At 41.7% G+C, this 116674-nt stretch overlaps 1 protein-coding gene and 1 long non-coding RNA gene across 3 annotated transcripts; one reads left to right on the top strand and one right to left on the bottom strand.

Moving 5' to 3' along the window:
• Window positions 1-27888: 27888 nt before the first annotated feature.
• LOC101698672 (myosin-3) lies at window positions 27889-49642 on the top strand. The gene is made up of 39 exons (XM_021238054.2): window positions 27889-28702; window positions 30376-30519; window positions 30916-31072; window positions 31559-31586; window positions 31928-32036; window positions 32660-32752; window positions 33442-33505; window positions 33587-33685; window positions 34511-34614; window positions 34696-34834; window positions 35228-35346; window positions 35430-35579; window positions 36405-36575; window positions 36664-36970; window positions 37085-37155; window positions 38196-38283; window positions 38368-38485; window positions 38886-39009; window positions 39100-39236; window positions 39322-39577; window positions 39768-40010; window positions 40101-40277; window positions 40364-40509; window positions 40590-40680; window positions 41759-42148; window positions 42499-42625; window positions 43642-43760; window positions 43919-44115; window positions 44490-44673; window positions 45373-45538; window positions 45844-45968; window positions 46445-46753; window positions 46888-47091; window positions 47169-47294; window positions 48092-48262; window positions 48348-48452; window positions 48617-48712; window positions 48814-48951; window positions 49485-49642. Exons 1-39 carry the CDS (start codon window positions 28499-28501, stop codon window positions 49509-49511), a joined length of 5823 nt encoding a protein of 1940 aa, XP_021093713.2. The 5' UTR covers window positions 27889-28498; the 3' UTR covers window positions 49512-49642.
• Window positions 42023-69209, bottom strand: LOC110344365 (uncharacterized). Of its 2 annotated transcripts, XR_015443243.1 has the most exons (4): window positions 69106-69209; window positions 67046-67126; window positions 56786-56842; window positions 42077-42229 (listed from the first exon to the last, which is right to left on the bottom strand). It is a non-coding gene; the product is annotated as an uncharacterized LOC110344365 (long non-coding RNA). The 2 variants fall into 2 exon arrangements; XR_015443244.1 differs by lacking the exon at window positions 56786-56842 and having other exon boundaries at window positions 42023-42197.
• Between the last annotated feature and the right edge of the window lie 47465 nt (window positions 69210-116674).

Below are 116674 nucleotides of genomic sequence, written 5' to 3'. Positions count from 1 at the left end.
TATTCCCCTCCCATTAAACAGTATTTAGATACATTTCTTTTCAGTTCTCAGCACTTTTAAATTAATTGTTTACTGGGCCAGAAATTTACAAATGGATTCCTTTAAGAGAAAATTGGGCATGACATACTGAGCTCAAGTCTCTCGTCTCCCCTGTCCTAGACCCCTACTGATAGGTAACTACTGCTTTGTGTTTGGTGTTTATCTTCCCAGAGCCTTGTGCAGTCTGTGGTATTGTGTTATTAGCAAGAAAGAACGTAGACTAAGACAGAAAGTTCCTTCAGGAGGTGACCATTGCCAAAATGGAGGCTTGTGAGGATCTGGGAGATCTTCCAGGCAGAAGCCACAGGAGGTGCAAGGCCCACACACACTTGGGGTACATGCTCCGTGAACAGCAGGGAGGCCAGCGTGATGTGATAGAGCCCAGTGAGTCAGGGAGAACCATGCTGATGAGCCCAGAGAAGTGACCTGGAGCCAGCCTCCACAGGGCTCTGCAGTTCATGGCACAAACTGGTTCTCCTATAAGTGTTGGGGGAAGCCTAGCAAGAGCAAGAACCTGACCCCCACGGGCCCAAGGACCCCTGCTTAGATCACTAGGAGGTCAAGGATGATAATGTCATTCATTCTGTTATATAATTTCATGGGAACCTTTATATGTATACTTCATTGGGGAAAAATTGAAGATTGTTTTTTCTCTTTATTGTGGAAATTTTCCAACATTCAAAGAGTAGAATAGCCTACTATTCATTAGAATTTGATGCACAAAATTTTAATACTTAACAGCCCAGTGGCTGGTCTTTTTCATCTATACCTCTATGTGCTCCTGTCACAGCCCAGTTCCAGTCAACTCTGTCTTTTAAAAGCATAACTACACGCCAGGAGCAGTAGTGTATGACCACTTGAGAGGCCGAGGCAGAGTTGCCGTGAGTTAGAGGCCAGCCTGGGGTACAAGAGTGAGTTCAAGGCCAGTCTGAACTACAAAGTGAGACTCAAAAAAAAACAAAAACAAAATGTAACTACAGTCCCATTATCATGCAGGAAAAACCCCTTTGGGTATTTTTGGGGTTTGTTTTGTTTTTGTTTTGTTGGTTTAACATCAAATAGTAAGAACTCAGTTTTTATAATCTGGTCTTTGATTTCCAGGAGCCATGACACTGTTTGCTATTAAGGTGTGTGTTCTGTCTTGGTTTGCACCATACTTTATGTCCAGGTTGGCACCCCTTTCAAGAAGGACATGGTGGGGGGATTACAAACAATCTCCCAACCCCCCCTCTCTCAAGTATAGGGATGGTGATAATCAGGTTGGACCAGATTAGAAAAACCAACATATTTGTGCTTATTTTTAATTTGTAAAACAAAGAATTGTTTCAGGATGAAGTAAGATGCTAGGAGAACAGGAAAGACCAACACACGGGGATTAGTCAGAATTGTGCTTTGCTCTGGCAGGAATCGGGATGGTTATTGATTAGAAAGGGTGCAAGGGAATCTTCCAGAGTGATGGAAATGTTCTGTAGCCTAATCTACATGACTTACATACCTAGAAATTAATTAAACTATAAACTTCAGATTTAGGCATTTGATTTTATACAATCTATACCTCCAAAAAGAGGGGAAGCGGACTTCCTGTGAAAGGCAAGCTTGGAAGAACATGGGTCTGTGATGTGTGGAAGGCATTGATACACTCAGCGACCTGCTTTAGCTTAGCCAGAGTGATGCAAGCTAATATCAAGAGCAGGTAGCCTGGGTAAGACAGACTGAAAGTAAACTGCACAGAAGGTGGGACTCTGCAAGCTTTAACCAAACCAGAGGAATGAGAGGCAGAGCTGGGCTGGGTGTGATATGGGCAGGCAGAGCTGAAGCACAAGGTCTTTCTTCTTGTTGCACTTAAAAGGTACAGGAAAATCAGCAGTGACCACTGTACTTAAAGGTACAGTGAAAATCCAGTGACCCCACCTCATGGAGAGGACAGTAGCTGAAGCTGGTACAGCTTTGAGAGGCAGAAAAGTTTGCTCAGAGGCATTTCGAGACTTCCAGGGCCCCAGGAAACCAAGCAGAAACAAAGGAGAGCAGGTCCCTTCCTCACTGGCTGCTGCACTGAGTGGCTGCTGGTCATTGTCAAACTGTGAGACCCCTCCAGTGACTTCTGTGCCATTGAATCCCTTTTTATGGAGTAAGCCAGAAAACTACCCTTGCACTGCAGCCATCCAAAGTATTCCTTGGTGGGTCTGCAGTTGGCAGCCCATGAGCCATTTTCCATTCAGTGAAGGTAAAAGGCAGAAGCTGCACTTTGTAGATGCAGGTGTGAGTCTCCTGGTCTCAAGGGGAAGGTGCATTTAGCCTTGGCCTCCATATCTGCTGGGCACAGAGGTTGACTTAGAGGTTGTTCTGCCATTACAGTATCAATCATGTCTAGAACTAGCTGGTGTGCCCTTACTGTGTGGAGGGAAAGGGCCACATAGGACTTCTCTGCAAGTTGGTAGCAAAGTTGATAGAATTTCCTCTACAGTTTGGGCGAACCTGCCTGGTCACATACCTGAGATGCAAAGTCTTTGGCTTCATTCCAGATCTCCCTGACCTAGGATAGGAGAAATAAAGATAGATGGAAAGGAAAATCTGTAGGGATGGGCTACTGGGGATCAAACGCAGGGGTACTCTGCCACAAAGCTACATCCCCAGCCCTTTTATTTTTTTAATCTTTTAATTTTTTTGGAGACAAGATCTTACTTGCCCAGGTGGGTCTTGAACTTGAGATTCTCCTGCCTCAGCTTCCCAAAGCGCTGTGATTACAGGTATATGCCACCATTCCTAGCTGAAAATTATATATAAATTGCATTTTTTTTTAAAAAATTGCAGCTTTAGGATGCAAAAGTTGCCCATATTTACAATTCCTTTTTCCCTTCAAGGAAACTCACTCCAATTTTTTCCCCCTAAGGGTCTTAAAGACACAATAAGCCTGTAAATTGGGTCTGTGCTTTTTACCTGTAAGTTGCTCTTCCATGGACCTGTATGCTCAAGGAAGCAGCACCATTAAATGGGCAGCAGATCTCTAAATTTCAGACACATGCAAATGCTTTGCACTCTAATCTAGTCCACTAAATGGGTGACCAGACTCTATCAGCCATTTTGAAGATGCTCCAAGACCACATAAAACCTCCCAACCGAGATCCATAATGTTCCTCTATGGTAAGGACCCACGCTGTATTCTCTCTGAGTGTGTACTCTTTCACTCTGCCCAGTACATCTTTCTAATATCTCTCATTGATGTGTCCTGTAATTTTTTTTCTGTGACATAACTCAACAAACCTAAAACCTACCCTGTGAATGAGGTACAGTGTGGTCCTCATCTCTTCTTTGGGGAACCTGATCCGACCCCATCTGGTGACAACCCCAGTCAGAATCTAGATTTTAGAAAGATCTCCAAGTAGTTCTTATGCACATTGGTTTTCCTCCCTAATACCACTGAGCCTATTAATTGTTCCCTAATAGAAAATGAGAAAAGTAAAAAATAATCTCTCCACCAAGAAGCCCCCTAATTCATTTTACTTCCATAAAACAATTTGAAGTCTTTCAAATTAACATGTTTCATTTCTGATCATTATTTTATCACCCCATTAAAAATATAATCAAAGACTATGACTCTTTGCAGGAACTTCTCTTTGGTACAATACATTTAATTTCTCCACTGAGTTGCTCTAATCCCAGCAAAAAGGAAAGAGAGATAGTTTCATTAGCCTGTGAGGCCTCAATGCAGTGTTTCCATGTAGGCATTTTGAAACATCAGAATGAAAGCAGGCTGAGGACCATTGGGTCTCTGTCAATCCTAGAGTAGTCAAGCTATTGAGAATCTCTGATGTAATTAAATGAGACAGACAAATCTATATATCTCTACATCAGCTCAGCCTTGGTAAGGCGCTCTCAGCTGTAAAATAAATTGGGACCATGGAGCCCTGAAAGGGTTACTTTTCATTCTGAACAGAAAGAGTCAAGTCCTTAAAGTGGAATGCAAGGAGGCCTTTGAATGGGCTTCTAACCCAGTAAATGGGGAAGGTACCCAACAAGTACCCTCATCCATTCAAAAACCCCATCTGGGACAGTAGGGAGGGCAGTCATTCAGGATCACTGATGCAGCCCACATTTTTTGAGCATCTGTGTCAGGCTATGTGTAGCACAAAGTCTATGTATACATAGGTAGACCCAGTCCCTGGAGATTACCTTGGGATGCAAGTAGCCACACAAGACAAGTGTTTAAGTATTCTACTCCAAGAATCATCCAACCAGTCCACCTAAAAGTAAACCCTGTTTTGAGTGTTTTATGTATCTTATCAGCACCCACCTGTAAATATACAAAAATCAAATTTACTATAGACTATGATAGCTCTCTAGTAAATATAATGAAAATATTATTAAATTTACAGTAACCACATAATTTATAATAAGATAAATCTAAGAATTGGGATCCATAAGAAAATTATAAAATTTTTGGGAAACAGTGTTAAAAGAAAGCATTGTTTCTTGATAAGACTCAATGATATAAATAGGTCAATTTTCTCCTACTTAAATGTTCAGCACAATTTCAATAATAATGCAATGGCAAGTGGCTTCCAGTGATACAAGGGAATTTAGAGACATGATTTATGGTGAACATGATCTATGTCTTGATTTTAGTAGGAGCTACACAACTGAACATATATAATAGAACTCACCCAACTGTAAACTTTGAGAGTGAATTTTAACTTATACCACAATAAACCTTAATTTACAAATCTACAGTGGCATATTTTGGGAGCTCAAAAAAAAAGATTCTGAAATAAATCTAGAAAAGTAAATGTGGAAAAATAGTTGTAGGAAAGAAGGAGAGATAAAGGAAATTAGTGTAAATAAGGGCAAGAAAGAAGGACTTGCCTTATCTATAGTAACATGCTACTGAGCCATAATAACTTTTAAAGTATAGTGTTTAGAATTTAACTGGAAGAACAAATTGGAAATGAGAGTATGGAAACAGATTGATGTAATATAAAGTTATTAAGCAACAAATGTATATTGGTGAAGATTATTAAAAATATTGAAACAGTGATTAATGAAAAGTTAAATTCTAATTCTATATTTTACATTAAAATGAACTCCAGATGGATAAAATATTTGAATTTTTAAAATATAACAAAAACGCCCTAGCAGGAAATACATATGAACAGCTACATTGTGTGGAGGTAGATTTGCCCCAGTGTCATGGCCCATCCCCTGCCCACACTCCTCAGGGAAGCAGCCCACTCACACGTGTTGCTGAGGAGCCACAGTCATGTGCTGTACCAAATGATAACACCCACTGCAACCCAGAGCTGGTCAGTTCTCAGGTTGGAACAATCAGATCCTGTCTCTGGAAGATGAACAAGATCAGCAAGGGAGTTGAAGCAAGGAAGCCATGATGAAGAGGCCCAGAGCCAGGACAGAGGTGACAAGGACAAGCCATGTGCTGACTGAAATGATGCATGCAAACCAGTCGGTCAAGATGCCTGTTGGTAAAGAAAAGAGAAACAGTGAGATGGAGATAAGCAGAAATCTAAAAGAAAGACAGGTTTCTTGAGAAGCAGTCTCCAGCTTTTTAAATTAAAACAACATATGATGCTCATTCACTTATAAATTATAGACATTTACAAGTGGTTGCCAAGGACAACACACACACACACCAGAAAATTAAAAAATAAAGTAACAAATAAATATATTATTAGCTTGAGTGGCGGATACAGTGGTATTCATTTATTGCTCTACAAAAAGAAAGTATATATTTTTGTATAATCATACATATGTTTGCTCATTTAAATGCAATGAAGGGGCCAGGGATTTAGCTCACTGGTTCCGCCGCCTGCCCCGCAAGCTCAAGAACCCGAGTTCAATCCCTGGTATTAAGAAGAAGAAGAAAAAAAAAACACAAGCTAAATGCAATGAAGGACTAGTATTTTTCCTCTCACATTGCCATGCTGTGTGTGCTGCTGGCTTTTGAAGCCGCTGCTATAGAATTCCTGAGCCTGTAATTGCAGTTTCAAATCTAGTCTACACCATTCTTAAAATACTCTGGGTCTCACGGAAGACACTGAATCACCCCGCTGCAGACAGGCAGGTCTGCCCATGCCCTACGGAGGCCCTGAGTCGCACAGAACACGCTGAATCAGCCCGCTGCAGACAGGCAGGTCTGCCCACACCCTACCGAGGTCCTGAGTCGCGCGGAAGACACCGAATCGCCCCGCTGCAGACAGGCAGCCACCTGGTTCCACACTACAAAGACGCAGAGGACACCAGACCACCAGACCAAGGTACTGGGTCCCACTGTTCCCGGCCCAGAGGTAGGGGCTTCTGAGCCATCGTCCCACTGCTCCTCTTCCAGAGGAAGGGGCTTCCCGGTCACCATGCCTCCCGCTGCTCCCAGCCCAGAGGCAAGGGCTTTTGGGCTACCTTCTGTCCCGCTGCTCCTGGCCCAGAGGAAGGGGCTTCCAGGCCACCGTCCCTCCCACCGCTCCTGGCCCAGGGGGGGTGCTTCTGAGCCACCATCCCACTGCACTTGGTCCAGAGGAAGGGGTTTCCCGGCCACCATCCCTCCGGCTGCTCCCAGCCCACAGGAAAGGGCTTTCGGGTCACCATCCCTACCGCTGCTCCCGGCCCCTGTCCCACCACACCCAGCTCAGAGGAGGTAATCTGTGCAGGCGCTAACAGCCCCCCGCCCCAGTCGAAATGAGAAAACATGTAAATAAGTCTCAAAACCAGACTTCCAGATCACTTACAGCAACCCCAAAGGGAAATGAGATGGAACACTCTGATACTCAACCACCTGGACCCACTGAACTGGCAACAAAAGGGGATCTGGAAAAAATGAAATCAGAAATAATTTCTCAGATAACAGGAGAAATTGTGCCCCTAGTGCAAGACATGATTAATAAATCTAGAGAGGAGCTGAGGAACAGGATGGAATCCCAACATGGGAAACAAATGGAATCCATAAAACAGATGCAAATAGATTTCCAGGACATGAAAAACTCCATTGAAAGTCTACACAGCACAATGAGCCAATGTGAGGGCAGAATTTCAGATATAGAAGATAAGATTGCAATCAGTGACCAGGAAAAGAAAAATTTCTTCAAAATTATAAGGGAACATGAGAAATCAATCCAGCAACTGCTAGATGATGCAAAGAAGAATAACATAAGACTGATTGGGCTCAATGAAGAAACCGGAGAGAGTGCAGATGACATAAAAAATCTCTTCACAGAAATAATGGCAGAAAACGTCCCAAGCAGGGGAAAAGAGCTTGACATACAGATAAGTGAGGCATATAGGACTCCAAATAGCCTTGATCAAAAAAATATCTACACATAGGCATATAATTGTTAAGATTCCAGAAACACAAGAGAAGAACAAAGTTCTCCAAGCAGTCAGAGAAAAGAAACAAATCACATACAAAGGAAAGCCCATCAGAATCACAGCAGACTTCTCAACACAAACCATCAAGGCAAGAAGAGCTTGGAGTGACATATTCCAAGCCCTAAAAGAAAACAGCCTCCAACCCAGATTGATGTACACTGCAAAACTATCTTTCAAAATGGATGGAGAAATAAGATACTTTCATGACAAAGAGCACCTTAGGAACTTCATGAATACCAAACCAGCACTCCAAAGAATTTGACACAATATCCTAGGGACAGATATTGAGGATCACAACCCCAGGAAGCAAAGCAGAATGTACCCATCTGGCATGACAAGAAATTAAATGTAAAGGGGGAGAACCCAACAAAAAGAAAAAGTCATGACAATGACAAGTCAATATGTTTCAGTTATAACCATCAACATTAATGGTCTCAATTCATCAATCAAAAGAAATAGACTGGCAGAATGGGTCAAGAAGCAAAATCCAACAATATGCTGCATACAAGAAACACCCTTAATTCAAAAGGAAACTCATAGACTGAAAGTTAAAGGGTGGAAAACAATACTCCATGCAACGGGAACCCAAAAAAAAGCAGGAGTAGATATCCTCTTGGCAGATCAAGTAGATTTCAAACCAACACTGATTAAGAGAGATGAAGAAGGACACTACATCCTTGTAAAGGGAAGAATCCAAGAGGAAGAGATGACAATCATAAATATCTATGCACCAAACCCTAATGCACCCAACTATATAAAACAAATACTAACGGACATAAAAAGTCATATATGCACTAATACAATTGTGGTGGTGGACCTCAACACCACACTGTCACAAATAGATAGATGAATTAGACTAAAAATAAGTAATGAAATACTAGAACTCAATCGAACTCTTGAACAAATGAACTTAACAGATGTTTATAGAGTCTTCCACCCCACAAAATCAGAATACACATGCTTCTCAGCTGCACATGGGTCATTCTCAAAAATAGACCACATACTCACACACAGAACATGTTTAAGTAAGTGCAAAGGAATTGAAGTTATCCCCTGTACATTATCAGACCATAGTGCGATGAAATTGGAGATCCATAGCAAAAGAAACTCAAAAAATTTCATAAACATGTGGAAATTGAACAACACACTTCTGAATAACCAATGGGTCACAGAGGAAATTAAAGAAGAAATCAGAGAGTTCCTTCAATTAAATGACAATGACAATACAACATATCAGAATCTATGGGACACAATGAAAGGTGTCTTACGAGGGAAATTTATAGCAGTGAATACACATATTAGGGAAACAGAACGAGCCCAATTAAACAACCTGATGCTGAACCTCAAGCTTCTAGAAAAAGAAGAGCAGGACAACCCCAAAGCTCATACAAGGGAGGAAATTATAAAGATCAGAGGAGAAATCAATGCAATGGAGACTAAGAGAGCGATACAAAAAAATCAATGAAGCCAAGAGTTGGTTCTTCAAAAGAATCAACAAAATTGACAAACCTTTAGCCAACCTTGTCAGAAAAAGGAAAGAAAAGGCCCAAATCCATGCAATTAGGAATGAAAAGGGTGAAATGACAACAGACCCAGCAGAAATCCAGAGGATCATCAATATCTACTTCCAGAACCTATACGCCAATAAGATGGACAACACAGAAGAAATGGACAGATTCCTAGATACATATGAATTACCAAAGTTGAACGAAGAAGACCTAAAAATTCTGAACAACCCAATATCAACCAATGAAATTGAAAATGTAATTAAAAACTTATCAAGTAAGAAAAGCCCAGGCCCTGATGGCTTCACTGCTGAATTCGACAAGACATTTAGAGAGGAACTGCTGCCACTACTGTTTAAACTCTTCAATGAAATTGAAAGGGAAGCAATACTCCCAAATTCATTCCTGGAAGCAAGCATCACCTTGATCCCCAAAGCAGAGAAAGACCCAACTGAAAAAGAGAACTATAGGCCAATCTCACTAATGAACAAAGATGCAAAAATCCTTAATAAGATACTGGCAAACAGAATGCAGAAGATCATCAAGAAGATCATACACCCTGATCAAGTGGGATTCATCCCAGGGATGCAGGGATGGTTCAGTATACGAAAATCAATTAATGTAATACACTATATCAATAGAGCCAAGGACAAAAACCATATGATTATCTCCATAGATGCAGAAAAAGCATTTGACAAAATCCAACATGCATTTATGATAAAAACCCTACAAAAAATTGGAATAGATGGTCTCTACCTCAAACTGATAGAAGCCATCTATGAAAAACCAACAGCCAATATCATACTAAATGGTCAAAAACTGAAATCCTTCACACTAAAATCAGGAACAAGACAAGGATGTCCACTATCACCACTCTTGTTCAATATAGTTCTGGAAACATTAGCCACAGCAATTAGACAAGAGAAAGAAATAAAAGGAATAAAGATAGGAAATGAAGAAGTCAAATTGTCATTATTTGCAGATGACTTAATACTCTATATAGAAGACCCCAAGAACTCCACCAAAAGTCTTGTAGACTTAACAACCAAATTCAGTCAAGTAGCTGGTTACAAGGTTAACACACAAAAATCAATAGCATTCCTCTACACCAATGACAGACTCACTGAGAGAGAAATAGGGCAAATAATTCCTTTCACAATAGCATCCAAAAAACTGAAATACCTAGGAATCATCCTAACAAAAGAAATCAAAGACCTCTTCTCTGAAAACTATGGCATTCTGAAAAGAGAGATTGAAGATGATATCAGAAAATGGACAGACATCCCCTGCTCCTGGGTAGGAAGGATTAATATAGTGAAAATGGCCATACTTCCAAAACTGCTATAGAGATTTAATGCAATTCCAATTGAGATCCCAGCAGCATAGTTCATAGGCCTCGAGAAAACAATCCAAAAATTCATTTGGAGCAAGAAGAGAACCAGAATAGCAAAAGCAATTCTAGGTAACAGAGACATGGCAGGGGGTATCACAATCCCCAACCTGCAACTGTACTACAAAGCTACTGTGATAAAAACAGCATGGTACTGGCAAAGAAACAGACTTGAGGGCCAGTGGAACAGATTAGAAGATGCAGAAACAACGCCAGACACACTCAGCCATCTCATCTTCAACAAAGGAGCCAAACACCCTCGCTGGAGGAAAGATAGTCTCTTTAATAAATGGTGCTGGAAAAATTGGGCTTCAACTTGCCAAAGATCAAAGCTAGACCTGTATCTCTCACCATGCACTAAACTAAAATCAAAATGGATTAAAGATCTAAATATTAAAATAGAAACTCTGAAGCAGTTGGAGCAGAGGTTAGGTAGAACCCTTGAAGACATCGGTGTAGGAAAAGATTTTTATGAACAAAACCTCAGTTGTCCGTGAACTAGCACAAACAATCAACAAATGGGATCTCTTCTTATTAAAAAGCTTCTGCACAGCAAGAGAAACCACCAGCAGTGTGAAGAGACAACCCACAATGTGGGAAAAAATTTTCACTAGCGGTCCCTCAGACAAAGGTCTACTATCTCGAATCTATAAAGAACTTAAAAAGATCAGACTTCCCAAAATTAAAGACTCAGTCCAAAAATGGGCATCTGAAATGAACAGACATTTCTCACACAAAGAAGTAGAAATAGCAAATAAATACATGAAAAAATGTTCAACATCACTGGTCATTCGAGAGATGCAAATGAAAACAATGCTGAGATTCCACTTCACTCCAGAAAGAACGGCTGCTATCATGAAATCAACCAATAACAAATGCTGGCAGGGCTGTGGGGAAAGAGGAACCCTGCTCCACTGCTGGTGGGAGTGTAGACTGGTGCAACCACTGTGGAAATCAGTATGGAGATACCTCAAAGACCTACAACTGAAAGTCCCATTTGACCCAGCTATCCCACTGCTGGGGATCTTCCCCAAAGAATTTAAAGAATCATACCACAGTGATATATGTGCACCCATGTTCATAGCAGCACAGTTTGTAATAGCTAAAACTTGGAAACAGCCCAAATGCCCATCAACTGGAGACTGGATCAAGAAAATGTGGTTTTTTTATAAAATGGAGTACTACTCAGCCATAAAAAATGAGAAATTAGAGACATTTATAGCTAAGTGGATGCACATTGAGGCAATACTCTTAAGTGAAATAAATAGGACCCACATGTGTAAATACCGAATAGTTTCTCTGGTGTGAGAAACTGAAAGTGTAAATAAGGACTAAATGTATAATAGGTCATGTGAAATAGGAAGAAAAGGGGCAAAGGGGAAGGAAGTGGGAGGGCTAGGGGAAAGGATAGAAGGGAATGGGATTAATATGAGAAAATGGAAAAATAGGAACAAAATCTTTGTAAATAGGGAGGACTGGAGGGGGTGAAGGGAGGGCTGGGCAAGGGTGAAAAATAAGAACCAAGAGAGACCATCATGTAAAGGTGCAAATTTCCAATGATGAATGTCATTATATTGTATGCCTAAAATATACCAAAGATTAGAATGAATAATCGATAATGTAAAATAGGAAGACAAGGTCCAAAGGGGTAGGGGTAGTGGGAGGGGCAGGGGAAAGGAAAGAAGGGAAAGGAAAAATGATGAGAAATGGAAAAAATGGAAATAAAGTCTTTGTAAATAGGGAAGGGTGGAGGGTGTGAAGAGAGGGCTAGGAATGGGGAAAAAATAAGAACCAAGATGCATTATGTAAAGGTACAATTCCCAATGAGAAATGTAATTGTGTTGTATACCTACAATATACCAATAAAAGAATTTAATACAAAAAAAAAAATACTCTGTTTGTTGCCACCATCAAACCCAGAGTGAAGTAGTAGGGAAAGCTTTTTAAAAAATGACATCAAAGGCAAAAGTTGTAAAATAAGTCATATCTGGGCTTAATCAAGATCATTACATATATATATATATATATATATATATATATATATATCTCACCAACATATAAGGAATGTTTATAGACCCATAAGAAATAAAAGATGAACACCTGAAAATGCTGGTCAAAGAACATATACAACCCATTCAATAAAAAATATCAAGTAGACAATAGCCATATGAAAAAATAATTAGCATTATGGGTGATCAATAATGCAAATTGAAACAGTGGAATTTTTGTCTTATGTTCAAATACTAAAAATGAAGGAAGTTACCCATTAAGATTGAAGATATGGAGAAACTGATCAACATGTAGAACTGGTAGATACAGTGTGGCGGCCATCCAGAATGGTAATTTATCAACATATAGCAAGCCAACCATTCTACCTTTATGCATTATCCACAGAAAGAACTATAAATATGCAAAAAGATTTGTTTGTTGCAACATTTTAATATCAGATAATGGAAATAATTTAAAACAACATAGATGCTCAATGATAGGGGACCTATGGATACACAATACACAACTACAGCAGAAACAGTGGTAATTCATAAATGGAGCACCATGGTTTTAAAATTGAGCTGTTGACTAATGATCTTGGAAGATAATATATATTTTCAGTGAATAAGCTGCAAAGCTTGATCCCATTTTTATAAACATAGAAAATACACGCCAAAATATTAGTGGTTAATCACAAGAATATGTTCATGATTTTTTTTTTAATTTTTAAGTATCTATTTTCTAAAACTGCCTAAAAATACATATTACCTTTTTAATGAAAGTTGTTATTAGGGAAAATTAGTCAAGTACCAGTTTATTGCCATGTTTAATCAAGGTTTAGTTGATTCCTACAATACAGTGCTAAATGGCATTGTGAAGCTACGACCAGTCTCAAGCAATGCGTGCTATGATCCCTTAATGATGTCTGTAGAGATATAGGAAACAGCAGGAGCTACCTTGATTTAGTCTTCTTTGGCCGTGAAACTGAGATGTTGGAATTCAGGGTTGCCCTGTGTGCTTAGTTACTTCTGACTGGTGAGCAGAATGTGATGGGACGCAGCTCCTCATTCATAGCCTGGGAAATCTAGGAAGGAAATGCCCTCGGGGATGCGCTGTCACAGATATTCATACGTAGGGATGGAGCACCCAGCTGCCTCCTCACTTGCCCTCAACACAAACGTAGGCCTTGAAAATAAATGCTTGTTCCCAAGTGTCTCGTGCCTTAAATTAAAGAATCAGAAGGTAGTAGAGCTGAAAAACACTCAAGAGGTGATTTAGTTCAACTCCTTTCTTACAGAGAAAGAAATCACTGCACAAATATTTAAAAAATTTTAATTTATACAAGGGAAAATTATTTCTCCCATAATTCTAAAAGCTGCCATCATGAATCAAGTCCTTGTTGGAGCAGTGGGATAGCTTGGTATACTGTGCTTGGAGCAAGGAAACCAAGGTCAGTCCACAGCCTGCAGCCCTGGGCAGACTCCCTGCTGAGTCATAGTTACCCCATCAGTTAAGAGGGCATAATTTTACCTGCTCTGCCTATCTCCTGGGATTGTTGCCAGGCTCAGGTGAGATCAGGAGCAAATGGGGAAAATATTGGCAATGTACACCAGAGATTACAGAAATCTTTGACATATGAAAGCTCTTAAAATAGAAAAATGTTGACATGTCAGGAGAAAAAAGACAATGGATATGAAGACTATTCACAGAAGAACTACAAATAATTAGCAAATATACAAGAATCAATCTCAATTATAATGGAAAAAAAAGCAAATGAAACTATCAGTAAATCACACTTTTTATCTGTAAAACTAGCAAAGATTAATGATACCTAGAGTTGGCAAAGATGTAATGAAATAAACCCTTGTATGGTGTGTGTGGGACGAAGGGTAGCAGGGAATGTGAGGGAATTGGAAACAATCCTTCAGGAGATTAATATGGTTATACATATGTACCAAAAGCATTAGATCAAGTGATTCTACTTGTTTGTATTTATCCTAAGCAAATAATTAAAAGCTAAAAAATATATGCACAAGGTTGCAAATAACTAAACAAACATACTCATGAGAAAATAAAGTTTCTCACTCTGAGGGAAAAAAGGCACACATAAAACAAAATAGAAACACCCTGTAAATGTTAAAGTGAATTAGAGCTATTAGACAAACTTAAAAAGTCATTTTGAAGACAAATTAAGGAAATTTTTACATAAGCTGAACTTGACACTCACGGAATTCTTGTTAATTTTTCAAGTGTGAAGTTGTATCATAGTTATACAGAAGACAGTTCTTTTAGAAGAGTTTTATATTGAAATAGTTGGAGAAACCACTTATGCAACTAACTTCAAATGGTTCAAGCAGCAGAAGAAGAGGAAGAGGAAGAAGAAAGAGAAGGAGGAGCAGGAGGAGAAGGAGGAAAAGGAGAGAAAGAAAAAGGAGAAAGAAGAGGAAGAAAAGTAGGAGGGGGAAGGGTGACAGAGGAGGAAGGAGACAGGAAGGTAATGAAAAATGTACAAACAAAAAGTAAATGTGATAAAAACTTAAGTGAATGGACAAATGTAAATTCCACAAGTTTGAAAATGCTCAAATAAAAAGTTAAGAGGGAATGTTGTCACTTTAAGGAAATGGAGTTGCTTCCAGACTTTCCTTAGGGTCTTAGTCACTTTCCTCATTGCAGGGACAAAGCACCTGACACCTGCAACTTAACAGAGAACAGGTTTATTTTGGCTCACAGTTTTAGTCTGTAGTTGGCTGGTTCCTAGGCAGAAAGGCAGAGGACAGCTGCTATGTCACAGCAGCCAGGAAGGAGAGAGAGAAGAGAGGAATCAGAGAGGGAGATACACTCCTCCAGGTTGTGCCTACAATGACCTTCTCTCTAAGTCCCACTTCCTAACAGTAAATTGGTTATAACCCCCCCCCCCCACACACACACCTCCCAAAAACAGTAGCTATGAGGCTCTTGGGGGGACATCTAGATATAAACTACAACATTCCACCACAGCCCCTGAAAGACTCATGTGCATCTTTTTCTGCAAAATGCATTTAGTCCATCTCTAAGAATTGCCAAAGTCTTAATAGGTCCAGCATTCCTGAAAAGTCCAAGTCTAAAGTTTCCTCTGAGACTAAGGCAAACTCTTAGCAATGAGCCCCTGTAAAAATCAAAAGAAATTTAAATGCTGTCAGCATGCAATGGCACAGAGTAAACATTCTCATTCCAAAAGAGAACAGAAAGATAGATAAGAATGGGACCAAAGCAAGATTGAAACCCAGGGGGCAAACTCCTTCCACCATCACCAGTGGTTGTAGCCCTCATGGCTTCTCTCTTGGGCTGGCTTTGCTCATTTAGCCAGCTTTCATCAGACATTCCACATTCCTGGCTTCTCCAACTTTCTGGAATCACCTCTGCACTTTTGGCTTCACACGCATGCACTTCCCTGTCAGAGGCACAGTACCTGGCTTCCCAGGCCTTCCTCTAAAATCTGGGCAGAAGCCTCCCTGACCCCGAAACTCTTGCATTCTGCATGTCCATAAAAGCAGCACCATGTGGATGGGGCCAAGGTCTGCCACCAGGTTAGGCAATAGCAGTTTCCTGAGTCATGGCTGCAGAGGCTTCTATCTTAGTTACTTTTATTGTTGCTGAGACGAAATATCTGACACTCAAAGGAGTAAAGGTTTATTTTGGCTCACAGTTTGTAGAGGTTTCAGTCTGTTATCAGCTGGCACCAAGGCAAGGTGGCAGGGCAGAGGGACATCTCAGAGCAGAAGACAAGCAGCAGCAACAATAAGCAACCAGTGATAAGCCATGACCACTGCTCTTTCTGTCCCTTATCTTACCCAGGCTTCCTACCCTTAGGATGGTTAAAACCCACACCCTTAATCCTAGCATCATACAATGAATCAATCCCAGCATCACATTCTTTTTTTTTTCTACTTATCAACTTTTATTTAGAACAATCCTTCATTTTCCCCACTTCCCTAGCTTCTTTTTTTTTTATATCCTTTTATTGGTACATTTTAGGTGTACGATATAATGACATTCATCATTGGAGATATGCACCTTTACATACTCTCTTCGTTCTTATTTTTCCCCCTTCCCATGCCCTCCCTTCAACCCCTCCATCCCTCCCTATTTACAAAGACTTTGTTTCCTTTTTCTCATTTTCTCATATTAATTCCATTCCCTTCTTTCCTTTCCCCTACCCCTCCCACTTCCCCCTCCCCTTTGCCCCTTCTCTTCCTATTTCACATTATCTATTATACCTTTTAGTCCTTATTTACACTTTCAGTTTCTCACACTAGAGAAACTATTCAGTATTTACACATGTGTCCTATTTATTTCACTTAAGAGTATGGCCTCAATGTGCACCCATTTAGCAATAAATGTCTCTAATTTCTCGTTTTTGATGGCTGAGTAGTACTCCATTTTATAAAAAAAAAAACACACATTTTCTTGATCCAGTCTCCAGTTGATGGGCATTTGGGCTGTTTCCAAGTTTTAGGTATTACAAACTGTGCTGCTATGAACATGGGCACACATATGTCACTGTGATATGATTCTTTTAATTCTTTGGGGAAGGTACCCAGCAGGGGAATAGCTGGGTCAAATGGGACTTCCAGTCGTAGGTCTTTGAGGTATCTCCATACTGATTTCCACAGTGGCTGCACCAGTCTACACTCCCACCAGCAGTGGAGCAGGGTTCCTCTTTCCCCACAACCCTGCCAGCATTTGTAGTTGGTTGATTTCATGATAGCAGCCATTCTTTCTGAGGTGAGGTAGACTGTCAGCGTTGTTTTCATTTGCATCTCTTGAATGACAAGTGATGTTGAACATTTTTTCATATGTTTATTTGCCATTTCTACTTCTTTGTGTGAGAAATGTCTGTTCATTTCAGATGCCCATTTTTGGATTGGGTCTTTAAATTTGGGAGGTCTGATCTTTTTAAGTTCTTTATAGATTTGAGATAGTAGACCTTTGTCTGAGGCACCACTGGTAAAAATTTTTTCCCACATTGTGGGTTGTCTCTTCACACTGCTGGTGGTTTCTCTTGCTGTGCAGAAGCTTTTTGGTAAGAAGAGATCCCATTTGTTGATTGTTTGTGCTAGTTCACGGACAACTGAGGTTTTGTTCATAAAGTCTTTTCCTACCCCAATGTCTTGAAGAGTTCTACCTAACCTCTGTTCCAGCAGGTTCAGGTTTCTGTTTTTATATTTAGATCTTTAATCCATTTCGATTTTAGATTAGTGCATGGTGAGAGATATAGGTCTAGTTTTAGTCCTTGGCAAGTTGAAACCCAATTTTTCCAGCACCATTTATTAAAGAGACTATCTTTCCTCCAGCGAGGGTGTTTGGCTCCTTTGTTGAAGATGAGGTGGCTGAGTGTGTCTGGAGTTGTTTCTGCATCTTCTGATCTGTTCCACTGGTCTTCAGGTCTGTTTCTTTGCCAGTACCACCAGCATCACATTCTTGATCCCAGCAGCACAAACCCTAGATCCAACCACCAGCAAAAAGCCCCACCTACGACTGATGAGGCTTTCATGGGACATGTAGATACAAGCCATAACACCTCTGAGGGCTTGGATGGCTGAGCACTGTGACACAAATCCTGGTAAACCAATTCCCTAGCTGGCCCTTGTGAAGCATAGTGGACTAGGACTGTCTTCCCAAATGAAAGTTTAACAGCAGTGCACCTTTGAGCCTGTGATGGGTGGGATCTTGCAAATTTCCCACATGCCCTCAAAGTATCTTTCCTATTGTCCTGATTTAAAGCACTTGGTTTCTTTTTAATTGTAATCTTTCAGCAACCAAGCTCTCCTTGGTCAAAACTTTGTAGCCTCTTCCTTCCCAGAGAAACTGAAAACTTTTCAAATGCATTCTTTGCTCCTGGCTTTTAGTATAAACCTAGCTAAATGTAGCAAGCAATATCCATGCTGTACCCTGAGGACTTGACTGCCTTGAATTTTCTCTGCCAGATTAGTTACTGCTACACTTAATCTCTGAGATGAAGTCATTCAAGACATGACCAAAATATAGACAAAATTTCTGCCAGAGCATAACACACATGGCCTGGATTCCAGTTGCCAGTGGAGTCCTTGTTCCCAACTGAAACCTCTTGAGTCTGGTCTTTACCATCTGCCTTTTTCTCAGCATTCTCGTCTTCTGAGCTCTGACTAAAATCTTGTCCAATTTGGCTTAAGTGCTTTTAGGGCTGCTTCTCCAGCTAGTATCTCCAAATCTTTCCAAACTCCTCCCATGAACAATTTCCAAAGTCTTCTGAAACCACATTGACCCAGTGGCACCACAGCAACGAGTCCACTTCTCTGAGACTTTTCTTGTCATTCGGACAAAATACCTGACACATGCATCTTAAAGACGGAGAGATTAATTTTGGTTCATTATTTAGAAGTTCCAGTCCTTGCATGTCTGGACTGAACAGACATGATGGAAGGATCTGGGCAGAAAGAGCTAGGGAGAGAGATATAACCTTCAAGGTCATGCCTTCAGTGACCTGCCTCTTTAAACCAGTTTCTGCCTTAATAGCAAGTCAACTTTATCATCCTCATAATCCAATCGCCTTCCACAAGCCTGCCTCTGAGCCCATGAGACTCTTGGGGGGACAGCTAGATACACATCATAACAGTTAGTTTAGTTTGATTAACAGTCACTGTAAGTCTATTTGCCCCTTATCCTCCCTGTCTCCCCAAGCCTGCTCTAAATTCAGGGTGAGAACACCTTACATTTCATCTTGGGGGTATGGGAGAAGGAGACTTTGGTCTACAGTTGTCTCCTAAATACAGTGGCCTCTCCTAAAAAGTAGCCTTATCCCCATGTGCTGGCATCCTCTGCTGATGCCCATGTTCCAGGCCCGTGGCTTCCAGATCCAGGTGGGTTGACATTCTGCATCCCTTCACCTGAAAAAGGGACCCTTTGACATCCCAGGCTTATACCAAATAGTAGGAGCCAAATGGTGAATGTGACAGACATGAATTATAATCACATAGTTATAATTGTGGAACTGGTGAATAAATTCCACATCTTTGTGGTTTGTACTGCAGAGGGAAAATGTAGTTCAAAGTGATACAATTGGCTCAAGAAAGTCTTCTTACCCCTGATCCCATCAGTCCCACCTTTGTTTACCCATATATCATCATGCAAAACTGTAGTCCTTTACTGCTTTCCAAAGAATACCCAATTACACTAAGCACTCCATAGAGCCCTGCCCCACCAGCCCCCTAGTCCAGCCAGAATTGGGGGAAGTGGTAGAGCCCCAAAGACACCCCCACCTCACCCAGCCTTTAAGGTTAAAATGTACAGTTATATTTTATTCTCTTTTGGGGAGCAGGATTGCTCACCCCTCCCGGGTTAACTGCTAGCAACTGGCACACTGGAGACCACCGAGATAGACAAAGAGAAGCCTAGGGAACTGGGGTCTTCAGCAGGGGGGCTCAGGAGTAGGCGATTTAAAAAGAAAGGAGCCTTCACTAGATTTCTAAGTCGGGGGAGGGAGGGTCTCGGCTTTCTCTCCTCAACCACACGAGGCTCCCTGCCTGCAGGGATCCAGGACCCAGGACCCCAACAGCCTGGCAGGAAACTGGAAGCTGGGAGAGGCTCATGGCTGGGAACGAGAGGCCCGCCGGAAATCACACTGGGGGCACTGGACAAACACGTGCTTCCAGCCAAGGGACCCCAGGAGGGAAGTGCTAGCTTGAGTGACCCTAAAGAAACAGAAGGCTGCAGCCTGAGGGACAGAGTCACCCGGTGGAGATGTGAATGGTCCCCTGTCCCCTGCACTGCTTCTCTCAGAATACCGACAGCCCTCTCAGAATTATCCACTTTGTATTTTACTGGTCTAAATTTTGAGTCAGTGAGTCTTCCCCACTCCCAGATTGTGAAGGAATTCATCCATGTTTTCTTTACTACTTGTCTTATTCTGCCTTCTGTCTCTTTCCACCTTTATTTTGGCTCACTTTGTTTCATTTCTTTACATTTCCCACCACCACTTGCTAAAGAGGCTATCTTTGCCCCGAAGACTTGAGCTGCCACCTTTATGCATCAAATTTCCGTAAGTACCTGGGGCTCTTTCTGGGCCATTGCGTTCCTTTAGTCAGTCTGTCTCTATGCACCAATATGATGCTTCATTTTGTAGACTGGAGTGTGTCTTAGTGTCTGCCACAATGTCCTCCCTGTGACTGCCTTCTTTTATTTCCCCCCGAATATTTTTTTAACCATACATGCAGGAACTTTGAGTTCAACTTTCTAGCTCGGGGGAAGGAGAGACTTGGTATTTTTCTTGATACAGCATTAAGTCTATGCATTAAACTTGGGATAATAGGCATCTTTATGATGTTGAATCATCCTATCCAATAGCAAGGAACATCCATTTTTTGCATTACAGCAGTAATTTAAGGTTTTGCACGCATCTTGTTAAGTTTATTCTTAAGTATTGCATCCTACCTGTTGCTTTGGAGTCTTTGTTCCATATGAGGGAGCTGATCTTTCAATTGGTTAGGTAAAGTTTTGTCTTTTTAATAGCACCTCAGGTATAGTCAGATTTCAAAAACATTGCTTAAGTGAAAAATTAGTGTTAAGTCTTCAAATTAAAGGTTGCAGCTTAAATTTTAATCAACTCTCAGCCTCCAAATCAGCCACCCTTCTTCCACATTCTCTATTGTCCCCTGCCTACTCGTCTCTGTTTCGTCTCTTTAGTAACCTCACTGTGACCCTTGATCTTTTTTCTCCCATGCCTCACATGCAGCCTGTAGACTAAATTATCTGCTTCTTTCCCTGTGATGTTGTTCAGACTCCTCCATTACTTTTAATTGTGGTCCCTAAATCCCCTGGCAAGGCCTGAGACCATGCCCGCCTCTTTGCAGCCACCTCCTTTCCCTCGGAATCTTTCCTCTTCTCCTGATCTACTCAAAGCATTCCTGTCTGCTTCCATCATATCATGCCACGCTCCCAACCACCCGGGGCCATCAGTCATCTGAGTCGCATGCCGACTTGTGACGGACGCTGCCAGCTGCCCCTCTTAGGTACGTCTCCTCTGTGCCAGGTGAGCGTCTCAAGACCTGAGAGGCACCCTCCCCTTAATCCTATCCTTGTGTTTGCCACTCTGTTCGAAGTCATCTCCTAACCTGGCTGCTTTTCAGCACCAGCCCTGCCCCCTTCACCCCCTCCACGTCTCTCTCTCTCTCTCTCTCTCTGAATAAGGTTTGATATTTTCAAGAAATGTACTCTGATTAATTTTGCAAACATCCCAGCTCATGTCCTAATTCCTGAGCCATCCATGGCCTGATCTCTCCTCATACAGTTAATGAGATGATTCATAGCACAGCTTTGACATCAAACAGAACCGCATTGTAATCTTGGCTCTGCCACTCAATAGCTGCACACCCCAAGCAAGTTGCTTTTCCTCTCTTATGCCTTGGTTTCCTCTTCTGTAATACAGAGCTCATCATAGTGCTTCCCTTGAAAGGTTTATGTAAGTATTAGATGAACTAATACTCACAAAATCTTTAGATTAGTGCACAGCAGAGATTAAAAATGCTAACAATTGGGCCGGGGATTTGACTCAGTGGTTTCGCCACCTGCAGTGCAAGCGCAAGGACCCGAGTTCGATCCCCAGTACCAAAAAAAAAAAAAAAAATGCTAACAATTTTACCTTTGTATTAATATTTCTTATCAGAGTTCTTATAATAGGCTATATAACCCCTGTGAAGGCAGACATGATTTCATTTTTTATTTTATTAGCAGTGCGGGGAGTACTATTGCAAGTGTTAGTTTTTGGAATAGATAATATATGGCCGGGAATAGTTCAAACATTATGAAAAGATAAATATACTAGAACCTCAGTTCACAAACTTAATTTGTTAGGTAATTCTGGAAAGAAAGGTCACACTCGTGCTCCTGTGGGAAAGATGGTGTGTTCATCACCCAATGCAGAGTTCACAAAAACAAAATCTTGCCAAACGCTTCTGTTTGCTAACGAAAGTGTTCGTGAATCGAGGCACTACTGTAGTGAAAATCCAAAAGGACATCTCCTTCCCCTTGTCACTTCAGTCACCTGACTCTTCTCCCAGAGGAAAAAAAATTACTGAGAAGTCAATTAATGTGTGTTGCTTATTGACTTGGCTTTCACTGGACTGCAGTTCACTAGGACTCCCTTTGTTTGGTTCCTCACTCCAGCAAGCTTCCTTCCTCTGTCTTGGCCTCTGTGTTTCCCTCACCAGAACACCTTCCCGCTGTAGTACCTCCTCTTCTCAAATTGCAGTCATTGGCCCTTACCCACACCCTTACCCAAGATACCCAGGGGATGACTCAGACCACAGATACCACAGTATTGCCCACATATATATTATGGTTTTTTCTACACATACATATCCGTGAAAAACAGAATTTATAATTAGCTACCGTAAGAGATTAATGGCAGTAACTAATAAAATAGAACAATTATAATACATTATATGTGAATGTAGCCTCTCCCTCTTGAAAGAGTCCAAATACTGTGTTACTATTTTCAGACCATGATTCACTTGGAGTTACTGCGATGGCAGAAAGTGAATAGAGGGGCCAAGGTGGGAGACTACAGTCCTCCCCCTGGTCTTCAAGGTCAGACTCTCCCACCTCCTCACAGTGTCCTTTGATTGCTACCCTCGCCTACCTCATCCATCCAGCTGGAGATGACTTTCCCTCACTTGAATGCTATAGGCACGTGCAGCACCACACTTGATTTGGACAACTGTTTTATCATCATCTCATGTGACCCCAGAAATGCAGACCTCCTTGAAGATGGGAATCTGCTCTCTATGTCTGTACTTCTCCCTTGTAGTGTTTGGTCCATAAAAAAGTGCTCAGAAAATGAGGATAGATAGATAGATAGATAGATAGATAGATAGATAGTGATGAGAGAAATGTTCTAGACTAAAAGAAGCTTAAGAGACATAACCATCAAATATAATGCCTAAAACTAGATTTGTTTCTAATTTGGGGAAGGGAGGAATCCAGCCATGCAATTGGTGGAAGAAATGGAGACATTGCATAAGATACATAGAATTGTTGTTAATTTTATTGGGCGGTTAAATGGCATTGTGGAGATTGACCTTATACTTAGGAGATAAATGCTAAAGTATTTAGGTGTGATGTTTCATAATGTCTGCTACTTACCCTCAAATAGTGGAGCAAAAACAAGACAAAGGAGCCAGAGAAGGAGAGAGAGACAGAAACAGAAAAGAGTAAGAGGAAAAAAGCAAATTGGCTAAGTGTTAAGAGTTGACTTTTCATAGTTGAATATTGGAGAAAGTGCACATTTTTGAATTGAACTAAAAAGAGAGTTATAGCGCCTCTGTCTCTCTCTCTCTCCCTCTCTCTCCCTCTCCTTGAATTTCTTCCTGGGGCTGTGGGCATTCACTCAGGACCCCCACCCTTCACCTCTAAGCCAGGGAACAGGCCTGACCCAGAATTCCCAAATTCCTCATCTCCAGTAACACCTAATCCCCCTCCCAGTGGGACATGGAGAGGATGCTCGGTCCAGGAGGCCTGTGCTTACCGAGGCTGACTCCATGCCCTGGCACACAGCCATCCTGGGAATGCTGCTATGTGGCCGAGAGCTCCAGGGTCCAGGCTGTGGGACTGGACACCAAACAGGAGGAAGCTGACTGGGGAGGAAACGACCAGCCATTGCCAAGGGGAGGACTGGTGACCTCCTGAGCCAGCCTGCATTCTTGAGACACAATATGTTTTTCTTTCAGCCCATAAGGGATAAATGTGGCTCTCTGCCTGGCTGTGGGGATTAGCTCTGGCTGTGTGATGGCTCAGAGAACAAGGGCTCCTTCTGTTCCCCAAACCTGGCTAATAATATACCAATAAGTTATCTGTCCCCTGTCTATCAGAGGGAGAACGCCACACCAAGAGAGTATCCCATTTGCCCCTGAAAGTGGCCTCTTGAAGTGGCAAGAAGTTCTCTAAGATTTGCACTTTGGACAGACATCTTTCTTTCTTATTTATTTATTTTTAATTTATTTTTTAGTGCATGTTTCTCTCTTCCTCTCCACATCTCAATATAACACATATTTAGTACAATCTCCTCAGGGTTATCATTGAGAAAGCTAGTCATATTGCACAGTAATACATTCAACGAGAAAAGAAAACTACATTTGCTCAGTACTGATGCGTCAGCCACAGTGTGATGTGCCTGATATTTGAATATGTCCCTGACACACACAACTAGTCTGTGAGGCTGATATATCATCTCCACCTCACAGATGAGGAAAGAGAAGGTCAGAGAGGTGCAATGCCTCCACCCCATGGTTTAGGTGTGGGCCAGTCTGGTGTCACACCCAGGCCTGTCCTTTCTGCTATAATGCGAGGCTGCTACTGCATGCACTTCTTCTCTCTCTCTTAAAGATAATTTTCCAAGTGATTAGGCTTTCTGATTCCTGAATCTCATTTTCATACTGCTTTCTGTGCTGTGGTGGTTGTTGCCACTCCTGTCTTCCTTGGGATTTCTTCCGGGACCCTCAGTTCTAGACCTGGTACTGGGCTCCAGAAGCTTCCTCCCACTCATGCCTTCTGCCTTCTCATAGGCAAAAGAAAGGTCTTTAGCATTCATTAACTCTACAGTATTTCTGCTGAATGCTCTAGGACTCCACAATGTTTCCTCCTTGGTCCATCCTCACTGAGGATGGAGAAGCTTGATGGGAAGAAGAGAGGAAGGACAGGGGATTTTGGAAATGCTTAGGTGGGAGGCTGGGAGCATTTAGAGCTTGTTCTAGATTCAGTAATATGACATGAGTACTTTCTTACAAGATATTCAAAGCACGGAATATTTCTTTTCTGTCTCCTGGAGGTGAGCATGGATGCGTTAATCTGGTGACCACAAAGGAAAAACCAAAATTATTCCATCTCATTTCTGCAAAGTCCATCTCAACAACAACTCTGGGTATTAAAGAAGGACCACCAACCCCCCACCCCAACCCCCAGCACATAGCCCACCTTCCACTTGCCAGTACCCGAGACGCAGCCAGGACCCCTTGCACTGTCCCTTGTTAACACCTGATTCCCAGGTGATATGTAGCTGAATGCTTGTTGCCTCCCATGGAGGTGGCCAAACAATTGTGTAATGACTTGGGCTGAGGTGTCACTGGGCAGGGGGGACAGAACCTCAGGAGACCACTCCCTTTCGGGACATGAAGGGACACTTTAGGAGTGATAGTGCTCTCCTTAGGGTGAGGAGGGAGTCCAAGGATAGGCATTTCAGTCACAATTAGAGGAAGAGGGCATTGGTGACCCAATGGGGAGCAGTTAACAAGCTCTTCCTAAATTGCTCCCTTGGTGACCACTAACTTGCCTGGCATGCACAGAGCAGGCACTTGAAAGCTATGCACTGCTTGATCTGAAATTGCCTAAATCTTGAAAACAGACATGTAGTCCATATGACTCATCATTTATAATATAATCTATGAAGAGAAAGGCTATGTCTTCCATTTGCTTTGTGTCTTCTTGAAGTGCTTTGGATAGGGGCCTGAATACAGAGGGCATTTAATAAATGTTCCCTCATCATGAAAAATGGTGTCCTGCTCCTCACTCCCTTGTCTCTCTGAGCAGCCTCCATGTCTGGGCTGGGTGTAGAAAGGTTGGAAGGGATCAGTCCTGATTGCTGACAAACAGTTCTCTTTAGAATAAGCAATCATTGGATGCCTACCAGGCTACCCTCCCAAAGGTTTGGTCAGGGAAAAAATAAAGCATAAAAAGTAGAATGGGAATGGACAAAAGCTTCAAAGACATCCTTATTCTTCCCTTAAGGCTTCGTTTTTCCAATCCTGATTTAGAAATAACCACATTTGTTAGACACCCCTCCTCCCTTTCTCTGTGGGCCACTGCCTCCCCCATGCATGCCAGCAGCTGGTCTGTCCTAATTGGTGATGTATCTTAATAACAGCGGGTTCTTAAGCAGCTGTCACTGTGGATACTGGCTGGTGGCATAGCTCCTTGTCATTAATTTACTTGTTGGTCCTACTACTGCTTAAGAAAGGATTAAGTTAATAATGATACTAATGAGACAGAAAGTTATGCAGTAGAAACAAAGAGGAGGAAGAAAAAAAAGAGGAGGGGAAGAATGAGGAGGAAGAATTAAGCATTATTATCATTATTATTCCCAGCACAGGTTTTAGAATCATATCAGTTGGCTATACCATTGGATCATGACAAAAGTCTTGGTCAGAATTCCAAAAGGATTTAAACTTTGTGATCCTGTGGTTTATTCCTTTTCTTATATGAGATTTCTGAGCAAATTGACCAGCTGAATGTCCCCCGTCCCTTGAGGTACAGACTCCCGCTGGTGTCTCGGGGATGTACTGGCTGTGGAATGGAGTCAGATAGGTCCCTTGGAGCCAGACCGCCCTATAGCATACGGTGGGGAGGCAGGGGCCTCAAGTTCTGAGAATGGCATCTCAAACTCCCAACTTTCTATAGTTGGAAAAATGATTATAGATCCTGCTCATTTCTATATATACCTTTCCCTTGGCAACAACCAAAAATACATGTGGAAGGAGCCGGTTCTCAGCTTGTGGTGTCGGTCATTCTCCTTCCAAATATAGAGAAAGAATGAGCCCAGGGGTTAGCGGTGGCCTATAAAAGCCCAGGGGAGCAGCCGCCCCTCTGTGGTTCACTCTTGTGGGCAGAGGTAAGTCATGGGCTCCTCTTGGTGCCTCTTTTCAGTCTCTGCTGCTTGGAAGACAGCAGCCTAGTGGGGTCACTGCTCTGTGCTGTGCTCCTGCCTGGCTTTGGTAAGGTGGTACCTGACTTCTCTTTTTGAGATGTTTCTGTAGAATTAGATGTGCAGCAAGGTCTCACTGGGCTCAACTGCCCAGTCCCCCTCTGCCGCTACTACCTCCCCCAAACCACAGTCCTGCTGGCTTTCTTTTCTCCTCCCACTCTTCCTTGTCCACCTCTTCAAATGTCCTCCTGGGGAAGACCCCACTGGACACCTGTGTGCCCATCCACTACAGCCTCTCTGAGTGGCCAGTGGGACCCGGTGTCTTCTCCACCTGTCCTGTGTACCTGGTGGGAGTCTTGTCCCTCACACTGGCTGTGGCCTCCTGGTGTGAAGTTGCTGCTTTCAGGGATTTCTTGTTTGCAGATGACTGAGACACCTGACTGTGGTCTGATACCACAAGCATCTTATAAGGGACTCTGTTTCTATTGCCAAATTCTAGATAGAAGTCACTGTAGAGGAAAGAAGGTGCCAGTGTGGGCCAGGAGGAGCCAGACTGTGGATAGGCATTTCCTACATTAATGGTCTACCTGTGGGTCATGGCTCCTTCTGCTCACCTTTGGGTTAAGGCTCTTTCTAAGTAATCAGTCCTTTGTCTCTGTTAGTTAACTCTCATCAAGAGCTGATTCAAAACAGAACCACCCCCTCCCAGCTCTCGCTCAACTTTTATATCCATGAGTCTGCGTCTGTGTAGTTGCAGGTCCCAGACCTCTACAGCGGTTGCTGCCTTGTGCTGTCCTTCTGCAAGTGTGACTCTCAGGTGAGAATCAGGCCATGGCTCTGAAATGTTGGGAGTCTTCAGTTGGTCCCAGGCTACTTGTTGCTCCCTTCTCTTAGTGGCCCTGGAGAGCAAGAAAGTTTAACCAGGGAAGGTCAGATTCAGAGCCTGGAGAGGTGGAAGCACTTCGGGGTCATGCCAATCAAGTGCTGCAGGTAGCAGCTTGTTTCTATTCTTAGCAATGGAAGGAGGCAAAAGTCTGGCTTCCTCATGGGAGGATGGAGCCACCTGCATTCAAAATGATTCAAAACTATCTTAGCTGTCTGCGATTTAGTGCACTTTCTTTGAAGAATGCCTTCATGGTGTTTAGTTTTAAATCTTCCCTCGGCCACGTCTGGGTTTTTCAGAAGAGGAAAATGAGGTCCCGAGAGTGACACTCACTTTTAAGCCTCCTTCATTGAATGAGAAAACTGAGGAGCTTGGATTAAATAGGCTCTATGCCCTTTGCATGAGGTAGCTACTCAATAAATATTTGCCGATTTGATTTTCCCTACACAAAACCCTTTGGGTGGAGCTCCAGTGGGCACAAGGACAGCCTTGCTGCTGAGGTCCCTCCTTACGCAGCCCAGGGCCTGTAGGCAGATGCTGGGACAAGCCAGGAACTGCTGGGGGCCTGGTCCAGGAGCAGCTGTGCTCATCAGTGGGTTTGCCTTCCAGCTGACACCATGAGTAGTGATACTGAAATGGAGGTGTTTGGAATAGCTGCTCCTTTCCTCCGGAAGTCTGAAAAGGAGAGAATCGAGGCTCAAAACCAGCCCTTTGATGCCAAAACCTATTGCTTTGTGGTGGACTCAAAGGAAGAATATGCCAAGGGGAAAATTAAGAGTACTCAAGACGGGAAGGTCACTGTGGAAACTGAGGACAACAGGGTAAGGCTCGTGCCCTACCCCTCCAGCCAGCTGGCTCCCCATCGTTACCTTATATATGCATCAAGCCACTTCCAGATGAGGCTCAAGTCCTGAAATGCCTCTTATGAAATGGCTTTAGGTTTCCCAGTTGTCAGTAGAAAAAACAAAGTGAGTACTTGCTTCAGGTTGCAGAGTGGGAGAAGAGTCTGGTTACAAGTGATGAAAGTGATTAGCTTATTAGGTGATTTTATCAGTGTTCTCATCACTCTAGTCCAGAAGCATCAGCTCCATGCATCTCAAGGGTGTGGAGCTGGGAGTTCAATACTAGGAGGAAGGCTTTTAGACCACTGCCCTTCAGTTATCTAGGTATCTGCTAATTCTAGTGATGGCCATCTAGCAAAGCAAAATGTGTAAGAGATCCTAGTAGATCAAAAGCTCGATGTGAAACAGCAGCCTCACTGTATCAGGAAGAGGATGAGACTGTAGCTCGCCTCATTCTGGCCCAAGCCATTGTGAGAATGCAAAAGGAATTTGGGGCTTCAGTACTTCCTGAATCTAGAAATGCTCTAAGAAAAGTAAGAGGAAGGAAAGAAGGGAGGGAGGGAAGAAAAAGAAAATCCAATAGACAAGCAAAAGAAACTGTCACAGAGTTGAGCATGAAGGAAAAGGGCATTAACACCTGCCCTGTGATGCTACCAAGCACTGAAGCTCCAAAAAGGTGGCTCTCTACATATTTCTGATAATGAAGTTATGAATCCGCTTAGAAAGCAGGAAGGAAGGTGTAGTCTAGACCTGAATGATCGTCTAAGGCAATCTAAGAGATGCCTAAAGGAGGCTGAAGGTCCAGGATGGTTTGAATGAATCCCTGCTTGAAGGCAGAGAAAAGCCTGTTTCCTTATCACACTTCCCAGAGATAAGATGGGAAAACTGGCCATCTTCAGAGATCTCACAGAGACAAAAGAATATCCCCACACACAAGGTGCTTCCAGCCCTAGAAAGCCTGAGGACACAGCGGGGAAGGGATTTTTCCTCTTGAGAGAAGTGCCAAGCCACAGGCAGTGTTGGGGCCACCACTCTGCCCCATGGCACTCTGGCACCCTTCTCCTGGCTTGTGATCCTGTCCCCAGAAAGGGAAGGGAGGGGTGAGGTAAGCTGTTTTTTTCATAAGCATGCACAAGGAGGGAGGCTAAGGGAGTAAATGAGGGGTCTGGAGGTAGACAGCTGCTTTCAAAGAGCTCCAAACGTTGGCCCCCTCAGAGGGCAACAGCCTGGAAATCCAATGCCACCTCCCTCTTTCTCTTCTATCCCTGCTCAGGACAGCCCATGGATGTGCCATTTTCTCTGAGCAGGTATGGAAGAGCCCATCTGCTGCTGGAGATGGGTCTTGGTGCAGCCAGCACTGCAGAGCTGAAATGCTCCTGTGGGCTCCAGTTCCCAGCCACAGGCCCCCACACTGTCCCCACAGATCCTCTTATCTCATTTCTCATGTCATTCCTTCATCCCAGGCCCACTGGGGAGAAAAAACCCCACAAGATCCCTGAGTAACCGAAGCAAAGCAACCTAAGCCACCTATAGCCTCATCCTCCCTGTCAGCCAGGGATCTCCAGCGATCACCTTCATGGGTCCCTTGGTGGGTGACAGACACCTGCAAAGCAGATGGCAGTAGTGAAGCACTGTGACTCCTCTCCTTTCAGACCCTGGTGGTCAAACCAGAGGATGTGTATGCCATGAACCCCCCCAAGTTTGACAGGATTGAGGACATGGCCATGCTGACCCACCTGAACGAGCCAGCGGTGCTGTACAACCTCAAGGACCGATACACATCCTGGATGATCTATGTCAGTGGTGACTCCAACAGCAGCTCTTCTAGGGTGGAGCAGGGAGGTGGGGATGTTTCATGGGTTGTGGGGTTTTGAGAGATTTGTGCTTGGCTGCTGAACAAAGGAAAGGAAATGGGAATGGTGGAAAGAAAGGAGGAGGAGGAGAAAGATGAGAAAGCAAGAAATGAATGGAGTGGCAGGAAGAGGGGTTGGAAGAAGGGAGATGAGGACAAGTGAACCAGGGGAGCAGAAGGATGAAGCCAGGGTTGGAGTCAGCATTGCCACTTAGTCTCAGTTGCCTATCTTTCCTTCTTTACAAGTTTATCAGAAAGGAACACAAGACACTAATAAAGGCAAAGGTCATATATAATTTATATAAATAGATATATACATATATAATTTTTTCTCCCCAAGACCTACTCAGGCCTCTTCTGTGTCACCGTCAACCCCTACAAGTGGCTGCCGGTGTACAACCCCGAGGTGGTGGATGGCTACCGAGGCAAAAAGCGCCAGGAGGCCCCGCCCCACATCTTCTCCATCTCGGACAACGCCTATCAGTTCATGCTGACTGGTATGTTTCCAAGGAGGACTTGTGGTGTGGTGGAGCCAGCACCAGATGGGCCCAGGGCATTGTCCCTTGGTCCTAGGCCTGCTTCTGGGGGCAACCAATACATGGAGAGGGAGGGAACAAGAGCTAAAAGCAGCAGAAAGCAACCAGATCACTGCCGGCCTTGCCGGCCAGGGTGAAGCATTTGCATTTAATCCAAGTATTGTTTTAAGTGCACAAAATGACATTTTTGTGGGAGGAAAAAAGACTGGCAATTTGATATGGTTCAACTCACATGATTCGAGGCCACTGGTTTTAATCAGGGGCTTCACCTCTTTGAGTGAGTCTCATTCTGGGTGAGGATCTTCAAACTCCCACTGAGGACTGAACAACAAAAACTAAAGGGAAAGGAAATTGTGCGATTTCAGTCTGAGTGCTGGAAAGACAGGGTAGAGTTGGGGAGCTGTTTTTATGTTGCTGCCAGCTCTCTCTTACTTTTTTCTCTAACAGATCGTGAGAATCAGTCCATTCTGATCACGTAAGTACCCTGGCACAGAGTGGTCTCACTGGTGTGGCCGCAGATGCCCCTTGCTCTGTTCTGATAGTTAGGAAGTGTTGGAAGCAAAGTGAAAGGAGAGGTTTCGGGATGGGGAGGAAGGCATGCATAAGGCCTCAGAAAACCAGAATCGTCCATTCTTGGGTCAACTGCACAGGTGGCTGGCTATGGCATTCCCTGCCCAGGCTCTGCTCTCCCAGAGGTGTGTGTCTGGCACGGTGTGGTGCAGGCTAAGTCCAGGTCTTTGGGTGATATCTTGAGGAGCTCGTTGATACTAACAGGACTCATTTCCCTTTCTCTCTCTTTCCACCACTCTGAAATAGTGGAGAATCCGGGGCAGGGAAGACTGTGAACACCAAACGGGTCATCCAGTACTTTGCAACAATTGCGGCTACTGGGGACCTCGCCAAGAAAAAGGACGCCAAAATGAAGGTGCAGAGGGAAGATGCCCTGCTCTGCTTCTGCTACTAACCTCTGTCCTAGCTTTAGAATGAGGGGGTCAAATGTACTTTTGTCAGGGAGCAGAGTACGGGCTAAAATGTGACATCTGGAAGGACAGCTGGTCACCTTAGAAAACCTAGTATATACCTAATCTCACAGGGCCAGACCCTGAGGTTTCTTAGAAGGTTCTAAGGCTCAGCTAAGAAGCACCAATGAGGGGCAACCCCAAGACCTTGTTCTTTTATGGGAGAATCACATAAAAGAGATTGGAGAGAATCACGGCACTTACTTGCTTTTTGACACAAATGCATAGCAACAGTATGAGGCATATACAGATAACCTAACTGGAGAAAAAAGGAATTGAAGTGTTAAAGGAACATCCAGTCAAGAGATCTAAATATTGCCAACCAGAACAGAATGGTAGAAGTGTTCAGAGGAGGACATGCTGCTGGATTGGCTGCTCCTCAAATTGGAAAGTCAGGGAGGGCGGGACTGGGCTCACCAGAGCTGCCAGGCAGCAGGGCAGGCAGGAGTGACAGAGCTGGTGAGCAGATTTTACTGTCATTTTGGTCTTTAAAGAGTTTTTCTCCTCTTCCCTCAATTTCTTGCATCAGGGGACTCTGGAAGATCAAATCATTAGTGCCAACCCACTGCTGGAGGCCTTTGGCAATGCCAAGACCGTGAGGAATGACAACTCCTCCCGCTTTGTGAGTCTGGGCTTGGTTTGGGATTTCTTGGGGCCTACAAGATAGACAAGACAGCTGTCCTGGGGAGTTAAAGACCAGCAGGGAGGAAAATGAAAGAACAAAATAAGTAAACAAGATAGATTCACCTGAAGTGCAACAAACAAGAGTGAGTGGCCAAATAATTGGGGGCCGGGTATCCTTCAGATAGGGTTGTCAGGTGAGGTCTCTGAGGAGCTGCTGTGTGAACCAAGCCCTGTAGGATTGTAACGCACAGATAGGAAGAGGAACAGGGAAGGAGCAAGGTCTTGAGCCCTGGCGGGGGCAAGGGTCTGGTATGGCGAGGGACCTAAACAGGCTCCATGTGGTGAGGGGGTGGGTTGCTAAGACAGGCAGAAGAGAGGACACAGGCCATGAGAAAGCATTCAGGTTGTATTCTCAGGGCAGCAGTACTGAAGGATTCTGTAAGCGAGAGGTGATATGGTTTGACACACATGTTGAAAAAATCAGTCTAGTTGCTTTGTTGACTAGGCACATACAAGAGGAAGGGAGCACAGACTTAGAAGAACAAAAAAAGAGGCCAAAGGAGAGAGGAAGAGAAAAGGGAAAGAACCGATTGAAGTTCAGACCACAGAGGTTAGGCCTCCTAGTCACGTGCCCAGGAGGAATCACTGAGCTGAGGTAGGATCTGGTCTCCATTTTCCCCTGTGCAGGGCAAGTTCATCCGAATCCACTTTGGCACTACTGGGAAGCTGGCCTCTGCAGATATTGAAACTTGTGAGTAGATCCACTGATATCTGATGAGGGTTCTGAGGAATGGGGAGCAGATTGGAAGCCAGGTTTGTGCTTCTGTTGCAGATCTGCTGGAGAAATCAAGGGTCACCTTTCAGCTGAAGGCTGAGAGAAGCTACCACATCTTCTACCAGATTCTTTCCAACAAGAAGCCTGAGCTCATCGGTGAGGAAGTACTAAGTGGGGTTGAGGAAGTCTCCAGGGGGTTTGTTCTCTTGTGCATTTGGGTTCATGAGATCAAGGAGAATTGTACCTGTTTTAAGGTGATTCCACAGCCAGCAGAGGAAATTTATTTTATACTTGGGATATGGCTATTTGGGCAGTTACATGCCAATTTGAAAAATCGAATCAGATAGTAACAGGATTAAACCACTGCTGGGTTCAGGGCTCAAGGTTATAAAAACCTTTGGACAACCAAGCATATAACTGTCCTTGAGCGCCCCCTTGTGTACTGGCACAGAAACGAACCTCTCACCAGATGTGGGGCCAGGGCAAAATCAGCCAACACAGCAGCCTGAGGAGCCTCTGTGTGCACAGTCTTTGCTCTTTCACTGTGGTTGCTCTCAGACTTTTGCTCTCCAGCCTGGAAAAAAGCTGCAGCTTTTCCACCAGATTTTAGAAAAGGCTATGGTTATACCAAACAACCTTTGCTTCCCCTGAGTGTGGACTCCTGTTCAGAGCCATGCTCAGCCAGTTTTCCCTATTAACTTTCCCAGCCTGCACTGACAGCCACCATTCATGTGCAAAGCAAGAAAATTTAAATACTCTCCCAGGGTTCTTAATCTATGTAGCATGCGAGACTGCAGAATCTTCCCAGACTGTATCTTCAGCCAAGCCTGAATATGGCAAACCTGTCTAGAGATTTCTGACTCTAACTTTAGTTTTGGCTCCGACAGTTGAAGTCCCCATCCAGGGTGCAGGAGCCCAAATCCACACAGGGGATGTCTTCCTTGCACCCGTGTGAACTCCTCAAACCATTCTTTATTTCAGAGCTGCTGTTGATTACAACCAACCCTTATGACTACCCATTCATCAGCCAGGGTGAAATCCTGGTGGCCAGCATAGATGATGCTGAGGAGCTGCTCGCAACAGATGTAAGTGGGACTGACAGAAAAGGGTGGGGCACTCCTCTGTCGCCAGGGCAACTGATTGACAGCCTGCTCCTTCCACTCCAGAGTGCCATTGACATCCTGGGCTTCACCCCTGAAGAGAAATCTGGACTCTACAAACTGACAGGGGCTGTGATGCACTATGGGAACATGAAGTTCAAACAGAAGCAAAGGGAGGAGCAGGCGGAGCCAGACGGCACTGAAGGTACAAAATCACCATAGCGAGCCTTAAGCCAGAGCCAGGAGGTCATTCACTTGAGGTCATTTGGTGGCTCCTTTGAAAGTGATTAATTGTTCTTCCATCTGGAGCAGTCAGTGGCTCTGTCCTGGAGCTCAGGTGCCAATAGGCAACATCACCACCCACTTTTGCTGAATGGTCCTGTTTTAGATGCAGTAAGAAGTGACCAGGGCTATCTTGGAGCCCGATCTCCCTTTTCATACAATCAGTGATACTGTCCCAGTGATGTAGCATCCACTGACTGTGTCTAAGCAGTTTAATGACACACAGTGTGAATCTTACGCAGACGCATTCTGTCGAGCCTTGACCATGAGAGGTGTGCTTCTCCCTTGCCGAACATCACCATTCTTTTCTTCCCAGTGGCCGACAAAACGGCCTACCTGATGGGGCTGAACTCTTCGGACCTCTTGAAAGCCTTGTGCTTCCCTAGAGTGAAGGTCGGGAATGAGTACGTTACCAAGGGCCAAACTGTGGATCAGGTAAGGGTGCCTCGAGGCCAGGGAGGGACTGGATCCCTGCTGGTCACCACCACCTTCCAAGTCACTAGCTGACTGCCCTGTAGGTTCACCATGCCGTGAATGCCCTCTCCAAATCAGTGTATGAAAAGTTATTCCTGTGGATGGTCACTCGTATTAACCAGCAACTGGATACGAAGCTTCCAAGACAACACTTCATTGGTGTTTTGGACATTGCAGGCTTTGAAATCTTTGAGGTATGTGCTATTTATATTCATGTTTTTATACCTTTGTATAGGGAACTTGATTTCCACAATCCCAAAGGGAAAACATCAGGGTGGTCATCTTGTAGGAAAGGTAGGCAGAAAGTGAGTAAGATACCGGGGGGGGGGGGGGGGGTTGCATTAATATGAGAGGTGAAGACATCACTCAAGAGGAGTTTTAAAGGACATCACCTAATATAGAAAGAAAAATGAGTTGGGCATGGTGGCACATGCCTGTAATCCTAGCACTCTGGGAAGCTGTGGCAGGAGAATCACAAGTTGGAACCCAGCCTGGGCAATGTAGTGACTTAATGAAATCTTGTCTCAAAGTGAAAATTAAGAAAGGGGGATTTAGCTCAGTGCTGAGGCCCTCAGTTCAATACCCAGTACAGAAAATAAAAGTTACTACTGATTTAGGGAGGGCCAGAAGGGGAACTGAGAATTTGATATTAAATTAATCATGCAATATTTTATATAATTATTCTACTGCTTCTGTGTTAAAAGCAAATGCCAGTCATCAAAGTGCGTATTTAGTGTATACCAGGTACCAGACACGAAGGTTAAAAAAAAAAGTTGAGGAAAACTAGAAGTCTATATGGTACACAGAAGTCTATATGGTGCGGTGGGATCTCGGGAGAGGGAAAAACATCTTCTAATTGGAAGTTTGGAGAAGACTCCCTGGAGGAGTTGTGGTCAGAGCCAGGCCTAGAAGAACATGGGAGTTGAGCAGGGCCTGAGGTGAGGAGGAAGCATGCTGGGGGCCAATGATGTTGGAAGAAGTCTAACTTTCCACACCCAAACTCTGTATTTTGGTGCCAGTACAACAGCCTGGAGCAGCTGTGTATCAACTTCACCAATGAGAAGCTGCAACAGTTTTTCAACCACCACATGTTCGTGCTGGAGCAGGAGGAGTACAAGAAGGAAGGCATCGAGTGGACATTCATCGACTTTGGGATGGACCTGGCTGCCTGCATCGAGCTCATCGAGAAGGTAACCTAGGCCTCCACTCAGCACCCTCTCCTCGTGCCCTCTGCTGCTCACACTCACCCGGATGCCTTTTGCCTTGCCTTCAATCCAGCCCATGGGCATCTTCTCCATCCTGGAGGAGGAGTGCATGTTCCCCAAGGCGACAGACACCTCCTTCAAGAACAAGCTGTATGACCAGCACCTGGGCAAGTCTGCCAACTTCCAGAAGCCCAAGGTGGTCAAAGGCCGAGCTGAGGCCCACTTCTCACTGATTCACTATGCTGGCACTGTGGACTACAGTGTCTCAGGCTGGCTGGAGAAGAACAAGGACCCCCTGAATGAGACCGTAGTGGGGCTGTACCAGAAGTCCTCCAACAGGCTCTTGGCACACCTCTATGCCACCTTTGCTACAGCAGACAGTAAGACTCCAAATGCAGGGATGGGGGGCTTATTTCATGTGACCTCCCCTCATCTGTTCCACAGGAACCCGAAGACTTTGTAGATCCATTAACAGCATTTGCCTTTTGTTTCAGCTGACAGTGGAAAGAAGAAAGTTGCCAAGAAGAAGGGTTCTTCCTTCCAGACTGTCTCTGCACTTTTCAGGGTGAGAAAAATATAAGTGCATTTGCTTGCAATTCAAGTCAAACCAAAAGGAACAATGCAGAGATTCTACACTTGGCTTATACAAGAAGGCACGGTGGCACGTGCCTGTAACCCCAGCACTCAGAAGGCTGAGGCAGGAGGATGACTGTAAGTTGAAGGCCAGCCTGGGTTACACAGTGAGTTCAAGGGCAGCCTGAACTACATAGGAGGACCTTGTCTCAAAACAAAACAGACAAACAAGAAACATGGCTTATTCAAGAATAGCAATGTTGTGTGATTTGGTTACTGTTCCTGGGTGAGGTCAAGGAACAGTATGATAATATATAAATGAGGTGTAACAAATGTGGGGCCAGAATTTATTATCATTTTGTACAGCAGCTAGCTGGGCTGGCTAGCTGGGGAGGTGAGCTTCCAGTACCAACCCTCCAACTTGCCTGAAGGACACCAGTAGTATGTCTCGTGTTCCTGTGGTGCTGAGCACGTCTGAATGGACTTCAGAAAGCCTTCTGTACTGGGAGAGCTGCTGGTTCACTAGGAGGCAAATGACTACGGCAGGTTGAGTACTTCATATCCCAAATGCTTGGGACCAGAAGTGTTTCAGATTTGGGGGAAATATTTCATATACAAAATGAGATTTCTGGGCAAGGACATCCAAGCCTAAACACAAAATTGATATATATTTCATATGCACCTCACACACGCGCCCTGAAGGTGCGTTTATATCATATTTGTAAGTGTGCCGGTGTTCTGCCTATGGCCCAGCAGGTAAGGTCCAGTGTGGAATTTTCTACTCGTGGTGTCATGTTGGCTCTCAAAAGGCTTCAGATTTTGGAGCGTTTCAAATTTCAGATTTTCGGGGACACTCAACCTGGTTGGTTACTTGCTTACACTTGTAGCCATAAGTCTATTAAAACAGAGTTAAGTAACTTTGCTATTCTTCAGAATTCATCATAAGTTTAAAACACATGTGTTTCATGATGGCATATCTCCATCTCTGAAAAAGTCCACAGCAGCCTGTCACATTTAGTGTTTTTATTTTAGGAAAACCTGAACAAACTGATGTCAAATTTAAGAACTACCCACCCTCACTTTGTGCGTTGTATAATTCCCAATGAAACCAAAACCCCAGGTGAGATGCCCAGCAGCTGTGGAGGGAGTGCTCAGGTTTGTGAGTGATTCCGTGTGAAGCTGACACATCTTGCTTTTGTCCTAGGGGCTATGGAACACAGCCTTGTCCTCCATCAGCTGAGGTGCAATGGTGTTCTGGAGGGCATCCGCATCTGCAGGAAAGGATTCCCAAACAGGATCCTCTATGGGGATTTTAAACAAAGGTTGTGATCAAAATGTTCTATATCTTCTTAACAAGTTGTGCCAAAACTGGAATTTGAAGGGGAGAAATACTGGTATGAAAAGAGTTACTTCAAGGAAAAAAAAAACCAGTGGTGGATCTCCATGTAAAACAATCCACCACTGGGTCCAGGTGTATATACATGTTTTTTCCCTGTTGTTCTCTGGAATTTATCTGCCATACAAAATGGCAGGAAAAGCCCTGGCCTGACTCCCAAGGCCTTAGGGTCCAGGCTGATATCTAGCAGTGTGGCTACAGGCAAGTTTTTCACCTCTTCGAAACTTGGCCTTCTTACATATGGGAAGAAGGACCTGAACTCACTGGTCTCCAAGGTCTATGTCTTTGCTGACAGCCTATGATTATTTCCATGTCTACAATGGCAGATACCGAGTGCTAAATGCCAGTGCAATCCCAGAGGGACAATTCATTGACAGCAAGAAAGCATGTGAAAAACTCTTGGCATCCATTGATATTGACCACACTCAGTACAAATTTGGACACACAAAGGTAGTGCGTCAATCCTGAAAGATGCTGGCCTTCATCCTCCTAATATTACTTCTCTAGACAAGTGACTGTGTCACTTCTCCCCTCTCTAAGGTGTTCTTCAAGGCTGGCTTACTGGGAACCCTGGAAGAAATGCGCGATGACCGCCTGGCCAAACTGATCACCCGGACCCAAGCAGTCTGCAGAGGGTTTCTCATGCGTGTGGAATTCCAGAAGATGGTGCAGAGAAGGTCAGCCAGGGTCTTTGTTCAAACCTGCACTCCTTGGGGCAAGGGGGGGGGTCATTCTTAGGAATAAGCAGTGTTGTGTTTTCAGGGAATCCATCTTCTGCATCCAGTACAACATTCGCTCCTTCATGAACGTCAAGCACTGGCCCTGGATGAAACTCTTCTTCAAGATCAAGCCCCTGCTCAAAAGCGCAGAGACGGAGAAGGAAATGGCCACCATGAAGGCAGAGTTCCAGAAAACCAAAGATGAGCTCGCCAAGTCGGAGGCAAAGAGGAAGGAGCTTGAAGAAAAACTGGTGACACTGGTACAAGAGAAGAATGACCTGCAGCTCCAAGTACAGGCTGTATGTGTTCAGGAATCCTTTGTTTTTAAGCCCCAAGACTTGATTATCTATTTAGGAAGGCTGGATTATTGGTGGAGAATTTTGATTTTTAGTTGGGATGCGTCATAAAGGACTTCATAAAGAACAAAATACTGGAATGTCACAAATCTCATCTCCTTAAAGGGAATTATGACTCTTTTTTTTTTTAAAGGAAAGTGAAAACTTACTGGATGCTGAGGAAAGATGCGACCAACTGATCAAAGCCAAATTCCAGCTTGAGGCTAAGATCAAGGAGGTGACAGAGAGAGCTGAGGATGAGGAAGAACTCAATGCTGAGCTGACAGCCAAGAAGAGGAAACTGGAGGATGAGTGCTCAGAACTGAAGAAAGACATAGATGACCTTGAGCTGACACTGGCCAAGGTTGAGAAGGAGAAGCATGCCACGGAGAACAAGGTACTCTTCTTGTGGGTATTTCCTGCTTGGCACAATCATTGCAAATTAAACTTTATTTCTTCTTAATAATTGTCTGTGGCTTCTCTTCAGGTTAAAAACCTTACTGAGGAACTGGCTGGGTTGGATGAAACAATTGCAAAGTTAACCAGGGAGAAGAAGGCTCTCCAAGAGGCCCACCAGCAGACCCTGGACGACCTCCAAGCTGAAGAAGACAAAGTCAATTCTTTGAGCAAAATCAAGAGCAAACTGGAACAGCAAGTGGATGATGTGAGTAATGTTAACAAGGAAGACCAGGATCTTCAGGGTCCTTTTGCACAGCATTTGTTCTCCAAAGGCCCTGGTGCATTTTTCAGCTGGAAAGCTCCCTTGAACAAGAAAAGAAGCTCCGCGTAGACCTGGAGAGGAACAAGCGGAAGCTGGAGGGAGACTTGAAGCTTGCCCAGGAGTCCATCCTAGATCTGGAGAATGATAAGCAACAGCTGGACGAAAGGCTCAAGAAGTAGGCACTGAAGCCACCGGTTTCCATTTTGTAGGTTACTTGGGGATTCTGTCCTCATGCATCTACGTTTCCCTCCCCAGGAAGGATTTTGAATATAGTCAGCTACAAAGCAAAGTGGAAGATGAGCAGGCTCTGGGCCTCCAGTTTCAGAAGAAAATCAAAGAGTTGCAGGTAGGCGGCCTTTGGGTTTCTGTCTGCTTGAAGCCTTCCAGAGTGAGGGGGTGGTTCACACAGCTGCCCACCTCGCCAGTTCCCTTCTGCCCAGCTGAGGGTTAGGGATGGACATCACTCTTAGAGCCTGTAACACGATTCAGAACTGAAGTGCTTGGATCAACATTCAGTTGAATAGCAAATATCCTGGGGTGCTTATTGCGGGACTAAAGAACATGTTGTTTCAGGGAAAATTCATGAAAGGAAATCAGCAGAGCAGGACTCAGTGGGACGTGTCTCATGGGGATGAGGCAGGAGAACCCGAATTTAGAGGTTAGCTGGAGCAACTTAATGAGACCCCATCTCAAGATAAAAAGGGGCTGGGGCCGGGGATTTAGCTCAGTGGTTCTGCTGCCTGCCTTGCAAGCAAAAGGTCCCGAGTTCAATCCCCAGTACCAATAAATAAATAAATAAATAAAAATAAAAAGGGGCTGGGGGTGTGGTTTGGTAATTCTGTGGTAGAGGCTTGCTTAGCATGCCTGAGGCCCTGGATTCAATCCTCAGTACTGTAAATAAAAATAAAATAAAATAATCAGTAACATTTGTACTTCTTGAAGGAGAGTCTGTGAACTGGTTTCCAAATGGAAACTAGCGTGTTCTTTTATTATTATTGTTATTCATGTATTAAGTTACATGTGAATGGTTTTTGGTGTGATATTTCAACACATGCACACAGCGTTTATCAAATCCAGTCTCCCTGTAGCTGCCTCTAGTGATCACCATCCTAAATTCAGGCTCTTTTCCCCCTAACTTCCACATAAGAGAACATGTGGTATTTGTCTTTTGGTGTCTGGCTTATTTCGTTTTGACAGAATGCCTTCCAGTTTAAGCCATTTTGCAGCAAATGACAGGGTTTCGTACTTTTTGTGGCTGCAGAATATTCCATTGCGTACTCGCACAGCATTCGTGCTGTCTGTCCCTCTGTTCGCTCTTCTGCGGACGGGCACTTAGGTTGATTCCACGTCGTAGCCGTTTCGAACAGAGACACTGAGAGCCGCTCTGGAGCGGCCGCCCCGGGCTGAACGGCTGCTCTCCACAGGCTCGCATCGAGGAGCTGGAAGAAGAGATCGAGGCGGAGAGGGCGACTCGAGCCAAGACCGAGAAGCAGCGCAGCGACTACGCCCGGGAGCTGGAGGAGCTGAGCGAGCGGCTGGAGGAGGCGGGCGGCGTCACCTCCACCCAGATCGAGCTGAACAAGAAGCGGGAGGCCGAGTTCCTGAAGCTGCGCAGAGACCTGGAGGAGGCGACCCTGCAGCACGAAGCCACGGTCGCCGCGCTGAGGAAGAAGCACGCGGACAGCGCGGCTGAGCTCGCGGAGCAGATCGACAACCTGCAGCGGGTCAAGCAGAAGCTAGAGAAGGAGAAGAGCGAGTTCAAGCTCGAGATCGACGACCTGTCCAGCAGCGTGGAGAGCGTGTCGAAATCCAAGGTGCAGCTCGCTGGGTGGCTCACTTGTGTCATTGCAGCACTCTGGGGGTCTGAGGAAGAAAGATGGAAGTTCGAACCCGGCCTGGGGGATTTAAGGACTTTAGTGAGACCCTGTCTCAAAATGGAAATGGGCTGGGGGATGTAGCTCAAAGAGAAGGCCCTTGGGTTCAGTGTCCCCTCCCTTCACACACGCACGCACACACACACACACGCACATACACACACATACACACACTGAGAGACTGAGGTTGGGACTGAAGAGAAATCCGAGGTGCTTGGGCGGGGCGGGGAGCCCCGGCTTTTCCATCTATAGCTGGTCAGATGACTTCTCTCCCCTCCCCAATCCTTCAGGCCAATCTGGAAAAGATATGTCGAACCCTGGAGGACCAGTTAAGCGAGGCCAGGGGGAAGAATGAGGAGATTCAGAGGAGTGTGAGCGAGCTGACAACCCAGAAGTCCCGTCTTCAGACTGAGGCTGGTGAGTTCGGTGCAGGAAACCGGAAGGGCCCAACTGCCTGGTGCCTGGAAGGGGCAGCTGCCTAAATGAAGAGGCCACGTGTTGGAGAGGGTCTCTAGGGAGGCACATTTTTAAGAGAGAAGTAATTAAATGATTCACAAAAGGAGCATCCAAAATAGCTTAAAGGAAGAAAACACTGAGTTCAATAAAAGCGAGAGAGAAGAGGGCCAGCATAAGACTCTCAAAGTATCACTTTGTTCACACTTTTCCACAGTTAATGTAACTTGCATCAGATAGAATCTAATTGGCAGAGGAAGGACTAGAAACTAAGACCCACAGCTTTTCTAATTCTTGTTGCATGGTGTCTGCATTCAAGCATTTTAGAGAATAAAGAAAGAAATGGGGCCAGTTTGAAAGGCTCTTAAAGTTTAACATGACAATGTAAGAGAACATTATTTGAGTTCTTCCACCTAGAAAATGTGGCTCCACCCAGCACTGACTCCTCACTGCAGGTGAATCAATCCTTTGCTAGCAGTGATAGACAAGATGGTGAAGAAGGTGTATTAGCTACTTTTCCAGTAACTTCTAGGATTCACTTCTGGAACCATAGGTCCTCCCTTCTCCCTCTTTTTCCTCTGACTTCTAGTTAAGCATATAAATCTGAACTTAACCATATTCACCCAGAGTCAAACTTCAAATTACTAAAGATAAAAAAGTCCTAAGTACAGTATTTCCCATAATAACAAATCAACAAAGAGCTGGAAACACCAGCCTCTGGGAGGTCTAATGGGAGTGTTAGGTGCCCCCAGGAATGTTTAAATGTATAGTTGTTCTCATCAGGTCTTACTGACAGAAGTCGCTTCCGGTTTTTGGTAGCTTACAACACCATTTTGGCAGGATGTACTTTCCACTTCCTCTTCATGGACACATCCTTCTCCCTCAAGAAGGGACCATATTGTATTGCTTGTTCTTTAGCACAGGGACTTGGCGAATGAATGAGTGAATGAATGAAAGACACTATTTTCTTCTGGATTCAGGTGAGCTGAGTCGTCAACTGGAAGAAAAAGAAAGCATAGTGTCCCAACTTTCCAGGAGTAAGCAAGCATTTACCCAACAAATAGAAGAGCTCAAGAGGCAGCTGGAGGAAGAGAGCAAGGTACCTCTTCTGAAAGATGCTTCCTTGGTCTAATTTGCAAAAACAAAACTAAACAAAAACATCCACAACTTTATTCAGTAGGTGATGATAGCAGAAACGTACTTGGTTGTAGGATGTACATAGTACTAAATCCACTAGGGTCTCCTTGACTTCTGCAGGCCAAGAACGCCCTGGCCCACGCGCTGCAGTCCTCCCGCCACGACTGTGACCTGCTTCGGGAGCAGTATGAGGAGGAGCAGGAAGCCAAGGCTGAACTGCAGAGGGTGCTGTCCAAGGCCAACAGTGAGGTTGCCCAGTGGAGGACCAAATATGAGACGGACGCCATCCAGCGCACGGAGGAGCTGGAGGAGGCCAAGTACGCAACTCCGGCTTTACAAGAACTAGAATTGCTAAGTGCACATAGGGTAGAGCACACTGGCTTCAGAGCTACTTGGGGGTGAATTTGATGCATTTATTTCTGTCAGTAGATTTTCCCCCACTACATATGTTTTAAATGCAGCACTGTGATGTTTGGTGTTAGCATATTTTATTAAGACAGGCAAATTTGATCTTGGATAGAGACCAGGCAGGGTATTGATCACTGATTTTTAGCAGACAGGCAATTCTCCTGGGCTTATGAAAACACATGCACATTTGAATCACATAGATTAGCAATTGCAACTTGATGAATAGTAATGTTCAAGAAGATTGGAACTTAATCACATCTGCTTCTCTTTCGTATTCTTTAAGGAAAAAACTTGCTCAGCGTCTTCAAGATTCTGAGGAACAGGTTGAGGCAGTGAATGCTAAATGTGCTTCTTTGGAAAAGACAAAGCAGAGACTGCAAGGAGAGGTGGAGGATCTGATGGTTGATGTTGAAAGAGCCAACTCTCTGGCCACTGCTCTCGACAAGAAGCAGAGGAACTTTGACAAGGTGTGAGATTAGCTCCAGGGCTGAAAGCTAGGATGTGGGGAGTCCTAGTGACCAGGGAGGAAGGAGACTGGGTCCCACACCTGACTCTTTTGTTCCCCAATAGGGTGGGCTTGGGAAAGTTCCTGCAATTCACTAGGATGTAGTTTCTTCATCTATGAAATAAAATGGAAATGGGATGGGGATGGAAGTCCTTTTCGAACGCTATCGGTGGAAACAAATCAGTTTTCCCAAGGCCATTCAGTTCCAAACCCTTTTCCATCCCACATATTGTTTGTCTGGGTAGCTGACAAGAGGGACTCAAACTTACGTCTCAGTGGGAGGCTTTGTGAGAGCTTCTCTCCCCGGTATGGCAGATAAAATTGATCTGAACCATAGTTTTAATGAAATACTGAAATAGAGGGCCATTTTTCATATTAGAAAAAGGACAGTTATGCCTCGCTAATTCCTTCTCAAAGGATCCCCCTTGCTTTTTGGAGATGGCAAAAGTTTTGGGAGATGGTGATTGTTATTGATTGGTTATCATGAGTAAATTTAGAGAATGCAATCTTGGTTAGCCCAATAATTAAGAAAAGGAGCCAGAGAAAAGATACCACCAAGTATAGCCCTAGCTCTGGGAGTCCCCCCTGAAACATAATATTAAGTAGAAGCTTGGAGGAGGGGAGTTCATAAACAGAAACCCCTTCCATTCTGGTGACTCAGGTGCTAGCCGAGTGGAAGACAAAGTGTGAGGAGAGCCAAGCCGAGCTGGAGGCGTCTCTGAAAGAATCCCGCTCCTTGAGCACTGAGCTCTTCAAACTGAAAAATGCCTACGAGGAAGCCTTAGATCAACTTGAAACTGTGAAACGGGAAAATAAGAACTTAGAGCGTAAGCCATTCCTAACAGTCTGAGATGGTCTGAAACCATCTCCTTTCCCAAGGAATAGCCAGAGTGGGTCAGTGTGGGCATGGCTCCAGTATTTGGACCCCTACAAGCATGTGTTGATACACTCTCGGAGTGTTCACCTCCCAATGTGTTATTTTGGAGTCTCTCTATACACACTGCCTTATCTCTAAGAAATAGGAGTCTTTTAGAATTATAACAAATTAGTCAAAAAGCATTGAGCCAGTGCTTTCCAGGTCTGGAAACCCATGCAGGGCATCCAAGTGCAATCGAAACTAATTTCCTTGCAGAAGAGATAGCAGATCTCACCGAACAAATTGCTGAAAATGGTAAAACCATCCATGAACTGGAGAAATCAAGAAAGCAGATGGAGCTGGAAAAGGCTGATATCCAGCTGGCTCTGGAAGAAGCAGAGGTGAGCATGAAGGTTGGGGAGGCAGCAGCAGGAACAGAGATAGTGAACGGGGCTTGGGAGACAAACAGGCCCCATTCAGCAGCTTTTGCCTTTGCAAAATCGGAAGCCTAATGCCTGCTCTTGTCCTATCAGACTGGACAAGTGTGAGGTTGAATGAGATAAACCTTTGAGTTTATCTTCTTTGAAAACATCATTAAACTAGGACTAAAAATGAGAATTTATAAAATCTGTTGGGTTTAAAATATCTGTAAATTACTTTGCCCTCCTACCAAAAAAATAAAAAATAGAATGATTTAAACATATTATTTGATCGTATAATCAAGAAGAAATAGCAATGAAAGAGATTATATTTCTGTAGATCTGAATACTGCAGTTAGGATAAGGACTCTCCACTGGAATGCTGTCACTCCAAGGGTCGGTTGGCAGGAGGCTCTACACAGCCAGGATACCACTCACTTGGCTCTTGTCCTTTAAAGGCAGCCCTGGAGCACGAAGAAGCCAAGATCCTCCGCATCCAGCTTGAACTGACACAGGTGAAGTCGGAAATCGATAGGAAGATCGCTGAGAAGGACGAAGAGATCGAGCAGCTGAAGAGGAATTACCAGAGGACGGCGGAGACGATGCAGAGCGCCCTGGACGCCGAAGTTCGGAGCAGGAACGAAGCCATCCGCATCAAGAAGAAGATGGAGGGCGACCTGAATGAGATTGAGATCCAGCTGAGCCACGCCAACCGCCAGGCTGCAGAGACGCTCAAGCACCTCAGGAGCGTCCAGGGCCAGCTGAAGGTGTAGAGTGCTCCGGGGTGCGGCGGGGCGGGGTGGGGACCTCGCCGCCTCAGATACTCCAGGGTGTAGATGAAGCTTGTCGTCGTAGTCCCAGCAGCTCTGGTTCACACACGTTTCCTTTTCCCTCTGGCCAGGACACCCAGCTGCACCTGGATGACGCTCTCCGGGGCCAGGAGGACCTGAAGGAGCAGCTGGCGATCGTGGAGCGCAGAGCCAACCTGCTGCAGGCCGAGGTGGAGGAGCTGCAGGCCACGCTGGAGCAGACGGAGAGGGCCCGGAAGTTGGCGGAACAGGAGCTCCTGGATTCCAACGAGAGAGTGCAGCTGCTGCACACCCAGGTAAGGGAGGGCCACAGGGCAAGACAGGGGTCAGTCCTCGGGAACGCTCTAGCATGACACACCTCCGCTTCCCCCAGAACACCAGCCTCATCCACACCAAGAAGAAGCTGGAGACAGACCTCACGCAGCTCCAGAGCGAGGTGGAAGACGCCAGCAGGGATGCAAGGAACGCGGAAGAGAAGGCCAAGAAGGCCATCACTGACGTAAGGCTTTCCCTTCTCTCTGTGGGGCCTCCGAGACTCTTTCATTAAAGCCCCTCTCCTCTCCTACCCCCAGATAGTCCTGCTAGGCAGGTAGGTTCTCCCCCAGGACACACCTGGGTATATTCTGCTTCAAAACCACTCCCGTCTCAGACTGGCTCTTCCCTCCTGTACATTAGAAAGTGGGGTCAGAGGGACAAGAGACAGGAAGGGATCGTATCTTGTTTGTTCTACTATTGGAGAGGTGTGCTTTTCTTTCCTAAACATCTGGCTTCTTCCAGATATGGAGATGAACCCTGCAGGCCCACAACCTTCTAACCTTCCCGGCCTCTCTCCCAGGCCTCCACCCTCGGGCCGCGATTCAAATGGCGCCGTCTGCTGGCTAATGGTGGAACACTCTCTCCACGCTGCTTTGCTTTCCTGCACTTTCACCTTCCTCTCAGTGTCCCCAAACCCGTGAGGCTGGGTATCAACTCAGTCTTCCCAAAGTCTTAGGGTCCTTTGGAAATACCATATATGTTGGTAATAATGAAAGAAACTTCTTTGTGGCGGGGAGACCCATGGAGGAGTTTTAGGAAAGGAAGGCAGTGTTTCCCATCCAGCCCTTGCGGGTTCCTTTTCTTCATTATTTTATATGCTGGGTGTAGCTCCTGTCCTCTTCCAGGACAGGTGGTTGTGCTCACCCAGCGCCTTCCTATTGTTCTTTTTCTTTAGCATGTTCTCTGGTCTTAGGTCCCCAGGTTTCCACAGCTCCCGGGCCTTTCTGGTCTGCATTTCTGAGGGTGTGATCTGCTTTCCAGGCCGCCATGATGGCCGAGGAGCTGAAGAAGGAGCAGGACACCAGTGCCCACCTGGAGCGGATGAAGAAGAACCTGGAGCAGACGGTGAAGGACCTGCAGCACCGTCTGGATGAGGCTGAGCAGCTGGCGCTGAAGGGCGGCAAGAAGCAGATCCAGAAACTGGAGACACGGGTACTTGCCAGGGGATCCCCGCCTGAGCGTCCCAGCCTTTCCCGCTCATGCCACAGCCCCGGACTGATTTCCCTGCCTCCCCCAGATCCGAGAGCTGGAGTTTGAGCTGGAAGGGGAGCAGAAGAAGAACACAGAGTCTGTGAAGGGCCTGAGGAAGTATGAGCGGCGGGTCAAGGAGCTGACGTACCAGGTAAGTGGAAAGAAGGCCCAACAGGCATTTTCTCTCTAAGGTGCAGATGCTCCCCGGAGTCTCCACCCAAACATAGGAAGAAACATTTGAGCCAAGAAAACTGCCCCGCCTTATGCAATTCTGTCCCTTTTCTCTAGAATCATCTTCATTTTTCTCATTTTTAGAGTGAAGAGGATAGGAAAAACGTGCTGAGATTGCAGGATCTGGTGGATAAACTTCAAGTGAAAGTCAAATCCTACAAGAGGCAGGCTGAGGAGGCTGTAAGTCAGATGCATTGTGGTCTTGGAATAGTGGCCTTGTCATTTCCCCCTGTCTCAGAAGGGGCACGCTGACCTTACCTGCTTGGGCCTTTTGGTTTTAGGATGAACAAGCCAACGTTCATCTCACCAAATTCCGAAAAGCTCAGCATGAGCTGGAGGAGGCTGAGGAACGTGCTGATATTGCAGAATCTCAAGTCAATAAGCTTCGTGCTAAGACCCGAGACTTCACCTCCAGCAGGGTAAGTCCTCGACCTGGGAAGAACTCGCAGTGACTGCAGAAACTTTTGAGGTGGAAGGAACCAGAGGGAATCTTTGTCTTTACAGCAGCGCAATCTTGGGCTCAGGAAGAGAAGGGATTTGTTTAGACATTTAGCTGAGTAGAGCCCCACTATGGCAGAAGCCAGGTATGCAGGTCACACAAGAAAAAATATCCTGAAAAGAATGAGCGTTGTCCCACTGAACACTCTTCACGCGCCCTCTGCTGGTCGGAAAGCGCTGCTGCAAGAGTGCCCTATAGAGCCGGGGGTGCTTGTCTGCAGTAGCCCCACAGATGTAAGAGGCTTGTTGCCCAGCATATGGACCTGGCGCTCTCTGGCAAGCCAGTTTCTCAGGTTATGGTGTTCACTTCATGCATGCAATCACGCATGCTCTCAAGGTGCAAAAAGTATCCCACTAAAACAGACAAGCACGTCCTGGGTGCTTGCCAGAGCAGAGGTGGAGGAAATGTGTCTCTACCGCCGGGTTTGATTAGAAGTGCCCGTTTGCTTTCCAGATGGTGGTCCATGAGAGTGAGGAGTGAGCGTGCCCTCCAGGATCAGGACGGAAGATATGCACAATGCGTATTTTCATGGCTCCTGACCACTATCCTTAATTTCCATCTGACTCCTTTTCCCATGCAATAAAATTTGCCTTGTTTTCAATTTGGGCCTATTTCACTGTATTTGTTTTCTTCTACTCCATAAGGAAAGGATTTCTTGTTTGGTGATTTCTATGCTCAATGTTGAAATCTCAGGAAGCAGCTGGCTTGGTAAATTTAATTGCTGTAAGTATGTGGGAGGGAGAGATTACTTTTGGCTTAAACTTGATATTAGATGAAAAAGAAAAATTACTTCTAGTTTAACTATTACTTTGGTGTGTGCGTGGGAGGGAGTTTTTGAAGAGTCATGTCTTAATATATGAGGGAAACTCACAAGTTAGGTCCAAGAAAACCCAGTCTTGAGTTGGGTAGTTATTAGGCAAGGGTTGATTTCTACCCCCTCTGAGTTCTACCAGGAAAATGTCAGGAATATAATAAATATTTGTTGGATAGCTGCTCCATGCTAGTGCTGTGCTTTTAGAAATACAGAAATGAATAAAATACTGTCAGATGCCTTCAGGAGCTCAATCTAAATCTGCACCACATGGTCCTGTTATTTTAGCTTGATCTGTACTCTTTCAGAACTGCACAAGCAAAACTCCCACCCCTTATCAGGATGAATTTGTATTTACCTAAAGAGTAAAAATAGAGCCAGAAGTCAGAATAACTATTTTGCTGACCAGCTACTGGAAATGGCGTCTCCTGACCTGGGATTGCTCATTTCTCATTATAATTAAACTTATCAGAAAGAGTTGCCAAGTCTTTTTCCTTATCTATTTCTACATATGAAAGTTTGACTTTCATAGCTAGTTTGACTCAGGTGGGAATTAAAAATCTAAGGAGAATTGCCCATCAGTGCTCAACGCCAAATTTAACATCTCCCAGGATTTGCCATTTCAATAGGAAGGAGGCTAAATTGGTATCAGATTTGGCTTATCTGCAGTTTCAAATTATTTTGACTTGTTTTCACATGCAACTTTATTTTAACTAATTAATTTTGCAGTATCAAGGATCAAATCCAGGACATTCTGCACGCTAGGCAAGACGCTACAACTCCAGCCCCTTGAGTTGCTTTCAATATTTCATGGCAACACTATGACAAAAAAAGTGGCATGCTCTTCTGGTGATGACTGTTGCTGTGAGGAAATTACAGCATTGAGAACAGATCCATGTCCAGGCCTGAGGCTGGGCCAAAAGGGCTACAGTCATTGAAATCTTCGCAGAGTTTAGGAGACCAGCTATAGATTGCCTTCTGCGGAAAGCAGGCAACAGGGAAAACAAATGAAGCTTCTCATTGCAGAGGCGTTCTAACTGTTAGGTAATGAAGAAGTGAAAGAGCTGGAATATCCCCATCTTGCTATGAAGTAGGAATCCTTAATGAATTATGACAACTAGAATCAGAAAGAGATGGACGGCAGGCATGACCTACCTCCTGATGGAAGGGCACACTCTTGCCTACAAAAGATTCTTGCCCAACCATTTCCTGGGGTCTGATCAACCCTCTAGATGTGATTACCCACCAATCTGCATGCAACTGGGGCAAAGATGTATGATGCAACCTATAAAAGCTAGGATGCAGGGAACGCAATGGATCAAGTGATCTAGTTTTTCCAATAAATGAGTTGCAAAGAAAAAATATAGAAAAAATGAAAGGAAGAACTACAGATTAAAAGAGACTTAACAGGCACAACCACCAATTATAGTGTATAACTTGTTTTGTACAAGATCTTAATTTGTATGAACAAGTGTTAAAATATAGATACGTGTACTGTAGCTTATGAAATTTGAATCAGTATCAGATATTTGATGGTGGATTCTTGTTCATTTTTAAGGTATTATGTTACAGTGTGATTTTATTTTCTGAAATAGTGCTAACCTTTAAAAGCACATACAGGGCCAGGGATTTAGCTCAGTGGTTTCGCCGCCTACTGCACAAGCACAAGGACCCATGTTTGATCCCTGGTACCAAAAAAAAAAAAAAAAAAAAAAAAAAAGCACATACAATATTATAGATATGAAAGGAATGGCAAGTAAGGAAGCAATTTAAAGTCAACCTGTTTCAAAGATTTATTAAAAAGAAGCTTCTGCTTCTGATGCATTTTATGTAGAACAGAGCCTTGAAAATTTCTGAGGCTGTGGTATCTGATGTGTCCACTTATCTGCAAAATGTGACATTTGACACAAGGGAAACAAGTGGAGTCTGGTTCTGGAAGCTACTTCTGACTGTCTAATTCTATTAGGCTCTGGTTCTGTGAAAGACATAAATGAGAAAAATTCATTTTCTCAGAGTTAGTACTGTAATGAACTTCATTCCATAAAGCATAAGATGTCAGTGATTATAGAAAATATAAGCCTTGTTGTTCAAGAGAGAAAATGAGAGCAGGAACCTCCTTCCAAATAAGGAGCTGCTATGCCACACAAGCCCACTAGAGGAGGTCTTATCTGGCAGTGGAGAGGAGGAGGGTGAAATCAACCTCTATTTACTGAACTCTTACCCAGCACAGGCTTTCCGTGTCATCCGAATATTCAGTGATGATGAGATGGTCCTGATTACACCTGCTTATTACAGAGTAAGAAGAAACCAAAACACAGAGTAACTTGCTCAAGGTCAAAGTGGCACAGATGGGATTCCCTTTGGAATCCAAGACTGTTCTACCTGACAAAGCACTGTCTATCTACCTAGGCAACTGGCTGAGTAGAGACAAGAAATACCTCCAGAAGGCAGAGCAGGGGGAACAGGTGTGTTAACGCTGGGCTGATGAACCACAAGGTGACCCTTTTTCTGATTACTATTTCCATTAACTTCTCCAGGAATCCCACTGTAAGCCGTCTCTTGCCCACCAGCTTTCCCAGCCCACCCTTGGAGTCTTCTTGTAGGAAGGCCATTCACTCAGCTGGCAGGAACACGCTTGTCCTTTAGCACTTGTGTGATGGCTGGCTGCTACATCTTTCGCATGTGAGCTCAAAAGGGTGAAGCGCTTCTCATCTTCCAGCATACTTCTTAGGGTGGGAACATACTCTCTCCAAATTTCAAGGGCCATTTTTAATTACCTTTCCATTTTTAAATAAATAGCCTCACCTTCTTAAAAAATTATTTTTCTGGTATTGAGGCATAGAATTTATTTATTTTCTTCTCATCACCCTCTGGCTTTCTGAATTCCTTATTGAGTCTCAATTTTCCCAGCAGTGGATTTCAATTTTCTATTACCTTTTATAATTTTTAAAAATATATAAGGAATATATACTCAAGAAGAGGATTAAAAAAGATCTGTCAACTGTAAAGGGATTGCCAGTAAGGATGGCAGACTCCTTTATTTGGAATGAATGAGATCTTGATTTATGATTAGCAGATGGCCCCCCCTCTTAAGGACAGGAAGGACACAGTTTCTAATAGGAGTAACATGTCCTTATGGGGGGAAATGGATTGCAGTGTGTAGCCTGCCCCCAGCTGGTGAGGGCAGCTCTTCATTTCTCCATGCCTCAGTCAGTGTGCCAGCTGAGTGTTTTAATAAGGCAAGTGTGCCTCAGTCCCTCTCCCCCACCCAGAACACTGAGGTCTACTCACACTCCTCCCAATAATCCCACTGCTAAAAACAGCTGAAGCCCAGAGGGCCTGCGGCTCCTTGTTAGAACTGAGCAGCGATCTGGTTACCCTCAGCTATGCAAAGACGTTCCGGAGGTTCTCATGTCCCCAGCTGTGGGCCATCAGGAGCCAGAAACCTAGGGTGGCACCAGTTATTTTTATCTAAGATGCTGCAGGCTTTCCATGACGGTGAGGAGCAAGACGCTCCCACTCCTGAGCACTTATTCATCTACTCCGTTTTATAGCAAATGAGGCATGGCTCTCTTTCAGCAGCAATGGGAAGCATTAGGAGGGCAGATGGTAGACCCCTTAGGATGCCTTCAGCAGAGGACCCTGACACCAGCTTGCTGAGAGAAGGGGCATCTCAGATAAAGAAAATATAGCACTTTCATCACATGGGGTTCCCCAGTTAGACCTTCTAATCTCAAGGAGAGTAAAGGGACTAGAAGTACCCGGGTAATAATAATAAAGCCAAAACAATAGAGGTAGCAGGTATTAGAGGAGGGTAACAGGTGATGTGGTTTCATAGTCAAAGACCAAAAGAAAGTCGATGGCTTTAGAATGCTTTGTGCACAAACGGTGCTCGTTGTTCACGCTGAATTCCAAGTAGGAAAAGTAAAGCAGTGGGGAATCTGTTGTTGCCTTTGGGGAAAGTAAGCTCTCTCCATGCCAAATGCTTGCCTCTACATGCCATTAACAAAATGGGAATCATAACAGAATAATACCTTGGAAGTTATTCTTTACAAATTTGAGAACGATTCTAGCCCTGAATTTGATTTTCTTGGCTTTCTGAAACAACAGCAAAGGCACTGCTGTTTAATATTCACACAAGCTTTTAAGCCCAAGTGATGATCAAACATCTGAAAGGAGGCCCAGGGGTGAGGTGCTGCCCTGGTGAGAATGGAGACCGCCAGTGCCTGAGACCAGGGTCAGTGCCTCCTCACCCCTGCACCCCAAGATTTGCAGCTGGAAGTTTCCGATTTGTGTTTCCTAACACCTGTGTTCACTCATCTGCCATTTACCAGCTGACTAGGCTGTGCCCAAGATCGGGGAATGGAAGAAGCAAAAGTCCCCAGGAAAGCCAGATCAGGAACAGGGGGACAGGAGCGCCTGCACACATTAAGGCCCCAAGGCTCCGAGTGGGGAAGACAGGGAATGGGCAGAGGGACATACATTTCCAAACATGGCCCTGCTTCGGGCCTGGGTAAGATGGAACATCCGGCAGCAGCTGTGCCTATTTTGGGCCTGGGGGTCTCTGTCCCAAGGGCAACAGGTGTTGAGACCCAAGGAACAGGCCATGAATAAATACATGGATAATTCAAGGGCACCTTGGCATCATCCCCAGGGGCAAAAGATCAATTAACTGTCTTCCGCCGGAAACATAAGATACCCCCCTTTCTTGTTTATTCCATCCCCCTTCAAGACATAGGACCTTGAAACCAGAGACAGGGACATTCAGTGACCAATGGCACCTGGAAGTCTCCAGACATTGCCCTAAGCCTGGAGTCACCTCGGGTCCCAGCAGAGCCTTCATACCACCGAGACTGTCCCAAGCAGAAGCAATCATCTCATGGAGCCGGGATTGCCCCAGTAAGAACTTTGCTGGATCCACCCGGCCAAAAACAAAAGTGAGGTGATGATTAACCTGCCCTTAGCCCAACCCAGCCGCTCCATAAAAGCTGGTCCTTTCCCTCTGCTGACAGCCCAGTCTGATCGTCAGCAGAGCAGTGTCCCTTTCAGCTTGAGCTTTCTAACTGCCCCATAAATCAGCCTATGCCTCTCAGCGACATGTCTTGAAATCAAGAGCCTGCTGGGGCCGAGTTGAGGTCCCCATCTCTTCTTCAGAGGGGCCTCCTTGAACCCACTCAGTGACACAGACACTACCTAGAATGATAACCACTGATATTCCCCAAGGCGGGGAGAAGCCACAGCCCTCACACCTGACATGCATTGTTAAAAACTGTATGAAGTTTTGCCTTTTGAAGTGATTGCTTGCAGCCCCACAGTAAATCCAACCATAACAGGGTCTTAAATACTTAGATTTGATGTGGCCTCCCATGGACAAGCTCACAGCTCTGCAGGCTTCATTCTCATGTTTGAGAGATTCCATGGGCTATGGCAGAGAGAGGGCCACCCCCGTGGGATGATCTGTGCTTCGGCTGCACCCTCAGGGGTCCTGTTGCAAGCAGAGGGAGCCCTCAGCAGGTGTCTCCTGCCCACCCTTTTCTTCCTCCCACTTCCACTGTGGCCTCCTCAGAAGGGGTCAGAGGGGCGGCAGCAGCTGAGCAGCCCCCAAACCTGGAACGTGTGCTTTCAGCAATGAGGGGCCCCAAGGTCTATAGGTCTCTTCTACTGCATTCCCAGAAGAGCTCCACAAGTTAGGACTCAAATTCCTGACTCAGAGCCCAGGGACATTTCACTGTCTGACCAGCTTGGTGCCAGCCAGAGACAAGGCTCATTCAAACTTGGCTCCCTCCTGGCTTCCTTCCAATTCCACCACCTCTTATAAGCCCACACAATCTGTTGCTTTTGTTCATTGTCTGAGATATGGGATAAGAGATGACCACAGGCTTGTTTCTTTTTTTGTGACTCCTGACGTCTTTGTAAGAAAATAGTAATAGTAGTTCTGTGCTTTAAACCACCCTGAGTTCCTGAGATAAAAAGACAGTTCAGATATTAATCATTACTCTACAGAAAAAGGAAGAAGCAGTTTTGACAGGTCTCTTCTGCATTTGTATGGCTTCACTGATACTCTTTTGTGGACTTTAAATGCTGACATACGAAGATCCAATGACCTACGGTGTACATGAGTTACAAACCATCTGGCCCAAAGACCATATAAATGTTTCTTAGCTTACGATGGTTCTGCTGGATAAACCTATTGTAAGTTGAAAATGCATTTAATGCATCTAGCCTAATGAACATGGTAGCTTAGCAATGCAGTGCACTGGAAAGGGTCAGTGGCTTGCCCTTGTGGTCATTGCACTGCCTGGGAGCTGCCGTTCAGGCTCCCTGTAGCTGCCCAGCATCATGAGACAGTGTCTTATAGCATGTGGCTGACCTAGGAAACTCAAAATTCAAAGTATGGCTTCTGTTGAATGCATATTGCCTCTATATAGCTGTAAGTGAAACCACTGTAAATCAAAGACCATGTGTCTAGTGTTCAAGGTGAGTGATGTCAGTTTAAGTGACATACCTGAGTCCTCCTTAGGCCTGTGTGAAACATGACTCTGTCACTGCTCTGCCCACACACCTTGAGTGGCTCCTCTACCTGTCAGCAGAGGACACCTGCCTCAGATTGACATAAGGTAGCAAACTTGGTCCCCCTTTGTTGTCCTGCCTGGCTACATCCACTCTCTGAAGTCCTGACACCCCTGAGGGTCCCTATGTCCTTCCCATCCACCAGCAGCCAATGCCCCATCCTTTGTATGCCTTTCTAGGGAGCACTTTAAACATTCCCTCTACTCCCCCTGAGTAGCAGTTACAACTTACTGTCTTACTAAAGCATCCCAGTTACACACACACACACACGCGCACACACACACACACACACACACACACTGAGAGTTTAGACAGTTGTTGGAAGGACATTGAAGAAGGAGGGAGAAAATCTGGGCTCCAGTCTTAACTTTACCTCCAGTCTCTTTCATATTCCTGGGCAGCTTGCTACCTAGAATTTAGGATTCCTCACCTGAGAAAAGAGAGGTCGGCATTATCTTAAGGGTTATTAAATCCAGCTGGGCATCAGCATTCCTTGGTGTTCTTTTTAAAAATACAGGACATAGGGCTCCTGAAAGATTCTAATTCAATAAGTTGGGCTGGAGCTTGGAAATCTCTCTTGAAAGGCTCCCTGCTTATGCCAATGATCTGCCTAAAGATACATGCTTAGAGTAGTTGTTTAGAAAGCGGATTCCTCACCAGGCATGGTTGTTGCGTGCCTGTGATCCTAGCACTATGGGGGCTGAGGCAGAAAGATCACAAGTTTGGTCCCAGCCCGGGAAATTTAGCAACTTCCCAAGGCCCTGTCCCAAAATTAAAAAAAAAAAATGTAAAAAGCTGACAGAAGGTAGCTCAATGCAAAGGCCCTGGGTTCAATCCTCAGTACTGGAAAAAAAAATAAAAGCAGATATCTGGACACCAACCCAGATCTACTAAGTGCAAATTTCCAGTGGAGAGATCTGATGACTTGTGCAATTAACCAGCTCTCTGGGTGACTTGTCACAGAGTTGGTCTGAGAAACAAAGCAGCCCAAAGACCAGCCGTGTTGTGTCTACATGGGAGTGCATCAGAGGGCTGAATCTCAAGCCCTTCTTTGTGCTACTGAGCCAGAATCTGCATTCTGAGAAGAGCCCTGGGTGGCTGGTTGCATACTAGACTTTGAGAAGCATGGCCCTAGGTCTGTGGTCTGCAAAAGCTAGCACGCTGCAGAGTCTTCTGGAAGGCTTGTCCCAGCAAACCACATACTGAGCCCTTCCCTCCAATGTCTGATTCTCAGGTGTGGAGTAGGCCTGGTGACACAGATGCTGCTGATAGGGGGACCTCCCTTTAAGACCCATACCCTGGGGGATTGCTCAGGATTCTACTTCTAAACATGAAACTGTTCCACTTTGTTTTTTTGTCTACTTGGGCACTTGCAAAATCCTACTCACCTACCCTGAGGGCGTAAATTCCTATGAACTAATCACCTGTATAACTGCTGAGGTGCTATGTTGTTTGCCACAGACTGTATTTGTTGTAAAAGTTTCAAGAAAGTCACAACGTCGTGGCAGGGTGTGGTTGTCCAAAAGGAGACTTCCTTTCCTCCTTCCCTTGCCTCTGCCTGAATAAACTGTGGTGGGAGATGTTGCTCCTGAGACTGCGGCTTTAAAAGCCCCCTTGAGCTCCTGACAGGAGTGTGTTTGTTGCCCTTAGAAACAGGTTTTCTCACCCTTGTCCCTAGAACTAGAGGCTGGGGCACAGGCAGCTGAAGAGTAGGGAGCTAGAGACGTGGTCTACCTTCTTTGACCAGGGTGCAGAAGGTTCTTCAGATCACCCCAGTGCCTGTGAGCTAAAGCTATGTCACGGGAATTTCCTGCTATGGATGTACCCAGGCTGCTCAAGTGACACATCTGTTCACTGGGTCTCCCTGAGGCCTCAAGTCCCAGTGGTGTTTCCCACACTCAGGGCAGGTCGTCTTTCAGTCCTTGGCACTAGTTTTCCACTAGGTGGCAGGCACCACTGCTCCTGCAGATGCCACAGTCCCCAGCAGAGTCTCACTCAAAGTGCTGAAGTTCTTCAGGTGCAAAGCTGACAGGTGGCTCCGGTAAAGTGCATAAAAAGCAGAAGGCTCCCTTCCACATTTTGCCCACCCTTGCCAGAGAAATCCAGGGTGGCGCTAAGCCATACTGGAGTTTAGGCAAAAAGAAAAGCTAGTAATACCAATCCTATCCTAAATTTTAAATTTTGTTCACCATGGAATTTTTTTGCATAAAGTTTGATTTTTAAAAAATATTACAATGCAGTGTGATTAATCTGAGATTTTGAAAACCTTCTGTTGATTTTTAGGCAAAGGAGGGTGTGCCTCTCCCATCTCCCCTTGTCCTGGTAGCGTGGTTTGTGTCCCACTGTCTTGAAGCACTGTGGCAGGGGCTGGGGCAGATTTCAGCGCAGCTCTGGTGCTCAGGGACAGAGGCTTTGGGCAGGGTCAGTTCACTGTCCCTGGCAGGAGCTTGGTCCCCCTCAGGATAAGCCCTGCCCCGGGAGGACCCTCATTCTCTCCGTGAGCCCACTTCTGCCAGCCTATACCCCCACATCCCCAAAGAGTCTCAAATCCCATACTACCAACACCTAGCCACACCCAAACCCCTGCTAGTGGAAGAGAGTTTCCAGTCCCCAGCCAGCATATCACCCAATCTTCCAGCACATTCCTCTCCCCTCTACATAGCTGGATTTAACTCTTTTCCTGAGGGACCCAAATGCTAACTGTTTAGGTTCCCATTTCCTCTCTCCTTGTTTTGAGGAACATTCTTAATGTCTCTTCCTTAAGGAGCTGGTATTCTCTGCAGTTCAGGTGACCCCTCTCTCAATGGTCTTAGTTACTTTCTGTGGGCCCAGGCTCCTTCTGCGGGTAATGAGAGGAAAATGAAACCAGCTGCCCACTGAACCAACAAGAGTGGCAGGGCCCCAGTGCTCAGACCTGCTAGTCTCTCCAACCTTGGCTGAGAACCACCTGGGAGAGCTTTTCAATATCCTGATGCCCACAACGAGGTGTGGTGGTTCATGTATACAGGTGGTAGCTACTCGAGAGGCTAGGCAGGAGGATTGCCCGAGCTCAAGCAACATAATGAGACCCCATCTCACAACAAACAGACAAACTCCCCAGGCCACACACAGGACTAGTTAAATCAGAATCTCCAGGACACAGCCCCAAGCATCAGTAGTATATGACACCCCCTAACCTCCAGATGAGAACCATTCCTAACCAGTGAGGACCTGGGCAGGCTGGGGCTTTATCAAGCCAAGGCTGCCACCGTCAAGCAAGAGGAGAATGGGCAGTGTAGGGCACTTCTATTTTGTTTTACAAATATAGTTTTATAATGAACACATATTACCTCTCTCTATTTTAATTGTTAGCTAAGTCCTGGGTGCATTGCCAGAGAGGAGACAACCTGCAGGGAGGGTGCTGGCTCCCACGGGTAAGGCCACCAGCCAGGGGACAGCAGTCCAAGAGGCTTTGAGGCTTCAGTCCCCAAGCCTCTCCCACTTCTGGTTCTCCTGCATAGACTCCCCATGACCCCCGCCCTTCAAGTTGTCCCACCTCCATAGGCCCTCCATGTCCACCAGTGGCCAAGAAGATGCTTGGACATCCAGCTAGAGTCCACCTTGGTGCCTCTGCTCCCAAAGCGCTGCCACTCTCACTGGGGCCACACTCGGAATAGAATTCTCCTGCCCTTCAGGGGTCATCAGACAGCCACCACGTTCCACGCACCCATGTCCTGTCAAGGGGAAAGGAGAGCTCCCTTTCTGGGGTCCTGTTCCCACCTTCCCAGTTGTCACCTTCTCCATGTGCTAGACTGGCAACACACCCAGGACTTAGCTAACATTTTAAAATATATAAAAGTGGTCTGGGGATTTAGCTCAGTGGTGCCGCTGCCTGCCTCGAAAGCTCAAGGTCCTGAGTTTGATCCCTGGTACCAAAAAAAAAAAAAAAAAAAAAAAAATATATATATATATATATATATATATATATATATATATGTATACTATATGTTCATTATAGAACTATATTTGTGAACCATGAGACATAAGTGCCCTGCCCTGTCCATTCCCTTCTCATTCTCAGTGTTGTGCCATGAACAGGTCGGTGGCACCAAGCGCTGAATGTCATACTTGCTGTAAGACTTCCTTTCTGAGCCTCAGTTTCCTCATCTGTAACAGGTGAATAACTGTAGTCACTACCCTAGAGGGTTAATGGTATGGCACAATAAAGAACCTAGGAAGACATTGTCTACAGTAATGGCAGTTTCCAAAGGCTAACCGAATTATCTCATACAACTGCTGGAGCCAGACAGAGGCATGAAATACTCTGATTTTTCTACTCATAATTCTCGGATCACATGAGAATTGGGTTCACATGGATTAATAAAAGGAATCCCAAACCCCAACTGTTGAGAGCAACCGCTAAGAAGTCCTACAATGGGGCTCCCAGCCCCCTTTTAAATCAAGCTGCTCTTGATGGAGATCGCCACCAGAGGGCAGTGCTGGGTCACGTGTCAGGGTTGAAATGACTTCAGGGGCCAAGCAAAGCCACCGCTGAGGCTGCCTGTTTTCTAATCACCTCGTCTTGGGTCCAGAGATTTCTTTATGCTAGTTTGCCCCGGTCTGAAAACGGCATCTAGAGGCATCATCTAGAGGTGGAGGCATCTAAACTCCTTTCTGGTGCCCATCTGCCATTTAGGGTCGCTTCAACTTCTTTGAGCTCAGGTTCGGTTCTGATTGATGTCCCACAACGGGTTCTCCGTGTGATCGCGCTCTTTTCTGTTCACACACCCACAGGTCACATGGCAGGCACTGTTCTACCTGTCATCCCCTCCCTGGCCCAGGTCGGGCCCCACCAAAGGGTGGTTTCTCTGGCATAGGTAGAACTCCCTTAGTCCCTCCAGATTCAGAGTGATCCATGGTTGTGCTCAGGAAGGGTGCTTATACTTCGAGGATTCTCTTGACAATAAGCATAAGGAAAAATCTCAAATTCCTGTAACATAGTCCAGGCTGGACTCTGCCATGTTCCCTCAGCCAACTTAAGAATGGTGACAACATGCATCCTCCAAGCTGACTCAGACTTCAAACAATCCCCATAAAGACATGACAAGAACTCAGAACCGTGACAATGCACCAAATAAGATTCCTCCTCCTTCACCCCATCCCTACTGAGAGGTAAAGAAAGTACTTACAGAGACTATTTTCCAGGACCACTTAGATGGCAAATACTCTTTCTCCCTGTCAAACATTCAGATGCTCTTGGATTCACTGGACACATGTACCCTTGACTTAGGGCCTGTACCACCTGGCCTTGAGGGTACATTTAAGAATGTTTTGATTATGTGTACTCTCCAAGGAGAACAAGGAAAAGTGCTCTTGTGTGACTATGCAATTTTAGAAAAAGGGAAGTTGATAGGGTCCTTGACAGGAGGGCTACAGACTATTTTAAGAAAGAGGAGAGGAAGGACACAAGGAATCAAAGGCTTTAACACTGCTTAAACCAGAGAGATCTGAAATCCTTGTGGGGGATTTATTGCTAAGAAGGAATTTAGCTGACTGTATAATACAAGCTGCTCAAGATAGCAATAGAAAAAGGGGAGAGTGTGGCCTGTTTAATCACTCTGGGAGCAAGAAACACACCAAACAAGTTCACAGTGGAGTCACATTATGAGCCTGGACAAAAAGAAGACATGAGACCTCAGATCTGATCTGGTTTATGTACTAATGGTCCCAGTATGCAAGATGGGGGGGGGTCTATAAAGGAAATGATGGTTAAAACAAAAGTTAAGCATAGCAAAAAGTCACCTGATGGCCCCAGCAAAAGAGCCTAGTGGGCCATGGACTTTACAGGCAAACCTTGTCTAAATATTTCTGGATGTCATCATGAGAAAAGCATTATCATGAATAATAAGCTTAAATGATAAAGAAAAGGTAAATACTATTAATTGTCCTCTGTTTAAGAGAACAGAAACAAGAATCCACATGATATATGATTCTGTTCATGTAAAATATCCTGATTGGACAATTCCACAGAAATAGACATGTAGGCACCAGAAGATGAGATAAGGGAGATCGCGCAGTGACTATTGATGAGGATGCAGTTTGTTTTGGGGTCCTGAAGTGTTCTGAAACTAGATAGCAACGATGGGTGCCCATCTCTGTAAATATAACAAAAATCACTGAGCTTTTCATAAGTGAATGTTATGGTATATTAAACAGCTCAATAAGGCTCTAAAAACGATTATAGGAAAGAATGCACTGCAACTTACAAATATTCCAGGAGAATTTATTCCAAACCTCAACAATATAAAGGGGTTAGATTCATTTACCCGGATAATTCAGATGTGAAAACTTTCATTCACAGGCAATGTGAGAAAATGAGGTGTTGCTATATAACCAACAAGTTGAACTTAGTAAAAAGACTAGAGAAAGTATAGAACATAATTCCAATTCAGTAGAATCATGCATTCCTAGAGAAGAGGCTAAGATGATGTGACCATATCATATTCAGATATGAGCTCTTCATGGATGAAGAAGCAGTATAAAACAGTACAAAAGGCTTGAAGATGAAAATAAATCTGTGTTGTACCCTAATTCATCCTCCCTGCCCTCTAAAGTAACCAGTTTAATAAATGTTGTACTCATGTGCACGTACCTACCTACCTACCTACACATACACACACACCACTTCCTGATGGTGGAGTTAGACTAAAAACGTCGGAAGAAAGATGCAAATTAATTTTAAGAAAGAGCTTCCTTAATGTAAGAACACATCCTTAGAGGAACTGTCACATGTCTGCCAATGCAAGTGCACTCTAACATTTCTATACAGTAGAAGCACTACCATTTATTTAAACACACTAGGAAACGGAGCCTGACAAGCTCATGCCCAAAGTCAGGGGCTGGCATTCTATTGGTACACAGGTGACTCCAAGTATCCCTTTCAGGGTTCACAGTGCCAATGGCATAAGCAATGTAGAAACATGCACAGCCCCATTTGGACCTGCAGCCGCATGTCCCATACTTTCCTCTTTTCTAGATGAACACCAAATACATATCAGCACAAGTACATATGTGTTTCTCTCATTTTAGGGGTTTCTTTCTTTATTTTTATTTAATTTTAATCTTATCTCCTATAAAAGCTGTACATATTTATGAGGTACTGTCTTATGTTTTGATACATGTATGCATTGTATAATAATGTTAAACTCAGAGTGAGTATGTCTAACTCCTTAAACCTTTATCATCTCTTGATGGTGTAAGCATTCAAAATCCATTCTTCTAACTTTTTGAGATATACAGTACATTATAGTTATCCATAGCCACCCTACTGTGCAGTAGCACTTCCGAACTTCTTGGTCCAATCTCACTGTAACGTAGCACCCACTGGTCAACCTTCTCCCATCTCTCCCTCCCCACTTCTCCCAGCCTGGTAAGCACCACTGTACTTGCAGCTTCTAGGAGACAGACTCTATGATTTCACATAGAATGGAATCATGCAGTAATTGTCTTCCTGTGACTGACTTATTTCACATAACATAGTGACCTCCAATTCTCTGACCCTAGGTTAATGTGGAAGTTCCAAATTATTGGGCATGGGAGACAGAAATGCTGTGTGGGAGGATTATGGCAGCACACGGGGATGGAAGTCTACATTTCCATGGGGAAAACCAACCTTGGCCTGATGCACAGGGAAGCTGGCTGTTTCAGCACACAGTGGCTAAATGATGATGGCGTAATTGGGAAGATCACTATTTGGGCACATTTAGGAGGAAAAGGAGATGTAAGTGCAAGGCTAGGCATAAAGATTGGCTTCCAACTAACTAACTGTAAAGGACAACATCAGTCTGACAGGAGTTACACAGCTCCACACAGGAACAAGGCTATTGCCTTGAAATGCAGCAGCAAAATAGGAGGAATACAGTCCAGTTCCCAAAGTCCCCTTGAAGATTCTCTACCCTGTAAGGTATTTTTAGTCCTTGTAATTGTAGATGGTGAGCAGAGCTCTACAGCCCTCAAAATAAGATGGTTCTTAAAAGAGTAAGCTCAGCAGATGCCACCTTCATAAGGCAAGCCTACAAGAAGGACAGGATTAGCTGTCTGCAGGGCAGCTTTCCAGAAGTAACCCGTCTTGCAGAGTGATTTGGAGTGACCTTACCAAGATTAATATGCCTCTCTCCTGTATGTCATTAGCAAGCAGCAAAACAACTTGACACTTAGGAAGCTGTGTTGTGGTAACCAGAAAAGAAAATGGTCAGGTGGTGGTCTCATGCATATTTGGAAAGGAAAAGGTGGAAAATGAAAAACTATCAGTGTGTTACCAGGAGGCCCAACAGGCACAGGTTCTGAGTGAATGACCTCGATCTTTTACATAAAAACAGCCTTGCCAGCATGGTGGTGCATGTCTGTAATCCTAGCACTCTGGGAGGCTGAGGCAGGAGGATTGAAAGTTTGTGCTCATTATGGGCAACTTAGTGACTTAGCAAGACCTTGTCTCAGAATAAAAAGAAATAAAAAGAGCTGGGAATGTAGCTCAGTGCAAAGGCTCTGGGTTCAATCACCGGTACTGGGTGGGGGGGCACTTAAAGAGTAGGGGTCCAAGCCATCAGATCCTCGGGGCTTGATAGAAACAGCGCTAAAACTACCCAACTTTTGTTCTGTGATCACCAAGTACTATGATTTGGAACCAGAATGCCTCTAAGACCCATGTAGTAAAGGCTCAGTCCCCGCCCTATGTTGCTATTGAAAGGTGGTGGAATCTTGAAGAGGTGGGACCTAGGGGGAGGTCTTTTAGGCATTGGGGGTGTGCCATCGGAAGGGTAGTGGAACCCCAGCCTCTTCCCTTCCTGCTCTTTTTAACACCTCAGCCATGAAGTGAACTGTTTTGCTACACTACACACTCCTGCCATGATGTGCTGTTCCCCCAATCCTTGCCCTCAGAGGTCGAAAAACAATGGATCCACACAATCATGGAAAGAAACTACCAAAACTGTGAGCCAAAGTAAACCATTTCTCTCTATAAGTTGCTTATCTTGCTTATTTGCTATAGTAACAGAAAGCTGACTAACATGCCAAGTGACCCTCTGATCTCATTGGCCAGGAAGGGAATACTCTGGAGCCAAGACTGATGTCACTTCTTGGACCCAGAAGATCTCTCTTTATACAATAATAAGCTGGAATTATGATAATAGAAAATTAGCCTCCTGTGAATTTGGTTAGCATGAGCCACTTGGTTAATCTTAAACACTCTGATAAAACCACGTTGCAGAATTTTACCTTATCATCCTTTCCTTCAATATATATTGAGCACTTACTCTACACCAAGCACTATAACAAGAACTGGAAAAACCTAGATAAAGGACATAGTCCATACTCTCAGGCCTGGACAGAAAGTAAATATTAAACTCCTTACAGCTGCACTTGAAAGAGCCAAAGAGCCTCCTCCCCTGTAGCTGAATCAATAATTACTTTGAATTTATACTCTATTCAGGAAATCAGAATATCAATTAATCTTAGATCCGGGAGGAACCTCAGACATCATCTCATTTAGTGGCTGTCAATTGTGCCTACACATTACAATCACCGAAGGAGCTTTACAAAATACTGATGCTTGTCATAATTTCCCAGGTTTGCTCATTGAACTGGTTTGGAGATGGCCCCAGGAGCAAGATTTGTCCAGATGATTGACAGATAAAGCAGGGCTGAGAATTTCTGGTCTCATCCAATCACTGTATTTTCTACATAGATAAATGGAGACACCAGGAACTAAAGGGATGTTCCCAAATAACATTCCCATATGCTTAATGCTCACATAAATTCAGTGATTTATAGCATTCTAAGCCAGATTATGCTTTGTTTCAGGCAATGGATCCGAATCCATCCCTTTGCATATGATCTTCATAATATTTGCCATAGCCACATGCACCTCTATAATCTTAATCATTTTTTAAAAGAATGACTTTTTTTTTTTGGTACCAGGGATCGAACTCGAGACCTTGTGCTTGTGAGGCAGGCACAGGAACCACTGAGCTAAATCCTCAGCCCATTGACTTTTAAACTTAAAACTACATAAGCTGTGTCCTTGGGAATAAAGTCTTAGAAATATATCTTAAAATTAATGGCTTAAAAGGCAACAGATTTAGTAGTAGGTCATCTTAGTTTGCTTACATGTCACACTTTGGACAAATGTCACAGTTTGGAACACACAGGGCTAAGATACTGGGAGGAGTAGGAAGATTTAAGAAGGTCTAATGCAGGAAGTACAGACCTTTTCCAGGACTTGCTCACACGAGCTGTTGTAGATGCTGCAGGTGACCACAGGTACCGGGTAGCAGCTGACCCTCAAGTTTGCCAGCCAGGAGTAGCACTCAGTTTGGGTTTGGAATGAGGAAGGAGGAAGCAACAATGGGAAGATTTATTTTACCTCTTCTAGAAAGGCCACAGATCACCTTGTACCAACAGACTATTAAAACAAAGCTGCCTATCCATCACCTGGAGTCTGCTAATGCAAACACACTGAAATTGATCTAGAAGGAGAGGAAAAAATACCATTTACAGAATAAAGTAACATCACAGGGATGCAGCTTAGATTAGATGGCATCGTTTAGCCTTTTGGATTCATAAAGATTCAAAAATTTTAATTTATCATTCTACTCACCAAGACTTATTTCCTTTTTTTTGAATAAGCTCATTAATCTTGCTATCTTGTTTAATATTTTCTAAATTGACATGCCACGTTCTGAAAGGAGAGAGAAAATAACTTATCCACCAGTCTTCCCTTCATTTCAGCTTCAGGATCTTTGAGTTCTAACTAAAATATTCTTCATAATCAGAGTTTTGATAAAGAGGTTTCCTAATTTTCAAACTTAAGGCAAAAGGGATAAAAGGAATTGAGGACTCCATCCTCAAGTAAAATGAGATGATCTGGAATCCTCATTAAAATCAACTGTCCTGAAGAAAACCTGAGACCTTGACCATTTATCTTTCTCCTCTGTGTTTTAAAAGGTTTGTTCCAATGATCCAGGTACATAAGAAGACACAAATCAAGGTGTTCAATGCAGTGATTTTCATAACAGAAAAAATAAGAAATGTCTCGGAGGTCCATCAATAAGAGAAAAGATAAACTGTGGTAAAATCATCTAGTGGAATACTATGCAGCAAGAAATAATAAATAAATCAGGGCCTGTGTAACTAAAAAGAATTGTAGCAAAATAGCAAAAAAAATTATATATATAGCACCATAGTATTTCTGTATAGTTTCAAAATAAAAAACAATAGTGCATATTATTTATGGACATATACATACATAATAAGAGTATAAAACATTGGACAAGGGGGCTGGGGATTTAGCCCAGTGGTTCCGACACCTGTCTCAAAAGTTCCAGGACCCAAGTTCGATCCCTGGTACCAAAAAACCCAAAACAAACAAACAAACAAAAATACTCCACAAGAAAACATTGTACAGGAAGATACACACCAACCTCAGGTAATAGTTGTCACTAAGATGAAGGCAAGAGATACTGAATGGTGTATTTTATTATTACAGTTATTTTTTAATGATCTGAAGCAAATATAAAAAAAAGTTTCTTAAGTCTAGATAATAGGTCATGGATATTTATTAAATTATTTTCAAACTTCTGTCAGTTTAAGACTTCCTAATTTAAAAAATTGTTTAAATTACTGAAGCTCTAAATCAAATGAATGTATATGAATTCATTGGGTGGAAATATTTATTTATAATAGAAAGGCTTGCATTGTCTATATTGGGAACAAATGCAAAAGTCAACTTTTTTCAGGTAAGCTGATACACATAAAACTGGAAGAAAGAACTCTTTAGTTAAGGAAGTAAGTTCAATTTTAAAAGTTGTTTTATACAGTTAAAATATTTAAAGGTATTGTACTTAGGAAACAGTCTTACTTTTAAAAAATGTGGCAAATGTATTATTTTAACCTTTTTTTCATTGAATTTACTTAAAAATGATGAAAGTAATATGTACTCATTTTCACAAGTCAATTCACAAGCAATCAAAAGACAGTTAAAGAAATTGACAATTTCTTATCTCTTGAGAAGAAATCCAATTCCCCCCACCCCACAAGTTAACCCATTTGACATGTATCAATTTGTTCCTTTCTCTATAAAAATTTTAAAAATTGTTTTTCCAAATTTTTTCACTGATTCACTGTTTTTGTGCTCAAAACAATTATTTTTATTATTTTCAAAGCAATATGTGGCAACATGTATTTATAAAAATACACAAAATTAAATGAGCAAAAAGCAAGGCAAACATAAAAACATATGAATGGCATGGATTTTTAACTCACTGTTTGAACAAACTACACACACACACACACACACACACACACACACATCCTGAATCAAAGATTTAGGGCAAACTCCACTTGCTGACATACACGTGACTATTCTCATTTACAACAGTGGGAGAATCTTGGTGATCCTCAGGGAGTCAATTTGGTAAATCACCAACAATGCAGTGAAGTTCAATGTGGGAAGCCACCTTGTCCCCCAGAATACAGCAGGGGTGCTGGTCAGAGTCAAGATGTTCCAGTCCCTTCTGCCAGGCTACTGGGTAACTGTGGCTCTTCACTCCCAAAAGCCTCCAGTCACTGCCATTTCTTCTCTGTCCTTCCCTTCACCACCTCTCTTGGTCTCTCCTTCCCCCTCCTCCAGCTGGCAAAAGAAGTGTCTGTGTCACTCACTTCTTGGGTAACTGGAGCCCTTCAGCTGTTCGGGGCCCTGTTTGGAAGGGCATCTCCGTGTTGACCTGGGCTCCCTCCCGGGGTAGCCAGCTTCCCGGGAGGCTTCATCTGTCATAATAGGAGGACCACTTAGAATTCCTTACAAGAACTTTGCAAGAGCAATTAGAATTTTATCCGAGGTTCTAAGAAAAGGTCTCATTCCCCAAGATTTTCATTTTAAAATAAAACTTTCCCTTATCACAGTGTGGGTAGGGACTCACGATGTAGCCCTGGGGGGTGTGCAGGAGGAAAGCAACACCCACTAAAAAAGATTCAAAGGCAGCAGCATCTCTCCAGGAAGAGGAAGGCCCCAAGACACATGCCTAGGGGTAGAAGCAGATTTAGGGAGTGGGAGAAGGGTATGGATAACATAGGCAAGAACTATCACCAACCTCCCTCTTCAAACAGCCTCAGAGACTTTTCCTTCTTTCCTCCATGCTTCTGTTTCTTTCTTCTGTACTTCTACCCAATCTTAAACACTTCTCCAAAGCACTTTATTTGGCAATAGGTCAGCATCATCAGGTTCACCCCAAGCCACATGGATGTGCTTCCCAGGGAATAACTGCTGTGAAAAACCAACAATGCTCATCAACTGGACACCAAGTGTGAACCTTAATGTAAAGCATTCACTTGGGGTGATAAGGGTGTGTGAGCACAGGTTGACTATGGCAAATATAATTCAGCAACATGGGACACTGATAGTGGGAGTTGCTGTTCTCGGATGAGAGCAGGTATGGGATATCTCTCTACTTTTCCCTTAGTTTTGCTGTGAACCTGAACTGTCCTTAACAAAATAAAGTGGATACAAACATTTTTAAATAAAGAGTCAACCAAAATATATACCATACCTAGCTGCTAAGCAAAGACAATTGGGAGAAAGAAACAAGAAGTTTCAAGACAGTCTCAGGGTCTAATATCAGCAGGCACCTGGTGATCCCGTGGGGACAAGGATGCTTGGATGGAGGCCGCATTCCCCTGCCTGGTGCCAGGATCCTTTGGCATTATCATCTTACCCAGGGAGATGCAAAATGCCTTTATAATCCAAGGCTTGGGCTCCCCTTCCTTGATCCCCATGCGCTAAGACATCTGAGGACAGAATGAGCCTGCCAGGCCTGTCCTCCCGACATTGCAAATCTGGCTGAGATGGGGTGGGAGCTGCGAATCCCACAGGGGCTGTTCTCAGAAACCAAGTGATGGGGTCAGCTGAACTTGACTGACCCATGTGACCCTGGGTTTCTCTACTGACCTTGCCCAAGGAAACGTTACTATAAGTCACATCAAATACTATGATTACAAACTCAAGGTTTGTTGAATATGTCCTATGTGCCAGTCACAGTATGGAGCCCTTTACAAACAGTCTCTTTTTCCTTTTGTTCCTACTTACAAAGTAGGTTCTACTTTTATCTCTTAGCTATAATGGACCTGAGGTTTAGATAGAGCAAATAACTTGCTAAAACCACAAATGTGAGTCGGGGAAGGGGACTCAAAAATATTAGAGTCTAGCATGCACCAAAGCCCTTTTTCTTCCTCCTGCATCCTGGAGCCCAAGTATTGCCTTTGTCTCAGGATATCACATAAGCATGAATGGGATGCGTACAACATAAACATAAGGATGAGTACAATAGTGCTTTGGGTTTTACAAGGGGCTGCATCTGTTTCATAGCATCCCAAACTGGACTTGCCCCTCACCTCTACCCATCTCTCCAGATTCTTCTGTGCTTACACCTCCTGCCTTGCCTTGTACAATGGCCACCCAGGATGACTGTTTCTTCTGCACACTTACCAAGCTTTCCTAGCCCTCCATGTGCTACCTGTGGCTCATGCAGTTCTACCTGTTGGGAATGTTCTTCTTTCATTTTTTTGTCAGGCAAATCTCTCTTGCAAGAATAAATTGCATGTATCACTGTAATATGACTTTAACTCTTTGGGGACAATATCTAGAAGAGGAATAGTAGGGTCAAATGGAATTTCTATTTTTAGTTTTTTGAGAAATCTCCACACTGATTTCCATAGTGGTAGTACTAGCATATGTTCCCACCAACAATGTAGAAGGGTTCCTTTTTCCCCTGCTATCTTGCTAGCATTTGTTATTATTTGATTTCTTGATGATAGCCACTCTTTCTGGAGTAAGATGATATCTCATTGGTGTTTTAATTTGCATTTCTCTAATGACCAGTGATGCTGAACACTTTTTCATGTATTTATTGGCTATCTGTACTTCTTCTGAGAAGTGTGTTTTCATTTCAGTTGCCCATTTTTCAATTAGATCTTTTGTTCTTTGGGGGTCTAAAAATATAAATAAAGAGCATAATAAAAGGTAGATAATAGGAAGTAGGGAGATCTTTTTCAAATGGGAAGGAGAACATGAGATGGAGGGGAGGAGAGAAGGAAGGGAAAAGGCATTAGAAAAAGAGAATTGAAGAAAAGAGGAAACAGCTTTCACAAATGAGAAGAGGAATAAGAGTTGGAGGGAAGAGGGAGGGGTAGGAAGGAAAGGGGACAAAAAGGAATTCAGATGTGTTATATACATGTACAAACTTCTCATGATACATGCAATAATTATGTATTGCAAACACATACTAATAATCAAAAAAAGAATACAATGCAGTGTTTTTCCCTCTTCAGGGAAGCCTGTCCTAGCCTTGCAAGAATTACTCTTTTTCATCCCCACTACGATCCCACCCTACTTTTTTGTTGGGTTCTCCCCCTTTACATTTAATTTCTTGTCATGCCAGATGGGTTCATTCTGCTTTGCTTCCTGGGGTTGTGATCCTCGATGTCTGTTCCTAGGCTATTGTGTCAAATTCTTTGGAGTGCTGGTTTGGTATTCACGAAGTTCCTAAGGTGCTCTTTGTCATGAAAGTATTTTATTTCTCCATCCATTTTGAAAGATAGTTTTGCAGGGTACAGCAATCTGGGTTGGAAGCTGTTTTCTTTTAGGGCTTGGAATATGTCACTCCAAGCTCTTCTTGCCTTGATGGTTTGTGTTGAGAAGTCTGCTGTGATTCTGATGAGCTTTCCTTTGTGTGTGATTTGTTTCTTTTCTCTGACTGCTTGGAGAACTTTGTTCTTCTGTTGTGTTTCTGGAATCTTAACAATTATATGCCTATGTGTAGATTTTTTTTTTTTTGATCAAGGCTATTTGGAGTCCTATATGCCTCACTTATCTGTATGTCAAGCTCTTTTCCCCTGCTTGGGACGTTTTCTGCCATTATTTCTGTGAAGAGATTTTTTATGTCATCTACACTCTCTCCTGTTTCTTCATTGAGCCCAATCAGTCTTATGTTATTCTTTTTTGCATCATCTAGCAGCTGCTGGATTGATTTCTCATGTTCCCTTATAATTTTGAAGCAATTTTTCTTTTCCTGGTCACTAATTGCAATCTTATCTTCTATATCTGAAATTCTGTCCTCACATTGGCTCATTGTGCTGTGTAGACTTTCAATGGAGTTTTTCATGTCCTGGAAATCTATTTGCATCTGTTTTATGGATTCCATTTGTTTCCTATGTTGGGATTCCATCATGGTCCTCAGCTCCTCTCTAGATTTATTAATCATGTCTTGCACTAAGGGCACAATTTCTCCTGTTATCTGAGAAATTATTTCTGATTTCATTTTTTCCAGATCCCTTTTTGTTGCCAGTTCAGTGGGTCCAGGTGGTTGAGTATCAGAGTGTTCCATCTCATTTCCCTTTGGGGTTGCTGTAGGTGATCTGGAAGTCTGGTTTTGAGACTTATTTATGTGTTTTCTCATTTCGACTGGGGCGGGGGTCTGTTAGCGCCTGCACGGATTACCTCCTCTCAGCTGGGAGAGGTGGGACAGGGGCCGGATCCCACCCTACTTTGACAGACTCTCAAATCTAGCTCCTACAATATTTCTGTTTATATTTCTATTTATCTCTCTTCTTCCCACTGGACTCTGTGGAAGCAATAGTTGCACACCATTTGCCTTTTCTTACTTCCTTTCATAGTGAGGAAGTACCAGCTCTACTGTACTAAATGTGTATTTAAAGTACCTATTGTAGGAGTGAGTGCATAGAGTGAGTTTAAATTGGAAAATATAGTGAGACTCGAAGATGAATGGGAAGATAAGATTTAGTTTGCTTTTGCAGACTCCATGGCTAGAACTATTGGCCAGGAGTCACACTACCCAAATCACAAAAGAACTAAAGACCCACATTAAATCAGAACCAGTGTCAGCCCATTCGGTAAACCTTTAGCCTTAGCTTATAACCTCCTAATGATGAGTTTTATTTTTATAAAAAAAGTGATCCAAGATGAAAGCTATGTCCTGAAAACTGGATTTGATGACACAAGAGTCAAACCAGAAATTTTTATTCAAAGAGAGTCAAGGAAACTTTTCCCATCTACTGACTTCCAAGAGCCAAACGTTGCTTCCTATGAACACTTAAAAAAACAGGGAAAGCTGCTTCTTCTGGAAATAAACAGAAACTAACTAGAAATGTTTTATTCTAATTGGTTGGTAGATAATTGTTTGGATATGCCCCCTTACTGCTGGGAGGGTCTTTTCACTTCATTCTAAGCCAGGTTCTACACCAACCAGAGCAAATGCAGGGTGTGTTTATACCAGGAATGCTGGTTGATTGGCCTAAAAGCCATCTGGTCTATGGGTCCTAGGAGATTAGAGACTCTCTGACATCAGAAGAAGGACAATACTTTAGGGGTGGGGCTTATCCTACAAGTATTTGTGGAATTCAAACTCCCAATGTTCCCTGATCCAATTGTCAAAGGGTGCACCAAATGATTAGGTCTAGCACTAGCATGTGTTAGTCTCAGCTCAAACTCTATCCCAAGTGTTTCTCTCTTAGTAATTGTGAGGTGGTGAAAAGGGTCTAAGCCGAGAGTTATGGACCCTGTACTGCACTCTCAGCCTCTCCTTTTTGCCTCATCAGTTACATAATATCAGACACATAATATGAAATTTCCCCCACTATAGCAGATCATTGATGGACCTAATATTTCAAATTGATTAGTAAAAACAACAAGCTTGTTCGAAGAAATGTTGCTGTGCAAAAATAAAGCTTAGCTGTGAATTTAGGTCGACTCATGAGTCACATGACAAGTTGTTAGCACCTGGATGTTCTTTGCACGTGTGTTCAGCTCTGGATGGCCACAGTGGTGTCAACAGCAGCAAGACAAGTTTGGAAATAGATAAGTCCTAAGAGAAGTCTTTTACTCTTAAAGCACCCACTTAAGGGTGTTCGGAAAAAGATTAACCTCTTGGTAGGATAAACCGGTATATCTCAGTTTCACTGGAAAGAGAGCTTCATGAGGCTTCCTCCATGTGGGTCTCAGTTGCTCTCTTTGAACAAAGTGCTCCCTAGCTCTACCATTTTATAATCTTATATAATAATCCACCTCCTTAACAGTGTCAGTCCACTGGGGAATGCTCAGCCTTAGACTGTACCCTCCTAACTATGAATTTATAGCCTTATGGTTGTATGGGTGTGTTTCCATGAAATGTATATAAACACTCAAAGATATATAAACTAGTTTTATGCTTCTTATATTTCCATTGAAACCTAAAGTAGGCCTGCAGTTTCAATTACTGTTGTTTTCGTTTTTGTTTTCAGGGGGCATGTTTTACAGAAGTTCATTATGTTTAACTTTTTGATTATATTTTTTATTAGACCTATTCCCCTTGAAAATGACCTTGGAGACAGGACAGGGAAGAGGGGTGGTACATTGGTTACTTAGCATGTGTGAGGCCTTAGGTTTGATCCCTAGCACAGAGAAGAGAGAAGGGGGGGGGGCGGGGAAGAAGAGGAAGAGGAATAAGAAGAGGAAGAGGAGGAAGAAGAGGAAGAGAAGAGATCTTATAACGCTACTGCTTCTGTGAATGGACAGTGTCCTCCACACACTAAAGACAGCACCCCAGTAGGGATTGCTGTGAATGATTGTAGCACGGGCTTCTCCATGAGAGAATGTGAGAGAAGGGCCAGAAGGCAGCCCTGGAATTAGTACAACAATAAACCCAGCAGCACCGAAGGTAAAATAGTGCCTTGCTAACAAGATGGAATGTTTTATCTACATTCCAAAAGCTTAAAAGAGGTACCAGCTTTGGAAACCCTATAGCGAGGAGGGCAGGGACTGGTGACACCACATCCCCCATTGTTGCTTGGGTAAAATTTAATATACGATGACTTCTGGCTTTCCGCCTGCTGAGGAGGCTGCTGTAGGAATTGTCTGAATTTATTGAGCGGCTTCCAGAAGTTCCAGACATTTCCTATATGAGACTGCACTCATACACAATATTCCTCCAGGAAGCAAGTGGCCTGTTCTTAATTTTTTTTGCATGAATGGTGATACTAAACCACAGAGACAGAGAATTGAGGGGAACTGGCTCGGCATAGACTCACATTTAGGAGATGAAGGAGTTCACTTGTTCATTCTGGCTCTGCTGCAAAAGTGCTCTCAGGTCAGAGAAAAGGCAATCAGTTTCTCAAAGCAAATGTATTTATATTAAATTCATCAGTATTAATGCCTAGCAGATGCAAATCACTCTGCTGTTCAAGGAAAGGAAGACAGGTTCAGAGTCTAACCTCATAGGCTTACAGTCTACCAGATGATTACTTTACTCTGTGTTAGATCGTGTAAGGGACCTATAGACATCCTTTTAAAGATTCTTTGCCCTCTAGGAAACCTATGATTACGCATATGGTGTGCTCCTTTCTGCCTCAGGGCCCTTGAGCTTTCTGTTCCTTCTGCTTGGAATACTCTTTCCCCTGATGTTTGCATGACTGGTAACTTCTAACATGAAGATTTCACCTCAAATGATTTCTCCTCGAAGAAAGTCTCTTCTTCACTGAGCATCTTATTTCATGTTACCCTTCCTCTTCCATAGTCACTTATCACTTTCTTTCATTGTCTTCACTTTTCAGAACTATTGCTCACTCCTGTACATGTTCATCTTTTCTCTCACACTTGAATATAAACACCACGGGGCGGGGGGACTTGTTTTTATCTCCAAATGTGAAGAGTACCCATAATGAAGCATACATTCAACACACACTTTCAGGAAGCAGGCATGATTCAACCTTCCTGATAGAAGGTCTTTTAAGTGGAAGAGACAGTTTGGCAAATATTCCAAGGAGACTGAGAGCCACTGCTGGAATCGATCAACAAATGCTTTCGGAAAAATCTAGATCAGGATCTAGTTCATAATGAAGCAAAAAGATGAACATAGTTGGGGCCATAGGAGAGCAGGTCATGAGCAAAAACTTAGCACCAGAAAAGAGTTTTCGTAAGAGAAAGGGCACCAGTATGGCTGGGAGCCAGGGGTCACAGGAGCAAACAGTAAGAGCAGAGCTGAAAAGATAGGGTGGACCAGCCCTTGGGAGAGATTTCAAGGCCAGGACCAGACATTATTCTCCAAGAGGTAAAAGACTCAAGAATATCCACTTGCATCCCTTCTGAACAAAACCCACCATGTCTTAAAAGGAATGACTATCAACCATTAGGTAACAGCTTATAATATTTATACCTCTCTTTTCCTACTTAGAATGTAGGCGCAACCATAGAAAGGAAGAGAAAGGAAAAATAAAAGCAGCCAAGTTGCCCAGGGCTCTCTTCAACCTGCTTGAGGATGGGGAGCAATGGGGACCGGGTGGGGATGGAGAGATGAGGCCAGAGGGCTTTCCCAGGGACGCCGTGTGCAAGGCACTCTTGGCAAAGGCAGGCATATCACATTTAATCAGACTCAGTACATACAGGCCAGAAATCTACTGGCAGCTTGGGGCCTGATAAAAACTAGGTCACCAAGGAGCTTCACTTTTATGAAGGCTAACTTTGTCATTTTAAACTGTCTAAATTAGACTAAAGGAGGGCAAATAAAACCCTTCCTTTGGGAATCATTTTGGAATTGTGAAAGGACTATTGATTGGAATTTAGGAATGGAAAAATACTATTTTCTTGCCCCTTTCTCTAAAAATATAAAGCCAAACAAGTTTTAGTTTTTGGGTCCATAGCCAAGTGAAGGGAGAATGACACTGCAGCACTTAAAATGGAACCTGTTGATGTCCAAAAGCAAATGAGTAACATTTGAAGCTTCCTTGACACAGATCAGCTTCTGTTTGCAGCCCAGCAAACCATATGCTCTCTTCACTCACTCCTCAAGGATCATCCGCTCCCTTCCAAGTATTAAGATGTCAGCGAAAATCTACCTTCTGGGGAAATTTAATCTGGGGGAGAAGAGCTGCTGACGCTCATAAAAATAGCTGTCAGACACTGTGACTCCTCCGGGACACGTATGATGAAGGGTCAGGGAGCCCACCATAGACAAGTAAAATTCTTTACAACCCTCAAAGATCATGAAATGAAGAAGCTCTGAATGTGGGGTCAAGAAGGCACAAGGGGTCTATGAGTGGATTTCAGAGTTTCCAGAAATTTCCTGAAATTGAACAAAAATGTGTGTGCCTTTGTAGATGTTTTTGGGAGAAAACATTCATCATATTCTCAAGGGTCCATGACCAAAAGGGTCCATGATTAAGAACCATTGGCTTGTTAGCTGACTTCCACAGATATTTTTTTTGCTCTTGAAAATTACTCTTCATTGCTCAAGAAGTACTTGAATACATCATCTTAAGAGCAATTCAAAGATGAAGGAAAAGGCTGAAGTTTCTTGGCCCATACTTGCATTTGCGATCTATTTCCCTTACTCTTGCACTCTACACAGGAAACAATTCTTGTATCTTTGTATACATTTTCATAATTATGCACAAAAATATAGTATTTGTATGAGCCATTAAACTTAAATGGTACCATGTTTTGATAGGCAGCTGCAATGTACGCTCACAACCTATAATATCTGCGGGGTAATTCCACACGAATTCACATGAAGCCCCTTCATCCTTTTTACCAGCTGCATTGTACCCCATAGAAGGGTTGTGCTCAGCATACTTAACCATTGCTCTACTGGTCAACACAGAAGTTGTTTGCTGTTTTCTCACAATGCAAACAATAGTGTAATGAATATCTTTGTATGTGTTTCTTTACACACCAATGTATAGCACAAGTGTTTCTCTAGCAGAGAGGCCAAGAAGGGCAATTGCTTGGTCCTTGGATATGCCTTTTAAAATTCTTAATTCAACTGCCAGACTTTCTTCTGCAGTTGCTGTACAGTTTTACCTTTCCAACTACAGTGTATGAGAATTTCTCCTGTTTTCTGTCACACTAAATGTTATCAATCTTTTAAGTTTTTCCAAACATGAAACATAAAATTATATAGTAGTTCCTTGTTATTTTCATTTGTACTTCCCTAGCTATAAGGTTGTCTTTTCATGCATTTGTTGACTATTTGTATTTCCTTTTCAGTGAATTGTGCTTCCTAGCAGCAGTTGTTCTTACACTTTGTCATACATCTAGGTCATCCAGGCAGGTTAGGATGCAACTGCTGGGCCCCATCCCCAGTTTTTCTGATCCAGTAAGTATGGGTGGGGCTCTTGAATTTACACTTCTAGCACATTCCCAGGTGATTGTGATATATCTGGTCTAGGAACCAGCATCCAAAAACACTGAAATAGAGAAATTGCTGGTCCATATACTTTTTGATTGTCCTATCTCTCTGGTTCTCAACCCTGGCTGAACATTAGAATCATCTGTAGAGCTTTACCATAGTACTGAGACCTGAGTCCCACTCAGACTGATATTGCTGGGTGTCCTTCTTATTCATATTTTTAAGGTCCCCTGATGAGTCTGGTGTCCAGCCAGGATTGAGAGCCACTGCTATCCGATACCAGTTGCTTTGAAGGAGGATAAAACCTTTCATTCTAGATCCTTTTAGGTTATCGTATATCACAGCTATACAATGCTTTGCCAGGGGTTATCTCAAAACACTCTTGTCCTGGGCTGGGGATTTAGCTCAGTGGTTCCGGCACCTGCCTTGCAAGCGCAAGGTCCCGAGTTCGATCCCTGGTACCAAAAACAGAAAACAAAAAACTAAACACTCTTGTCCTGTGTTTTATCCAGAGGCACAATCCTGTGAATTTACAGCCAAAAGAAAAAGAAAATTCAGATTTGTTCAAAATCCTTATTCTGTATTCTGCTTAGGGACAACCTAACAGAGCAACCCTTTGGACCTGGGTTTTTATCCTGATTCTACAATTTACCAGCTGGAATTATGTTCATCTACAAAAAGGACTTCATTATAGCTACCTGACAGACTTATGTTAACATAAAAAGGTATACTACGTGCCACAGTGTCAGCCCAGGGGGAACTCAACCAATCTGTACTCAAATCCCTCCCTGCTTTGTGGCCTGTTTGAGATTAAAATCTAGTTTCTGGATTCCCTCCCCCTGCCTCCATAATGAAACAATACTACTTTCACTAATCTAATAAAGCAATTCTAAGCAGTGAAGGAGTCCCAGAAAGATGTCAAGCCCACCCTCAAGGTCTTGTAAGAGATGTGACATCTGAAGACAACCAACAAAGTCAAGTGGTTAACATAGTTAAATGATGGAGGACTTTGAGGAGCTCCAACAAGCAAAAGAGAAAGACCTCTTTGAGTAGCAGAGTCAGGGAAATTTTGAAAGATTTTGAAGTAAAAGTAGAATGTTGCTAGGTAGAAGGGAGAGAAATGTGTCTCATGAGAAACCTAAATAACAGCAAGGTAACTGAAGTGCTGAGCATGGCAGAAGCGAGGAGTAGAGCAGGTGGACAATCTAAGCTGTTCTTAAAGGGGGTCCTGAGAAACAGAGCTGAGGAGAAAAGCAAGAACATAAGTTGTGCAAAGCTCTGGAGGCCAGGAAGGGTGTCATTGGATAGATTAGACTTTTTGGTAGTGGTTCTTCATTGTCCTCACATTGAAGAGAAACTTGATCAATTGTATATTTCCATTTTCTTATTTGCATTTGTTTTCAGGTTTAAATTTTCAATAGGTAGACCTAGAATAGCAAAAGCAATACTAGGCAATAAAGATAAGCTAGAGGGTATCACAATCCCCATCTTGAAACTATACTACAAAGCTACCATGAGAAAAGCAGCATGGTACTGGCAAAGAAACAAGACCAGTGGAACACATTAGAGGATGCAGAAACAACTCCAGACACACTCAGCCACCTCATCTTTGACAAAGGAGCCAAACACCCTCACTGGAGGAAAGATAGCCTCTTTAGTAAATGGTGCTGGAAAAACTGGGTTTCAACTTGCCAAAGATTAAAACTATATCTCTCACCATGCACTAAACTAAAATCAAAATGGATTAAAGGTCTAAATATTAAAACTGAAAGACTAAACTGGCTGGGAGAGAGGTTAGGTAGAACTCTTGAAGCCATTGGTGTAGGAAAAGATTTTATGAACAAAGCCTCAGTTGCCCGTGAACTAGCACAAACAATCCACAAGTGGGATCTCTTCTTACTCAAAAGCTTCTGCACAGCAAAAGGAACCACCAACAGTGTGAAGAGACAACCCACAATGTGGGAAAAAATTTTCACCAGCTGTCTCTCAGACAAAGGTATACTATCTAGAATAAAAGAATTGAAAAAAATCAGACCACCCAAATTTAAAGACCTAATCCAAAAATGGGCATTTGAAATGAACAGACATTTCTCACACAAAGAAGTAGAACTAGCAAATAAGCATATGAAGAAATGTTCAACAGCACTGGTCATTCAAGAGACACAGATGAAAACAATGCTGAGATTTCACCTCACCCCAGAAAGAATGGCTGCTATCATGACATCAATCAATAACAAATGCTGGCGGGGCTGTAGGGAAAGAGGAACCCTGCTCCACTGTTGGTGGGAGTGTAGACTGGTGCAACCACTGTGGAAATCAATATGGAGATACCTCAAAGAACTAGGACTGGAAGTCCCATTTGACCCAGCTATTTTCCTGCTGGGTATCTTCCCCAAAGAATTAAAAGAATCACACCACAGTGATATATGTGCACCCATGTTCATAGCAGCACAATTTGTAATAGCTAAAACTTGGAAGCAGCCCAGTTGCCCATCAACTGGAGACTGGATAGAGAAAATGTGGTTTGTTTTCTTTTATAAAATGGAGTATTACTCAGCCATAAAGAATGAGAAACTAGAGACATTTATAGCTAAATGGATGCACATTGAGGTGATACTCTTAAGTGAAATAAATAGGACACCCAAGTGTAAATAACACATAGTTTCTCTAGTGTGAGAAACTGAAAGTGTAAATAAGGACTAAAAGGTATAATAGACAATGTGAAATAGGAAGAAAAGGTGCAAAGGGGAAGGGGAAATGGGAGGAGTAGGGGAAAGGAAAGAAGGGAATTGAATTAATATGAGAAAATGGAAAAATGGAAACAAAGTCTTTGTAAATAGGGAAGGCTTGAGGGGTTAAAGTGAGGGCAGGGGAATGGGGAAAAAATAAGAACCAAGATGGATTATGTAAAGGTGCAAATTTTCAATGATGAATGTCATTATATTGTATACCTAAAATTTACCAATAAAATTAATTTTTAAAACAAGTATATGACACAAAAAGCATTGTTGTTAAAATGTCTTCTTCCATGCCCGTCCCCAAGCAACCCAGTCTCTCTCTTTGGAACTGGTATTACTAGCTTTTTGTGTATCCTTCCAGTGGGCTCTATCACATAAATGCAGTGAATTCTTGTTATATCTTCTAGTTGTGTTCTATAAAGCCATTGGGAACCCTGAAATACCAAATACTGAACCAGTGTTCCTAGAGGAAATGAAGGGTTTGGCTCCTCTGAGCCTCTAGGCACAGCCTTTTCATCAATTAACCAATAAATAACCTTGTTTTATGTGCGTTTTTATTGAAAGACACATTGTTTAATATATATTGTAGATGAGCAAGAACTCATGGCCAACAGTGCTCCACATATGTCTGAACGAAGCTTGTCTAACACGTGTCCTTTTCCACAAGCCACAGCCTTTTTACCCTTAGGAACATCAACAGCACTGCACTACTTGAGACAATTTTAAAGAGTGAAATTGCCAGCAAAAAGTACAAACATTAAAAAAAAAAAAGTAGCACTGAATAGACCACACAAAGGACATTTGTCCACTGTATGAGAGCTGTAACAAGAAGTCCAGGTCTCTGGAAGAGAGGACATTTAGATTGAAAGTAGAATCTCAGAGTCAGGAAGATTTCAGGATAGTTATTGAATTCAATTTTAATCCATCATTTTCTTTCTGTAACATCTCGAAGTTAGCTGGGAAGAAGCTAAGGAGATAATTTTATCTCCTTAAAAAGGATATTGGAAGTCTAGGGCTCAGGTCAAAGAGAGTGAGACCAAAGGTCACTGTGTTTGTAAAGCTCTAAGAGAGTCACCATTTCGCTCCTGAGAACTAGCTATCCTCATATCTCAACAATGCTCTGGCCTGGCTTACGATGGTGTCTCCTAGATCTCCTAGTTCTCAAGGCAGTAGCAGCTCCCGTGATCCTCTGCAAGAAACTACTATACAAGCCATACATGCATGTCAGAGATGGACTGGAACCTCCATGAGTGCTGACGTATCAGAGAGCAAACTCCTATGCTAAGTGACCTTAGCCTCAGAATTGAACATTCTGCATTAACTGCAGCCTCTGTGCAGAAGCCCCAGGGCCAGAACATGTGTTATGATTTCAGTAGAGCTGCTAATGAATAGACATTATCATTTTTGTGACTATTTACCTTGGTGCAGTTCAGTGATTCTTAATTGGGGAGCATTTCTCCTCCCTGGGGGATGTTTGGCACTGTCTGGAGATATTTGTGCTGGTCATAACTCAGGGAAAGAGTTCACCACGGAAAAGAAAGGCCAGGGATATTACTAAACATTCTACAAGTCTAACCCTACAACAAAGAACTGCCGTGTCAGTAGTGCCCAGGTTGAGAAAGCCCAGATAAGGGAGATCATAGCAACTTTGTTTACTCTGCGGAAGCATCTTGGTCAAACTATACTTAAATATATTGAAATATATTTCAATGGTTAGTTCTAGTCATAGTGCTGACATATCATTATCCTTGGGACTCGTGATTTACAGTTCCGGGTTTGACATACGAATGGCAATCAAAAATCCACACACAGGAATTAATTTCAGAGATTCATACTTTCTGTTACACTGTATAGCATTTCATTTTTCATGCTTACACTGCTGACTCAATATATTTTCTTATTTTATAATGGTTTTCAAAGCTGTCATTAACAATGACACAGAATGGAGTTGATGTGAGCTCATTTGCTGTAATCTGCAACTTTCATAAGCTACTACTTCCCTCTGCAGCCCTGCAGAAGGTAAGAAGTAAGACTGGCCCATACCCTCGGGTATTAACCTCAGGACAGCTTTAAGTGTCTAAGGAGAAAACTGAGTACTGAGACTGAGGACTCATTTTAAGGGAAGCATTAATTATGTGTCTATAAGAAACAGGATGCTAGGAGATAAAACTTCTCTCTGATATTCTTATTTTATGCTTTTGAATTTTGCAAATAATTTTCTCTGCTCCAAATGTGAGTTAAGGACATCATAAAAGTGTTTTATTTTGCATATGAAGTGCCTGGGGATCTTGTTAAATGCAGATTCTGACTCTGCTGTTTGAGGTAGAGCCAAAGATCCTGCACTTTCAACAAGCTCCCAGGTGAAGTTGATGCTTTGGCCTGGGGACCACCTGTGAGTACCACCAGGGGTTCTAAGTAGCCCTTTACAAGAATTTGTCACTATTTAAAAGTTAAGAGTCATAATGCCCCAGTTCAGTGTTTAGAAATCAAGTCTATTCCTTCACTCCCTTATTATGCAATGAAATAAAAATCTTTGTATCTTTGCCCACTTGAGGATATCAAAAAAGAAAAAAGCCCAAAATTTGCTTTTAAAGATGTAATGGCATTTTACTGCCAAACAGTGAAAAGCCAAGAATCAGTAGAACTAGGTACTCTGCCACTGAGTCACTACAGTCAGGTGACCTCCATAGTCCCAGTGTGAAAAGTATGAGGCTTCTTTATCTTCTGAAAGACCGCAGGTCTAAAGTAAGGAAGACCGGGAATGGATAACAGGGAGGGGCACCCAGGGGTTTTGAAGGCAAATACCTTTGCTAGGTATGTCTCAAACTAGCAAGATATACCAGGTGCTTCTTTATTTCTATTCTTAAGCCATACATATAATTTATAGATGTTCTTTTGTATTATGATATATCTCACAACACTAATAATTATTTCAAAAGTAAATGGTGACATTATTAGGAAGTCAGGGATTGATTCTCTGCTTTTAACTTAATATTTATTCTGTAAATAGGTCAACTTGCCCTTTCCTATAGAACAAGGATGTTGATATTTACCCAACAGATACTTTGTGGCATGTACTCATAAAGGAGCCTTTGAATACCTGTATAAATGTATGTTAAATATAAAGTGATTTAGCAAATGGCATGCTAATAGATGTAGAATACAAATCACAATCTGATAATGATTTGTAATAGAGGTTTCATACTAAGACTTCAAGAATACCAGCTCTTTTTTAGTAGTTGTGGCTTCTGTAGGGGCCCAAGATAACCAGGATTTACACGGATGACTCTGATACAAAATTTCTTTAAAAATATGACATCTGGAGATATACTGGGGATGGCCATGGATGCTTCAAGTGTACATTGAAGGAGTAAATTTTGACAGAAAGTCATAAAGTTTAAGACCTCGTTCATTATTACACAGGCCAATCTCAATTATGTCTTTCCCCATCACCACAAAAAATCACTAGGTACAACAAATAGTAAAAGTATGAGAAAAGAAGGGGGCAGCGAGTCTGTAAATTTAATTGCTACTGCCCAATTTGGAAGTCCTGGGGCTCCTACATGGTCACTTTCTTCTTCTTCAATTCTTGGCATCTTGTTGCATGTGGCTCCTGCCTCTGGGCAATAGAAAAAGTCCTCAGATGGAACTAAGCCTCACCTCTCCAGTACTCAGCATTAAGCAAATACCACAATTGAACTAACGTTAAGAATTTCAACTCTGTCCATTCACGCCAGGAACCTATTGTTAGAGGGAACTCTGGGTGTTAGCATGATGAAAGTACTATCCAGGGGAAGGGGAACATTGGCAAAGGTGAGTTTGCCATTTGGGAAGGACTCAGACCTCCACCCCTCACTCTGGGATCCATGATATGTCAGGCAATTTCACTGGAGAATTCCTCATGGAATGGTCCTTGGAACAGGTAGGTTTTGCTCAGGAGGTAGCTAAAAAAGGACTGCTTCATGGATCATCTTCTCAATCATGCTTGAAGTAATCATACTCAAATGGATATTATTAAAAACTACCTACTCCTAAGCCTAAACTGAATGTCTTATTACAGCCACTTGTTAAATCTAAGGGTGCTGATGGGTAGAAGAATAGGATAAATCTTGATAATGTCACAATTTTAAGATATTGGGTAGAAACTAGAAGAATCTTATACCATGGGAAAGTGATTTCCCTTACCCATTATGATTAGATTAAAAACATTCATATTTCTCTTTCAGTTTCATGTCAAAAAATAATTGACTTATTCAACTGACTTGAAAACTTTTGTCCACATAAAAACTCACACATGCATGTTTATAACAGCCTTTTGAAATCACCAAAAGCTAGAAGCAGCCAAAATGTCCCTCAATAACTGAAAGCATGAACCGATTGTGGTATGCTTATACAATGAAATATTATTGGGCAATAAAAATAAGTGAGTTCCAAAGCCATAAAACAACATGGAGCAAGATTAAATGCACATTGTGAGAGAATCTGGTTTGAGAAAGGTACATATTGTAAGATTTTAATTATATAAAATTCTGTAAAAGACAAAAATGTAAAGACAGTGAAAAAAATATCAGTGGTTTCTAGTGACTTGAGAAGAGGGTCTGAGTCGAATAAGTGAAACAAGAATGATTTTTAGGCTAGTGACACTGTTCTCTGTGATACTTCAATAGTCAGCAAATAACGCATTTGTAAAAAAAAAAAACCCCATATAATTTACAGCATAAGGAATAAACTTTAATGAATGCAAAATTTAAAAATCACAGGTTAGCATGTACACCTGTATTTCTTTGCTCAGTCAGTTGAAAAGACCTAGGAGAAAGGACAACCTAGTAGCAATGAGCACATGTTGTCCCCAAATATTACTTTCTAAAATCATTTTCCAATAAAGGGAACCTAGGTTCCTTGCAGAAGTGGCTAAATCAAAGGCTTAGGAAGGAAATATATAAGATGAGTTGGGAGCATCTTGTGATGCTAGAAAGCAAGGAGAGGCTGAAATAAAGAAATAAATAACCCTCATACATAATCATGGGAGGAATCAAAGGGGCACAGGATCCACCTGACAGAGCTCTCGATGGCCAAAGTTGAAACAAAAGAAACAGAGTAGTATTGGATTACAACTTAAAGTATAAAGTAAATATGATCTATACTGATATATATAAATCATTCCAAATTAAATGAATAAATAAATACGTAGCAGAGAAGAGGCAAGCTTCCCATGTAGAAGAATTCCAAATAATTTATGCAGATATCCTGTTCTCAAAGAGGAGAAGTGTAACTCTGCACTCCTTCAGTGTGAGCTGCCCATGTGACTTCTTGCTAAAAAGGATAATATGGAAAGTGCAACAGATGAGTTATGTCAGAGAATGTTAGAATAATGTCACAGTAGAGACCATGGCAAACACTATCTCACCAGGTGATCCAAGTCAATGTTAACAGTCACAAATCATGTGAATGGCATGTAACAAGATAAAAAAGGCACCTTATCTCTGAGACTTTCATCCCCAAAGCCCTATAACATTAAACATGAAAGTAAAATCAGACAATACAAAAGTATCCTGTAAAGTACCAGAGTGGTGCTTTTCAAAGCAGTTAAGGTAGCTGGGTATGGTGGCACTGGCCTGTAGTCCTAGCACTCAGGAAGCCAAGGCAGGAGGATCAAGAGATTGAGGCCAGCCTGGGAAACTTAGCAAGATCTTGTCTCCAAAACACATACAAAAATTAACTCAACAAACAAACAAACTACTGGACAAGGTCATAAAAACAAGAGAAGCCTGAGAAACCAGCTGGTTCCAGAAAGAACCTAAGGACACGTGACAACCAAATATAATGTGGTATCCTGAATGGGATTCTAGAATTAAAAGTGAATATTAGGCAAAGTAAAGGAAATCTAAATAAACTGTATACTTTATTAATAATAACAGGCCAGTATGGGTTTTTAATTATAAGAAATGTACCATACTAATATGTCAATAATAGAAGAAACTGGGTTCAGGGTATATAAAAGCTCTGTAGCACTAGCTTCTTAGTTTTTCTGTAATCTGAAACTTTTTTTTTTGGTACCAGGGATAGAACTTGTGACCTTGTGCCTGCAAGGCAGGCAGTGGAACCACTGAGCTAAATTCCCAACCCTAAATCTAAAACTTTTAAAGAATAGTATCTATTGAAAACCAAAACATGTTAAATGAAAACCTTAAAAAGAAAAAAATGTCACTCTAGAATAAACTAAGTGAGAAATCAGGATTTGGGCTCCATTTATATAAGGAAATCAAAATTTCCAATGTATTTCTTCACATTCTTCTTTAGTTTGTTAAGCAGGCATGAGTTGGAAAGAGGACCTAGCCAACAATAAGCAAGGACGTGGCTAATCTCCTTCAGTCCTAGGCCCCTAAATAAGAAGGCTGTAGGGTGTCAATATCATCATCCCAACAGCCTTATATCTGTCAATTGGAAACTATACTCTTTGAGGTCTCTAAGTCAGGCTATACAGAGTCATGCGAGCTTCCTAGTGGCCAAGACTTGGCTTATCCACAGCAGTGAGGGTGCTGAGGGAGTGTTCTTGGAAATTCAGCACCCAGGACTCAGCAAGTTTTGTGATGATGTCAAGTTTCTATATTTTCAGCAGTTCTTTTGAAACAAATCCTTAAATGCTCTCACGAGTTGCAAAGGGAAATGAGCAACAGTTTTATTTTCTGTATGTGTATCTTTAACATGTGTGGTTATATTTATCAGGCCTTATACTTTCTTTTATAAAGGACTTGGGAATGTGAAGCTATAAATTTTAAAATCATGTAAGAGTATAACTTCCTTTCCCCGGGTGCTTTATCTATATCTACAGAATGGAAAATACAAATAAATATGAGGGGAAAGAAATAAACTAATAAAGGAGAATGAAATTATGCTTTGCACCTTATGAAAATAAAGGCAGTAGTTAATGCTAGGACTTTTAAATCTCATATTATTAATTCTTGAAAAGAACATTTTAAAATTACTCTTTTCACTAAATATCCATCTTCACAATCCCTGAGATGAAAAAGTATGGCTCTTTCATGACTCTTTCATGTTTCATTGGAAACATCTATTCTTTGCAATGATTTCATCTCATTTAAGGAGAAAACTCTGCTGAGCTAAAGAGTTTATGTTAAAACTAACAAAGAATCAAGTGAATGTTTTCAAATGAAACAGCTGGCAATTTCTCTCAAATTCAAGTTTTAAGCATAATCAAAGCCTCCTGCAGCCATAAGGATTGTTTGCGGGAGGCTTTATGTAAATAGTGTTTTCAGGTGGCTGTTAAAGTAATTGTTTCTGGACCTCCACCCTACAACCCCAGGCAATGACATCAGGATTTGGGATTATACCTCATTGCTACTAACTAAAACCAGCTACTCTTTATGGTCAGAGTGGTATAAAATATTCATATGTCCTGCAATTTCAATTGGAAAAGACCAATGATCCAATTATGAAATGCCTTGGGAAATACAGAATGCCTCCTGGAAATTTATAATAGGCTATCTTTTTAAAAAAAATTTTACTTTTATACATCATGTAAAGGTATTATTTTTATTAGTATATGTTTTAGTACCTAATGATTACACTCATTGTGGGGAGTTGATACATGTACATAACACATCTTAATTCTTTTTACATCTCATCCCCCTCCCCTCTAATAGGTATCTTTAAATTCACCTTAAAAATTCATTTGTCATTCCTTTATTCACTTACAAAAGTGGTTAGCACCTATATGTGCCAAGTACTATTTTAAATGCTGGGGAAAAAGGACCAAAATGCCCTCACGCAGATAAGAACACATGTAGATAAATATGTGTAGATCTATCTCATGTTTTAAAGTATTGATTAGTATTCCTTTGAATGGGTATTCATAATGTATTTGATCAGTCTGCCATTGATGGATACACTGAGTCTTTTTTCCTATTACAAACATTGCTACGATGAATCCTGTGTATATATGTTGGTGCATCTGTGCAATTAAGTGTACAATCTAAATTTCTAGAGGTAGAACTGCTTGCTCAAAGCATTTGTACTGTTCTTTTCTAGTGCTGGGAATTGAACCCAGGGTCTCATGCATTCCAGGCAAGCACTCTACTACTGAACTACACCCCCAACCCTGATTTGTGCATTTTAAGCCTTGGTAGCTGCTTCCAAGTTGCCCTCTTAAAGGTGTGGCCTCAGTATACACCCCCACCACAAGGATCTAGGAACCTCTTTCCACAGGCATTTTTAAAACCCAGAGGAATGAGCCACAGAGGACTAGAGCAATACTAGAACAGAACTAATCCAACTCCCTCAGCAAATGAGAACCTTATTTCTAGGGGAGCAGCCATTCTGTTTACTTAAAGGTTGCTATGTGACAAATGCGCTACCAGCTCAAATTTATGAGTTCCAGATGAAGGTGGTTTGTCTTTCAACACAAGCCATATTTCACCAGGCTGATCTTGAACCTCCCAAGGACAACACTCTGCTTAGCACTCTGTGCTCAGGATGTGCTTGAGTAAGGAGGAGGGACACTGTAAAGCCCTAGAAGTAATAGGGACAGTTTTCTTTCACTACTAGAAGGTACTTTAATTTCTTTAACTGAAGTATTTATCATATGAACCTATTTCATACTTTCAGAAAGGTAACATTGGAAAGACACATTTCAGCTGGGGTAATTTTAGTCCTTCATTAAGACCATTATATTTTGATGAAGTGATTAATAAAGAAGAAATATCTGCACATTTATTTCTATTAATATTGTTGTCTAATCATTACTACTTGATAACAAAATATACAATGCCAATGTTCTCATGTATTATTTCCGGCATAACTTGACAAATGAAAATATCTCTTTAAGATGATCAAACAAATGGGACTCACTTTGGTTTGATGCAGGACCATCCCTTCAGTTCTCAGACTTAGACCTTAAGTGGATGAGACAAAAATCACTTAATTTTTCTTAGCAGAGTAATTGTTTATTGACAACTCAGGAAACCAAGCTCCTGCCTTTTCCAAGATTCAGTACACTGACGTATGATGCTCTGTATTCAGTTACCTTTCTAGACATGCTAGTTTCCTACAGGAGCTATTTGATGGCTAAAATTCTACAGGCAGGGAGAATACTGGTGGGTCTACCGGAAACTAATTTTACTGCTTCCTTCCCTTCTTCTATCTGCCCTCTGACTCAACTCTCCTTCCATCCCTGCACAGCATGGCCAGGTCTCTTCTCTCACATTCTAGGACCTGCCTCTCATCTGATTTCTCTCTCTACTCTGCTGCTTGCCTCCTGTTCCCTTTCAACTCCCCACACCTCGAAGGCCCCTCACCAGTACCCCCTCCTCCGATCTGCATGATTCTTCCTACACACTGGCCTCCTCCCTCTGATTTCTCCAGGCTGCTGCCTTAACTCCTCCCTCCACAATTTACTTGATCTCCAATCACCAGTCACCCTCACACTTTTCCACTAACAGAAGCACATTTGTAACTTTTTCTGACATCCACATGTCAGTAACCTATGATTCCTTTGAGCTTCCAGATTTGTTTTTCTTTCACAGCCCTTTACAGACTGATGCTACAATCCCACCAATGCTGTGAACACAGACTTTTTCCTTTGAAATGTTACATTTCTGACAGTCTCTTCTGACAAAGTCACAAAAGGTCAAAGACTACCTGTTATATTTTAATTATCCTAATAAAAATTTAAATGAAGACAAAAAGTAATAAATCTAGGGCTGGGGCGTAGCTCAGTGGTAGAACACTTGCCTAGCATGTGCAAAGCCCTCGCTTCCATCCTTATCATCAAAAGAGAGAAAAAAACCTAATACATCTAACATGCTGAATTTAAACCAAATTTCAAAGGGGGGAAATGTTAGATATATAACATCTTTGATAAAAAAAATCATTTTTCTATCATTATTCAAAATGACTATTCAGATTCCTTTCTTATATTCAATCAAGTTTTTTTCTTATCAAAAGTTAAAGGCTTAGGCTGTCACAACTCCTGGCATATGCAGTTCTTGGGAAGTAGAAATTGTGTCCACAATGAATATATTGCAGTGAGAAAATTAGTTACTCACAAATGGGGCATCCACTTGGAAAAGAGGAGAGTGGCTCCTCAGAAAACTTAAAAACAGAACTACCACGTGATCTAACTACCCCACTTCTGAATATTTATCCAAAAAAGAATTGAAATAGAGATCTTGAAGGGATATTTGTACTCTCCTGTTCACTGCACCGTTATTCATACCAGCTAAGACATGGAAACAATGTAAATGTCCATTGGCAATAAATGAATGAAGAAAATGGGGCATGTACATACACTGGAATATTAAAAAGAAGGTGATCCTATCATGTGTGATGACATGAATAAATCTTAAGAACATTCTGCTAAGTGAAACAAGCCAGTCATTAAAAGACAGAAACCACAAGGTTATACTTATATGTAGGATGTCAAATAGTCAAGCTCATAGAAATGGAGAATAGAATGTTGGATACCAGGGTTTGAGCAAGGGATTAAGGAAGAGTGAGTATAAAGTTTCAGTTATATAAAATTAGTAAGTTTCTAGACAGCTGTACAACATCACACCTAGAGTTAACATACTGTATTGGGGGGCCAGGGATTTAGCTCAGTGGTGCTGCACCTGCCTTGCAGGCACAAGGTCCTGAGTTCGATCCCTGGTACCAAAAAAAAAAAACCACACAAAACAAACAAACAAACAAAAAACTATTGTTTTTTGTATGGGACATTTAAAGGGCAGATCTCAGGTTGGTTGTTCCTATCATAATTTTTTTAAGTGACACTCACCAGACTTCTTTGGCTACAAATGTTATTGTTTGCTATATTTCAATAAAGTTGTGTGTGTTAGTTTGAGGATAGTGTGTATGGTCTGGCCCCAGGTACCAATGTACGGTTGGAGGAAAGAGAACAGGAAAATTCTGGATCACCTGGGAGCAGGCACGCCAATGGCAACCCGTCTCCTCATCCTTAGTCCTTGCAGAGGGCAGCATAGGCAGAGTAGCCAGGAACACTGAAGAAGTGTACCCTCCACCTCAGCCTGGTTGTCCAGTCCCCTGGGTGGATAAACAACTTTCAGCCTCCTGTTCCTTCTCTATGACATCTTCTCCTCCATCCTGTGCCCTCCTCTTCCAATCTTCAATCACTTCCTTTATCTTACCTTGGGGGAAAACAAGAGTATAAAACCATAGCTGATGTTTTAAATCACATGTACCATCTCCATATTCACATGTTCCATCCTCAACTCAAATTCTACTTACAAAAGCATCCATGTGTTTTAATTGGATTAAATAAATGTATGTATACAGATAGATATCAGATTTGTATGGATATTAAAGGGGAAAATTAGAATAATGAAGCAAATATATAAATTTACTATAAAAATACAGAAACACTGTCATTTACTGTTATATGAGGCAAAATGACCAATTTGTTTCATAATAAGCATCTTCACAAAGTAATACCTTTAAAAAGCGAGTAACAGATAAACATCACTCCCAGAGTATTTTAGTATCCTGAATCAAATTACTAAGGTACAGTGCCCACTTTCTTGCTACCTAATATTTTGTTTCTCTGCTCACTCACTGCTGCTTAATAAAGATTCATCTCCTATACTTCTCACCAATTTACCAGTTCATTTAACAGATTCTGCTGATGTGCCAAAAGATGAAAATTATTGCAATGAGCAATTCAGATTTTTGCTTAAAGATGTGGTTTTTAGAGGAAAGTGTTTCTGAAATCAGAGACTTCACTAGTGAAACACATAAGCAAGTTAACAGCTTACTCTAAAATTACTATCGCATTATTTCAAAGAAGACTATGTTTTTAGTAGCATCAGCTCTAAACTGGATTAAACTTAAACATGAACAGATTAACATACAGAAAGGGCTGCTTGAGCACTGGTTCTAGGTTTTCATCTAGGTACTGATTACCTGGGTATATCTAGTTGGTGAAAATTCACCAAATTATCATTTTATGATATATTTACTTTTATAACATATTATCTTCAAATGAAGATACAGGAGAACTAGAAATCTCTATGGATATATTTCACCAACTGTCTAATTAAGCTACTAAAATGCTTTCTGCTTAAAACCAGGAATTCAATCTTGTACCCTGGAAGTACATTTTTAGCTGTAGATCCCTATCTGAGTATAGTCAACAACAAAGTCCTTGTAATAGTGATTTCAGATGGCTTTAGTTTTCAGATGGCCTGGGTTTGAACTGTGGCTGGACCTTGAAGAAAAACTACTTTGTGACCACAGCAATCCCTAAGACACTCTGCCCTGAGGTAACCAGCTGTGCCTGTCCATCTATCAGAAGTTCAAGTTCAAGATGCCAGAGCCAGTTGCACATACCCACTAAAGCCACATACCCACTGTCTGTCTGTTTAAACCCTCTCTTCCCCCTCCTTACCCAGGACTTCTAGACCTCAGTGCATCTGAGGCCTCCTCCTATTATCCCAAATACATACAGTCTTTATGTATTTATTTTTTATACTCTATTTAAAACAAACAAAAATCTCACCTTCCTTCAATGGCTTCGATTTGCTTGCCTGGGCACTAGCCAATCCCTCTTTCTCCTTCCCAGTATCCTCCATATTCTGTTTGGGCATCTGTATAGTTTCAGGGAAGGTGACTCTCCCCCTGCTAGCTCCTAGCAAACAGTCTGCAATTTTTGTTGTTCGTGTACTCCTAAGAGATGAAGTATATAACCTATGCGGCAGAGGAGAAAGACCAAAAAGGGCTGAGTTCTGATAGTATCACCAAACTTCCAGATCAAGCGAAGCATCTTTGAGTTGGAATTCCTGTTGTTTTTAACCAAAACATACTAACTGATGCATGAAAAGACATTTCTTAAATAGTTAATACCCATGGACTCCATTCCCTTATTTCTTCCTCTTGATCTACTGAAGTCAGCCCTCAGCTAAGGAGTGCAGACATGAACTGGCCGCTTCTCTGTGCGTCCCTTTCCCTTTCTACAAGGGCATTTATCCCATTTTGTCACATATTACCCAGGACCATCATCTTCTATCGGAAACTCTTAAATCCAAAATGGTTTGAAAATATGAGAACTTTATTTTTTTTTAAATATACTTTTGTGCTTTGGCAACAAAACTTGACTTAAAAGTGACTGGAGGTATTTCTGTCCATTTTTTCCACTTAATGTGAATATTTATGTGTAGAGATTATTTCTTTGCAGGAATGTGAAGGTGTTTTACTTGCAGATGTCAACACTGAACCTGCTGGGGATATTAGGTAGCACAGGTGCACAACCTCAAGTCCATAACCTTTGTGGTTAGATGTGGTTGGAACTCAGTATTTTTTTTGTTTTTAGTAAAGGTTTACACTTTGTATGATGTATATTATCATGGCGGGAGCATTATGTAATAATAATTCTTCTTTTTTTTTTTTTTTGGAACCGGGATTGAACTTGGGTCCTTGTGCTTGTGTAGCAGGTGGCGAAACCACTGAGCTAAATCCCTGGCCAATAATAATTCTTAAGAGAGAAACCACCTCCAAATCAGGAGAAGAACATTCACAGATTCTCTGCTACCAGTGGGGATCTATGGACCTTCATATTGGAGCCAGGGCCTTGGAGCCAAGGAAAAGTCCTTCATCAATATGGTATTGATATGATATCTCTGAAAAGAAAATTAGTGTTTGTGTGATACTGTAATGATGGACACATGATATTATTAATTTGTCAAAACCCATAGAACTGTGCAACATAAAGAGTAGATCCTAATGTAAACCATAGTAGTAATAATATATCAATATTGGTTCACCAGTTGTCATAAATGCACACTAAATGAAAATGTTAGTCATAAGAGAATTGGGGATGGGTAACAGAGGGGCCTTAAAGGTATTTAGAACTTTCTGCTCCATTATTCTACAAACACAAAACTGTCCTAAAAGTCTATATACCTTTATAATTTTTAAAAGAAATGAGGGGCCGGGGATTTAGCTCAGTGGTTTCGCCGCCTGCTGAGCAAGCCCAAGGATCCGAGTTCAATCTCCGGTACCAAATAAATAAATAAATAAATGAAATGAAATGAATGTACATTTTTGGGGAGATATCCTACTTTAATAAATAATTTAGTAAGGAAACTGACAGGTCCACTGTAACAGGGAACTGTTGGTGGAATGGAGTAAGATCTGTCAATATTTATCTAAAAACCTGGGGTTCCCTCACTCCAAGCTTGAGTACTAATGAACATTTTTTCTTATTTTCCTGGAGATCTGTGTGTTATCCAAGTCACAGGATTCACACTTGAGACAGTGCCTGGGGAAAAGAGAAGATGCATGGAGTCTGAGATAGGGTAGAGTTTTCCAAGGAAAAGGAATAGAAATTTTACGTGGAGACAGCTGAAGGTGAAGGATCTTGAGAAGAAATGGCCTAGATCTCAGGAAGTGGAAACTCTTCTTCGAGGTTGTATTTTTAGGTGCTTCCTTGGAGATGCAGGTTCTGAAGTTTCACTCATTGGGGTTAAATATCAGTACTGCTAGTTAGTGGATCTGTGACACTGTATAAGTTACTAAATCTCTCTGATCTTGGTTTCTTCTTTTATAAGATGGAGACTATAATAACATCTGCCCCACACAGTCATTGTACAGATTAAAATCATGCAAGTAAATTTTTCTCAGTACCATATATAATAAGTACTTACAGAAGGTTAGCTGTTACTAGTTTCTTACGTGCTAACATCATACTTCTCTAAATTCTTCAATGAAGAAGTTTGCATAGAACATGGTCCATGTGTTGATTTTTGAAGAGACAGAGGGAAGAGGGCAGCCAAGAGTTGAGTGAAGGAGGAACTATTTCTATTCTATTTCCTCCAGAGCTACACTGGAAATGGGCCATTGTCCTGTTGAGGAGTTCATAGATCCAAGTTTTAGGTGGGGATGGCTGGCCATGATGAAATGGGTAGAAAGACTCATGATGCTATAGGAACATTCTAGAAAGGAAATATGCAAAGAGAGACAATAAAATAAATCATATAGTTAAGACAATGCTGCTTTGCTAAAAGAGTAGCTACAAAACCCTGTGACACACCTTATCCAGGAACCACTTCAAAATGTTCTTGCTAAATTTAGGCAGATTGCATTAGGTAAAAGGTTGGATCAAATAGTCTCAAAGAGAGCATCTAGCCTGTCTATGTCCCTCTTTGGGAGCCGCTTACATTTTCAGATGATTCTAGATTCATCTCATGTCTTTAACCTCGCCCTCACACTGAATCAGGAATCTCACTTGACTACAGTCTCCAACTTTACTCTTCCACCCCCGTCTGCACTATACCTGCGCACTCACTTCCTAACATACTGGCTTCCTTGCCTTCCTCTTTCCTTCCACACCTTCAGGGATTCTGTTGCTTACTGAGCTAAGGCCAAGACTTCTGGGTACTTAAGGTCTTAATGAATTCCATAGGCTGCATAAGCCCATGCAGGCTTTGGTATCATCCTCTTCCACAGGGTCCTCTATTAAGTGGAAATACCTGAGTGAATATTTATAAAAGGAGATATAACTCCTTTTTCCCTGTACCTGTCCATCATTTATTTACCTTTGACTGATCCGAAATGTGTCCTTCTAAATTCTCTGTGCCATTAGCACAAGTCATTCAATTCTCATACATTGATCTGTCCTTAGCTCCTCTCAAATATTCTATCTTAAAAAAAAACTTTTTTAGGACTTTTTGTTCCAATCTATTTCGTGATCATTTTACTTACTTAATTAGAGCTGTCTGAGCTTTTAAACCTCATTTTCCAAAGCATATTCTTGATGAATTACATTCCCTTTGAATATCTGATCTTTATAAAAAGCTCTAAATCTGAGTTCCACACATTTAAGAGTTTGTTATAAGATTAATGAATAGGAAGAATTAATTGTCCCACTGTTTTTAATAGAAGATCAGGGAGAGGAAAGATCATTTTCTTGACATATAAAAGGACCAATCAATCATGAACAACTTAGCTAAAAGGAAAGAATTAACTTGGATTTGAAATATGTCATTTTTCTTTCATTTCTGGAACACAGAGAGGGGACTTTTTCCCTGAGTTCAAAATTCAGACAGCCATTTTTCTTGATGTTGCTCTATTTTATCTTCCATCTTTGTCGCCAACATGTTTTGCTTGTTCATTTTTTTCTGTCAAAGCATATGCTCACAAACTAATATAAAGCTTGAGATTCCTCTATTGTGTCTAATCTAAATATAACCCTAAGATTTCAAAGGGAAGTGAAGTGAGTCAATGCCTCCCTAGCACTTGATCTTACTTTATTTTGACTGCCCAAGATAAGCTAGAGGAAAATTGCTATGAGATTTCTTTTAAAGGTCAACTCATTTTTTGAATGACTTGCTACAGAAGAAGACATGAGGATTATTCAAACACAATAGCCTTAAGAGGAAAAAACTTTCATAAAATATCTTGGTCCTTCAGCAGCTATACATACAAATTTTCCAAGCAAATAACCCCAACTAACTAGTAATTTTAACAGTCTTTAAGGGATAGTTGCCAATGGTATAAATTGACATAATTAGACCTAAAAATATCTTTTCAAAGTTCCTACATGGAGTGGTTAGTTTTATGTGCATACTTGGTGGGACCATAGTACCCCGCAATTGTGCGTATATGCCCTATTTTGCTATGACAATATATTATTTCATAAAATAATAATTAAAATACATATGTATATATAGATTCTGTGTCTCTGAAGAATCTTAATACAAAATATATGCACTATTACAGCTGAGGTCCACAAGTGAGAATAGAGCAATGTGATATAATATTGCTATAAATAGTAGTCTTGTGGGGTGGGAAGTGGAGTGCTTGCCTAGAATGTTTGAGGCCTTGGATTTGATGGTCAGTATCAACAAACAAACAAAAAGTAGTCGTGATAAATAGGAAACTTCTTGTATTTAGCTCTTCCTTCCCCAGCTAAGGTCCAAATTTTGCTACCATGACAATATATTTTTTCATAAAATAATGATTTTTAAAATTACTATTAAAAGTTGGATGATCTCTTTTAATAAGAAAATGGGCTACGTCTAAAGTGCCATATTCACACTGATGACTGAGGTACAACTGAACATCACCTATGAGACAGCACTAGATAGTCACTGAATCTCAGTTTCTGAAGCACAGGCCTTCATTGGTGAGGCAGAGAGAAGGGACCAGGCTCTCAAGATGTAGATTTAGGGACTAAAAGTGAATTATTAGAAATTAAAAATCATTTCATGGTCTTTTCATCTCTGAGCATTTGTTTCTGCCCTGACTTTATAGCCTGCTCTTTTTTTTTTTTTTTTTTTTTAAGCCTGTTCTGTCTCTGTCTTAATTTGCAGTTTTTAGAAACTCCCTGGCCTCCCGTGTCAGTCCTGGCTTTGACTTATTCTTCTGTCATGACTTTCTTCGTCAGCACTCACACTTTCTCCTCAACTTGCTATGCATTCCTCTCCCTACTTTTTTTCTTAGTTCTTCCTATCCTAGATTATTGCCTAAATCTGACTTAGGGATATATAGAATGATTATTAGTCAGTTCCTTATTATAGAACTAATCAGCTAGCTCTAATTTAGGGGCAGATTAAGATTCTAGGGGCAAGAGAATTTAAAACAATTAGATATTTCCTCTACATCATTTAAGACAAAAAAGGAATCTTTTATGTTAAGTGGTCTAATTTTTTGAGTTCCTCATATATCTAAAACAAAGATGCAATGATGAGTGTTATCATTATGTATGCTGAAAATATACCAATAAATGTTTTGCTATAAAAAAATAAAATAAAGGCCCAATCAAGAAATGGGCAAGTATTGACTTGTGCATGTTGAACCAACCTTTATTCATAGGTAAATGGGCATACCTTGAGAACATAATGTTAAATGAAATAAGTCAGAGACAGAAGCTTAAATATTGCATGGTTTCTCTTATATAAGAAACACAAAATATCTATCTATCTATCTATCTATCTATCTATCTATCTGCAGCAAAATCCAAGAGAGATAAATAGGAAGTTGAAGTTCATATATTTCTTCAAATTACATATTCCATTGTTTCAAAAATATTTTAATATATGCTAATTTGTTTCATTTATACTACTGGTTTATCTTAGTTCATTGAAAAGAAAGTTTTGTGTTATTTTCTGTTTTTTCTGTGCAAGAAAATTATTGGTTTGTCTTGTATTCTGAGTAACTCTTTGAAGATAATGATACACAGTGTATTAACTATTATTATTTTCTTATAAAATTTCATTTTCTCATAAAATAAAAAAGAAATGAGAAAAAATATACCAGGTACAGGTACAAATTCCATACGATTAATGTGATCATTATGTATATCTAAATTGTCCCAATAAACTTAATGATAAAAAAAGAAATAGGCAAGTGAAGTGAACAGACACTTCTCCAGAGAAGTACAAATGGCCAACAAATAAATGAAAAAATGTTCAACATCTCTGGCCATTAGAGAAATGCAAATTAAAACAATGCTAAGATTCCATCTTACACCAGAAAGAAAGGCTGTTATCAAGAATTCAAAAAGCAAAAAATGCCAGTATAGCTGTGGTGAGAAAGGAACCCTCCTACTACATTGTCAGTAGGAATCTAAACTAGTACAACCATTATGGAAGTCAGTATAGACATTTCTCAAAGAACTAAAATTAGAAATTCCATATGGTCCAGCTATTCCCTTTCTAGGTATCTTCCCCAAAGAACTAAAGAGATCATGCTATAATGGTAAATGCATACCAATATTTATAGCAGCACAATTCATAATAGCTAAATCATAGAAGCAGCCAGTATACCCATCAATGAACAAATAGATAAAGAAAATGTGATATCTATACATAATGGAAGAAGGATACCTTGGAGACATTTATAGGAAAATGGATGCTTCTGGAAAATATAATGTTGAGTGAAATAAATCAGACACAAAAGCTTAAATATCATATGGTATCTCTCATTTGAGTAAGGCAAAGTACAAACAAAGAGCACAATAAAGGATAAATCTCTGGCAAATGGGAAAGAGTCCAGGAGATCATGGGTGACGGGGGAGGGAATGGGAAAAGAAAGTAGAATGATATGCCACGTGGGCCGGGGATTTAGCTCAGTGGTTCCGCTGCCTGTCTCACAAGTACAAGGTCCCAAGTTCGATCCCTGGTACCACAAAAACCAAAAATAAACAAAAAAAACCAAATGTCATGTACAGGAACCTACTAATCTCAATGAATGTAAACATTATATGCCATAAACATGAGCTAAGAATAATAGTAACTACAAGAATGAAAATGGGGAAAGGGAATTTAGAGGCAGAGGGAAGGAAGTAGGTGGAAAGGGGAAGGGATTTAAAAAAGAAGCTGTGTTATGACATGTACCTATTCCCCAGGATAAGTGTAAACTTCAGGTATGGAAAATGTACAGTCAAAACAAGAAATAAACAAAAGGGGAAATGGAAGCCACTGTGTGTGAGAATGTTTCTTCTAAAAGGATTCACTCAGAACTCTTTGAATTCTAGTTCTGCCCCTTATAATCTACACAGCTCTGAACCAGTAACTGAGTTGAGGAAACAATGTTCCTCATACTGAAAATTAGAGGAAATACTGAGCGTGATGAATCTGGTATCTGGCAGTTATTCAGTACATGTCAATTTGATTTCAATTTCACAGTTTGCTTCAGCTATGGTTTTTCTTCATTTAACTGTTTTTTCCTTGAAAAACATATACCACACAAAGTAATCAGTACTGAAAATATATAAGGATACAATTCAATAAGAAAATGACAACAAGCTTGATTAAAAAAAATAGATAAATCTTGAACAAGAATTTCTTAAGAGAAGATACATTAATTAGTCAATAGCACATTAAAAGGTACTCAACATTATGAGTCATCATATAAATGCAAATTGAAACTACAGTGAGGTATTTCTTTAAGCCTAGAAGTAAAGCTAAAGCTAAAATTAGTAAGACTAGGGCCAGGGATTTAGCTCAGTGGTTCCACCGCCTGCCTCACAAGTGCAAGGACCTGAGTTTGATGCCTGGTACCAAAAAAAAAAAAAAAAAAAAAATGTGGTATCATAAAATTAGTAAGACTAATAATACCTAGTGTTGGGGAAATGGAGAAACTGAAGTTCTCATACCTTGCAGGTGAAAGTATAAAATGGCAAAACCAGTCTGAGAAGTTGTTCTGCTCTAGATATTTACGCATACAAAGACATGTGTCTCACACATATGTGCATGGAATGTTTATCTACGATAGTAAAAAATCAGAAACAATCCAAATACTCATCAACAGGAAAATGGATAAACAATGTTGTATGTTGCTATGGTTTAGATCTAAAATGTCCCCCAAAGCCTCATGCATCCATAGGTGGGGCTTTTGGAGGGTAATTGGATTATGGGGCCTTATAGCTGGCTTGCTATTAGGAAGTGGAACCTGGTAGGAAGAGGTGGTCACTGGAGGTGTGAACTGGAAGGGTTTACCTTTCACTCCCTCTGTACTTCCTGTCATCATGCCATGAGCCACTTTTCCTCTGCCATGCCCATCTGCCACGCTGTCCTGCCTTGGAGCAAGCTGACTATGGACTGAAACTTTTACATACTGGGAGCCAAAATAAACCCTTTCTCCCTTAATTGTAGGTGTCGGGTATTGTGTCTCAGCAACAAAGAAATATCTTTACAACACAATGCTATTCAGGGATTTATAAAAGATTAAAGTGCTGACAATAGGCTACAGCATGAATAAATCTAAAAACAATGTGCTGAATTAAAAAGTCAGACATAAAAGAAGACAAACTGAATAATTCCATTTACATAAAGTTCCAGAAGAAACAAATCGCATTTATGGTGAAAATTTTCAGAAAGTACTCACCTTTGCAGGCAGGGATTGAGTGGGATTGGTACACAAGGAAACTTCTGTGATGATGAAGTGTTTTATCTCTTAATATGGGTGATGGTTATACACAAAAGTATATACATCAGTGAAATTTCACTGAGTGATTATAATTCAGTAAAAACAATTTTTAAAGAGATTGTGGAGCTGAGTGTGATGGTGCATGAAAAAAAAGATTGTGACATGGAATCCAACATGTACTTGTATATAACATATTTCATCGATACTTAGACACATTTTCTCTACATTTTTACATTTCTGAAGTTAGAATTTGAGGTAGAATCAGCAGCTTGTAATAGTTTAATCGGCATTTTCTTTCTTAGAAGTATTTGTAATAATGAAACATTTTAAATTCATTGAAAATTGATAGCTTCTTTCTAAACTCTGTGTGTGTGTGTGTGTATTTGTGTGCTGGATATTCAACTCTGCCTCAGGCATGCTAGGCAAATGTTCTACTTCTGAGCTACCCCCCAGCCCTCTAAACATTTTTTGTGTGTGTTGAAAAATTCTTGCTAGAGTCATTAAAACTAAATATTTCTGGGCCGGGGATTTAGCTCAGTGGTTTCGTCTCCTGCTGTGCAAGCACAAGGACCCAAGTTCGATCCCCGGTACCAAAAAAAAAAAAAAAAAACAAAAAAACTAAATATTTCTTACAGAGTTCCTGCTTTAATGGTGCTTGAAGTACATACTTAGCCTATTGGGCAATCTAGAATTGCTCCAATTTTATGTCCCATGAAATTACCCTCTTTAACAACTAGGACTTCGAGTCACCGAGACTAACATGGTTGTCTGGCTCCAGTCCCACATCTCTACATCCATCCTCCACAGCTGGAATTTCAGCCCTCAACTAATAGGCTTGGTGAGGTCCCAGCCTTGAGGCCGCACTAAGCCAAAGGCAGGAGAGACACGAGTGTTACCATGGCTCTGCAGCTCAGTTACTCTTACTGCCAGTTTCACTCTGTCCTCATCCAGTCCTAAAGACTAGTTTCATGGAATAGATACAGGTGTCAAGAGAAATCTTTCTCTTCCCCTAAATTAATGTGAAATATAACTTGATGTTGACTCACTCAGTATCTATTCTCCGCTTCATTCCCCCATGTCGTTCTTAATTAGGGAGGTGGAAAAGCCAGATGCTAGCATTTCCAGCTTCCCTTGGTACTTGTGGCAACCACATGACATAGTCCTGGACTATGAAATGTATTTGGAGTCTGCTGATCCTGGTGAGGGGAAGAGAGACCTAGGAAAGCTTTTGATTTCTTACTACTCCACCTCTTGGTGTCTTACCTTAAATTTAGGTGTAATTCCTGAAGCCAAAGACCCTGGCTTGAAACCATTAAACAACAAAGTTGGAGGACCACGTGTCCAGGAGAGTAGAGTGGGAAAAGAAAAACAGGCTTGAAACTCTAGTGAAATTTTTCATGAGTATTAATGACATTGTGGCTTTTTTTCTAGGAGTCCTTATCTTGTATGATTCATATTGAAATATTTATAGATTAAATGGATGTCCAGAACTTGCTTCAAATAGCCCAGGAGGATCTAGTAGGCAAGTAAATGAAACAAGACCAAGGATTGTTGAAGTTGGAGATAGCTAGATAGCTAGATAGACAGATAAGGATTAACTATACTATTATATTTTAGTATATGTTTCAAGTTCACCCCAACAAAAAGACTAAAAGACCTGGCAGATACCACCTCAGTGATCAAGCTTAACATTAACAGTTAGCTAGCACAAGGTCAACATCACTAGTGACAAGTAATATTATGATACAAGGAGAAGGGTATGCCACCCACCTCTGTGGTATTGTGCCCTAAAATTCACAGGCCAGATTAATTATGAGAAATCATTAAACCAATTCAAGTTGAGTAACATTCTACAAAGCATCTGACTAATACTCTTCAAAAAGTTTCAAGTCTATGAAAAACAAGCAAAGATCTAGAAACTGTCAGCCAAGATACCTAAGGAGATGTAAGAACTAATGGTTAATGAGATCTGGGTGTGGTGGTACACGCCTGTAATCCCAGCACTTGGGAGGCTGAGGCAGGAGTATGGCTGTGAGTTCAAGGCCAGCCTGGGCTACTTAGCGAGTTCAAGGCCAGTTTGAACTACATAGGAAAATCCTGTCTCAAAAAAAAGGCAATGAGAATTCTGGACTGGATTCTGGAACCAGACAAGCATATTTGTGGGAAAACTGATCAAATTTAAATAAAAACTGTAGTTTAATTCATGGTAATGTATAATATTAATTTCTTTTAGTAAATATACCAAAGCAAGAGGAAACTGGGTGTCATGGATGCAAACATTCTCTGTACTATCTTTACAACTTTCCTGTCAATCAGTTATTCCAAAATAAAAAGTTTATTTTGAAGAAAGTCTGAAAGTTCAGATTCCCAATGGCATTACTGAACCATTGAACCAATACCAGAAGTGCCCAACCTCCAGAGTTCTTATGTGAGAAAACTAAAGCGGTGTTCTGCAAAGCAAAAGTCACTGAACTAGTCTGTTACTTGCAGCTGAATAAATATGAACTGATAAGGTGTGTGCGTGTGTGTGTGTTTGTGTGCATGCACCCACACATGTAATTAGCTCTTAAAACCCACAGCTGAGGCCAATCGCGCTAAGTACCTTGCAGTAACTGGAGCTCAGTGCAGGACAGAGCTATCATTCAGCGGAACTTGTCTGCTCAGACCCCACTCCACTTCCATTCCCAGTTCACAGAAGGGAAAGACAGGAAGTGAGAAAGAAGAAATTGTCTCTTTGGGAACCAATTAGTAAAGCCACTCAGCAAGTAGTTATGATACAAAACCAAGACACAAAAGCAAGAGCTTTCTTTTCAATTTCAATTCTTTATCTTCGGTCCTTTTCAACCTCAATCTTTCAACTGTAATGAATTAGTAAATATAATGGAAAACAAACAATAGCAACAAAACTATAAAATAGCTATGAATAAAGTAATAAAAATATATGAGGCTATTATAAACAAAATGATAAGACTATAGACATCAAAGAAAACTCGAATAAGTGGAAAAAAATCATTATGTTCCTGGATATAACTATATTGTAAAGCTGTCAGTTCTTCCTAAATTAATCTATAAGTTAAATATATTGGCAATCAAAGTCCAAATGTAAAACCTAAATCTCATAAACTATACAAACATTAGCTCAACAATGATTTCATATTTTAGTATGAAACAACATATAACACATTTACAAAGCAACAGAAGAGAAAATCGTCATGATGGAAGAGTTCCTGGAGGAGGACACCCCGGGCACGCCCACCAGCCGCGGTGGAGCCGCGTGGGCAGAGCTGCTTGGGCACAGCGGCTTGGGCAGAGCGCCCAGGGCTAACTGAGCCCAGCTCTGTCCAGCAGGCCACGCCCACTTGTGACCAGGGGCCGGTGAGGACCCCCGAGCATGCCCAGGAGCAGCCTGCGGAGCCGAACGGGCGCCTGCACCAACAGAGCCCCACCCCCACCCCCTCCCCGCCTCTGGCCTCTTGGCTGTGCAGCTACCTGGTTCCACATTACAGAGGCACAGGGGACATAAAGGCCATTGTCCTGAGCTGCAGAAGTCAACAACAGAGGGAGGGCCTCTCTCAGGCTCCCTGATGAAAACTGAAGCCCACTGGAAAAGTGAAGAGAATCTCTGCAATAAAGGCCCATCAGACAACCATACTTGGTCAGTTGGAGGGATCATCACCTCCTGTTGGAACCTGGACTATCTTCAGGGGAGAGGCAGCTGGAACCTGCAATAGAACCTTGCAGAGTTCAACCCTGCAGGAGGACAGGGAGCTCAGCTTGGGACTTGCAGCCAGAAATCTGCCTGAATCTCACAGGTCTGTGACTGGTTTACTGAGACTCATTGACTTATAACTGCACACTGCTGCCCATGTTGTCTATTGTGACACCAGAGACGTACCCAGAAGGAGTCCCTTCACTTTTATCTTTTATTTGTTATTTTCAAAATTACCACTGTTTTTTGTTCTTATTTTTAATTTTTTTCCTTTCTTTTTCTACTCTCTTAAAATTTTTATTTTTCTCTTTTTTTTTTCTTTTCTCTTCTTTTTTTCTCTCTCTCCCTCCCTACCTTGCTATCCCACATTGTTCTTCATCTCTTTTTGTGTTCCTGTTCTGGCCCTAATTCAGATTTCTTCTTTATTTTTCTTTTCTTCCCTTTCTTTCTCTCACCTGTATCCTCAGGCTTCACTGCTAACCTTCCTCTATCCTTCTGCCTACCTATCTCTCCCTCCCCAACTCCTTCTAACTCCCTATTCTGATGGGTAAAGTTGCTATATTGAAGAGTTTATTCACTATAAACATATGTTGGGTTGGTCCTTGATTTTGATCTAATTCACACAGTTAAAGATGATAGATTAATAACTACCACAAATTGTCATTTTCTAAGAGGTACTTGATACTATTGTGTTGCTGATTGTATCACTTGGGCTAAGGTATTGTGATTGATCTAATCAGTTGTCCTTCCTGGTATAACGAAAATGAGATAACCTCAGAGTCATTAGAGACTCAAAACCAAAGACCAGCTATATCTGGCAGACACCTCTGAGAAGCAATCGTTCCATAAAGGTTCTAAATACATCAACAAAGATACTTACAATAAGCAGCTGCGAAGTATCAACTCAGGAACTAAACCAAGGACAGTGCCAAAAATAAAAATGAGAAGACATTTAAGTAAGTCACAAACTCAGACTTTCGCCCCACAAAAGGCAAATTCTGGGAGAAATGAGGTGATATTCAACCACCTGAACACCCTGAACCGATAGCACAGGAAGTAACAAAACAGATGAATGAGGCTCTAGAAAAATTCAAAACAGAAATAATCTCCCAGATAACTACAGAGATGGTGAGCAGAACGAAAGACATGATTAGAGGCTCTAGAACAGAAACAGATTAAAAAAATAGATGAGCTCAGAAATATTCTGGAAGCCTTGAATGCCCAGCATAACAAAGAAATGGAAGCCATGATCACCCAACATGAGAAAGAAATGGAATCAATGAAACAGATTCAAACAGATATTCAGGAGATGAAAAACTCAGTTGAAAGCATGCACAGCAGATTAAGGGAATCTGAAGATAGAATATCAGATATAGAAGACAGGATTGCAGTTAAGGACCATGAAAACAGAGATTTCTTAAAAATAGTAAGGGACCATGAGAAATCAATTCAGCAGCTGCTAGATGATGCAAAGAAGAATAACATAAGACTGATAGGAGTCCATGAAAAAGCAGGAGAAAGTACAATTGATATTAAAAAAACTGTTCACAGAAGTAATAGTAGAAAACTTCCCAGACAGAGGTAGAGAATTGGACATACAGATAAGTGAGGCATATAGAACTCCAACTAGCCATGATAAAAAAAAAAATCTACACCTAGACATATAATAGTCAAGATCCCAGAAATTCAACAGAAAAATAAAATCCTACAGGCAGTTAGAGAAAAGATACAAATCACCTACAAAGGAAAGCCCATCAGAATCACAGCAGACTTCTCAACACAAACCCTCAAATCAAGGAGAGCCTGGAGTGAAATATTTCAAGCTCTAAAAGAAAATAACTTCCAACCTAGACTGTTGTATCCTGCAAAATTATCTTTCAAAATCGATGGGGAAATTAGATACTTCCATGACAAAGAATACCTGAGAAATTTCATGAACACCAAACCAGCAATCCAAACAATTCTAAACAATATCCTAGAAAAAGACAATGAAGGTCACAACTCCATGAGGCCCAACAGAGGGAAGCCACTAGACAAGGTAAGACACTAAAGGGAATGGGGGGGGATAAGAAATAAAAGACCCAACAACAGTAAAACATCATGACAAGGATGAGTCAATATCAATCAATTATAACTCTCAATGTTAATGGGCTCAATTCACCAATCAAAAGAAGTAGACTGACAGAATGGATTAAGAATCAAAATCCAAAAGAATTTAATACAAAAAAACCCACAAAAACTCCAGATATCACACACACACACACAAAAAGAATCAAAATCCATCAATATGCTGTATACAAGAAACACACCTAACTCAAAAGCAAATTCATAGAATGAAAGTAAAAGGATGAAAAACAGTTCTCGATGCAACAGGAATGCAGAAAAAAGCAGGGCTAGCAATCTTATTTGCAGACAAAGTAGATTGCAAACCAAAACTAATTAAGAGAGACAAAGATGGTCACTACATCCTTGGGAAGGGAACAATCCAAGAGGAAGAGATGACATTCATAAATATATATGCACCAAATACGAATGCCCCCAACTATACAAAACAAATACTAATGGACATGAAAAACCAAATAAGCACTAATACAATTGTAGTGGGGGACCTCAATACCCCACTATCACAAATAGACAGATCATCTAGACAAAAAATTAACAATGAAATTCTAGAACTGAACCAAGCTATTGAACAAATGGACTTAACAGATGTTTACAGAGTGTTCCACACCACAAAATCAGAATATACATTCTTTTCGGCTGCACATGGGTCATTCTCCAAAACAGACCACATGCTAGCTCATAGGACATGTCTAAGTAAATGTAAAAGAATTGAAGTTACCCCCGTATATTATCAGACCATAGTGCAATAAAATTGGAGATCACTAACATAAGAAACCCCAAAACTCCCACAAACACATGGAAATTGAATACCACCCTCCTGAACATCCAGTGGGTCACAAAGGAAATTAAAGAAGAAATTAGACAGTTTCTACAAGTAAATGATAATGCCATACAACATCTATGGGACACAATGAAAGCAGTTCTACGTGGGAAATTCATAGCAGTGAATCCTTGTATTAGGAAAACAGGGAGAACTCAGATAAATAACCTAATGCAGAACCTCAAGCTCCTAGAAAAAGAAGAGCATAACAAACCCAAAGCTCATACAACAGAGAAAATTATAAAGATCAGAGCAGAAATCAATGCAATGGAGACTAAGAGACTGATACAAAAAATTAATGAAACAAAGAGTTGGTTTTTCGAAAGAATAAATAAAATCAATAAACCTTTAGCCAACCTTATCAAAAAAGGAAAGAAAAGGCTCAAATTCATGTAATTAGGAATGAAAAAGGTGAAATCGCAACAGAACCAGCAGAAATCCAGGGGATCACCAATACCTATTTTGAGAACCTGTACTCTAACAAAATGAAAAACACAAAAGAAATGGACAGATTCCTAGATACATATGAATTGCCAAAGTTAAATGAAGAAGATATAGAAATTCGAAACACCCCAATTACAATGAGTGAAATAGAAAATGTAATAAAAAATTTACCAACAAAGAAAGCCTAGGTCCTGATGGCTTCACTGCTGAATTCTACAAGACATTTAAAGAACTATCTCCATTACTCTTTAAACACATCAAGGAAATTGAAAGGGAAGCAAGGCTTCCAAATTCATTCCGGGAAGCAAATGTTACTTTGATTCCAAAACCAGGGAAAGACCCAACCAAGAAAGAGAACTACAGGCCAATCTCCCTGAGGAACATAGATGCAAAAATCCTCAATAAGATACTGGCAAACAGAATACAGAGGGTCATCGAGAAGATTATACACCCTGACCAAGTCAGATTTATCCCAGGGATGCAAGGATGGTTCAACATTCATAAATCAATAAATGTAATACACTATATTAACATAGTCAAGGACAAAAGCCATATGATCATCTCAATAGATGCAGAAAAGGCATTGACAAGATCCAACACCCATTCATGATAAAAACCCTACAGAAAATTGGGATAGACAGTCTTTATCTCAACCTGATTAAGACTATCTATGAAAAACCAAGAGCCAACATCATAGTAAATGGTCAAAAACTGAAAACTTTCATGCTAAAATCAGGAACGAGACAAGGATGCCCACTATCACCACTCCTGTTTAATATAGTTCTGGAAACAGCCACAGCAATTAGAAAAGAGAAAGAAATAAAGAGAATAAAGATAGGAAATGAAGAAGTTAAACTGTCATTATTTGCTGATGATATGATACTTTACATAGAAGACCCAAAATACTCTACCAAAAGACTCTAGACTTAATTGACAGATTCAGTAGAGTGGCTGGATATACGATCAACACTCAAAAAACAATAGCCTTCTTATACACAAATAGCAGACTCACTGAGAAAGAAATTAGGGAAACAGTTCTTTTTACAATAGCATACAAAAAAATGAAATATCTAGGAATCAATCTAACAAAGGAAGCAAAAGACCTCTACACTGAAAACTACAGCACTCTAAAAAAGCAGATTGAGGAGGATATAAGAAAATGGAAAGACATCCCTTGTTCCTGGGTAGGGAGAACCAATATAGTGAAAATAGCCACACTTTCAAAACTACTATATAGATTTAATGCAATGCCAATTGAAATTCCAAAAATATACTTCATAGAACTAGAGAAAACAATCCAAAAATTCATTTGGAACCAGAAGAGACCTAGAACAGCAAAAGCAATTCTAGGCATTAGAGACATGACAGGGGGTATCACAATCCCCAACTTGAAACTATATTACAAAGTTGCTGTGATAAAAACAGCATGGTACTGGCAAAGAAACAGACTCGAGGATCAGTGGGATAGATTAGAAGATGCAGAAACAATTCCAGACATACTCAGCCACCTCATCTTTGACAAAAGAGCCAACCACCCTCACTGGAGGAAAGATAGCCTCTTTAATAAATGGTGCTGGAAAAACTGGATTTCAACCTGCCAAAGATTAAAACTAGACCCATATCTTTCACCATGCACTAAACTAAAACTGAAGTGAATCAAAATCTAAATATTGAAACAGAAACACTAAACTTGCTGGAAGATAAGTTAGGTAGAACTCTTGAAGACATTGGAAGAGGAAAAGATTTTATGAACGAAACCTCAGTTGCACGGGAACTAGCGCAAAAAATCAACAATTGGGATCTCATCTTATTAAAAAGCTTCTGCACAACAAGAGAAACCACCCACAGAGCTAAGAGACAACCAACAAGGGAAAAAATTTTCATCAGACAAAGGACTATTATCTAGAATATATAAAGAACTGAAAAAAATCAGACCTCCCAATTTAAAGACCCAATTCAAAAATGGGCATCTGAAATGAACAGACATTTCTCAGACAAAGAATTAAAAGCAGCAAATTAAAATATAAAAAATGTTCAACAGCACTGGTCATTTGAGAGATGCAGATAAAAACAACACTGAGATTCCACATCACTGTAGAAAGAATGGCTGCTATCAAGAAATCAATAAATAACAAATGTTGGTGGGGTTGTGGAGAGAAAGGAACCCTTCTCCATTGTTGATGGGAATGCAGACTGGTGCAACCATTGTGGAAATCAGTAAGGAGATAGCTCAAAGAACCAGAATTAGAGGTCCCATTTGACCCCGCGATTTCCCTGCTGGGTATCTTCCCAAAAGAATGAAAAGAATCATATATATATATGTGCAACTATGTTTCAAAGCAGCACAGTTTGTAGTAGCTAAAACTTGGAAACAGCCCAATTGCCCATCAGCTGGAGACTGGATAGAGATGTGTTTTTTTAAAAAATAAAATGTAGTACTCCTCAGCCATAAAGAAAGAGAAACTAGAGACATTTATAGCTAAATGGATGCACATTGAAGCCATACTCTTAAGTGAAATAAATAGAACACACCTGTATAAATACAGAATAGTTTTTCTGGTGTGAGAAACTGAAAGTGTAAATAAGGATCAAAATGTATAGGTGATAATGTGAAATAGGAAGAAAAGTTCTAAAGGGGAAGGGGAAGTGGGAGGGGTAGGGGAAAGGAAAGGAAAAAATATGAGAAATGGAAACAAAGTTTCTATGAACAGGGAGGTGTGGAGGGGTTGAAGTGAGGGCAGGGGAATGGGGAAAAAATAACAACTAAGATATATTATGTAAAAATACAAGTTCCCAATGATGCATGTCATTGTATGCCTAAAATGTACCAATAAACTTAATGAAAAAAGTTGGTTAAAAAGAATGTTAAAAGTTGTCAAATATCATTAGCCATTGGAAGAACACAAATTAGAGCTGCAATAAAATACCACTACACAATATTAGAATGACTTCATTTAAAAAATACTGGCAATGCCAAGTGATGGAAAAGATATGGAGGAGCTGAAACTTTCATACACTGCTGAGAGGAATGTAATGGTATAGCCACTCCAGAAAGCAGTTCGGCAGTTTCTTACAAAGTTAAATATATGCACCCTTCAACCCAGCAATCCCCATTTCATGGTATTTACTCAAGAAAAATGAAAACTGATATGTTCACACAAATACCCCTACATGAATGTTCAAGGAAGCTCTGTCCACTATGGCCACACTTGCAAAAAACAACAACAATAGTAACAACAACAACAACAACAAAGTGGTGGGGGGCATGTGTAAGCTATTCCATATAATGGAATAGTACACAACAATAAAAAAGAGCTACTGAAATAGTCAAAAACTTGGGCAGCTCTCAAAGGTGTTATGTGGAGTGAAGCCAGTCTCAAATTATTTCATTGATTTCATATAATTTCATTTATATTAAATTCTGAAGACAAAATTGTATGACCGAGGACAGTGATTGCCATGGGTTAGGGCTGGAGGAAGGTGTGACAATGAAAGGGTGGTACACAGGGGAGGTTTTCTTTGCTGCTGAAATTGTCTTCGTCCTGATTGTGATGGTGCTCGGACAGACTATGCATATGTTCAAACGCAGCAAAACTGTGCATCCTCCCAAAAAAGTCAGTTTTACCATATGCTGTTTAATATTTGCAGTATGATTTTACAATGCAACTTGACAATACTAATAGTAAATTAAATACTAAACATTAATACTAATGTTCAGCCAGAAGAAAATATATAAGAATAATGAAAATATTTTAGCAAACATACGAAAAACAGTGTGCAAACATTGTATAAGCATATCATAACTGGGGTATGTTGTTAGTATAAATAAATAGGCAGACAATACACAAATCAATGGAAGAATCAGAAGCAAGTATACGTGCAAATTCAGCTCATGATAAAATTAACTTCTTAGGTCAAAAGCAAAAAGTTTGACTAAAGCCATGCCTCTATATTTGTGGCTCTATATTGTTGGACTCAATCAGCCATGGATCTGAAATACTGAAAAAAGTGTGTCAGTATTGAACACATGCAGACATTGTAGTCATCATTATTCTTGAAATAATATAGTATAATAACTATTTATATAGCATTTACATTGCACTAGGAATTATAAATAATCTAGAGCTGACTTAAACTATACATGTAGATGTGTGAAGATTATATGCAAATACTTCTCATTTTATACAAGGACTTGAGCATTCTCTGATTTTAGTATTCAGTGAGGTTCCAGGACCCAATCCCTCCTGGATACCAAGGGACAACTGTGTTCAATAAATAACCGGGAACTAACAGATATCTATCTTTTTAAAAGTAAAGTTTAATTTGTTCATTACTCTCTCTATAAAAATTCTGCTGCATGAAAAAACTAATTGTATAAAACAAGATTATAAAATTATCTTTCAGAAATGTGTGCATCTGTGTGTGTGAGTGAACACAAGAATGTTTGCTGTAAAACTTTAATAGGGAGGAAGGAAGGGAAGAAGGAAGGAGAGAGAGAGAGAGAAAGAGAGAGAATAAACAGAAAGAAGTAATGCTCACCAAAAGTCAAGTAATATACATTCATGTTATGGAGTAGTATATCAATATACGTACTGACGTGAAAAGATTTTTTAAAATGTGGAACAAAATCTGCAGCATGATTATTAGTTTTTTGTATATGCCCTATTAAAACTGCATACATATGATCTGGGTGGCTTCCAACTCCTAACAACAGGAAGGAAGGGAACAACATTCATTTTTCTAACCCTATTTACTTATAGAATTCATTTTTATCTCTGTAGATAGCAATGTATTATTTATTATTAAAAAAAAAACCTAACTTCACAACCATGTAATCAGCTCAAGGAAGGAAATCTGGAAAAGGTGACTGGAGAAGATTCAGTCGTTCTGAGAAACGCTGGCACAACAGAGGAACATTAGTGCCAGGTTATGCCACCTCCCTCTTGGCCCTCAGGGCTCTTTGTTCAGGCCAGATCTATCTTTGGCTGTCCAAGACCCCAGCAAGGAATAGTTGTCGAGGAATGAAAGACTTCTTCTACTCTCCAGGGTTAGTGTATTCACCAATTTGCATTTTCCAATTATTTCTGTAAGAAAAAGAAAAGGAAGAAAGAAAAAGTAAGCCAGTGTTAAAGTATGAAAAGAATATTCTTCCCTTGTGATCTTAAATATGATGACCAGTTAACAAGTCATGGTCAATTTTTTGAAGTTCAGAGAGTGAATATGTAATGACTAGGTCCAGTGAAATACTTCGATAACAATTTTGTGATTTATAAAAGGAAGGCATTAAAGAACATCAGCAGTAATGCTTATATAGAGATAGATGATCAATAAATAAAAAAGAAGGGGAGACTTTCCATTTACAAAGCTGCGTACACAATTTTTCATTTGATCTTTAAAACAGGGCAGGTATTACTATCCTCACCTTACGTACAGGGCCCAGGAAGCTTGGAGAGTTTCAAGTTGGACTGACAACATTTCTCTTACCAGGTCGTATGACTGTTCCAGGTGGGAGCCTAGGTATCTCCCACAGGAAGGTACACCTCACAGAACACAGAGGGAAAACTTTGCAGCTTCCTTAGCAAAGCACATAAAAAGGATCCTCTCACCTCAGCAATAGAAAGACTTTGAAAAACATTGTTCTAAAATTATTTATTTAGTGAATATATGAATATATAACATATTTATACCTACTCATAAAAAACTCCTTTTCTTAGAATTACTGATGTCTCAAATAATAATAGAATTTAAAATTACTTCAACAGAATAAACAACAATACTGTCGAGGTAAATCAAGTCCTGCCTTGTGTTTTAAAGTCATTTTCAGTCTTTTTAATTTTGCTTGTAAAACATATTGCTTCAGGGAGGAAATGTCTTTTAGCTGTGCTCATAACTTAAAAAGTCCTTTGATACTACTTGAGTAAATTGGAGATATATTTGGAAGTCCTGGTGAGTTAATTATCACAAGGTTGCTGGGTAAGATATCCTCTTATGACAAACCACTTCAGGTTGGCTAGCACAGCTTTCTATAAACAATAACAAGAAATAAAAGTTTTTTAATGGAATATATACAGTTTTTTCAAAAAAACCATAGCGTGGGGTTATAAGTCAACAGTTCTTGAGACTATTAAAATATGTTTTACCAAATTACAGGAAATGATTTTACTCCTCTTAATAAAGAGACTTTGAAATTAATCACCAGGTGAACCAACACAGAGTAATTGTTGATTTCTTTTAAATTTTATATAAATATGTGCTAATATTATTCTTGTCTTCTAAAAACATGTGAGGGTTAACTGAAGACATCTCATCTTTCCCAAAGTGCCCGAGGAAATCTTTAACATCTGCTCAGAGCTCTCGAGTCAACAGTCCCTCAGCCCTTCAAGATTTTGTTTTAAACTGCCAATTGATGCCTACAGTTTCTACCTTTCATAATTATTTCTAGCTAGGTACAAATTAAAAAGGTTGAGGCTTAAAATGTTCTGGTTCCATAGCAGTTAACACTTAGTGCACTGGGTCAAGAGTCTTGCCTCCATTATGTACTTTAGTCATTACGCAATTACAGTGGGTAAGGGAGGCAACAGAGGCTGTCAAAAGTTAAGCAACATAGTCAAGGTCACACAGTGGTAAATTTCAGCACCAAGACTTGAACCCTTGCAGACCCATGTGAAGCCAGTGCATGTTTCTTCATCAGAGAACATCAAAATGAAGAAGACCCAAGTGTGGGATCTAATTAACTTTCTACTTTCTTTACTGGCATTTCATTTAAGAAATAGCTGTTGCATCCACTGTGGGCCAGGAAATAACCTAGTGCTGATCAGTTATGGTGATGAATGGAATCTCTTGGATTTAGGTTCTAGTGAAGAGGGAAGACAGTGAATTCACATACAAATAGATAAGTTATGTATGTGTGTATATACACACATATGTTAGATAAGGGCTGTGTGGAGCAGTAAAGAGGATGAGGAAGAGAGATTCTAGTTATTCGTCTTGTGTGTTCTCATTTCTTTTCTGGATTGTGAGCTCTCTGAAAGGAGGAATACATTTTAATATTCCCTGTTTTAAAAGTCTTAAATGATTTGTATGTAATAGGATTAGTACCATACTGACACACTATATTTAAAGAGCAAAGTATACTCTCTATTTGAATGTAAATCACAATTTTTTGGAAATTATAGTCCTTTGTAGCTTTAGCTTATTCTACTCTATTTAAACATAGAGTACAGAAAGATTTTCTTTTTTCATTTTGTAGGATGGAACAGCTCATATTATCCTTACTCTAGTCAGGAAGATCAGAAAACTCTGGAGAGCTCAAGATGATAAGCTG

Source organism: Heterocephalus glaber, unplaced genomic scaffold (genome assembly GCF_053883595.1).
Source record: "Heterocephalus glaber isolate CG9 unplaced genomic scaffold, H.glaber_assembly_v1.0 deba00001564, whole genome shotgun sequence".
Classification (NCBI taxonomy): Eukaryota; Metazoa; Chordata; class Mammalia; order Rodentia; family Bathyergidae; genus Heterocephalus; species Heterocephalus glaber.
The sequence above is the reverse complement of the archived record's forward strand: the minus strand, read 5'-3'. Positions and strand labels throughout refer to the sequence as shown.

What these genes read in the sequence shown, in the direction of transcription:
- LOC101698672 (XM_021238054.2), top strand. Translation starts at nt 28,499, where the DNA reads ATGAGTAGTGATACTGAAATGGAGGTGTTTGGAATAGCTGCTCCTTTC. An exon ending in GGAGCCAGACGGCACTGAAG is followed by an intron (nt 34,835 to 35,227) that starts GTACAAAATCAC and finishes TTTTCTTCCCAG; the next exon opens with TGGCCGACAAAACGGCCTAC. An exon ending in AGCATGCCACGGAGAACAAG is followed by an intron (nt 40,011 to 40,100) that starts GTACTCTTCTTG and finishes GCTTCTCTTCAG; the next exon opens with GTTAAAAACCTTACTGAGGA.